Genomic DNA, 144,179 nt, shown 5'->3' on the forward strand with positions numbered 1-144,179 from the left:
GATCAGTTGGGGGGGGGGCAGTTTTTACATTTTGATCTTTTTTAAAACTGCATAGCTAAATTTTCTAGATACAGCGTACTTGGCAGGTATTTTCACCCGTGTGATGGAATATGCAAATGGACACCACGCCCCCTTGGAAGCCCTCAAACTGCCCCCGCCCCCAAGTTTGCAATGTTCTCAAGTCGTAGTCTGCAACAATGTTTGGAAAGTGCAATTGCGATACTCAAGTGATCACAAGACCCTTGGGTCTCTTGTTTTTTTTTTTTTGATTGGTTTTTGTTCTGTTTTTTTTTTTTTTTTTTTTTTTTGTCGTCTAGTTGCTCATATGAGCCTGTCACAATGGACCATCACTATAAGCTTTGACTGCCACAAATTTGTGAATATGCAGTTAATGGAATAAGGATTAGTGCGTGCAACTCATGCCATTTTTTAGCACTTATGTATCCAGGCACTTAGCTCAATTTGCCCAGCTTGTCATCAGTCATTCAGTAATCATTCCAAACTTGACATTGTTATATATTTGGCAGGCTCATTAAGATGTAGCAATGTGCCTCGGTCCAACAGGAGCACCATGATGATACACTAGGGACCAGGAAGACACAGTTTCAAGACATGTGTGTCAATTTGTGAACTCCAGCATGCATGCCAATTAGCGAGCAAAACACAGTACAGCTTGATGAGGTATGCTGTATGCAAAGTATAGTTGTTGTTTTTTTTTTATGAAACTTGATGTCCTTTTAATTGATTAAAAATTTACAATTGTGAATGTTTCGGGGATGATGATAGAGCATGAAGTCCTAGCATAATTATGATGAATAGTGGCTGCGTTTACTGGGAATAGATGTGGTACTGGTGCTAGAATCCTTTACAATGTTGTAAGTGGTATGGATTTATGTGGAAAGGACCAAATAAAATGCTTAAACATAATGGTTTATGAAGGAGAGATTAAAAATGTAGTGAATAAATTTAATTTAGAGAGCTCCAAGTTTTTAGGAGAAGGAAAATATAGACGGAACAAAGGAGATGTCACAGGGTGTTATTTAGACCATTGGAAAGGGGATTGAAATTTGCACACTGGTTGTGTTAATGTTCCCAAAGGGCCTATTGAAACCATCTTCCATCTCCTTTTCAAAAAATCATGGAAAAATATGAGAGCACTCCGATCCATCCTGAAGTGAGCACTGTCTGGGTCTCAGAGTGCAGTCAAGATGGTGTGATTTCATTGGTCCACAAACCAGGTATTTGGTATATCTGTTTGAAAATTGCAGTTGGACGTTGCATATACCCTACTGTCTAAACCTGAAATTCCAAACTGCTTTGAAATTTTAATATGTTTAGTTTCATGTAGCATGCTGTTATGGTGTTTTGAATTGATGCACTTTGTTTGAATATAATTCTTTGTGAACCTGACTGCATGTAAATTAACAAAAACTGATTTTCATGAAATGTTCATTGTCTGAAATATCTCAAATACAAGTATTGTTTGAGATTGGTTTAGTGAGTTGACAAGTGTGTGATATGTAGAGCTGAGCTGAAATTGAGCTTAGTGTTTAGATTAGATACTTTATGTTGTTATGGAAATCTACCTAGAGAAGGTTTTCAGTGTGTGTCTGTTAAAACAGTACCATGATGTGCTCTCATCTGTGGGTTTGCTGCCAAAAGAGAAGAATTTTGCTTTCTGCAGATTGTCAGAAAGTTGTCTGGACAAGGTTTATGATATCACCATAAACATTGATAGATTAACTAGTAATATTCTTTCTTCTACTTCTTCTTTTGCTTGTGTGTTTGTTTGTTTGTTTGTTTGTGTGTTTGTTTGTTTGTTTGTTGTTGTTGTTTTTTTTTGGGGGGGGATGTTAATTTGTGCATAAGATACACAAAACCACATAGCTTCAACACCTATGCCCTTATCCAAAGAGTTACATAGACTATTGAACTTTGGCCAGACAGCTGGAATGATGCCATGGAAAAGGAAAGTTTTCAATTCCATTATTTTCAGCTCAGCATTTAGTCAAAGCAGCTTTCTGAAGCTGAAAGAGGGGCACTTGATGAATTGATTCTTCCATTGTCAGTTAATATATTGTCCCCCTTTTCATGTCTCATGCAACAGAAGGCAAATGGGTGTCGCATTGCTTATAGATGTAGATGTACATTAAAGAATGCGACAACGTATCAAGGTCATGCGTGCTCCATGCCATTAAGGTAATGACAAGCCGCATTGTTCACAGCTGCGGCTTATTGTGGGGCAGGTCAGTGAAGCGACGGCTCGTCACCTTGCCTAATTTGATTTCACTTTTAACATGGGAGGAATTGTCATCATGAAAAGTGTTAATGCTACTGTAATATTCATGATAATCATTACAGACAGAGAGGTAGGGAAGGGCATATAGCTAAAAGTCAGAGAGAAAGAAAAAACAGAAGGGGAGGAGAGGAAAAGAGTTTGTGCACAAGTGTGATACCGTTACTATCTGTTGACTGGCAAATTTCACATCAACTCTCCCTATATAAAAGAAAAGAGAACCATGATAAAAACAGTGTTTAATCTCAATAACATCCAAATTCATGAAAATAGTGCAAAGACCAAAAACAAACAACAGTTACACAAAAAGAAAACACACACATACAAACAAACAAACACACTAACAGTGTTTTCAAATTTAAATCACTTAGAAAGTAAGTCAGCTTCTAGCCTCGAGCATTCTCATTTGAGGATCATTTAAGTCGTATTTTGCTCTTTCCTTTTCTTTCTAACAGGAAGAAATAAAAGGAAGAAATAAAATATGGCAAATTAAGAAACAGTAGCCTTTGTGGATAGTGATAGATATGAAAAGATGCTTCACAAGTTATTTGATAGATATCAAACAATTGCTAATAGATGCTTATCAAATAATTTGGTAGCAAACTGGCAATAGCTGATAGATTATGTGCAAATTATATCATATCAGATAGCAGCCAAACTTTCATACTTTTCAGTCTTTATGCTGCTGAATATTACAGGCCTTTTTGATGATTCTTTATGGGAAAATATTGTTTCACAATAGTTACATAGATATTGAAAATGTATCAATATACATATTTGAAAGAATATATTGATCAAAATCAAACGAAGTAAGATGGTTTTCAGACCTAAGGATTTCAGCTAATACATTCTGATTATGTTTCACAGTTTTGACCAGATTCATCAACAATGTCAAGTTTCCTAACTCAGCTTTCAGAATTTCCACCCTCTCTCTATGACATCTAAATCATTACCTTCCTCCTGCAATACTACAATTTCCTTTTTAATTATCAACCCTCAAACTCCTTCAATTATGAACTTGAGACTACCGGGCACAATGTATAAGATGGAAAGGAGCAATTTGACAGAAAATAAGCGACACCTTTCCACAAGTGTGGCAGTAATTTAAGCCACCATCACATTAGCACGGTGGAGTTACAGACATGAAATCTGTGGCAGGCAATATTGGTTGACAAAAAAAAAAAAGAGATATTTGTGACCAAAGTTAAATTTTCAGATCATTCTACTGCCTGTCAAACTTTCATGCTCCACTTGGAATGCTTTAGAATTAAAAAAAATATATATATACATATATATATATAAAAAAAAAATATATATATATATATATATATATATATATTTTTTAAAATGAAACAGTCCTATGTTGTGTAGCATCAGCTTACTTTGATAAGATACACCTTGTCTTCTACATTCTTATCTGCTGCAAAGATATGATGCAAATTTCCTCAAAATTGTTCCATCTGATGACTAGCCTTTTACTGTTTTTTTTTAAGGTGTTCTAGTTTTTTATTTCTTATAAGGTTTGATAACATTGGAAGCTGTAGAATCAAAAAATACTGAAATCATGAAAGCAATGTTCACTTAGTGACTTTATCTATCTTGAGTGATGATGGGTCTATGTGCTAAAACCTTGTACCAGGTTTTCATGTCTTGAAATACCAACCAGTTATTTAAGGTGACACTGGCATAGAAGTGCTGGCTACTGCCTGTCAAAGAAGTTGATTCTATGTGCAATAGATCGAAGTGCTTTCAAAAATGTTGTTCACATCAACTAGAACCATTGTTTAGAAAAATCAAGCACAAATATATAAGAAAATAGTGTCTTTCATGAGTTTGGTTTCTGAGAGGAAATCAATGCTAATGCCCTTCTGTCCAATGCACTGTTAATAATTTCCTTTTTTTCATTTTTTGAAAGATATGATTGATCAGAGACATTCATGTTTAAAGTTCTGGTGGTACATGTATATGAGTTGCAGTTCACCCAAGCAGGCTTCGAAGTGCTGGTAGGCATCAGGATGTTGACTTTTTTCTTCTCTTAGTAACATGCCTATGTGCATATGGAGGAGCATACCAGCACAAGTGCAAATAAGTAGAAACAATGTAAAAGAGAGAAAAAAACAAAAACAAAAACAACTAACTAAAGACAAAACAAAAACAAAAACAAAACCAACACTATGCAAGATGATGCAAATATTTTGAGTTATGAATGACGCTGCAATACAAACCCAGAATCCTGCTGGGGAGACAAATAAGCACACATACAGCTCGTGATAGAGATATCTGTGGCGACAATAACAATTCCTTTGCTTTGCTTGCTGCACATGTTGCTCACATTTCTCTCGAGATTGCCTGCATGCATCCTGCGTGATTCTTTTCATCAACCAGCTGGCGCTTGAATGTCCTCGGGTATGTTTTATTTCTTGGTAGCTGTCAAAATAAAATATAGGGCTCGGCGGTGTTTTGATTTCTAGCCGCTTAATCAAGACAGCCTAATTGTGTTTACCACTTCTAAGCCCCATATGGGATTGCAAATAGACTTGTAGGGAATGTATGCATGGGGGATTCTTGATGTGCTGCATTCCTACCCCTTTTGAGGTGTTTATGTTTAAGGTGTTTTACTCAGTCAGATTAATATGAAGAAATCTTTGAAGGTTTCCATGGTAGTGGAACATTGAGTGGTAGAAGGCTTAATGGTGCACCATACATTCTTTCTTGGTATGTATGTGGCCCTGAAAAGGGGCAACCCACTCCCAACATTTTCACAAGCATGTTCTTGCCATTCTAGAGAATGAGTAATTGAAGGAAAATATATTAATCCACATTAATATATCTTTATCGTGTGCCATTCTCATTGTACTGCGCTAAGACTAAGAGGGATGGATGATAATGAAATCATGTGACAGGATAAGGATGATTTGGTTATGGGTGAATGAGTCGGAGGTGTGCATGCATTTTGGTAATGGGTGATGCCAGTTTGTTTCTATGAAACACATCTGCATACTTGGCATATAGTTTTTATACATCAGTAGTTGCTATGTGAAGTGTGCTGAGGGCAAACGTCTTTGTTTTCCAACCTCTCTTATCTTGCCTTCCTTTATCCGGATGATCCACACGAAAATATCCAATCTGTGTGATTGATACCTATCGATAGTGCCTGTTGACTAACTCATTTTAAATTCAAGATACATACATTCTATAGTGCTATTGGAATATTTTTCCTATAAATGTCTATGGTACTCATAAAGAGCTTCACTGTCATATTTTCAGAAATCAATGTCCCAAAGTTAATACAGTTGAACCTCTCGTATCCAGACAAGTCGGGACCGGGGCTCATCCGGATAAGGGATTTGGCCGGATACAAGAGACTCAATGCTTTATACATGTACATACCGTATAATAAAGCTCTATGGTACATACACATACACATGTACTGATGTAGCCCATTGTAGTACCACATGTAGTAATGTGTATACTGCGACCTTTTCATTGTTACACTCAGTAACAGACCCCAAAATAGAGGTTCGTGTTTGCAAGCGGAAATCATTTTCTTTTATAAATTCTTGGGATGATTTACCTAAATAATTATTAAGAAATGTATCAAGTATATGTAATTCATGTGTGTTTCCTCCCGTAATTATTAAAAAAAAGATTAAAAAAAATCACGGCGAGATTGCGTCCGGATAATAGAGAGATCCGGATAAAGGGAGGCCGGATAATAGAGGTTCAACTGTATTTAGGGTATATTGATACACTGGAATTCACCATCTCCCTGTTTCCACCTGTTTCTGTGACAACGTACATTCTCCTCTGTGGCTGCAAGACTCTGGAACAATCTACTGCCCAACCTTAGACAAGTAAACATCGATCAACAGAGTTATAAAAAAAAACAATATTTGATAAGGCTACGTGGTTGATTGATTTCTGCTGGTATACTGCGTTTTGCTATATCTCGCATTGCTGTAGCATTATCATTGGTTGTAAAGTGCATAGGGATCAATTCTGTTATTATGTTCTACTTAAACTTAAAATATTTTACAAAAGGGAAGGCAGTTGACACTGTGGATAGAAATCAATGAAGTTATGCCCTTTTGGTTCTCAAATTGTGATACAAATACAAACTTTAACTCCCTGCTTCTAAGCTACTAAAAGTCATTAAATATGATGCCACAATATCAGCAGATAATCAGTACTTGAAGGAGGACAAATTCATTTTTTAAAATTTCCTTTCCTTAGCAGGATTGGGTTCAATGACAATAAACTTTAATCACCACTCATTTTCTATTCCATATCAAATGTCTTCCTTACCCTGACTATTTTACTAGTACTGTGCAATGTCTATTAAATTAAATGGGCTAGGGTGCTGCACTCAGAACCAGTAAAACCCTTATATGGCAAAAAGCAAGTTCTGGCTGTGGATATAATGCATGCTAGCAAAAATTTGTCCTATTTCTTTTGACTCTGAAAGTCAGATGTGTGTGCCTGTTGTTGTTGTATTTTTTCATCTGTGTGTTCATGTTTGCATGTACGTATGTTTGTATTTTATCTTTATGTGTTATGTTACTCAATATGAACACTTTTTTGATATTTGCCAGATGTATTTGGAATGATTATAGGTGCATATTTTAAGTGCTGCAAAACATATAAGTAAAGGCAAAGAATTACAGCTTTCATGTGAAGATGTAATGTCAACAGAGTTAAATGTGATATGATTTACGTACTATGATTTGACCGGCATCCCACATGTTTTTTTTTTTGTTTTTTTGGGGGGGATATGCAAGTATACATGCTGTCAATTTGTTAATTAGTGTTGCAGGAGGCATAATGTTTTCAAGTTGCCTGTCCATCCTTCCATCCATCTGTCCTTCTATCCTTCTGTCCTGATTTGATTTTGTGGATAATGTAACATAAAATCCCTTTGAGGTACATCCTAATAAAACTTGGCATACCTAGGCCTATATGTGAGTGTACAAGGCTGTGTCTATCAACTTGTGGGTGCACATGTTCAAGTTCAAGATCAAATTTTAGAAATTCACTATCTTCCCTGTATCTCGCTGCAATTCCTGAAAGTATTTTCATAAAAATGAGTGTATATATGTGTTACCAGGGAAAGTTTTGGGCCATGGGGTCAAAGAGCAAAGGTGAAATGAAATTGTTAAATTTTCACTTCTTTCTCTGTATCTCTGATATGGCTCAAGGGAACTTCATGAAATTTATGTGCATATAGATATATCACCTGAAAATGATTCACTTGGGAAGTTTGGGGTCATGGGGTAAAAGGTCAAGGTTCAAAAGTCAGGTTGAAATGCTGAAATTAGCCTTTTTCCATATCTTGGAAATTACTTAATACTCGCATATACATGTAGTTGCACTTGACATATATGGATAAATGCAAAATGTTTCTTTGGGGAAGATTTGGGCCATGAGGTCAAATGCCAACTCAAAATTGATCTTTTTTCATAATCATAATTTGAAAATGGCTCAGAGTATTGTCATCAAAATTGGAGTATGTATATTACCACAGTGATTATTTAGAGATATTTGCAGGCTGGGTCAAGGGTCAAGGGTTAAGTGTCAAAGGTAAAGAGTAAATGCTACCCCTGTATCTGTGAAATTGCTCATGCTTGAGGAGATTGTTTGATCGGATAAAGATTTCGCAGCTCAAGAGGTCACTTATAAGCAAAGTTATGCACAGCAGGTTCAATAATTAAACAGGTTAAATTTCTCAAGTAACTGCTCTCTGAAACTACTTTGCCATCCAAATGAAACTTGGTTTAGAGAATGTATCACATCACCACTTCACCCATTTTCGGGCTGCATGGGCCATCAAACTTGGAAACATGTCATCATTTTCTTGCCAATCATGTGAAACTGTCTTCTCACATGATCAAGATGTACTGCAGACCTATCAGTGGAACGATGCAATATTGCAGAGGCATACCGGTTTTTATAGCAACATTTCTAGTTTTCATCATACAGTCAATCTATGTGTACTCAATGTCATTTTTATGTTATGTTCTGTGGAATAAAATGAAGATCAAATAGTTTAAAATTTAATTGTCATGAACTTGTGAAAGGAAGACAAAGTAAAGTTCGTATGGCCAAAATAGTGTAACTTACAGAGTGTTGAAAAAAAATGTCCCCATGTGTACAATATCAGAAGTATCTAGAGAAGTTCTCATTTAGCTGTGCATTCAACATGTGGAAACCTTGGAAAAACAGGCTTTTGATGCACACTGGATAATTTGTGAAGAAAGTGGGAGGGGTGAGCAAATGGTAAAAAAAAAAAACACACTCTCTTCTTTCTTTCACAGGGCTGAGTGAATTAAATACTTGGGTTTTGTGAAGACAGTCAGCCTTGACATTTCAAAAAATTAATCAATTTCTGGCAGAACAGAATCGTCGTTCAGTGCTCATCTAAATTTAGGCTTGTTGCAATTGTGCGAGAAAATGATTTGTCCTCACAATGAGTAAAGTAGCAGGCTATTTCTCATTGCCTTTCTCTCCTTTCTTTCTTTACCTGTCTTGTTTGCTCAATCTTTTTCTCGGACTGTAATGACAGAAACTCCAACCCCAAGCACCTTCTGATGGGGAGATTCTCCCGCCTGAAACCCCTTGCAAACGGGAGACTCCAACTATATTCACGACTCTAGGTTCTAGATGCTCTCTCGTGCAGTCTATGGCTTATTCTTAAACATACGATGACACTAAGTAAGAAATTATTTCAAGTGGGAGACACAGAGCCAGGGCGGGAGAAATTAAATCTCAAGCAGGAGAACGGGGGATTTTGCAAAAATGGGCTTTCGGCGGGAGATCTCCCGTCGAAAGCGGGAGAGTTGGAGTCTCTGTAATGATCTGGCAACTGAACATTTTACGAAGTAATGATGGTCCAAATTGATTCTCATTACCAAGTACTACTAATAGTAGTAGTAGTGACAGCAATGATAAATGGTATCCATGGTATTGTGGTAAGAGTATGTTAGACTTAAGCCTTACTGATTTGAAAGTACAGTACAGTTACAAGAAGGGTAACATTTCTCACATACATCTGCAGCATCAAAGTAAATTGCTATCTATAGCATAATTATAATATTTCTGTGAGAATTATGAAGGATGCTCTCATTAACATTCAGTGAATGAATATTGACCATTTTCAAAACTTCTAAGCAAATGCCCTATTTTGACAACTTGACAACTTGACAACATGTTCTTGAATCAGTTGTGAAGTACAATAAGAAAAAACACCAAAAATATATTTGTATTGATATGATTATGTTGTGCAGTTCATGATCTTACATTAATTACTCTTCTTTTTTCATAATTGTAACAGAGCAAAATTGAACCTGAACTACAGGCTGTAATCATTATGAAGGCAGTGTTGCTTAAGTTGTGCTATTCTTGTTTTAATCATTTTAGTCTGATCCTCTAGTCAGATTTTTTTTTCTTTTTTTTTTGGATGAATATACTCAAGATAGTTTAGGAACTGCTCCTTTTACATCCTCAACGATCTTAAGGCACAATCATGTTATCTTCCATCAACAGAATGAGTGCAAAGGAAGAGGGTTGTTTGGCTCGTTGCCGTGGTGACATCATCACACTTTCACCACCTGTAATGTGCAAGGGCAGTGGCTGATTCACCATGTTTTTTCTCTCACATGGGCGTGTCTGCTTTTGATGTGTTCCTCCAGGGGACCTGGGATATGTATCACATCCTGGGGAAGAAGCTGCCAAAGGAATAATACAACCATGAAAGGGAAAATCTCAGATGTGATGGTGAGAGTTGAGTGATACAATGGCTGGCTTTAGTCCAAGTGACTCTTTTTATTTTGTGTGTGTGTGTGTGTGTGTGTGTGTGTGTGTGTGTTTAGTATTTCCTGATCTCTCCAACTTGGCAGATGTTTCTTGTGTGGCTTATTCTCTGATTATCTATTTGACCTGTTTCAAAGTTCAGTTCTTTTTCTATTGCTCAGATTTGTGTTCAAGTTCAAGTTCAATGGCTGGTGCCACATTTTCAAAAGTGGGGGGGGGGGGGAGGGCCCACTTCTGGGTTTTATGAACTAACAACACTCTAAAACACAAATGCTGAATTAGCATTTAAAAGGGCCGAGGAGTGACAGCATTTTCAAAGTGTTCGTTTTCCTGCTAGATTTTTCCTGCTATCTTAAAAGTTGGATGCAACACTTCAAAAATGCTGTTACTCCTCGGCCCTTTTAAATGTTGATTCAACATTTGCGTTTTTAGAGTGAAGCACAAAAAAAAAAGGCCTTCAGCGCAACTTCTGGTGCCAGTTCTTGGTTTCTTCAGCTGACAAGTAAAAAAAACAACAAACACACAAACAAACAAACAAACAGAAAGGGTCTTCACTGCAAAAACAAAGGCCTTAAAGGTAGGGGATACCTTTTACAGACCTCCCAAAATGCAGCAAAACATTAAATATGAACCTCAGGGGACTTGTTTAGGCCACTGCTGAGAAATTTGGAAGTCAACAGTTATCTACAATTTGAATAATGCACAAAACTCAACTACTCAGTAGTTCTGTGTGTCATCCACACTTAAGCCTTTTTGTTGCAGTCTTCTGTATTTTTTAATCTATTAACACAAATCTAAAAGTATAAGAGTTGATGTAATAGCATAATAGAGTGTGTGGCAAGAATGTATACAGAAATGTTTGTAAGTTTTGATGAACTTTCTTCACAAAACATACATGATGGACACACATGCAGTGCATGGGTCTGCAAAGGTAGCCTAGCAATGTACTGGAATTTACGGTGAGCCCCGAAAAAAATTCAATTAAAAATCTAACAGTCAATAATAATGTACTAAATGTTACCTTCCACTCCAATACTTTATGGGAGTTTCTAAAATGATACTCCCTTCAACATACCACTGTATTTATACAACTCTTCATTTAAGGCATGCAAATGGGATTCCCTACCTTTAACATGCCCAAAGGTTTCATTCTATTTTTTTTTTCAGTGCCACTAAGGTCAGGTAGTCCCTTTATACATTTAAAAAATAGTACCATGAAACCAGACATTTTTGCACTGCATGAAACTTCCTCAAATTTTGTCAGGATTCCGTACTGTAAATAAAAACATGTTTATCTACACAGTGGTGCATTGAATGGCAATACAATGCTGTACATCATTGTGGTCGGCAATTTGTGAAAGTTTCATGCTGCAGAAAAGGCCATTGTCTTCCATTCATGAAAGTTTCATGTCTCAAATATTTTTGGTAATAAAGAGATTAGGTACTGTAAAAGTGGATATTTTTGTGCGACTAATTTTTTGTGCTTGGCCGCGTAAGAAGAGTTTCGCATGTTTTTAATTCCGCGGAATCAAGACATCGCGCACAGAAACATATGGCAAGCAAATGTATTCGCATGTTTTTATTTTCGCAGTAGTTTCTGGTTGAGCGAAATGCACGAAAATTTAAACACCATGAAAATGTCCACTTTTACAGTAAGCTTTTTAAATGATGCTCATTCTAGAGCTCCTGCTTTACTGCAATAAAACACAAACTTGTTTCCTTTTTTTTTTTTTTTGCCTGCATATTCATGATTTAGTTTGCACTTTGTGTTTACGTAAGGTGCTTGTTTACTCAGCATGGTATGAAATTTGATAAGGTCCCGAATCTTCTGAATTTTGCATTTTTTTGTGAAAAACAAGAATGGAGGTGATTTCTTTTCCTTGCCTTGAATGCTACCTTACTTTGATCTCTGGGGAAAATAAATGATTGAAAGCAAAAACATTTCTTATATGTGCAAATATTTGTGATGTTTTGGTCTCAGATATAGAGGACTGCTTTCGCACAGAAAAAGATTTGAATATCTGCATAGAAAACCAAATTAGCCGTTTCAGATCTTTATGAAAAAAAAAAATTATTTGCTTTTTGGAAAAAAAGAATCAACTTAGGTCCCATTATGATACACTATATCACTGTACATGTGTGAATATAAATAAATGTTTATAATCACACAAATAGAGCAATGTTTTGTGTGCTGTCACTGTATCTCTGCCCATATTGTAACATTTTTCTGTACCTTATAGATAATGGTTTTGAGAGGAATGCATGCTACAAGCTCTCCATTTTAGCTTTCTCTCCATTTTCAACATTATTCAGTAAATATCATGCACCTTGGCTATACAGTTTTTGTGTGTCTATATTATATTTCAATATTTGTAGAATATGTATATTGCTTTATTTGCATAATATGTTTTGTACATCTATATTCTTTGTTGAAAATGAAAATGAATAAATGAAATGAAATGATTTAAAAAACATGGAGTCGACATATCTTTATAAAGTTGTACCACATAGCTACCCCTCCCTTGTTAACATGTTCATAGTTGCAAATGACACGGTCCTGTCAAGTTGCATTATTTCTGACAAAATGAAAAACCGCACTCGGAGTGTAGTGAATTCCACTGCACAAGTAAATTGGATTTGTACCAATTGTGTAATGAATCTTGGAACAGAACAATGTGTCTTCCTTGTGACCACATTTCAATCTCTAAACCTTTGTGCAATTAGCTTGTGCCATGTGCTTCTTGTTTGTTTTTTATTCTTGCTGAAAAATGAAAGATATAATGGCAATCCAGTCCATATGGTAGAGAGACATAATTTTCACCATCTGCATTATCTCAAGGAAATATGTAGAAATGTGCTGGCTCCTCGGAGGAATTCAGCTGCCACTTTATTACATATTAGTTATGCATTTCTGTTTTTTATGTACGTCTTCCTGGTGTTTGATTACATCAGGTCAAACTTTCGGGGGATTTATATGTGAAATTGCCAGAGATAGAGTGGGGGGAAAAAGAGATTCACAGGATATTATTTGCAGGCCATTCTTCAGCTTTCTGACCTAATGACCCAATTTAGTTCTGAAGTCATAGGGTTTCTTTTTTTTCCTCTTTTTTTTAAATGGCTGATGGTACATCATATTTCACAAATATCTGCAAAAAATGGACCATAATATTCCTTTCCATCAGATGGCTGGAAAAAAAATTATGGGACAGAACAAATGTATTGTTTCTTTTATAGCTAAGATGTGCTTGTGTTTGTGCCTTGAATGTTTGAGAGTCCTTTATTGGATATTTCCACCTCATTGATTTTGTCCGAGGAGAAATAATGAATTTTATCATAATTGTGTTGTAGACAAGACATATTGATTGATTGAAGTGATTCACATTTGATGTAATATTTGACAGTTTTGATGAATTGGTCTGCAGAAAATATGGGACTATCTTTCCAGCATGCTCAGAATGTACATGGGTATAATGTAGCCATGGTAAGTGTGAGACAAATTTCATGAGGCATATTGGTGACAGGAGAAGTGCTGTTTCTCACAATATATTCTCAGAGTTTGTGAGGCATATTCAGCCACTGCAAGCTGATATTTCTGTTGATTCGAGTGCCAATCTATACTCTCCTAACATTATTGAAGCATGTGATATGTGTGCATAAGAGGCCTGTTACAGTCCACTCTTTCCTTGAGTGTACTCTGGTTTTGACTGAACGGATATATGCTACCAGTAGTAGTGATTGAAGGGAAAGAGGGGGAGAGAGGGGGAGAGATGGTGTGTGTGAGAGAGAGAAACAGAGCGAGATATATAGAGGTAGAGAGAAAGGGCGAGAAGGGGGGGGGGGGAGAAAGGGGAAATATATATCTCTCTCTGTACATCTGTCTTTTTTTAGCTGTAGAATACAGATTTGGAAAAGGCATGTATGGAGAGAGAAGGGGCAGGGAAGAGAGATGGGAATATGCAGATAAATACAGAAAGAAAAAGAGACAATCATGGAGATATGAGAAGAAGATAGATAGATGGGTAGATAGAGTCCAAGAGTGGAGAGATAAGAGGAGAGATTGAAATATACAACTATCTAAAAATAAGGAGAGATACCAGAGGGAGTGAGAGAGAAGGGGGAGAGATGTAGACTGGCAGGTGTGAAGTGGAGTGGGAAGGGTTTTCCTTCCTTCAACTTTGTTCTAGGGTTTTTAAGAGTAACATTAAATACATCAAGCGGGTGGTAGTATCTCTGTTTAAAGTATTACCATAAGTGACAAAAGGCTGCATGAGCCACAAAATATATACATAATACATGTATATGACTTGCAAAGTCCCGCATAGATCTCACACCTGTAAATAATTCTACATAGATACATATCAAAAGTAAAGATACAAAAAGTGTATGAAATACATGAAAGATTCCATGCTTGTTATGTTCTATATCTAATAGATATGAAACATACAAGTACAACAGTTTTTTTTTTTTTTTTTTTACTCCAGTCCTAAAATTTAAAATGTTGAATTTAATTTAAAAGATAGTATTTCCAGCCTTGAAATATGAATGCTTTGTAGAAGGAATCATCTTCAGCCACACCTGATTAGCATTTAACAGGCTTGTATGGCTTACTCTTTATTTTTTTTTCGTATTTAGTTTAGCATATTTGGAACAACAAAGTTTTTCTTTCATCCTTTAACATTTTTGTATCCATTTTGCATTCCTGAAAATTATTTTCCTTTCCCAAGCTGGTATATTGTAAAGGTGGGTACTTCAGACCTTTCCTTATAGAATGATAAAAGAGGAAAATTCTTTGTGATGGAGTTGACTATATATTGTATAGATTTCCAGTGGATAATTTTCAGACCGTGAAAAATTCCAACAGTTATTCTCAGTTCTAAAAGAAAGCAATTTCTCAAAAGACATGTGGTTAGTTTTTTTTTTTCATTTCTTTTTCAAAAATTGAGATTTCATAAGATGTTGAGAGACAAAGGGATGTACAACTTGTAAACTTTAGTGGCACTTCTGAAGCAATGTAATTTCTACCAGATAGTGCAACTAAAATCTTCTATACAACATAGATTATTATTTTGGTACAGTGATCAAACATAATACAGTGTGTTTGTAATGCTTGTGCTTTGTGTACCACATGTGACTTGATGGACATTGAAGGGTCATGTAGGAATTGCTCGCTGTATGACACATCATTTTGAAATATGTGCAATCAACCACTTTTGACCCCCTTCCCGTGATTCAATGTCAAACTACTATGGACTCCCCAGGCCGAATCTATTTTCATCACCTTGGCATTGGCAAGACTCTTTCACACAGTGAGAGGAGAAGAGACCATAGCCACCCTAAGCATCCTTCTTCATCCAGAAGGAAAGTCGAGGAGGGAAATTTAAGTGAAGGGGAACTCGTGCCAGCGTCGCAGACTCCAAATGGACGTTATGCTTCATTTCCGCATTGGGAGTGCGGGGATGGCAGCTTAAGCGTCGCTCCGGCTTTTGCAGGTTTGTGTGCATCTTGCAGCCTTGTCATTAAAGAGAGTGGAGTTTATTTTGTTCTGCACAGCCAGTTCCTCTTCATCACTCCTCAATAATTCATAAGTGTAGCCAGGAGCATGTAACAGCCATGCTACAATTACATTTACATGGATAGGAGAGAGAGAGAGAGAAATGGGGGGGGGGGGGGGATAGAAAGATACAGAGAGAGAGAGAGAGAGAGAGAGAGGGGAGCATATATGCATGTTTGAGGATTGTATCATACAGTAATGTGAGCCTCGTCATATTCACATCTGTCGCTGCTCAGAATTTGTTTGCTCAAATCATAACCAGCGAGTGGGCGAGCGAGTTTCCGATTATATTGGCCGTGACTCGTTTTACAGTGTGCTTTCTTTACCCTGGGTTTGCATGGCCGGGCAGTACACGATGTCAGATGCATTGCTCTACCAGAGCCATTTTCCCAACTTCATTTATCGCAAGTTTCAAGTTTCAAGTTTCAAGTTTCAAGTTTATTTCATATTTCCACTTTCTCAGTGATGGGATTACAAAATGATTGACAATAAAACAAAAGTACAAAACATATACAACCATATCTTGTGTTTGAGGAAAAAAAAGACAAACAAACATTACACACAAATATAAATGGTCGTTTTCATCTGAGGCTATTACAAATAAATGTCAGAAATATGATGGGGCCTACATAAAAGCAATGATGCTTGTAAAAACTGTAGGTTCCCGAATTTATAGGCGTGAAATTATAGGGAGAACGGACATGTTTATCTCGACCAACTTAAAATTGTACCAGTGCAAAATCAGTATCAAAAACGAACTATCAAACCACATGAATACTTTAGTATCGCTTAAATGAGACTGTACATATTTCGCCGTGTTTACACACACATACACACACAAAAGTGCTATAACGGTATCGTCAAATAACTTGGAGCTGCAGACAAAGACAAAAGACTGGGGGTATTAAAAGAAATGTTGCTAAGAGCCGGGTAGTGTGTATCCACTAAGTAATAGCCGTTTTAGTTTGCGTTTGAAGGTGAATAAGGATAAGGAAGAAGTAATATCTTGAGGGAGGTCATTCCAGTATCTGGGTCCAGTAAACATAATTGTTTTCTTTGCAAAAATAGTGCGAGTATGGGGAAGGTGATAAGCGTCACTCTGACGAGTGGGGTAGCAATGAATAGAGCGATTTCTTTTGAACATGTGAATAAAAACGGATGGTAATTCATTAGTTGTTAGTTTATACATGAAAATTCCAAGTACAGCTATATTCATTTATGTACCACTTTTCACATGTTCTTATTCATATATTCTTAAATAGATAAAAGGGGTAGGACAGGCACAATGGTAAGAGGTTGGACAGGAATGTAGTTTGTGATAATCCAAATTGCCCAAAAGTCCTATTTTTTTTTTCATTAAGGAGACACAATTATTGCTCCAAATAGGTACGAGGTTGCTGCACAGATTTTTAATCAGTAATGATTTTATTGACACATAGAACTTGATTGCAATTACCCAAAAGTTGCTGAAAATCATGTCCAACAATATGTGCAGGAAACTAAGATGAGTGTGACTTTCTTACCTCATAAAATAGCATTGAATGATTTTGTCAAAATTTGTCTAAACTTTAAAATTTGATTCCTTGACTAAACTTGATACATTATTAAGTTTTCCATTATATTGATTATCATGGGCTTTATCTTGCAATATCTTTTGAATGAGTCTCATGCGTATCCTTTTGTCTAAATTAGAATTAATTGAGAAATCTTAAAGTGAAACTTGGTGCTTATTGAATCTTTGATGATGAATTGCTCAGATTTCATTTAGTCCCATTTGCATACACTTGAAATCAATAGTTGTTGTTTTTTAATTCATTTTGCAAAGTATAAACTCAAAAAGCATTTGTTTTCTTAATATACCAGTTAATTCTGTTCAATGAAAAAACCCGTCATGTTTCACTTTTCCTTGAGATTTTGTAGTGTGTCCACAGACCTTTTCCATCCCTCTCCTTTTCCTTCTCTATTCTTCCCTGCTCCTTTTTCCTCGTTCTTCGTTGTCCAGTATCTGTCTGAGTGCATTTCCTCAAATTCTGTTATTTCTGTGTATTGTGTTATTGTTGTTGTTGTTGTCGTCGTTATGTTTTTTTTTTTTTTGTGGCCGATTGCATATCTTCCTTTCTGTTCAATTTTCCTGGCACACCTGGCCCCATAGTGTCTGTGCCATAAATGTGATATGTTATATAGTTTATACGTTTGCATCCTAAAATCCTAGTAAGTATTGTTCATAGTATCAACATCATTATATCAATGAGTAAAATGTACAATAGTATATAGAAGAATTTAAAATGAATATGTCTTATTGGTATAACAAATTGGTGCTGTTGTTGTTTTGTTCCAGTGTTCCACGTTTTACAAGCGTGGCTTTTTTAGTGGAACACTGTTTTCCATCATTGTGATTATTTACTATTTTCGTTGCCATGACAAAGTGCATTGTTTCTTTTTTACGACATCATTCGTGTATAATATACTTTATATTGTATTGAAAAAATCCTTTATCGGACGAGTGTAAGAGAAATGAAAAAAAAAAATTGTATCACTTTGGATTATGTCAACTTTTTCTTTTCTTTTCTTTGTGACGATGGAAATAAACTATTGAAACTATTGAAACAAAGCAACGCAAAAACCGCTATTTGTGTTTGGACATGCACACACACAAAAAAATTGTTAACTCTTTGTATGTATCGCAATGCAAGAATTGGTCCAACTTGATTTTTGTGGAAACTCTTGCGATAATTTCCTTGCACAGCATACAAAGAACCATCAATTTTTTAAAATCTCATAATGCAAAACTCGCCACACTAGGTGTGTGCACTTATGTGCCCCGGGTCATACTCTAGTCATCGTTTAGACATGGAAGCAGTCTGAGGATTCAAAGTTCTTCATACAGCTGAGGGATTTTTTTTTTTTTTATTTCTTTTTATCTTTTGTTTGCTGTGAGTGAACGTGGGCAAATGAAATAATTTTTTGTTAAATGTGATAAATTTTGTATGTGAATGCACCTTTTGTTGGGTCAAAGTTGCAGGATCAGAGTCAACAGTGAAATGACAATACAAGGTAAAACCATGATAGGGTAGTTTATCTGTTTCATTTTTATAATAAGAACAGTTAAGGTCTAACATCAAGTCAATACCTAAGATTTCAAGTCAGTTTTAGAATTTTACTCTACTTTTAGAGATAAATCTTAAAACTGCATTTCTATCCAGAATGATAAAAAAAGTGTGTGATAATGCACTACTTTTTTTTATTTGGGCACAATTTTAGCAAAAGCCAAACTCTCTGATGAAGGTACTATTTTGAAATGATATTGCAGAAATAGTTTGTTTCCTCCTCTTAATTTCAGACTTACAGCAACAAGTATCATATTGTTACTTTATGTATGTAAAGTTAAGTTTGCAACCACAATTCAGGAATATTTTCTTAATTATCTTCACTGTGTGTTTCAGGCATGAAGAGAGCTAAGTATTGATGCTGATATCACTGCAGGCAACCAGCACTGGTACTGATTTTCATTCGTGGCAAACATCATTTTTTGTTTCTTTTCTGTGTTGACATCTCTTCAAATGGAGTGACTAACGGTGTAAGCAGCTGAGCCTTTATTGGATGTATGTTATTTTTGGGATCTAAACATCACCTAATTGGCATTGCCAAATCCGACCTGCAAAGCCTTGACTTGAGCCTGATCACATAAAAGCTAGTGTGTCTAAATCTGGGTATTCCATTTCACCACTCCTTTGCTGAGTTACAAAAGTAGCCTGTGCAATGTGAGACTTCAGCCAAGATAGTTTTCTCTTATGGGTAAAAATCTAAGGATTTATGTTGTATGTTCATGCAGTTTAAGTTGGTAATCATTGAAGTCAGCTGATTTCAGAAGACAATGATGATTGCTGCAATGACTTTAGCTCAGATGAGATGAAAAACTACTGTCTTTTCAATGATTTGCATGCAAATTTCTCAAAATATCTCTTTCTAAAAGTATGAAATGAAGAAGAAAATATTTCAGTATTTGATATCACTTACAAAATATCAAAAATAATTGATATGTTGGAATAACAATGCCTAAACTTATATTTTTCAGGAATACATGTTCAGATGCGGTTCTTTCAATTTCTCATTTGTTTGTTCTACATTTTCTTTACATTTGCATGTGATCATTATATAGCTAATTCACAATTGTTTTCTTTTGAATTACTTTGTAACATAGTATAGTATAGTATAGTATGCCTATGGGGAAATGAACAAAATGAAATAACATGACTCTATAAAAGTGGTAATTACACAAAAATTACATCAAGTTAAAAACTGAAAATTTCACAATATGTATAACAGAATGTCTTCTATTGAAATGACTGAAAATCTCAAACTAGAAAATTTGACCGAAAATCGGGATGTAGGACGGTTCGGATGACAACTGACAATAGGTGCGAGTGCGAGCATACCTGCAAAGCAAAGCGGGGGGGGGGGGGGGGGGGGGGGCTACTCTGGCAGATATGAACTGCCACCCCCCCCCCCCCCTGCACTTACGCTTGAAGCTGAATCCACTTAACACCCCCCCCCCCCCCCATAGAAGCTGCTCTGATATTTAGTATTTCATTAAAAAAATGAAAAGCAAAAGCAAAACAGCACAACACTAACACTACTACACTAGCCTATATAGTCACAGGAGTAGACATTTTGACCCATTTCAAATGCTCTCACCTCTTGTCTCAACAAACTGTTATTCTCCTTTTTTCCTTTAAAGGACAAGTTCACCTTCATGGACATGTGAGTTGAGTGAATGCAGCAACATCATAGTAGAACACATCAGTTAGGGTTCAAGGAAAATCAGACAATCCATTCAAAAGTTATGCATTTTTGAAGTTTCTGCTCAGTCACGACTGGATGAGAAGACTACTATATGTTGTGATGTCACATGTGTACAACAATACAAAGAAAGAATAAAGAAAATTCAACACATTTTCACTTCTCTTGCATAACAAAAGAATACTCGACTTCTCTCTTTCAGAAGACATGGGGAATAATATTACCCTTAACATACGTTAGTAACAAGTCAAAGAAATCTGCACTTTATTAAAAAAGTAAAGTTTTGTAAACTTGTCTTTTTATTTTCTTTATATCATTGTATGCATGTAGCATCATACACTGCAGTAGTCTTCTCATCAAGCAGTGACTGCGCAGATATATTAAAAATTCATAACTTTTGAGTGGATCACAATCTACAAGCTTGCTTTTTAGTGGACCTCTCAATTCTTTTTTTTTCTCAACTGAAACATAACCTTGTATAATTTTGCAAGTAAGCATGCATTATATATGTGTGTATATATGCATGTAAATAAGCATGTATATATATATATAACTTTATTTGTATCTGTTGATATCATTTGCAAAGTTGTATGAACATGTTTGTGATATAATTCCTAATTTATACCGTGTTGTGTTCTGTTGGAAAAAAAAAGAAGAATGAAAATAAATGAAATGAAAAAAAAAATGAATTGATTGGATTGTCCGATTTTCCCCAAACTTTCACTGATGTGTCCTAATATTATTGCATTCACTCAATCCACATGTATATGAAGGTGGACTTGTCCTTTAATACTGTAGTTATGTTTGTATCTCTATGTGTGTGTGGGGGGGGGGCGTGAACATAGAGTTTAATAAACCACTGGCAACCAGAAAATTTTGCTTGTATGAAATTTGTGTGAATTTTGTGAGGATCCAAGGTTCATAAAATCAAAATGCTTGTGAAATTTTGTGAAAGTTCTTGTGTACACTATATATCAAATGCCAGTGGCAATTGACAAAAATTTCATGCAGTAAAAAAGGCTGTTGGCTCCAATTCACAAGAATTTCATGCCTCTAATATTTCTGTTTAAATATGCAGAAGGTAGATTGTTCTGCTCTTTTTGTGTGTAAAAAGATCTTATAGACTTTTTTCCCCCTTGGGATGGAGTCCTAGTTCCAGTGTAGCTGCTATTAGATTCCTGTATTTCCAAGATTTTATATGTATTTACTCATGATAAGTTTATTGTGAAGAATGATACTGACAAATGAGTGCAAAAGTAAACATACCCAGCTGGTAGAAAGATAATTAGTCTGCCTCAAACTTAACATAGTCACGTCATGTTTGTGTGTACTTTTTCACTTTGGTCACATCGCTTTCTCACGCCAATGTGATGGAGTCTCGCACAAATGTTCCAGCCATAGGACAGAAAGTGAAACAGTAATGGGCTAAATTTAGCCTGCCATGACAACTCACCAGGTAGAGCCATCAACAATAGTCATTTCATGGTCACAATGTAGTTCTAACCTTTGTAGCTATTAAACAAAGACCTTTCGGTTGTTTTAATCTCTTGAGTATCAATTCTCCATAGATGCTATGAGCAGCCCTGACCAGATAAAATGAAAAATTAGAAAATTAAATAAAAACACTGTCAAACGGGGTTTGGAAATAAGGATTCAAGCTATCCTGATGCCAAAAGTGCATTTGTTGTCGTCGTTTTTTGTTTTGTGCTGTGTTGTTTTGTTTTGTGTTGTTTTGTTTTTAACAAGCGCTGGAAGGTCTTGCAAACAGGCTTGAATTGCAGCAGAATTCTTTGCTATGCCCCCTCCTTGACTGTTCTGCTGGTGCTATGCTGGAGCATAAGGGTTCAACTTGGGTTTAGAGCCCAGACTACTTCAAACTCTGTTGTGCACTACGTGCACTCTCTATAGCTGAACAGCCCAGCATAGTGGGCCAAGCCAGCTGATTTGTGTACATTCTGAGTGCACGCCCACATTTTATCCCAAATGCTCACACACACACATTGTATACATACACATAGGACAGTGGGCAGTATGCAGTTGGTACAAGCATGTCTACTCTGTCGTGAGTCTTGCCACATGTAGTAGGTGTGCTGGCTGAGCGTTCAAGGAAGTCGAGTGTGTTGCTGCACTCCTGAATGCATTTTGCAGTTTTCCTACGAGTGTCTGTCTCGGTGTTGTGGTGTCTGCGAATGTGGGATGGCCCATACCACTACTAGCTTTTCTGTGTGCAAAGTGCTCGGAGTTTGTGATGTGACACAGACAAGTGAAGGTAAGACCAAAACAAATATAAGTCGATCTGTTAAAACACGACACAAAACATGAAATGATTTAGGTTTGTATGTTGAGCTATGACATTTCCTGTTGTGTTATCACACCCTGTTAAAAAAACTGTCCCAATTTTTGTGAGAGTTTTCCAGGGACACTTGCAGACGTTTTTGGAAAAAGGTTTACTTAGTTAAAGTTTATTCACTGTCACCCAGAGTAAAACTTCTTGTTTGTTTAGGGTAATATTTAATATGTTTGCTTCCTTAATTCTGTCTACATTTTGTAGTCAGTGGGGTATTGGAAGCTGGAATATGTTAGAGGGTGAAAGGGTAGGGCATGGATTACTGACTTGTCCTCCTTCCTTTGTTTTCATCATATTTCTTTTGTTTGAATGGCACAAAAAGATGAATGTTTTATGTGAATGATGGGGAGGGACTGATATCAGAGAGCTAACTGTTCATGATCGACATTGAAGGCAAGTATGGTAAGGCACTAAGGGGGTGAGTAAAGTAGGTGTGTGTGTTGGAGGGGGTGTAACGTTAGGGAGAGAAGGGATTAGAGAGAGTGGGGTAAATTGGGAGGGGTACTTAGTATAGGGAGAGTGGGGGATCAGGGAGGTATTGGAAGGGCTAATTGGGAAATGGGGAGATGTGATGTAAAAGAGAAGAATAGTTGGTACTGGGACAAGTTTCCGCCCCCCCCCCCCCCATCACCACCACTACCATTTACCTTTGAATCCCTGCATTTATCTTCAGACTACTGGAGTTCTGCTCCTGTTGCTCTTTCCACTGTTCAATTTCTTTATGTGGTCTGTGAGAATTATGGCACAAGAAGATCGCTGGTTCCATGGCATCAGCTTGGTAAAAACAAATAGACTGGGGGTATATTGGCATGTTGCCATGGTAACTGCCAATCATTGCAACCTATAGTACTGGTACATGTACATGTGGCCATTTAACATACCCTGAAATGAAACATCAGTTCCTGCTGCCGGGCCCACATTCACACATCCTGTATAATTTTTAGTGCACATACAAGTTTGTGATAGGCCCTAAGTTTGTGCTATTGTTTTATTTCTGCCAGTCCATCCATATCATACCATTATTTGTAGAAGAGAATTTACATAATAACATACTTTGCACAAAGCATGGCTAGTTTCTCTCAAACTACCATTTCCTCTGTGACAAGCTGATTTTGTTATTCCCTTAGACACCTGCCTGAGTTTACAATGGACTAGTCTTCAACTGGTTAAAGGACAAGTTCACCTTCATAAACATAAGGATTGAGAGAATGTAGCAATATTAGTAGAACACATCATTGAAAGTTTGAGGGAAATCGGACAATCCGTTCAAAAGTTATGAATTTTTGAAGTTTTTGTGCAGTAACCGCTGGATGAGGAGACTACTGCAGTGTGTGAATAACTTAGATGTCACATGCATACAACAATATAAGGAAAATATAAAGAGAATTTCACAAAATTTCATCTTTTGAAAAAAGTACACATTCCCCCGACTCGTTACCGACAAATGTTATGGGTAATATTATTCCCCCTGCCTTTAGAAAGAGGCAAGTCAAGTGCTCTTTTATTATGCGCAAAAAGTGAAAATTTGTTGAATTTTCTTTACATTTTCTTTATACTGTTGTACGCATATGACTCACAAGCTGTAGTAGTCTCCTCATCCAGTGGTTCCAACTTAAAAATGTAAAAAATTCATAACTTTTGCATCGACTGTCCAATTTTCCTCAAACTTTCACTGATGTGTTCTACTAATATTGTTGCATTCTCTCAATCCTTATGTTTATGAAGGTGAATTTGTCCTTTAATATCACATAAAGAGAGCGTTGAAAATGGAAGTAACTTTCCCTTCAGATCATGGCATAAACTGCTGATCAATGCTGTAACAGTTGACATTCTAGAACCAAATACAGCAGGCACGTAAACCTGTGCCCTCAAATCAAAACCAATAATTACAAAGTACTGCTGCCATATTGGGGTCTGTGCATTGAGACTAACTCCACAGCCTTACAGGGGATGGGCTCTTGTAGATTGGAGAGTGAAACCTTCACCTACATGTAACTTGTAAAATGATGACAAGTGGACTCGTCCTGTACAGGGCATTCTGTCTCTGTCTTTTTGTTATTACTATTACTGTATACACCATATATTTCGTTAGTCTAAATTTTCGCGAATGGAGACTTCTCGACGATTTTGCGATTGGTTAAATTCGCGACCATGGAGTCCTTTACTGAACGCAGAAATGTGTATACATGCGTACGTCCCATTCATATCGATCAGGATCAGAGTCAATATTTTCGCATGTCTTTAATTTCGCGAATTGCAGCTGACTCGCGAAATTCGCGAAAATAAAAACCTCGCGAAATATTCAGCGTATACAGTTAGTCCCAAACAACATCAAAATCACCATAGTTTATCAAAAAATAAAGATGAAGAAGATGATGTTGTCATAGTCATTTTGTCCCCCCCCCCCCATATCTCTCTCTCTCTCCCCCTCCCTCCCTCCCTCTCTCTTTCTCTCTGTTGGGGTGGAATATTTCTAGCCCCAAAGTGTGTAGTTTGGCCTTATGCAAAGGATTGCATTGTTATGATGTTTTTATTTGTTGAATAATGGCATCCATATACACACATACACCTAGCCTACAAGGCCAAGTCTACGAGGTTCAAATAAGTGGTGTATAGTAAAAGTGGGGTGTGGTTAATGTGTAGTTCTACAGTCATGTTACTATTACAAGTTTTAGATGCAGGCCTATAGGAGGATTTTGATTGTGATTTAGTGATGAGATTGAGTTCAGTCTGCCGGTGAATGGGCTGTGTCACACATTAGGAACAATTAAGTGCTGCCTTTGAATTGAATAATTGAGATATTGCCCATTGCTTTAAAGGTAGGGGATACCTTTTACAGACCTCCCAAAATGCAGCAAAACATTAAATATGAACCTCAGGGGACTTGCTTAGGCCACTGCTTAGAAATTTGGAAGTCAACAGTTATCTAAAATTTGAATAATGCACAAAACTCAACTACTCAGTAGTTCTGTGTGTCAGCCACACTTAAGCCTTTTTGTTGCATTCTTCTGTATTTGTGATCTATAAACACAAATCTAAAAGTACAAGAGCTGATGTAATAACATATAGAGTGTGTGGCAAGAATGTATATAGAAATGTTTGTAAGTGTTGATGAACTTTCTTCACAAAATATACATGATGGACACACATGCAGTACATGGGTCTGCAAAGGTAGCCTAGTAATGTACTGGAATTTACGGTGAGCCCCGAAAACAATTCAATTCAAAATCTAACGGTCAAAAAAATGTACTAAATGTTACCTTCCACTTTCAATACTTTATGGGAGTTTCTAAAATGATACTCTCTTCAACATACCACTGTATTTATACAACTCTTCATTTAAGGCGTGCAAATGGGATTCCCTACCTTTAAGGATATCATAGGACCCAAAGATTCACCCTAAAGAGTTTTTACATTTGATCCAGTTGTCTGTTTTGATTGAGAGCATGAAACTGGAATTCATCAGAAAATACTCGTGTTAATTCATGAAGGCAGAGGATGAAGGTTTGGCATTGTGGCGTGGTGAATAGTAAACACAGCTTTCAACAGGAGGGTTCGTGGTTCTAGTCCTGTCACAGCACGGTCGCAACGCTCTTTTGTGATTGGGTTTTAGCATTAGAATGTGTGCTTTAAGTTGGCAAACCGACTAGAATGCTACCCAGGGAATATATCGTGAGGGCGCTGTAACTCCAGGTTTGTTTCAGGTGTCCAGATACTACTCTGTTGTCAAGTGTTTGGAGCATGGCAACAAAGTGGAAAGATGTTATGTATTAATGAGTATGACTGTGATCATTTCACTTGAAATTATGATTATATTTTTTTGAGCTAATCTTGTGCTTATCCATCAAAAGTAGAGCTTAATACAGTTGTACGGGAAATGTAGGTCAGCAGTTTGTGATCTTATCAAACTTATATCACATCAGTGAGGTCACCAGAGGGTAAAATATTTGCTTCAAAAGAAAAACAAGTCTGGAATTTTGACTTTTTGTTGTTGTTGTTGTTGTTGTTGTTGTTGTTGTTGTTGTTGTTGTTATTTTACTGTCGTTGAAATACTTTCTCAAGTCATGCAGTGAGCAAAAAGCAACAGGCATGTTGATACTTTACAGCAGAATTTGGTAAATATTTACTTGAAAGAATATGATGCAGATGTCAGAGTTCCTTAATAAACCAACACTTACTGACTCCAAAAATTAATACCATTAAAACTTAGCATACAAGCTAACCCTACATATTCATTCCCATAAAGCATTGTTTATTGTGTGCTTTGATGCAGAAGAAATTTGTTTGCCACGAGCCTTTTTGGCATTCTCAAAGGAATAGCTGGATTGGCCACACAAAAGAAACAGATTCTCTCAAATATGAGTTTGCTAACCATGACTTTGGGTTATCACAACCCACACATTAACTTTTGATTGTATCACTAGTGTTGCTCATTTTATACAAACTTCCAGTCTTATCATTGATGATGAGCAATATTTCAATGAGCGGCTAGTAAACAGAACAATTTCATGTGTCGTTATAGAGTTATCAGCAATGGTAAGGCATTGTGTGAACATAACCAATCATAATATTATCCTAGAAATGTAAACACACCTGCAACAGAATTACCATGATAAGGCAGAGAGTATATAGGGATCTTCTGACTACAGATCTCTGTGATCAACAAATATATTCTAGGTTTAGCTGGTTTCAGGAGAGCTGATGCCTTAATTGTGCAAATTTCTATCATTTAGTTCCTTGTTCTACAGAATCAGTGGTTATTGCAGTGTATATCTAACCTTCAGAAATCATGTTGACATTAAAACTTTTGTTTAACCTAATCCTAGATGTAGAAATAGATTCCTGCATCCTACATTGTATACTATTTCTTTTTGGAGGAAACGACACTTGTGTCATCACAGCATCCTTAGAGACTTCTTCATAAACTAAATATTGCTACGTGCAGGAGTTTCAATAGGCTAGTGTGCAGAGGAGATTGAATTTATTCCTCAGTGCTTGGTGACAGTTTTTATTTCCATTGACCCTCAACTTGTCTGATTCACGATTACTGGCACAGAAGGCAGTGAATGGCTATGTTACGGGCAGCATGCATTCAACATCAATGCCGTATTAATCTCGGCAGATTGTACTGTGCTCATGACTGATTGGATGTAATCCCCATGCAGTATCCTTGTTTTCTTGTTTGCCTTTTAAGAACTCTAATGCTTCAACTACTTTTGCCCTTTTAGCCTTATACTGTCCTTATCCTCTTTTCCTTCTTCCACATTTGATACTGTACTTTTGGCACAACAAGGGCAGAGAGAGAGAGAAAAAAAAATGCCTCTGTTCTAACTTGCAATCAGTAACCCTGGACTTGAGGCTTTGTGAATATTTATGAGACATGTCTTGCACATTAATTCAGTAAGTATTTAATTCCATTAAAGACTTCTTCTGCCATTCACAATGACCATACCCCCCCCCAAGCATTTTTGTTTGCAAAATATGGCTTGATGTCATATTTGCCTTGTGGAATTGAATCGGATTGGTCGCAGCGCTATTTCTGTTTCTGTTCTCACTGGCTTTCTTCACACTGAACAATTCAGTGCTAACCTCACCAATTTGTGGCACAAGACAGTCCTGTACTATCGGCAGAACTAACCCACTTTAAAAACAAAGCAAAACAAAACAATGAGGACAGAAGCTGTGCTTATCTTGACCCATATCGGGCCATCTACAGGATATTCCGTAGTTCGTCCGAGCGCCGCAGGGGCCACATACGGAATATCCCGTAGTGAATAAAATGACATATATGAATGACGTCATTCACTTCCGCTGAGTACTATGACTGTACTATGCATTGAATGGCAGCATGTTATATACCATATTAAAGAGATTTTTTTCTTCTTTCAAATGATATATAACTTGTCTATGCTTTTTTCATTGCTTTATAATGAAGAGCGATTGTTTGGAGAGTTGTCTGTTTGTCGGCGTGTGTGTGTGCGAACGGTGCTGGGCCACTTGGGTGTTTGTCTACACAGGTGCCTTGGCCCGATATGGGTTAACTTTAGGATATTGATGGGGCTAATTGGTGCTGCCTCAGCGTCACCAATTGCTGGGGCCTAGAAAAGTTTGCCAGTGAGAAAAGGCCTTAAATGACTAATCTTAAGTTTCAATTAAATTAATCTGACACTGGAGAAGCAGGATGGTGGCATTGGCTGAAAACTCAGTAGGCAAATGAAAGGTAAACTATTGCTGAGTTCCTCTTCTGACATTTTGTGATTCTCCCATGCAGGAGGTTCATCCTCCTGAGATATATATTCTTGCAAAGTGGCAAGCATGTATGTAGATAATCTTACTGCTATGCAGTGTCATACTGTTCATCTTTGCAAAGAGACACAGCATTTTCTAACACAGGCAAAGTCCAAGTGTTAACATTTGTTTGGATCATTACCGAAATCATCAAATTTCTTTCCCCAAAACCTGTGATTCTCAACATTTTTTAAATTTAAGACCCACTTTGGCTCCTACATATTTTTTTTTTTGAAGCCCTGTTAGATTGAATACAAAAACTTTTTTATACGACTTTTGGCCAAATTGTTGCACTCCAGTTGAAAAGCGCTGCCCTATAAACCATGTGTTAGGAAAAAATAAATATTAGTGGAAAAATGTGCAAAGAAAATGGGATTCCAACACAAACCATCAATGACTTCCAAACACTTTACCATGAATACTAATGTTTCACTGTTTGTGGTTGTTTTATATCAAAGCTCTGTGTTGGTTATTGGAGAGAAAAATATGAACAGGGATAGGTCAGGGCTGGTCAGGAAATGATTTTTGATAATTGACTTATTATTATTTTTCTTTTAATAGAAATAAAGGGTTATTGGAATGGTGCTTTCCTTCAATAAAACAGCAGTCTGGAAGCTCCAGTCACACCTACTCACCTGGAACCCATCTTGCAGATCTCTGTTGCCCAACTGTCTTTTCCGTACCAGAATCATTGATCAAAATCACACTTACATTATTTCTGATTGTGTCTTAAGTTTTGCTAGTCTTAATTGAAGCTATGAATTCTGTATCATTACAAATATTGTATAAATATGCCGAATATTTCGCGAGGTTTTTATTTTCGCGAATTTCGCGAGTCAGGTGCTATTCGCAAAATTAAAGACACACGAAAATATTGACTCTGATCCCAATGTGGATGTGATGTACGCATGTACATTTCTCCCTTCAGTACAGGACTCTACGATCGCGAATTTAACCACTTGCGAAATCGTCGGGAATTCCTGATTTGCAAAAATTTAGACTCGCGAAATATGGCACATACAGTAGTCTGTATAAGTTCAGCACAACTCTAGCTCGTTATCTGAAGAGTCTGCATATCATTTTGTCATGTATTGGGTGGTTCCTATATATACAGTGCAGTCTCACTAGCTCTGTTCACACAGGTGTGTATTATATACTTCATCATGAATGTTCATCATGTTCCTTAAAATAACAAGGTGACTCACTCGTTGCTTAATATGGATTATATGATTCATTGTTTTTTTTTCTTTTTCCTGAACAAGCACTACTTGTTAATGACTTACTCAGGTATCTTTATGGTACGTTATTATACCCCCGCCAAACGAAGTTTGAAGGGGGTATATAGGAATCAGCGGACGGTCGGGCGGTCGGTCCGTTGCAAATCTTGCGTCGCGAACTACTTCCTCAGTTTTCAACCGATTCCCATAAAACTTGGCACAGATGTGTGCCTTGGGTTGTAGATGTGCAAGACGTATTTTTTACAGTACCCAAAAGTACGTTGCCATGGTAACGGCATATTATGGGCAAAAATGGGTACAAATCTTGCGTCGCGAACTCCTCCCACAGTTTTTGATAAATTTTTATGAAATTAGGTACAGATGTTCATCTGAATATGTTAATGTGCAAGACACATATTTCCGCAGTGGCAAATAGTGCGTTGCCATGGTAACGGCATGTTATTGGTAAAATATAGGGCAAAATGCTTCATGGCAAAACTGCTTCATCAGTGTTCTTCCAATTCTCATGGAATTCATATTGAATGTTTGTCTTAGGATATAGGTCAGCATGACACATTTCTTGATAGTTACAAAAAGTATGTTGCCATGGTAACACGCTCACATATTATGAGCCAAAATGATGGAAAATTTTGTGTTGCAAACTACTTCCTCAGTTTTTGCCCAATTTCCATGAAACTTGGTACAGATGTGTGCCTTTGGTTGTAGATGTGCAAGACGCATTTTTCGACAGCACCCGAAAGTACGTTGCCATGGTAACGGCATATTAATGGCAGAAGATTAAGGAAAGATCTTGCGGATTTAACTACTTCCTCAGTTTTTTGACCAAAGCTTATGAAATGTTGTTTTGACCAAAGCTTATGAAATGTTGTTTGGCGGGGGTATAACCAGTCGCTGTAGCGACATTTCTAGTTTGTGATGACCTCATTGGCATACTAGGGCATGTTTTTAGAAATTGTATTATCATGACATAGACTATAGAGCAGCTGCTGCTATGAGTTAAATCAAAGATTTAACTCATAGGCCTTTGAAATCTATTTTGTAGGCCTATGAGATGTATTCTGTAGTAAGACAGACAATAAAGATGTATCATCTTCTGTGGAAAGGAGTAAGGTATAGCTTGAATGTCAGTATTTAAGTTGTTCAGCAGGTGTTCAATGTTTCTCTTGGTTTAACCATGAGGTTATTCATATGGACCACTAACTATGATGCTTGGTAGCGGAGATTCACAAATTTGGCTGTAGCTATCTTGTGGTTTCAGAGTTAGTCGTTAATAAACTAAGGGATGTTCATACAGCTGATAAGATTAGATCCCTTCAAAGTGCCCCACCAAAGTTTAAGTTCTAAGCTAACTTCAATTAACTTTGAAGTGAAGTCGGCTCAGAGTAAATGCTATTATTGAATGTTAAATCAACATGATATGTGGCAGCTAATATCTAGTAAGGGGCATATTAGATGTTGTAAATTAGGTTTAGGATATGAACAATTTATGAATGCTCCCATAGGGATAGTGCCATATATGGTTGTTAGGACTATTTCGTCGGTTGAGAATGATAAGGGCGTTAAGTGACCACAAAACCCATAGTGTTTGAGAAGACTTGAAGCCCTTCTCATTCTCAACAGACGATTTTTTCTTTCAAGTTACAAAAATCCCAAACAAACCCCAAAATGCAAAAAATATGAAACTCTGTTTCCATGTTGATTCAGTGTGCTTATAAAAGGGATTACAAAAATAATTAGGTTTGGATCCATATTCTTCCACATCTCTGCCTTCTTTGAGAAGAAAAATAATGAATCATGCAGGTTATAGCTTAACTGAACATGACAGATATTGTTCAGGAAAGTTTGTACCAATGTCTGCAGGGCTGATGTCAAGCTTCGGCTGTGACAGAGAGGATCTTATGTCATCCAGACGCCATGGTGTCTTAGAAAGTCCTTACTCCGATCAGACTAGGCTACGGTCTTCGATGACAGATACAGGAGCATAATGAACTTGTCCATCCTCATCTCTCTCTCTCTCTCTCTCTCTCCCCGTCTCTATCTCCATTTCACTCTCTTTATCTTTGTATGTCTGTCTGTATCTTGTTTTCTCTCTCCTCTCCCTGTCTCTCATTGTCATTCTCTTCTGTTTACCCACGATGATATCCTGGTATGATGATGGAAGGGCTGTGCTGTGGTGAATAATGTTATCATATCTGTGGCGAGATGGATGAAATGAGATATAACATGATGTGTCGTGTATGAGGGGCTACAACCTTCCCTTGGGTAAACTTGGATGTTTGTAGCTCATGTTCTTTATTGTCAACAGTTTAGCCATCCTCCCTCCCCCGTTCAAGCAAAAGCCAGTTTATACCAAAACTCAATAAAGACACGACATATAAATAATTATCGTACAACTGACAGACCGTTCAGACACATAATCTGAACCGCTCTGGAAAACGTATGTGGTATAGATGTGCAATTCCCACTGCATGTGTTGTTATGGTCATGACGTTGCCGCTAACCCCTGCCTGCCCTTCACCTTTTGTGCACACTCATTAAGCCCTGCCCAGTTTGCCATCCTATGGTCACCCTATGTTCAGAAGCATATGGAATGGTGATTTGTTATCAAATTCTATTTTGCAACAATACTCGGACCGTCGTTTTGTTATACATTGTTTTGTTTTACATCGTTTTCGTTATACATTGTTTCGTTAGTCAGCATTCAGACAAAGTCATCATATAGCTATACCGGTTTGGTACGGCTGTACCCTTTTAGTTTACTTTTTTTTTTTTTGCATCTAAACACTTTGATTGTCTTCTTCTCACTTCCTTGGTCTTTCATACCTTTCACCATCAATATCTTTCTGACTTTCCCTCAATTAATCCAGTAACTGCATGTATGGTCCATGCTTGTGACCAGTAAAATTTTGCATGGTTGATATTTGATGTATGATAAGGTAGAATTTACAGATGCTAATGCAATTTTTTTTTCAGTCCATCTTATGGAGCACATGATGAACAAGTCTTTTCTTGTGTCAATCGTGGACTTGTACAAACATGGTGGCTTTCGGATATCTACATTGTAGATCAAGGCACACTCGGCCATGTCCTATGTTTTTTGATATTGATCTGGGTTGCCCTGAGCATGCAGTTCCTACTAGCACCCTCTAGCCTATGCATCAGTTGTATATTAACACACTCCAGCCTATGCATCATTTGTGTACTAAGCTCATATCTGTTTTGGCCGATTTATTTTTATTTTTTTCTTTTTGCCAAACAGCGTTCTGGGACTTGCTACTTTATTGGTCAATTTTGCCATACCATTTTATATCTGATCCACTGGATCATATTTTCAATCTGTCAGTTTCTAATGGTTTGTTCTCTCATCAAATGAAATTTGCTAAAAAAATTCCAATTTGTAAAGAAGCGCTAAAAGTTGGATGTTAGTAACTATTGACCGATTTCGCTCAAATTCTCATTGTCTAAAGACATAGAAAAAATAATTCATGAGAGAATTATTAATTTCTTGAAATTACACAATAGTTAGAAGTTGTTATTTTGGCTGTTTGGAAAAGCACAGTACTATTCGTGCATTTTTGAATTTTATTGATGGAATGTCTCATGCAGTTGATAATCACTCCCACTTTTAAAATTACTATTTTCCTAAACTTCTCCTGGGCCTTTTACAAAATCAGCCATGATATTTTACTTTATAAGCTATCTTATCAGGAAATACATGGTAAGGCTCTGGAGTAGTTAAGGAACTATCTAACTGACAAAAAGCAGTTTATTGTATTAAAAGTAATAATTCAGATGTAAAGAGGTCAGAAGTAAAAAGTTGCTGAATAACAAAACTAGATTGCTCCTTCTGTATATTCATTTAAAAAGAGATTAGAGTTTTTCTTCTACAATCTCAGTAATTCAGTTGAATTCAATGAGCCTGTAGGCTTGTTTTGTTATTCACTTACAAAATCTCCGTTGCCACATCCTTATTTCATTTACTATTACTGGAGTTTAGTTTGCTTTGTTTTGTCTCTGGTGTCATATATCCTCAATTTTTCTTCCCATTTTCCCGCTGTACAAATATTTTTGAATGTACTTCTGTAGGTCCCAGTCTCTGTTGTATACTCTTCTCTTCTGTTGCCTTGTTGCTGTATCAGTTTTGTCTCAAGTTGTCCTCTTGTTATATCAGTGTTGTCTCAAGTAGACCTGTTATCATACCAGTCTTGTCTCGTATTGTTTGTCTTCTTGACTCTGCTGTCAAACTTCCTGTCTCTTTAGTAGGCTTCAGAACCTATTTCTGTATCAATTTTTTTCTTTAGACGGGCCCACATTTGTCAAGCTCCTCCTTTTCATATAGTACTTGTTGTTTGTGTTGATGAATGTTTTGCTGTTTAAACAAATCAATGTCTCATTGTCTCAGGGACTTGTCTTACTTTCATACAAATCATCTTTTGGCCCTATGATTGCATGCATGCGAGAACCCATAACCATGTGTAGAGTCTCTCATCATATTTGATTATGATAAAACGTAATCTCCTCTGTCTCTTCATTCTAACAGTAGACATTGCAGTGATGATTAATGTCGTGATGTTGCACATATTAGTGTTGATAGCTCAAGCGAGTAGAGGGGCTGTCTCTCATCGTGGAGCAAAGCCTAACATGCCTGCTCACCGAGGGAAAGAGAGTTTTAGGTTAGGGTGGGGCTGGTAAAAGGGGGGGCTCTCAAAAGGGGATGGACTCTGCATGTCCGTCGCCTGATGAATACAAGATGGTAATGAAATTGACGAGGGACAATCGCAAGTGCGCAAATTCTGGTAATGCGATCGACGGGCAGTGACAGAGTGGAGTCATTTTAATTTCATTACATGCGCATCCCCACCAGTGTGTGCGGAATGGGAAGAGGCTGACAGTGTATGCTGTCATGCTGAGCGCTAAGGGATTGTGTAATTATTGTCACTACATGCAGCTCCTTTGTACTGAGTTTCAACCCTCTTCGTGTTCCTCTGCCAGTGTCAATGGCAAATTGCGTTGGCACAGGCCTGGACAGACACTAAGACAAGGATCATGTGATTTCTTCTGACAAGATGGTGCAGTCCCTAAGGGGTGCTCAGGGGCCGGGTTATTAACAGTAGACCTTTTCATTAGCTCCCGTTTCTCTTATGTGCCTGATGTATTCAGTGAGGATATTGCTGTACGAGGTAATTGCTATGAAAGCCAGTTTATTTGACGCTTACGGCTTTTTCTTAAACCTTCCCTCTATCGATCTATGTATCCACTGTGCTCAAAGCTGTCACTTTGGCTATTGTACCAGGAATTAAGCGAAACAGGATGTAATTAATTAAAGAAGTTCTCCAAGTGATGGTTGTTCATTTGTATTTGTATATAGGAATAATGTGAAAAAATGTCAACAGATTAGTTAAATTTTAAGGCAAATTGGGCTGTATGATGTTGATGAGTACTGTTACCGTGTACTGCCAAGTAATTAATTCACTTAACGTACTGACTACTTTTAATATAATGTGCTAGTTCATGTAAACAGTCTACGAATATATTTAAGAACATTGGCTTGCTGTGTCATGTGGCTAAACATGGCATCTCATCCACATTTCTCAAAATTTATTCCCAAACCAGAAAGACGAAATATCAATGCCATATAAATCATGAATATTCTTTGAGAGGACGTGTAGCGACCAACTTCTTCTTTCTGTTGTATGTTAAAGAATGTGATATTTTTGATAGCTTAAGTATCACAAGGAATATTTTTGCTCAGTAAGGTGTTGAATTATTGACAAATATTGTAATGCAAAGTATATATCAGGAAATGAGACATTTTGGGTTGTAAATTTGTGCTTACAAGTTAGTGCAGATATTTTTTTCTTGTTACTACAATGAGAAGTGGAGTTTGGCCAGGTACATCTTCTAGAGATTACTTTGTCTACTGTAGGACCTGTGTCTAATCATATAAAGAAGAATTGAGAAAATGGTCAGGTCAAGAGGGTAAAGATCAAAGGTCACAGGGTAGAGACAAGGGGCAAGTTTTTTTTTTAATGTATCTATAGGCTTAGCAATGATTCAAACATAATGAGGTACATTGTAGAGGATGAGGCGGACAGAATTGTATCATAATAGACCTGACAGAATGGGAAGTGAAAATCAATGAAGGTGGATAAGCTGTAAAGGACCTATTGCACTGGAGGAGACTTCACTGCTACTGCTGTGACTTGTGCGACTCTCAGGACCAAGAAATGGCTTGCATTCTTGCCAAGAAGGCGACTCCAGGGCAATGTCCAAAACATCTCCACACAAGGGGACATTTTATTTACCTGGAAGTTGCGGAGATGTCGCCATGACCTCTCCGAGACATCTTCTCAGTCGGGGAGATATTGGTTGCCAATGTGTGTCCCTGCAAGGTTGCCGAGACATCTCGGGGTTGCCGTGAAGTCACCATGGCTTGACTGTGACTAAGGAGATGTTGAGGGGATGTAGCAGATATGCCTCCAAGACTAGCTGGAGGCTGGAATATGTCTCCAGAAAAATTGAACATGTTTGATTCTCTCATGACTCCCTGGAGAACAGACTAGTCTCCAGGAGATGTTGCCAACCTAGTCTCCAGTCCAATGAGATACCCACTTACAGTGGTGTACAGCTATGCTATCTCCCTGCCTGTGAAATTTGATGATTTGCCATGAAGTTGAATAGATGTCATACACTCTTTCTCTCAGGAATGGATTAGTCTTCTTGATGGAGACCATGTGCAAATTAACTATATCTCATGTGCATATGTTGTGTGTGTATGTGAGAAGTAATCTTAAAGAAATAAAATGTCATCTCATCTACTAAATCTAAGCTTTCATGAAGTTGTGACTACATATTTCTCATATAGGTTCTTTGATCAGAAAAAAAGCCCCCAAAGCAAAATGAAAGAAAACTAATTGCAAAACCGGCACCTAACCTGCATTGTACCCAACATACAATAGCTGTTCAGCAGCTTGGTACAAGTGGCAATCTGCCGAGTGTGATAATGATTTAGAGATGACTTGCATGATATGCACAAATGTATGGAAATCTGCAGGGGAAGTAGATAGAAGAGAAAACACGCCCACGCATATAGTACTCCTCGAGTGTCAGACAACTGTGTTCAATGTTAATAATGAATAAGTGGTTGGTGTCAAGTATCATATCAACCCTCACAAGCATGAGACACCTGCAGTACTGTTTCCTGCCTTAACCCTGCTACAGTCATGACTTTGCAACACCATGGATGTGTGTCATAGTGCACTCAACAGTGGTAGTGATGGAGTTACAGGGATGTGGATTTCCTTACATAAATTGTGTGTGTGTGTGTGTCTGTTTGGGGGGGGGGGGGGGCGCTTCCCCTAGCAAGATATGGCCCTATTGTGCTCCGATGGCAGTTGTATGGCAGACAGGGCAGAGCATTTCATCCTTAGCAACAATATTTCTGTATGATGCAGTGACCTTGATGAAGTAGGGTGGTTGGAAGCAGTAACAGAAAAATCATGCTCAGGAAAGCTATTGAATGTGTTTTCTTTTCTTTCTTTTTTTTTCTCACCTGCACAAATTAGGATAGAAGAGTTCTTATTTCTTTTGGTTCCTTCTCATTTCAATCTCAGAGCGAATGCAGTATGAGAAAGCCCCAGAAAGGCAGCATTTAAAGAAGTTGATATAATAAGAGCTCTCATTGTTAACAAGTATTAGCAGCAACAACAACAAAACAAATGCCTGATTTTACATGGCTGGTGTTCATTGTCATTGTGCCTAAACTTAGATATGATGTGATGTGATTGTGAATGAATCAACAAATATTTGAGAAAAATCCGCCCAAGGAATGTTTTTATTGAAAGAGTTATGTGCAATGGCAACAATAGATACTCCCCTGTGTGCGTTGAGAACTCCAGGTAAGTAATCTTGACCTCTTTCAGAGCTGTCAACTGAAGCATGACGCATGCATTGAGATTGGGCTGAAAGGAGGAAAATTAAATAAAACCAAAGACAATGTTATGTGCTGGTGTTACAATTGTGGCTGAGTTTTGATAGCTTCTTCAAAGCTCCCACTGTGAGAGAAATGCCTAGTCATGAAGTAGCAAGAAGAAAGATCTAATGAAATTGAACCGGGCAAATGTTATGATAGCTCACTTTTCAGTTTCGATTGACAAGATTCCCCCCCCCCCTTGATTTTCAATATAGTCATTACCCAATTGTAATTTGAATGCTGTACAAATTCCATATACTACTTGGCAGAGCGCCCAAAGGAATGATGTTTTCCTGATTTTTTTATTTTTATTTTTTTACAATTATGTTGCCATTGACGTCATATTGCTTTCACAGCAATTCAATTGATTGAAATTATAAAGTGCTTAAATTGGTAAAAATAACTTCTTTTGTCGCCATTGGCAACGAGAAATATGACCGTAGGGAAACATTTGAAATGAAATCAGTCTTTTTTAGGATGTATTCTTGCATGTATGTAAGGAGGCAAGATCTGAAAATGGTCACTTCATCTCTGTAGTTACCATGTTTGCTGTGTAGAAAGGGTTCATGGCAAGTACATGTATGGAAAAATTTTAGATCCTAGAAGTGAGACATGTAGAAAGACATAGAGAAAGAGAGATACGATGAAAATGAGTTTGATGAATACGGAAGAGCAAATTTAGATAATCAAAATAGGCACTGCTGCAACAGGTCAGGTATTACATCTCATGTTTTTTGTAGGAGCACACTAGAATCTAATATCCATTCGCTGAACATTGTGATTTGCTCCTGCACAAAAGCTGAGAACACGCATGGTAGGATCTGTTCATAAATAACTGAAAATTTTTTTCCCTTGATAAGCGATTTTAACCCATCCATATTTTATGAATCTTGGTCTTTGAAAAAGGTAATTGCTTTTTGATATGTGATTAGAAAAAAAAGTTTGCGACATGCAATTCATTATATGATTTAATTTCATATTTGGAATTAAAAATTTATGGATACAGGAATATGTCAAGATAATGTACCTAGTGACTGCAACTCTTACAGAAGTATACCCGTAAAGGGAGATGAAATAAAAAGAGGGAGAGAAACAAAGATGTGTGTTTATTCTGTTGCATTTTGGTAGAAATAGATGGGGATCCTACAAGATATGTGTTCATATCTCTAGAGAGATAAACAGTGTGGTCTTGCATCTATTTAGTTATTCTTAATCAAATGAAGCACCCTCCCCCCAAAAAAAAAACAACAACAAAAAACAAAAAACAAAACCCAACAACAACTTACAAAAACAGATAAAAATGAAGCTGTATTTCCTACCCCGTGTGCATAGCTGACTGTAGTGTACTGGTATATGAGGCATTAATTGGTAACTGTTGGGTAAGTCATTTGCAAGGTACCTTGTGATATAAAATGACATTGAAAGGCTTCTCAAGTTTAGTTTTTTTTTCAAATTTTTACTTGAGTGCCAGGTAGTTTTAAGTTGTTTTTTTTTTACATTTGGAATGATGCTGAATTTATTTATGCTAAAAGAAGATGTTTGGAAAATATTCATGTTTGAGAAAAATATGAAAGCATTTATAAGCAAATTTTTTAGAAAGCAAATTACCAAGAAAGTACTTTGTCTTGTAAGACAGTGCTCAAGCCCAAAGCTTCTTCCCGTTATTCATAGGAGTTGCAGTGCCACAAGTCTAGGTTGTGTTTTGTTTCAACCCATTGAGGACGGACTGGTTTTGCTATAACATGCATTTCCCATAGACTCGTGCCTAAGTATTATACTAGCGACTAAGTCTTCAACGGGTTAATGTCATCTGTTATTTGTGCCAAGAAGAGGAGTAATGTTAAATAAATGAGATCCTATTACCCAAGAAATCCTCTTCATTGTTGCAATGGCAGTGCCTTTTCTTCTCATCCTGCAAAATGAACATTGAATATTTCTGATGTCATTTGTGGTCAGTTTACAGTGCCATCCAGTGGCTGAGGTGCAGGCATATGGCATTCATAAATGTGTATTTTGATGGGAGAAAAAGATACACACACACACACACACACACACAACTGACAGAGGAGTCCATAAGGAAGGAAGGGTCTGCATATCACTGCTAGTGGAACATGAGGAAATGGGACATTACAATGTCAGTAAGAAAGTGAGGGGGGGGGGGGAGAGGAGATGCACGCACCCAAGTCGAAATTGATCGCTAGAGCATTAGGCCACAGCCAAAGTTGTTGCCACTGTTTGCTGGCACTTGTCAAGTACGCTCCCTGACGCTCTTTCATTGATTTCATAGGGCCCCCCTGCCGTTAGATACTTTGTGCCCGTGAACAGCATTTGCAGATAAGGTTGTGAGATTGCTGGCATAGATTTAATTTTCTCTTTTTTTTCCCATTTATTCTTTCTTCTTTTTTTTTTGCCTCTTCTGCCACTTAGCATTGTTTGCACTCAGAGCATTCTCCCTGAAAGTGTGGTAGGCAAAGAATGGAATTGACCGGCGAGGCTCAAACACACGACATGTATCCTTGTAAAATTGGTAAATGGAGATTTAAAGGGACAATCCCTATCCCCTATAAAATGGATAGTCTCGGTCACTGCCTTTCTACAGCCAGCAATCTTGAGTTGTACATTATGAGTATCTGTTTGTGATGTGAAGAAAATATGTTGATGTTGGATAATCATGACAGCTGTAGAGTAGGTTTAATTGCAGTTTCCAAAGTTGGTGCTCTTTCAATTTTATGCTATGAGACCACTTCAAAATATATGTGGATAATTTGTAGGGTTACTTGTCCAGTGAAAGTATCTTACCTGTATTGATTTTTACTTAAGCAAGTCATTGGACTCAGCTGTGATACTAGGCTGTGATACCATCATTGGGGTAAACATTCTCTTTTCTGTTCTGTTGGAATTGTAGAATTTTTCTGGTATGTATTTTCACTAAAATGCTTTGTGCAGTTGGAGAAGAGTCTGTTTAACTTTAAATAATGGAAGGGGAAATCCCTTCTGAAAGGAATGTGGCGTGTTGACCCGTGATTATTTGACTGAAACTTTGACCTTATTTACACTGCCAGGCCAACCTGAATTGTGGCACTCGGTCCCACAATTTGTGCTTTTATACCAATGATATCTGGCTGTCCTAAATGAAAACAGATATTTTGTTGCAGTTGCACTCTCCATGTAAAAACAAAACCAAACCAAACAAAAACAAAAACAGGACAAACAAACAAAAACTTAGAATGGCATATGGTCGAATCGATCCACTTGTAGCAATATTCGTTGAAATTTTGTGTAACATACATAAAGATAAGTAATTTACTACCCACGGTAACTGACAAAGTTTCTTGCACAGAAGAGTACTTGCCTAATTTCTTTTTTTAGATATAAATCCTCAATGAAATATTAGTATATTAAATCTTTTAAGAAAGAGAATTCAGCATGCAAGGACAGGAGTATGAAAACAACTGCAGTGTGTGTAGTTTGTGCACATATGTACACTAATGGTAACTATTATCTCTCTTGATAAATTTGGTACTGCATTGGGGCTTGCACTGGTTAACACCAAAAGTAGACCAACCTGAGACCGGCCAGATACCACCTCAAGAGGTTGTCCAAAAGCAGTGTTGCATTTAGTAATGCATTTGGACCCCATGTGCATTCACATCAAAATGTAGGCTGGCCTCGGTGCTGCAATTTTCTTGGTGTAAGAGTTGTCCTATTCTCACTTCCACTCCCCCAAACCCCTAAAAATAAACCAAATAAACCAGGACACATAACAACACTTTATTCTGAGATTCTTCTCGTCTCATGGATGTAGGCTGGTGAAGGAAAATGTGACATGTTGATGAATCTGGAGGAAGAAGTATCAGTAAATGTGCCTACTCGGCGGTTTCAGCGATGCTTCAGTGAATGGTGTCTTGGGACTCATTATCTTCCAGAAATAGCATGTGAAGCCATGAAAGTCATGAGATGAAGGCATTTTGTGATTTTTCGTACAGGTCAACAACCATCATATCATTATTGAAGGAACTCTTGGTCAGACATTGAGAATGTTACTGCTTTTCATCCCTATTTTCTTTCTGATTTTCATGCAACTTTTCACAAGACTGGCAGGGTCAGACAGTTTGAGAAAAAGAGAGAGTGAGCGAGGAAAACTAATTTTCTTGTCTTTGTGGCATTGGTGAGCATTTTTGCAATACCACACACTTTCAAATCATGACTAAGCACAAGATTGCTAGACATGATCATTGATGAGTGTGTGTAGCTTAGAGCTTGATCATCATCAGTTACTCAGTTCATGGAATATTATGAGTTCTTTGTTATCCTAATCAAATATTGCCTTACCTACAAACAAAATTTCTCTGATTGCCCCGTTATTGGAGTGAGTAGAGTAACGTCAGTTTCAGTGAGGCAACGGCAATTGTCCATTCGTCCTATCCAGCTATCTACGTAACTATCTATCCAGCTGTTGATCACCTTGTTCATCTTTCTGCCTGTCCAACTATCTATCTATCTATTTATAAGTATTCATCTATCTGTCTATCTATCTATCAATACAGTATTTCTAGCTATCATTCTATCTCCCATGTGTGATTTGACAAAGCCTTTCCAGTTTCAATTTTCAAGTTGGGTTTTATTCTGTTGTTTCTCATATTTCTCAAAATAAGGTGATATTTGTAACAATGAAATCAACATTTTTGATTATAATGATATGTTAAAGTAAGAGCAATACACTGACATAATCATACACTTTTTGTTATCATGTGGTAACATATATACAGCTAATAAAAGTGAGAGAAATGTGATTGCACCTCCATAAAAGCTATAGGATCTAAAAATTAGAGATAGAGCAAATTAATGATAGTAGTGATAGTAAAAGTTGTTTTCAGGGTAATTTATGCTTTACAAGCTCTGCTTTTCTGTAAATCACTCTTTTCCATCAATTTAGTCACTTACTACGTAGTTACCTGAATGTATGTATACGCATTGTTGATATTCATTTGTTCATATATTGACATTGTATGGAATCTTCATGATCTGCATTGCTTACATTTTGTTAACAGTATATGATTTATTAATAATGTTTACTTTGTATTTGTATGACTTTTCTGTTGAATGGAAGTAAACGCTCAATTGAATTGAATTTAATCAAATTGAAATGAATAGTATACAAAAGAGTGGAAACATTGTATCTACGGCAGAATATGCCATTCTGACCTATACCATATCGCTATTCCTTTCCCTACCTGCTATAAAATTGGTTTCTTAGTAGATCTAATTTTTACTACTGAAAATTCATTTTAACGCAAAGTTAACATAATACTGCTCAAGGTAGAGTGGTAGTTGGTAACACATATCAGGCAATTTAAACTTGTGTAATTTTGCAAGAGCATTTGTGACAATGATGCTTTCCATGCGCAGACACGTACAGTATTCAGTTTCTAATCACAGGCATGCGACACTAAACCTTGTGAAACTGAATTACAGGACCAGCTGATTTGATCTTGTCTTCAGATGTAGTCTTCTTTGCCAGTAGCATGCATCTGGTTATTCAAGCAGCAGCTGTGTCCTATCTCAGAGTCGAAAATATGGGTCACTACTTTGGCACTTTTCACCAACGAGGATGTATATATACTGTAAAGCATGTTATTTTGGCGGCATGAAATTTTCACAAATGGGAGCCGACGGCGTTATTCGCAGCATGAAATTTTTGCGAGTCGCCTCTGACATTCAATGCCTAAAGTGTAGACAAGATATTTAGTGTGCATTGTAATTACGTGAAACTCGGCTCTTGCAAAATTCGCGAAATTGAAATGCACGCGAATATTCCTTGTTTTACAGTATGTAGGGGCATGCTGATTAGAAACTTTGACAAGACTGGTATGAAATCCAACCATACCCTGCAAGTCGTTGTTGTTGTTTTGTACATATTGTTCTCTGTATAGTGACCAGGTTGGATTCATCATTTTGACTTGGCACCTACAATTGTCTGTATGTTCACTGGAATATTTTGTTGGGAGACTACCTACTTAGAAGGTGGACATTTTGTGCCATCAATCTGTCATACTCACTCTAATCAGACAATTCTGGCTTGCTTTCATTTTTCTGTTTGTTTTTTTTTTAAGAAATCTGTCTGGCAGCATTTTACTTGTTATAGTTTCAATTGACTCAGATAAACTGCAGTCCAGTAATGTATGCGTTTGTCTGCATGCTGGTATCATAGAGTGCAAAATATCCCCAAATTTCCACATCATGAAAGATTCCACACTGTATTACATTCAAACAAATAGAAGCACAATAATGTATAAATATTGGAAGAATAAATCAATGTCAGAGAGATAAAATCTACTTTCCTAAATTATCTGCTGTTATTATTGTAGATATCATCAAAAATCAAAGAACCTGATCAATTATCAAAAGATAAAACTGTAAATCTGATTGCTTCCTAGTTTTTTCAGTTAACTTCTAATACATTGTACTAGCTTTTTCTGTTTGTGCCTCCCCCCCCCCCCCTTTTCTGGAAAAACTTTCCTACTCATGTTCAGTCCTCAACCTCCATTGACACTTTCAAAAAGAAACTTAAAACCCATTTATTTCATAAACAGAACTGATGATTATGTATTGTTGATTATTTATATTCATAGTTGTTTTGTATATTTGTTTGTTTGTTTGTTTTCTGATAATTGTAAAGCGCTTGGAAACATGTTTATCTTGAGTGCTATATAAATTTTAAATTAATGTGTGTGTGTGTGTACATACAGATGACTTAAGCAGTAGAAAAAATTTGAAATAGTGAATAGGATTTTTTTTTTGCAAACATATTAGGTCTATGGGGAAGGTTTCTCTATTTTGCGATGTTGTGTCGGTAAGGACTTGTGTACAGCTTTCATTAAGATATATATACATTACATGAATATTTTCCCAACACAAAAAAAAATCTTCAGGCTAGTTTATTGCACAGTGATTGATAGGAATAAGATCATTTACTCATATGTTTACATCTACTGAAGATGTTTTGGTTTGAAATTTCTGTGTATGTGCATGTGTGTGTGTGTGTGACACTTTACCTTCTGAACATTAAATGCAAAGTTTAAACTGTCATGATATGGTATTACTTGGATATCAATAACATGTGTAGGGGATTACAGTGTGGAAGGAAATTGCAAAAGCACTGGTGTGAAAAAAAATAGCAGTTTCCAATTTTCATGATTAAAAGAAATCTTAAGTTCTTTTGCATATCAAATTGTAATGAGAATATTGGTGAAATTAGACAATGTTCCTATTTCTGCTGTCCTTGAAGTGATGAATGGAAGATTTGCATTTCCCTGTTATTTTTCTTTGTTGTTTTAGATGTCTCTGCAATGTGTTATTGCAGCTGGTTAATGAAATCTATGTCTTCCCTTTTTGCCTCGAATCCTGTTTGGGGTAAAAAACTTAAGAGAGAAAAAAAAAGTGTTAGAATATGTTGGGGTAGGGTTATGGGGATAGGGGTGGTTAATCTTATGAGCAGTGTGTGGCAGGGGTCCTTACCCCGGATTAGCAGAATGCGACTCTTGAGCCGTGAGTTTGAAATTGTGTCGGCCTTATAGTCAGTGAAGGTGTGTCTTCGAAGGTAAACACACTTGTGCCCGTCTTTGATCCCATAAGATTACACACCACAACAGGCACATACACCCAGGATGCATATATGTAAGCGCACACTCTCAAACACACATACACACATACACATCTATGCACTCACAACGTATGCAGATGCACATACTGACAAACACACATTGCTCTTACCCCATGCTAGATGCATGCCCACCCATACCAGTGTTAAACTGCAACATCTCTTAATACTACTCATGAGCAGGCATGAATGGCCTAGCTTGCACTGCTATATGGCTAAATACCTCTGCTCATTTAGTATTGCAAATCCATGCTGCTCCACCAATGGCTAAGCTACTTCAACCAACCATGAGCTCTTTATTCCCCTCCCTCTCTTTCACTTTCCCTCTCTCCCTCCCCCCACTCACTCACGCGTTCGCTCGCATCTCTCACACTCTCTCTCCGTCTCTGTGACGCTCCGTCACTGCTTACTTCCTGGTTCACTCGTTTTGCCAATCGCTTGTTGATGGTGTGATTGCGTCGCTCCGTGCAGCCGATCTTCGCAGGACGTCCAGCTGCCGAGGCTGAAAAGTGCCGCTGACGGCTTCCCAGCAGATGCCATCGGTGGAGGATATTGCAAAATTCTCCAAGCTTCAAACACACTGTGTGAGCTTTACACCACTCTGAGGTGGATACCGGTGTCTTAATACTGCAGATATTGTGTCCATGTTTCTCCCTAACACTTCTCTCGTGCGTTTAACTTCTTCCTCTCTTTGTCTCACCTCCTCTCTCATCCTCCTCTCTTGCACGTTGACCCTGTTCCCTTCGGAGGGTCACGGTCGTGGTGTCGTGCGTAGTAGTTGACATCGTAGAGGATGCACTACCCACCAGTATTCATCATGCACTGAGATCTTCTGGAGATATGAAGCGGTGACTGTCAGAGAAACTCTTCCATATCTCAAGATTGTTGTGGAAGATAATGGGAAACAAACAGTCACTCCTCGAATGAGCTAAACACTCACCTCATTTCACATGTAGTGGAGTTCCAGTTTTGGGTTGGTTTTAATGGTGTGTATATCATATGGATGACGTCTGTGATCTACCAATGTCTGGGGTAAGCAAATTATCTTACTCTTATACTTTAGCCACCTTCTGGATTGGGAATGTTTGAATATAAACTCTCTCTGCTTGCTTGTGCTAAAGGATGCCTCATCATTCCATGTGTTGGATTCCAGTATTACTGCAGAAAGTGTGTGTGACTTTCAGTGGTAAAAAAAAGTAGATCAAATTCATACCTGTGTGGTGAGTTATGTACAGACAGTCTCTGTGGTCTGTGATGCACACAATTCATGTGATGGCTTCAATGTAAATTTATGGTAATCATATGTTAGATATAACATATTTGTCAGCTGTTAATGTTGACAGTGTAATGAACAATGCCTGTGGAATGGAGGAGACCAGTTTAACATTATTTATCCATGCAAGAATGCCACTGATCTTAAAATTTTGCGTAATCTGCTGAAAGAAAGTCCACCCTACAAAGTATACTGTACATTCAGATAATTTTTTTATGTGGATGGGGTGGTGTATTTGAAAGAATATGTTATACTTTTGACACTTGGTATGCTGTCTATACCTGTATTCATTCATAAATAGAGGAATGCAGCATGTTTTGTGTTTATTTTCGTAGTAGTTTTGACATCATGACCGTTCCTAGCAGATACTCCATAAGTTTCATTTATCTCTCCTGCTTTCATTAAGTCTATTATATTAGCATATTCACAGAATTATCTTTAGAGGTTTGCTCAAAGATATACTTTTGATGATGAAAGTATAGCAAATATTCAAAATCTTTGCAGCTGGTATGTTATTTCATAATATGAATAATGAAAAACAAAATAGAAGCACCTGTCTTGTCAGCTCATTTAAAGAGGAAACCCAATGGGAAAGTTTTGTAGTCCAATGTAGCCAATGGGGTGTATGAAGTGTTAGCAGATACTCATGTGTAAAATAAAGTTTGTATGTCAGTTTCTCGTCTACTGGACATTTCTTTTTTCATATTCTGTCCGTGAGGCACACAAAAGTATGCATTATAAATCTTAGAGGAACTTGTCAAAACAGTCAGAAGTAACATTGATACTTACGAAGAATCATGAGAAGAAACTGCGTAAAGAATATACCAAGTTGCCAGATATGGAAATGTATTTCAAATTTAGCTGTTGTTAAGTTTAAATCCCATTTCCACATATGTGTGTGTGCACTCATGTAAGAGTGTGTTTCAATGGGCCCACAACTAAAAAGCTATATTTCTCAAAGGTGACATTATTGTTACAGATTTGTTTTTTCTGTCATTTTATCTTGGATGCATGGGTAGGATCATCCAATTCTGATGGATTTTACTTAATTTCAGAGCTGGGACTCTCCATTTTGCAATATTTAACCTAAACTGAAATATCTTCTCTGATGAACTTCTGTTGATTGTGTTGGTGCAAGATCACATACAAGGCAGTTAGATCATCTTGGTGAGATGTGAAATTACCATGCATGCGTGCATGTTGAGAACAGACCACACTCTCCCAGAGACGTGGCTTGCGGAGTAGTTAGCCTTATTTCACAGCTGTTTTGACCCCTCATACAAGGCTTTTTATTCACTAAAGTTTGTTTCATGGCAGCCTGGGGCAACCAATCAAGAATGGTTATGCCATTTAAGTACAGCATGGGCAATGTCTTGACTGTCCAGTGCTGGCAAGCATTTTTTCTTTCTTTCAGGGACAACTATTGAATGAAGATTGTCTGCCAATGAAAATGATGTTTGCCATATGATTAGTCGTCAGTACAATCTGTTTGCAAGTACTCTACCTACTTTCAAGTTTCTGGTTAAAACTGGGCCAACAGTACTATTCACTTTGAGGCTGCACCTCTCGGTGAATAAGAGTGTATGTGTGTTTGTCTGTTCTTAGCTCCATATTGGATGATATAAGAACAATTTACAAGCATAGCTTAATGAGGCACAAAAGAACATGCAGTCTCTTGCAGTCCCACAATTTTGAGTTACATATCAAAATTGTCCCTGGAAATTATTGTGGTTCTGTTAATGATTAGAAGTGTCTTTTGATTCCCTTTTTTTTTGTTTCCCAAAGAAAATATTGTTCATCTTGATGTGAACATCACAATGCTGATCTTTAACATGGTTCCGTTTTCAGGCTGTAGCAGGCCATGAGGTGTCTTGAGTCAGGTCTTGGAATCAATGTTTCATGTGCAGGAATATGTTACCTCTAAAGAGTTCATGATTAATGAGAGGGTTGAGGCACTACGTGTCATGAGCATACTGTGCCCACTTTAATAATTGCAGAGAATGATGATGTTAAGGGTATATCTTGCCACTCAAATTCTCATGACTTTACTGTGAGGATTCCATGAACATTAAGTGAATGATAACAGATGGGCTGTGGATACAAAATAGACAAGCATTTGAAAGGGGGCTTCGTATTAATTTCTGATCTATTTTTAGGGTCAGTGATCAGATCTGTTCATTACACTTCCCTGTTATCATCTTCAGCAGATAGCTTGAATTTCTACAAACGTTTGACCTGTATTAGCAGATGACCTGACATTTGTAGCAGACATGGTGTGCTGACCCATAGACACACTGCTGTTCTTCTTATTCGTCCTCCTTCTCCTTTTCCTATATACTCCCTCCTCATCTTCCGTATACTACTACTATTCTTCCTCCTTCTCTTCTTCCCTACTACACCTCCTGCCTAGTGTAGGCACCAAAATCTGACTTGCTAAAGAGCGGAGTTATGCGGCACCTGGGGAGAGGCGTTTGGTTCCTGCTGATTTCGGGTATTTGAATGGAATTGGGCCTTGTCGCCAGCGTTTGTTCTCTTACCCATGCTCAAAGGCTCAAGCACTTTGTGCAGTCAGGACAGTCATCTTGCTACTAGTATTCAAATGTGTGTGTGTTCATATGTATAATGTATATATAGCATGTACGCAAAAGATGTAAAGAAGAGATTAATGCATTATTACCATCCAATAACTGTGAATTGTTGAACCAAATTTTTGACGCATCATGTGCAGCCTTCTTCAGGGTGTATGTACTATACATAGATGCAGAGAGAGAGAGAGAGATACACACACATACATGCACATACTTCAAACAAGCGCACATATCTATTTTGACAAATTCATCTTGCTGTCTGTCCATCTGTATGTACATATTAAACATATGTGTGTAAACCTACACATGTAAGCATGCAATTGATTGGTACATATGTATTAACCTGTTGATATCCATTCATATGTTTCAAGGGTGGGTCTTTGTGTGTGAAATTGTGCACCAGGGTAGCTCTAAAACAATCATACATCATTATGTGAAAGTGTTAGCTTGTTACATACTTTCCTTGAATCTAAATAAGTTTTACTGAAGTGCAAACTAGGAAAGATAATCTGAAGACTTGCTTGAAAAGACATGCCTTGTCATTTATACCTCTCAGGATTAGAACCATCGTTTGGCTCACTCATGAGTACTTGCATATGATGGGATATTAAACCAGTCTGCATTGATAATAAGTCACAAGATCTATCAAACAGCCTACTACAAATAAGCCCATTATCACTCTGCCTCAGCTCATTAGGCCCCCACTTTAAATAATCAAATAAAACAAAGAAATTCATCAGTGGGTAATTTTGTCTCTTTCATGTTCAATGTGGAGTGTGATAGATGACATTTTAAATGCCATTATGGTTGTAGTTAAATTCATTAGATCACATGTGCATTTATGAGAGCTTACGTGTTGCCAGTCTTCTCCAATGGTTAGTTCTGTCAGTGAAAAATGATTGCAGTCAGTTTATTAAGTTCCTACAAGAAGATAAGTGAGAATTTTATCTTGGAACATATCTTTGCTCTCAGACGGTCACATCAGGAAATACTGAAGTGCCATATCCAATGTGCCATAAAATAAACAAGGAAATGTCTCTTTAATAAAGTTTGGGATGATGATTTTGGTTATTGTTTTTTTTTTCCCAGCTGCCTACAGATATTACCGTAAAACAAGAAATGTTCGTGTGCATTTTAATTTCACGAATTTCGCGAGAGCCAAAATTTGCAAAATTAAAATGCACATGAAAGTTCTTGTCTACACTATACGCACTGAATGTTAGAGGCAACCTGCAAAAATTTCATGCTGCGAAAATATTGTGTTATACAGTATATAAGTCTGCCAACTGATACCTTATTCCGGCAGTTGTTGCATGATAACTAGTCACACCCTCATTGCCAGTGAATGCATTGATAGTATACAATGTAACCCATCAGCCCCTTTCCAACATGTTAACATGGCAAGCAGGAGTCCATGAATCCATTAATAGTTCACAGATAATACGTGTCAGTTCCATTTGTAGTGCCACAGAAACAACATACTCTTTACACATATGCTATAAATTGCTGAGTCCCTCAAAACCCTTTGTTTTTCTTATCAACAATACACAAGCACATAAACAGATGTGCAGATATAGAATTAAAAATATATGATATCATTGTTCTGACAGGGACAAGCCTTGGTATGTGCAGTACACAGTGCAGCAACAATACAAAATATATTCTATTGCGTATGTTTCGATTATAAGCTGTGTGTCAACTGAAGAAGCGTATCAGCACATATTTTTTACTTGTTTCTCATTATGTGATAAGTAAAATTTTGTATGTCTATATGTATGTATGTGTGTGTGTGTGTGTGTGTATGTAAGTGTGTATGTGGGGGGGGGGAATCTGAAGGATGTTGGGATATGCAATCAATAACATGTTGATTTCACAGGGTCATCAAATTATGAGTACACGATATGCATTGGAATAATCCTGATGAGAGTAAATGTTACAGTATATGGAAGTGATTTTACACCTCTACTTCACGACTTCCCCCAAAAAACATTGTCAGTTTCATTTATTTATTGCTTTTTCTTGCTTATTTTTGTTGGGAGGGGGGAGGGTGTGTATGATCAGTGGAAGATTGGATAGGAATGGGGATCATGAATGCTCATACAACTAAAACCGTTTATGACATTGATTTTTCATCAGGAATTTTGTCAAGGTATATTCAAATTGCAATTTCACATCTTGTGATAAGCCCACAAATATGTCTGCTGGTAGCGTGGCATGTAAGAAAACCTCACAAAACAAAACTGCTGAAAAGACTGAAATTATACCGTGACGTCAGAGAAGTAGCATTCCTACCACACAGGATAGTCGCTATGACAGTTATTATGCCAGCATGTTCAAAGGAGATGAAAAATATACCTTATTTTCCTTGCTGGCTGTGGAAACATGCCAGAGGTTTCTGAATATACTTGATCTTTTGATGTTTATCACTGTTGGCCCAGCGAGAAGGGAAGACTTCTTCAGACAATAGCTACTGTAGCAGTTGCCATGACAACAACTGCAAGGTTTCACTATTCCTGCTCTCATATGATAGTGTTGAGGGGTAACTTTACCAGCTATCAGGTCAGAACTTATCATTCATTTTGTTTTTGTAATATGGTACATTTCAAGATTTGCAGATAAGTGGCATTTGGGGGGAAAAATCAATAGATTTAAAATTGGCTGTGAGTGTCACCCTCAAATAAAAGCTTACATGTACACATTCTTGTTGATAAATTGCAGGTAAGATTGTATGCTAAAATTGGCTGCAAAACCCAAATTTAAACTGCAATGCTCATGTAATCATGTTTGTTGTGTGGCTGTTATTATTTGGGGAATGTATGCTGTCATGCTCCTGCACAGTATAGAGATTCTGAATCATCCAATTTACAAGCACCCTTGAAATTTCAGTCAGGTCTACATCTTGATTTGGTCTCCAATAAACTTAATTTGCCGCCAATTCTGGCTGTTTCAATTATCAGCAAAAGTATACATGTCCAGGATGGAAGGAATATTTTAGGCTAAAAGCAGCTCAGCTGTGTGCCCCGCCCATGCAGAATGCAGTCAAATTAATTTCATCATCTCTGACTGCATGGCTTGATTTCCAGTTCTTTGTTTTGGGTGCTTTTTTTTTTTTTGTGGCAAGCAGTCCTAATGCATTTTGGTGTGCAAGCACATTCAAACATCATTTGAGCAGTGTACATACTGCCATATACTTGTAGTTATCTTTGAGAATTTTTTGAAATGCATTGTGGAGTCTTGAAACCCTATTATGCTGATTGTACCTGCCAGTGCCTATATGTGTACCTGTTTTCATCTTTTGGTAAGCCTCCTCGGATTAAAAAGGAAAAAAATGATCTCACATGATATCTGAACAACATTCAGTGCAATTTTAGAGAAATCTAAGAAAAAAAAAATAGAGAAGAAATTTCTTAATCAAAGTAATAATATTCTTATGATTTGTTGTATTTCCAGAGATTTTGCCATAAAACAAAACTTGTTTTTTTTTTCAGTTATCTTGTGAAGAATCTCCTTCCATTCCTCTGACACCAGACGTTGACCTTGTATATCCCAAGAGAAATGTAGATGGAGAGAGAGAGAGAGAGAAAAGGGGAGGGATCAGAAAGAGAGAAAACAAACAATAGTTATTCTTTTGTAGCTACATCCTTCCTTTGCTATGAAGCTGATTATGTTTAGGATATTAAACCAAGATTGTTAAAAATCAAAGTAGGGAATCATGTTGTAAAGAAGTCCCATTCATTTCATGGTCATGATATGACATTAACTTGAGTGACCATATTACTTTTTTTCTTTCTTGCTGTGGAATAGAACATGTACATGATAGGGGAATTACAAGAATGTTTTATAATGTAATGAATAGTTGCCCCAATAGAGCCTTCTAAATTTTGTTGTGGCTTTTATTTGAGTCACTGTTTGTCCCCTACCAAACACCATCTTGGTCTTCAAGATTCGAGACTTTGTATTTGAGGGCTATCGTGATACCATCATTAAAACTTACTCTGAAATGTTGCCGTCTCTGCTTTGGCAATTATAGAAAGAGGAGAAATGCTTTCCCTTCTTCAACCAAGACAAGAAAAAACTTTTGGGAAATGATTCAGCATAGTACCATTCTACTGTAGCGACTCTGCAGAAGTTGTGGAAGGTGTAGGGGTGCGTTAAAAGCAGTCGGCAGGAAAATGCCAGCTGCCCCAGAATGTTATTGCCATTAATAACGGCCGTTAAAGTGGAAAACATAACCGCTATTACAGCGTGACAGGGCATAGCTGTGACGTCATCAGACACACTGGGTTGTCTGCAAATTTATTTGAAATGTAATGCATTTAAAGGGTAGACCTCACCCTGGGAGACTCTTGGCTGCATTCTGATTTATATACTAGCTCCTGCTGAGATTGTGAACTATAGCATGTCTGATCAGTGGTGGTGTATTTGAATTTTTTTTGGGGGGAAAATTTGTCTCCAAAGTCTAAAAGTCAGTGTAAAGTCCTTTTGTAATTCTTCTGAATCTTTGTTACTTTTGCAAAATGCTGAAGTTGCATGTTTCCATGCAATATCTTTTGTTATACTTATTAGTAACATGCAAACATGCAAGTTATGCTCAGTCTAGGGAAAGATACAATCCAATATCTGTTGTTAATCATATTACTTTATTGTAGCAATGATTGACAAATGATGTCAGTGGCAGAATCCTGGTTTAGAAGGATTTTGTTGGAATATCCAAGTAATCTGAAGAAAAATAATAGAAAAATTATTTTAGATATATGCGGCATATATTCAGGTGTTCATTTTGCCACATAAGTGATATTGAGGGTATCATGAATGAATGCAAGTCAACATGTGTAAGATCCTAACATTTGGTAGTATACTTGAAAACATGATATATATTCGTGGCATGTAATTTTGCGCAAATTGCAGCCGATGGCCTTTTTCGCGATATGAAATTTTCGCGAATTGCCACTGGCATTCAATGCATATAGTGTAGACAAACACTTTTGCGTGCATTTTAATTTCGTGAATCTTGGCACTCACAAAATTCGTGAAATTAAAATGCATGCAGACATTCCTCGTTTTACAGTATGATTATCATGTGTTTGGAGATTTTGTTCTTTGAATAAGTGATGAATCCCTCCTGAATTTATTATGAAGGAGGAACAATCCTCTTTTGTTTTATTTGTCCGTATTTCATTTTTCAATCAGATTCTGATCTTTCTTTTTTTATGAATTAAATAATACTGCTTGTCACATCTCCTATGCAGTTGAATAATTCATGTTGTTGCCAAAACAGTTAAACAAAACAGCCAACAAGCTAACAATAAATGCATTATACCTTTCCCAAAGTTGATATTTCTTATAAAGAGGGGGGGGGGGGGGGGTGGTGGATGGGAGTCTGCTACTCTTGTTGTAATCTTTGCAGCATCTGTGTGCTCTGAGTAAAGTTAAGCCTGAAAATGTCAGCATATCCTGTTCTTCATTCCAGATTACCCATTTGATATTGACAGGGTTTCTCAACATTGAATATGACGTGCATAATGTATTTATGCACTACTTTATTTACATCTTTTTTCTGATGCAGTTATTTTTCTTCTCTTTTTTTTTTTGCGTTGTAGGTTTGTGACAATCTTTTCTGAAAAAAAAAATTAGCATCAAATATTGCTGTGCTTGTTTGAAAGCAAACATACTATGCTCAGGATATTTTGTTTGTGAGCAGCTGTGATAAATTATAACACTGAAAAGACTTCAAGGAAATTATTGTTTAGCAGCATGCTGAAAGGGGATTCACAAAAAATCAGCTGTTTTCTTTAATTGAAGAAAGCAAATCTAAAGATACATAAAAATGATTGATAGAGATAGGTAGATAGATGGATGGATAGACAGATAGATAAACAGATAAATAAGGAAGCAGAGAACCAAACAGACATTGATGAAAAAGGAAGATAAATGAAAAGGTAGAGTGATAGATGAACTGACTGAGAGCCAAACAGGCAAGTAGAAAGTTAGGCAGATAGACAGATGAGATTGACAAAAAGAAAGAGAGAGAGATGAGGAGAAGACAGACAGAACGAGAAAGAGAGGTCGGAAGATGGAGAGGAGAGAATGAGATGTTTTGATGGATGAGTATGTGTGTGTGCCTAACCGCCTCCCTGCATTAAGGTCTGTAGTGAGAGCTGTCTGTTGGACCCCCCAATAAACACTGTCCATTACGCTCATTCGTCTGCCTCGTTCCTGCTAGGGTGGCTTCCTACGTTGAACCCTCCACGCCCCGGTCATACGTCTCTGCCACAGTACGGGATTTGTCCACAACCAATGGGGATTATCGAGAATGCGGTGACTTTTTCGGAGGAACTATGGGGGAAATGTATTGAAGAGAGAAAGATATGTCAATGTGCACGGATGGGAAATATCGTTTGCTGAAATGTGGCCCTGCTATCTCAACCACACTGTGTCATAAATGCTGTCTCATGTACATTTCTTGGACAAACATGCACCTTTTGCATCTATCAAATTTTATATGTAACATAGTATGGATCTTAAACACAACAGACAAAAACAACTTCTTTGTACGTGAAGATGATTGTTGGTGCATGGAATGCCTATGGATGCATTACTGATGGAGAATGTTAAAAAAATACTGCCCCATTTTTTTTCTGACTCTCTCCTTATGATGCATTACAGAAAGATGTAGTTTGACCCTTTGCAGCATTGCAACAAATTGTGATGTGGTTGTTGTACTCTCTTTTTGACACACAGTTATACTCTCAAAGGAGGAAATGCCCTTGAGATGATATGTGTGTAACTTTGAACATTGCTTTGTCCAAGTTGACTAAACGCTTCCTGTTAATCCATTTTTATGTTGTTTCCTGATTAGAGAGACTACACATAGCCCTGTAAGAGGAAGCAGCTCATTAGACTGAAAAACTGGGAAAGCTAAATAGCATGTTATTTGCTTGAGAAAAAAAGGTCTATAGATAATATATGAGGTAGGAAACCATATCTTTGTGTCTTCATTTAACTTTTTTTAGGCATCTCATAGAATTTGGTTAATTATCTGGAGGTAGCTAGAGGCTCTTATACCCTCATTCTTAGCTTCATTGCAAGCAGGGACAAAGCAATTACAACCATTGCCAAGACTTTCTACACCACAAAAGAAAATTTTAATAATGGCAGACTATATAACAAATCTTTTTGTTTTGCCTAATTATAGGTTTTTCTCTTGTTGTGTGTATGTGTTGAACTTCCGGATACAAGGTTATCAGGAATGAGAAACTAGTATGGTGTGGGTTTTGTTGCCAGTTCCAGGCAAAATTGATGAGATTGATGCGAAGACCAACAATGGAAGTGCTTTCACAGTTCAGATGATGCCCAGTGATTGATTTCTCTACTCCCGATGAAAGTAAAGATCCTTGGGCAAACACATTAACACCTTGTCATCTGCACTCAAGAGATGAGGATTGCTCTTTATCACTTTCCTTTAAGTTGCTTCTGCCCCCCCCCCCCCCTCACTCATTCTTTAGCCCCTTCTCATTAGCAAATGTTGATTAGGGATTGATCCATTTATCATATTGATGACCTTGATATTCATAGCCAACTTGTATTCTTTAGCCTGGGACTAATGATTTTTAGGCTTTGGGTACTAGCAGTGAAACACTTGGTGCACGTATGGTGAACAATATCAGGGAAGATTGTAAAGAATGGGGTATGAATTAAAAATGGGAAAAAATATAAAAGTCAATTAGCTGAGACATAGTTAAAACCTCTAGGATAGAAAAAAAGGGGGGGGGGGGGAAAATGATGTTCATCTAGCTGTCAATAGAAAAGAAAAATAAAACCATCCCGGAAATACTGAACAAGAAAATACCACTTGAACATGCTTTATTTGTGTGTTGATTTTTTTAACATGTAAAGCATTGCTTTTTACACCTGGTGGATATTACACTCAGATTTGCCACCTAATGCAGAGAATAATTGTACATTTTATTTGAATCTTTTTAAGAAGACAGAAGTGATGGTAATGATATAAGTATTACCTATGAATGTCTGTATTAAAGTTGATTTAAGACTTACCTTTGACATTTTGTCTCCATTTTATTGATACAATGTCTTGATGCTAGTTGCTACAAAGTAGAGTAAAGATGTGAATATTGTAAGGACCTGCAAGGTATCAGACCTCACTAGGGAGGTGGTTGTACATTGATATCATGCAAAAATATCTGGCTGCTAAGGCCCTAGATATATTTCCACATCTAGAATTGCATGTTGAATAAAAAGAAAAAAAAAAAGGGAAGGGAGGTAATGGAGTTCCAGACTCGTAAGGCTTATTTGTGTTGGGTTATCACTTTTTCTTTCAAATACTTTCAATCCTACTTGTGGGTTCTTCATGTTGTGAGTCACGCACATGAATTACATGACAACAATAGTAATCCAAGTTATTACCTTTCAAAATCTAGCCAAAACATCTTAGATGATGCACTTAATGTTTCCTGTTTGACCAGGTTACATGTGTTCCGTGAACCACTATTTTGATTAGGTTGTTGTTTTTTAATGCTTTTGAATGTTACAGCTTTGTAGGTAAGCATGTGAAATATTGACTCTATTGTTCTTCTACCATATTTTTCCCCACCCCACAGATCTGTGCCAACTAAAAGGGATTTACTGGATCTAAAGGGAACAATATGTGCTTTTGATCCAAAAACTGAGTGCCACATTGAAACACATTGCATTCATTGCAGGTGAGTTCAGCATATGAAATGTTAATGCTACCCACATTTTGCTTTAAATGATCTTGGTGCTTTAATTACACTGGTCAGATTTTAAGAGCGTTGGTATGAAGATAAGTTGTTGATGTACATACAGAGATACACAGATTATATATAAAATTATGTTATTCCTTTTTATGTTTAATAGACAGTGAAGTGTAATATTCACCCTCTGCTCCTGCTGCCAAATATGAAGCACATATCAAAATGCAAATTACACCTTACTTGATTTTTTTTTTCTGTAATGCGCTTCGCTCTTTTGCAACCGCTGTCGCCTGCTTGGTAACCTGGATTTGAGTGGAATGGCAATCCGGAAGGAGCTATCATCTTGGGGCTTAGTGGATTGACAGATTACCCAATGCTCGCGGAATGAAAAAAAAAAAAGGACAAGTGACAGCCCTATAAATAGAAGGAGCGGGAAGGATATACCAATTAGGCCACAACTACCTCTCCAGTCAATTTAGAAAGTGATGCATTTAGCAAAACACTTGTAATGCTCATAATCTGGGCACGTAATCTCTGAACCAGGTAATGCGGTCCATGCAACTGTCTCCAGGAAAAGATGTATGCTTCCTTTATGTTCTTTTTTTTTTCTTTTGACAGCATGTATGCGACTTCATGGCATGATAATTGCGAAAATGAAGTACGATCCAGCATAAGGGATTGTTGCCCTGCTTTGCTCTGAATTCTTAACATACATATAACTTGCATAAATTACATATATGCCACATAATTATGATACTTTGCTGTGATTGCTATGCTGCAATTTGTTGAGTTGGTGAAAGCTTTTATGCTTTATTTTTAGATTTCATAAACATGAACATGTAATTCATTACGTATTTGCCAACAGCATCACACTTTTTTCTTTTAATTCATATGAAATGTTACTATCTCACCATGAAATCAATGTTGGCATTGCATCACCGGCGATATGGAAAGCAATTTGTCATTATAGTTTCTCTGATATTTTGTAAAAGATTTTTTTGTTTGTGTTTTGCATACCCTTATATGCCTTCAGCTATTGCTCAAAAAAAAAAAATCAATCACATGCATTTATCAAGTCGTTTTCTTTTGAAATGCTCATCTTTTTGCCCTGAATATAGTTTTAAAGATAGTACAAATATGCTTGGGCCATCATTATGTAAATTAATGTTATGTTAATTGCACCAAATAAAGCACTTGATTGCTATTGTATTGCTTCTGAGATGACATACTATTAAGATACTATGTATTTATTCAACTTTAACTCAATTTACATAAATTGCCACCTACTGCCCTGGCTTCTAACGTCATACTTCTTTCTGATTTTTCCCTGGAAAGAAAAAGAAACAAAAATTTTGATCTTTTTGTTTACATTTTTCACAGCCCCCATAAACTAACAGATTCCTTTTGATACAAATATTGTAACAGCTGGTATAATTGTGAGTATGACTTGAGGATTTAACCTCATTTGTTTAATACGTTTAATTAATGAACAAAGCATGGTGTCATGGTTATGATGGTACAAGACTTCAACTTTATCTGATTAATTTAGGATTTTGATGAATATTATATAGATGATTGAACTGTACTGCTGTGCATTAGTATGGGATACTTTGCAGATCTGTGCAAGCTCTAAAGGCATTGACGCATTGACCAAAACTTGAGTCTTAAATGAAAGAAAGCAATGTTTGAAAAGGAAGGGAAATGGAATAGCAACTAATGATTAATGGTATAAAAGTTAAGAAACTGAAGGAGAAGGGCATTGGCACTCCCCCTCCCCCCCCCCCACACACACACACACATGCACACGCACACACACGCATACACACACTAAAAATCGACTGGGAAACATGATTTTGTTGCTTTGCTGCTCTATAGTCTGTATATAGTTTTTTAATGTAATGGCATAATTGATCAACCATCATCATTGTTTCTCCTGTTTGTTGTGGAGTTAGAAATAACAAGTTGACCCATCAAGTCAAATGAACCATATGTAGTTTGGCATTACGTCTTTTTAGCATAATTATCTATCATTACATTTTGTAGTATTTCATAAAATAGGATGAAAATTTCTCTTTTATTTGAGCCCTTTTATTGTTCACATGATCCATAAGTGATATGGAACCAAGGTTTCTTTAGCATACTTACCAGTAGTGGACCTGACACATAATGATTTCATCACTCATGTGATAATAATTTTATGCTCATGCTCTGTTCGCAAAATGACTACACTGCACTGCACTATGCTATATGCTTGAACTTGTGCTGCTAAATCAGTACTGCTGAAGCCCTGTGCACTCAAGTGAGGTCTGAAATGCATGACTCCAACACAGGTGTTTCGGTATCCATGTGGCAATAATGAAAAACCTCCTCACGAGAGGCAGATTGCAGACTGAGTGAGAGTTGGCATATATGTTGCATACCAAACCATATATCATTTGTCATGAGGAGTGATAAAAATGAGTGCCTCATATATCTGGGCCCTGTTTCATCAAAAGATATAATCAATTCTAAATTTCCTCAACACACAGGCTGCCATAGACGTATGATTGAAATCAACTATACAATCAATTATATTTCATAAAACAGGGCTCAGATTTGACTTTCCTGAAGAGAAGTATTGAGAATACAGCAAACTCGGACCAACAGAATAGTTGAATACCTTCAAAATCGGACATTATTTTAGAAAAATTGTGAATGTAAGAATTTGCAAGTGTTCTCGCAATAGTGATATTTTGTAGTCTCTTTTGGAGACTCCAGAAGTAAAATAACTACCGTCTGTCCTACATGGTTCCATGACATTTGCTCCTGTGACAGTTGCTCCCATGAAATATGTGCATGCTAAGCCAAGCATAAATTCTACTGACAAACATAACCCTAACCCTAATCCTAATTCTCACATCACACTTAACCTAAAACCCTACCACAGCCCCCATACTAGCCCTAAGTCCTTAGAGAAAATAAGACCAGAGCAATTGTGGCAGGAACAAACATTGTCATCTCACCATCCTACATAAATGTCATCATGGCTATTTCATTCATCACATCAAGGCTTTGATGTAAAAGGGTATATGTGTGTCTCTTCTTGATTTCATGTGAAAAAAGAAATTCATTAGTGAGCAGGTCATTTGGATATTTGTGAGGTCACACTGTAATCACCTCATCTACTGTAAAACACAATATATTCGTGGCATGAAATTTTTGTGAATTGGAGCCGACAGCCTTTTTCGCCTTTTTCACTGCATTGGATTTTTGCGAATTGCCACTGGCATTCAATGTATATTATGTTGGTAAGAACTTTTGTGTGCATTTTAATTTTAAAATATTGGCTCTTGCGAAATTCACAAAATTTAAATGCATGCAAACATTCCTCGTTTTACAGTATTTTTTTATGTTATTCCTGCTAACAGCTGTTTCATGACAAAGTTTAAAACCTTACAATTCTGTCAGTTTCTGACTTTCAGTCTAATTTCATTTAAATTTCAATCTTTTTATGTCATTTTCTTCTGTAGATTTTGCTCATTTGCATTCAAATCCTTTTACCAACTTTTACTTCCTAAAAGATTCCATTTAACATCTAAAGCCAACTTTTTAACATAACATGAATAGCAGTGTCACCATACTTGTAGTGTGAGCAACCAAAGTTGGTGTGTACATCTCTGATGTGTGAACAGGGGTTACATTGCATTGTGTGGGAGAAAAAAAAAAGGAGAGGGAAAGGTGAGTGTTATCATCATATCACGGAGGATGACAACTTTATACAAATAGAAGCAACTCAAATAAACACAGCGGTGTCAAGATGAAATTTCCCCCTTTCTTCCAAAGCATGACAACTCTCATTTAGGTTTCAGAGGTAAAAATAAATACAATTGCCTTCTCGCTTTTCCACTCAACCCCTACCAAAAAAGAAAGAAAGAAAGAATAGGAATGAAAAAACAGAAAAAACAAGGAAAAACAAAGGAAGGAAAATGAATGAGAGATGGTGTTGACATTTCAGGCTCAGTGGAGAGGTAGTGTCGGTGTTGGTAATGGATACTTAGTGCATTACAACAACTCCCCTCCCTTTGCAAACCTAATTTGTGTAAGAGCATGTCGGTAATACTGTGAATATCATGCAGGAAATAAAAGCCTCGAATTGAGGCGAAAGGGTTGTGTTTTTTTTTTTTCTATTTTTATTCGAGCGATAGGAAACTGAAGTACAAAAACAAGCAAAGGGAACTACCGAAAGAGAGAAAAAAAAACCTGGAATCATTTCGAACCATTTTTTTTTTTTGACTGCTTGGCATGCAGTAACCTAACACTGATTTGTTTTACTAAGGGTGCATTCAAATTATTTGTACTCCAAATTCACATATCAGCATTTCAGTGAACTAGTTCATGTCATTGTCATTCTGAGCGTGATTAGGCAATGGGGTTCTTGACAAACACACACACATGATTTTTTGTTTTGTTTTGTTTTTGTTTTTGTTTTTTTTTTTTCAGAATGGAAAACCCAAGTAGTAAAACATATTTTACAATGTGCAGGGTGTGATATTTTAAACTTCAATGCGAAATGCTGCATTTACGCCATGTTCTGGCGGCTATGGCAGTCACGGCCCAGGCCACCATGGGCAAAACGGGATGGACGTGGGCATTATGAGGCAACGTGGTGGGACGGGGTGGGCAAACGTGACAGGCCATGATTGCCGTAGTTGCTGTGTCAGATTCTTAAACTGTCAAAAAATTTGTCATGGCCAGTCCTGGTGCTAATGAGAAACCTTGTAGGTCATAATAAAACGGGTGAACGCAATAAATTGTGACAGCACATAATAGGCTGTAACAAAACTTGGAGGCGACCGTAGTGAGATGTGACAGAAAGTATTGTGTAGTCTAGTCTGACCAGATGCCATGAGAACGACGTCTGATAGCTGTACATGTTCACCGCAGTGAGGACTGGAACAAATAAGACTAGAATATGGATGAGAAAAAACAGGAGAACTTCCATCTACGACGGCTCACTATGGAGCGGGCAAACGGGGCTGCCATGGCCACTGGGAACATGGTGTATGATATGCAGCACAACCTGCACCCAAGTGGTGAATGCGACTTACAAACAGTTTTGTCTGCATAATGGGGTACTACTGTAATGGGAACTCCACTTAATTGACGTTCATGCATGGTATACTTAACCTGATAATTGAGTACGCATAATGGTTAAGTGAGTAGACATTTTCCAGACAAATCTGATATCTTTTTGTAGTTTCCTGCAGAAAATCTGTGAAATGGTTGTAAATATTGATGGAACTCAGGTGCTAAGAGGAAGAAGCTCTTTACTTTTCAAGTTTGAATGTGTTAGATATGCAGTATACAATTAATTCCCTGTATCACTACAGCATTGACACACGTTTCTGTATGCCATGTAAAAACCCTTGCAGCACTACCACACAAATCATCCAAAATACACATCGCAACAGCGCATGAACAGAAGGGCAACGGTTACCATTTCAATAGATTTTATGCGCAGTTTGGTTGACAATGATCAACAATTAGTGGGATATTTCTGTCCATCTGACTGTGATGGGTGCAAAAAAAATAATGGTATTTAGATCGCAGTCGACATACTGCTATTTTGTCTGTGCGAATGACATTGCTTAGTGACGTTTCGTGTTATGTCTATGGTACAGATACACCTGTACGTAAGTGCATCATGTGGCAAAGTGTGTGGTATCTGTGACATGAATGAAACGTGCTCTTGGGTAAATCAGGTACACTGCTTGATTTGTTATTATGCTCTGCCCGACACTACCTGATTATGCAGAGACTACTGTAGTTGAAGCTGCTGCACTTTGCAGGAATAGATTTAAAAAGCATTGCTTGGTTGGCAGTTTATTGACAGTAAGCAAAAATGGTGGATTTTCACCTGGGAGTCGTTGTGACGTTTTGTCGTCCTTCCTTTGAGCTGAACTCAGGAGAATCAAATCCATCCTTGACTTTTGGAAGCGCTCCTGTCAATACAATTCACCTTGCATCTGGCAAGGGGGGGGGGGGGAGGATCTTCTTTTTTTTTTCCCCTCTCAGGGATGCCTTGTGGCAGATGATGCAAATGAAAATGAAGAGCAATGGACAAATGTGGCAGAAGGAAGCAAGCGGCAGAAGTACTATTTTGCATTATAATTTAGCAATGTGAATCTATCACTTTGGATTAACATGTAAACGTATCATACAATCTTATGCCATCTTAATGTGGGTACTTTCTCAGTAGGATCGCACACTCTGTGTGAAAGCATGAATAACTCAACTTCAGATGATTGATCATAAGCTTCCTTTTTTTCAAGGTTTGGCAGAAATACTCTTAGGGAATAATGATATGGCCTTTAGCTGCTTCCTAGCAAAAGACATAGCTCTCTGCTCAGGGGGTTTGTTGCTCTAATTTTTGAAAGGACTGCCCTGAAATTATGAAACACACATTCGTCCCTGAAGTATTTGCACAGAATTAGATTTAAGTACGTAATGTGCACTCAGATGCTGGTAGAATCTTCTTATACATGCACAGCAGTGTTCACATGAAGTCAGTCCTTATCATTGGTGACCTTCCTGTATACAGTATCAATAATACTCTAAACTGATGGTCATGATATGGTTCGATATATTAGATTGTATGTATTCAAATGAAATGCAACTGCATTGAAATGTGAGATGTAGAAAAGCAACAATGTATATCACACAACACCTAAAAAGAATGTAGCTATCTGATTGGTCAATTGCACATCACGTGACATACAGTTAAAAGTTTCATTACATGCTGTTGTTGTCAGCTGTGCAATTTTATTTGAGCAAAAATTGATAATTCATGACTGATGTCACCAATTTCCATTGACTCCTGTATTAAACTCATATTTTTTTTTTTCTGAAAAGAACCCGAAACAAACTGTGGAGTGAACTAGAGAGTAGTCAGTACAGTTTTTTAAGGAATTTCTCTTTCATGTGGTTACTCCAAGATATAGATAAGTAAGTCATGTTTGTATGTGTGTGTGTGTTTTCATTAGAGCAGAGTATAGTAGCCACATCTTGTGAGGAAGTTGGGGTGGTGCTATTAATTACATTTAGTGAAAATTCCAGGTGATTATGTTCGTCGAGGTACAAACAGTCAGTTTAGAGCAGCAAATACATCAAAATGATCACCAACATGTTTTTGAGTATTTGATCTGTGCAGCTGCCTATTAGGTAATTTGTTTTAAGAGGACAATTTTGATACACAAACGCATCAATTTGCAAAGTAAAAGCAAGAGAACCAGAAAGATGAACCTCAATATCGTATACATATGTTGTGGAGAGGTTAAAAGAGGAACTGACCCAAAGATGAATGTCACTGCACACAAGAGACAAGAGAATACCATCAGCTTTAAAAATTGTTGTGATTTTCACAATTCAAAAGCACTGCAAACCTGTTCTATTGTTTCTCTTGCATTGCTCGTTGAGGGATGTGTTTACTTGGCTCATTTATCATTCAATTTGTTCCATCAATCCTGATATTTTGAGAATTCCAGGATGGTCTAAAGGAGTCACAGTGTGCGTATGAGTGCCGTCATCAGGTGAGCACTGGTGCGAATGAAATTCTGCTGTATTCATTCATTATCTGAAGAGGCACACTTCAATTTCCTTGTTTTATCAGCAGTGATTAGATACTTAGCCACTAGTGAGTGCAATTAAGATAACAGGCACAGGCATCAAGTTCAACAACCGTAAAACAGGCTGTGCATTGCCTGCTGTATAGCATATGGCATATATATGTACTACATGGGAGCACATGTTAGTGCTATAGGTACCTACACCAATTAGTATTCTTTTTGTCGAGCCCACCGGAGGTGAGGGGAGACTAAGGCTGCGGCGTTTGTCCATCTGTCCGTCCGTCTGTCTGTCGTCTGTCCATAACGCTACAAAAACTTCACTAACTTTTTACTCTGGGCTTCAATTGCAATCAAACTTCGAGGGAAGAGGGGTCATACAAAGTTTCACATACTGTACGAGCTGAAATGTTCGCGTACAGATATTTTCGCAAATTGCTTCTTGGAGGACATTTTCGCGGTTGCGAGGGTCTAACTGAACTTAGTCGTGCGTTGTTATTTTCGCGTGTTGTTATTTTCGCGGTTCAAAGGCGATTCGCGAAATTCGTGAAAATAAAACCACCATGAAAATTTCAGCTCGTACAGTATTTTGTTTTTACCATATATGATATACCATATATTTGACCTCAAGGTCAAAGCTCACAGGCAGGGGTCAATGAACTTTAGGGCCCAATGTTAAAGTTTTTATGGCGCGTTTCTATTATGGGTCATAACTTTTGATCCATAACTCCATTTGTGACTAAACTTGGATGGTAGATGTCCCTTGGGGAGTGGATGGTCACCACAAGGTCAAAGGTCCAAGCATGGGTCAACAAACTTTTAGAGCCCAATGTTAAGTTTTTATGGCACGTTTCTTATTTGCCATTAATTTTTACCCTTTTATATCTCTTTTTATCTGTTATATCTCTTTTCTTAATCTGTTATATCTCTTTTCTTAATCTGTTATATCCCATTCGCGTACAATTTCTTGTACGCGAATGGGCGAGACACATTATGGCACTTGCCTTGTTTTTTTTTGGGGGGGAGGGGTGTTCTTGAATAGAAATCTGTCCTTTTAAATTTGAATCAAGCAGTAAATGTCACAGCAATAGGTTCATGGTTGTCGTCTATTTTGAAGTTTGAATGGTTTTAATCTCTTGCCACCAGAATTCAAATAGATAACATGAAAATAATTTCACAGAATACTATTTTACTGCTATAATACTACAGGCTATAAAGTGAGTGCTATACTTTTTAATTTCCAACTGAGTAAATTTAGCCATGAATGAAGAGTGATTGCAAATAAGATTGCTGTCTTTATAAGAGACATTGCCCAACAGGGAGAGATCTGTGAATGAAAGCTTAAAAAACCCAAACAAATTAATTAAAAAAAAATCATAATTGAGAACCCCTACCCCAGCATAATACAAGGAAGTAAGATAGTTATTAGGAACATTGTAACAATTGAATGTCATCCAGCCAGCTTATGTGCCCCTTCAAAATCCAGAAATAGCTTCTGAGTCAAATGTTTATGTTCACACGCACGAAGCTGTTCCGCTGTTTCTTATCGCTCATTGCACATTTTTGCATGCCTGCCAAATGAAGCTTTAGTGGAGTGTATACCGACACAGGAGTCATCTGGTCATTGTGATTGTTTCACTACTTATAGATGAATAAAATCATTTACTCTGTACAGGTTAATATATACCTTCTATCAAGTTTTTCTTTTTGTTTTTCAAAATATTCTTGGCTTCATTCATCCTGACTTTAAGAAGTTTAATTACTGATAAGTGTGAGAACAACACATTTCAGGGAAATCAAATATATCATATATCTAAAATCAATTCAAGAATTTTGGCCCAGAAATACCAGATGCAATTAATATAAAAATTGATTCATGTAACATATAATTTTCTTATTTTTTTTCTCACTTAGATATCCTTAATCTTGTGTGTAAGATTTGTAATGATTTCAGTTTGCTGCACTGTGAATCTCTCTCACATCTCACATTATTTTAAACAAATGGATTCATCTATAAAAAAAAAAGACTTTGCAGTAATATATTCAAGAGGGAGACTACAGTGCACCAATGGTGAATGAGGGGGCTGAAATGAAAGAAACTTGAGTCTCTCTGTGGTTGCTTGAATCCAGTGGTGCAAGTGTGAGTGTCACAGATGACACCCAAAGCAGGTGATTTGATACACGGTGTCACCCGAGTGTAAGAGTGGAGCTTTTGTGTGTGATAGCAGCATCATGACTGCTGCTGCTTTCTCTCCTGCATCTTAGACAGTTGGTTGAAGCATTATACATTCAATCCTTTGCGGTTTCTGTGCATGGCGAAAACGTGAAACCTCTCCTACATTAAATCTTCATGTCTTTTTTTTTTCCCCTCTTCATCTGTCTTTCAGCAAGGCATGTGTCAGAAATATTAAGGATATAGAACAGAAGTGTCAGCGGAATCATCAGGGCATGGTTGATTTATGTCTGAGAGTAATTACATGATTAGTCATTATGCATTAAGCGTTTAAGATGCTCATATAATCATTTGAGTGGAACTGTATTTCATCTTGGTGGCTTATATTCACGATCATATTTTGTGAGCATTGGAGTGAATCTGGAACTGGTGCCCGCACTTCAGCTTTGCAAGTTGCTCAAGGCAGATGTCCAGCAAATGATGAGCATTAACCCACGGAGGATGAGCTGATTTTGCTATTAACATGCATTTCCAATAGATACCGCATCCTGCCCGAGTACTCTAAGGACTTGTCTTCAATGGGTTGTGAAGGGCGAACTCAACCCCAATTTTAACCCATTGTGGATGTGTCCCGAGTATACTCGGGCAAGTGTCTATGGGAAATAACTTGTTGCAGCAAAATTAGCCCATCCTCAACAGGTAAAATTCAATGCAATAATTATACAGAGATGGTCAGACAAATCAAGCAGTTGCTTCATAACTTGATTATCAGTTCACAAAGAAAGATGAACTGAAATATTAAATCTCTTTTTTATGTCCTTGTCACTGCATCAATAAGCGATGCACTCTGATCATTTGATGCCGAGGATAAAATTTGTATGTAAAGTTGTGTTTAAAGATGAAATTTGTGGTAAAGATTATCATTCATGCAATTTGGAGACTTTGGGACAGTAATATCATCTCAGTAATATGCATCTGTCACATCTGAGAATAATCTTTGTTCTGAGAAAACTTGAAGCATTGAAATAACTTAACTTTTATTTTTTTGTTCACTTTTCAGTGCAACTTTTACAGTTGTAGAATAAGTAAAAGAAGTAAAATTGAATATGGCATGGAATTTAACCTTAGCAATTATCCAGACACTTAAAGGTTCCACGTTGTAGTAAGATACAAGTGTTGAATTGAAGATATTAAACCAAGTTGTTGCAGCATGGCATAAGCAGTTTGATGATAAGATCTGTGAAATAAGGCCAAGCATGAAGAAGATGCTCAATCGGAGGTAAAGGACAGCTTTAAAAGTATCAGTTTTCATGCAAGTATGACGAAAAAAAAAATCATATTTAACCCTGGTATATTGTTGGGCATGATAAGTTCCCGTTACTGACAGGAAACAGTAGTTAGGTTTTGGTTGAGCTCACAGTAGAAAGAGTTTTTGAGAAAATTACTAGTTTTACAGTAACTCAGTAAATACTAGCATTCATGATCAACCATTGCGCAAACTATACAAATTTAGAATGAAGAGCAAAATGAAATGATCACCATTTGGAAACAGCAAAATGTGATCATTTCGATGAAAGAAGAATCTTATCAAAGAGAACAGTCAATGTTGAGTATGATATTCTTAACTTTCACTGCTTTATCATGCTAGATGTAGTTGAATTTGCTTCATTGCACTGCATACATTTGCCTAATAGAACAGGGTAGTTATCTGATCAAATTGTTTTTTAAAATTCAATAAAAAGTCAAAGTATGTGAATTGGTTAAATGTTGGAAAATACTTTGTATGCAAGGAAGTGAAGAAGAGGGACATGTATTTGACAAAATTTTGTCAGATTTGATATATTCCTGAAGCATTGTGACCATCACCAAGGTGCCCTTTGAAAATGGAAATCCTAGAAAAAGAGGCAATATTATGTAATTTGGTTGAAGGTATAATAGAAAATTGTTCAGTTTTAGTACTTACAGATACATTTTTAAAAGATATTATTTTATGCTACAATGCTGAATGTTTTGTAAACCTTTGACTTGTTATTATAGAATTTTTGTATTACATATGAAAATGCACATTTAATCATCCACGTCTTTAGTACATCAAATGTACGCCACAAAAATGTTAAAAAAACAAACAAACCCCGAACAGATTGTATGTGAGTTTTTTTTTGTTGTTGTTGAAATAACCAAGTGGTTAAATTTGTGATTGGGGAATACGGTACTATTTCTCAGAGAAATGTATGCGTGCACATCACATTCATGTCGGGATGAGAGTTAATATTTTTGCATGTTTTAAAATTTTTGTAAAAGACCTGACATCACGAAAATAAAAACCACGCTAAATATTTGGCATAAACAGTATATTAAAATTTGGTGATTCATGCTTGTAATTAATCCAACTTTTAAAGTGGATTTACGATTGAAAACTGTGTTACTAATTTTCCTTTTACAAACAATGCAGCTAAGGCAGTGCTGTTTCCATGCCTGGAAGCAGAGGGATTTCAAAGATTAATTATTATGATTTTTGTATCAATTGGTCTCATAGAGCAAACAATGATAAATGAATCTCAAATAGAATATTTTGTTTTCCATGTTGAATTTTTAATTTAGAAATGTTTTCTCCAAATAATTAAATGCATTGCAACAGATAGGTTGTTGGAGGAGCTCAGGAATGACACTTCCGCTTTGTGTGCTGCGACTGTTTATACTGATAGCGACATGGCACAACCTCTTGGAGATTCTTCTGTGGTTGTGCTGGATGGTAGAAAATAGCATGATTTGCACCCTGTATTTGTGCTTTCTTTGTCCTGTATTTATGCTATTTGTTTTGCCTTCCAATAGTTTATACTGACAATGGAGGAGCACAGATATGACACCACTACGAGAGGGTATTCGTGTTCATGCTGCTTTTTTTTCCCTCTGTACAAATCGTTTATAAATTTCCCTCGAAAAGAAAATCCTATGGGGTTTGTGCAGCCTGTAAAAAGTTGCTGCTGGAAATTTCCACTGATTTGACATTTCCCTATTTCTGTTTCACTTAAAAGTCCTTAAATTGTAACTGAATTTTGACTTGAAGCCTGTACATGTTTTGAAAATTGCATTTGATATTTATGTGGAATTCAAGGTTTTAAGCCCTTTAATGAAACACTACATTCTTTTCTGATTGAGGGAAGGAGGGTGAGTGTTTCTATTTAGACCTTGAAAATGACTTTCTCTCCCTAAATGGTCCTTGCAAATAAGTCCTTGAATTTTTCAACTCTTCAAGCTTGTGAAACTGTTGTTTCATTGATTTGAGACATGACTGCAATAAAGGTCGATAGTATTTCATAGTGCTTTTATTGAAAAAGGTTTACAGAGATCAAACATCCTTGGCTTTCAGATGGCAGAATTTCAAGTGAATGTCAGTCAATAACTTGTTGGAGTCGTGCTTGGCGAGGAAGAGTGAAGGTAGGCGTGCCTTGCTTCCTGTCATGGTAGGGATGAGGGGAGGACAGACTGTGGTAGTCAGGGCTCGTCTCCTGTGGAGATGGAAATCCCACACGATCAGGATGTTGACGCAAACTGCTCATTAATAAAGGTCAGAGCTCATCCTGTCCCCCTCTTCTTGTGCCAAGGCTCCAAATTTTCACAACGATGCCCCTTTTTTAGTCGGAAGAGGGGTGGGATTGCTCTTTGTATTGTCATTGTCACCACTGATCACATGATCATTGGGTTTCTGTCCTGTTCCACTTCTCTTATCAGCTTCAAAGTTTTTATTATCTTTCAAGTCAGTATCATTGTTTTATAGTATTATCATCATCATCATCACCACCACTTTTGTTGTTATCCTTTACATTCTTACATGACTGCAGCTGAGTTAATCGATGGGAACAATTCATTTTGATTTGTTTACATTGTCATTATGTTGTCTTTTAAATCAATCATTGGCACTCAAACGATAAAGGACAGTTTACTTTTTATATCCTTGTATCTTGCAAATGTATTTTTGCTAATCTGTGCACTTGTGAACTGTGTTTTGAAAATTTGTGTATGACACAATCAAAGAAAGTATAAGGATTTTCAAGGAAAGGCAGCCTTTTGTTCTCAAAGCCTCGAATCAGGTAATGATGTGAGGTTTGGCACAGGCACAGGCCTGTCTAAACACCAAGTGATGTCCATCTCAGGATGCAAATCTAAATGATTCAGTTGCTGCATGCTACCTTTATAGAGAATGAAACTGATACTTGCTAGATTCATCAACATGACAGCAGATTGCTTGAGACCGCGCATGTTAATTTCCTGATAACTTCCCATGGACATTATGATTACACTGTCAAGTCTCTAATGAGAGACTAAGTGAATTGATTTAATGACATGGTGTACAATCAGTAAAGTGTGTGGAAAGAGGCTGATTGAAGACAGCCTGGGTATACGAGGTTTTAGTGTTTTATGCTTAAATATGAGATATGCTTTATATAATTCACTTTGGTCATATCCTCCTGAAATTGCTGATGCTGTGTCTCTCAATTGCGAGCTCAACCATCTTTGAAATCATTTTACAGACCTGATTCATGAAATATGTTTGTGAAAATACATGGTACAGTACCAGATGATGTAACCAAAATGGCTTCATGATGGCCTTCTTTAAAAGGCCCGCTTTGAACAGATCTTACCGCGACAATATCACGAGAACAAAATTCCTCACCTTGAGCAATAAAACCATAGGAGAGAGCGAGGGGTACCATTTTAACCCCTTGAGAACGAGTCTCGATTATACTCGGGCAGGTGTCAATGGGAAATACGTGTTGTAGCAAAATCAGCCCATCCTCAACGGGTTAACAGACACACACTGAAAACCTTCTGCAGGTAGGTTTCCACAAAGGAGGTGTGCCCACTAGATGAATGCGCGATAATTTTTTAAAATTATCAGAATGAATTGTTTGAAATGATCTGACAAATGATGAAATTGTAGTTTCGAGAATCTAAAATCTTGATTTCATGCAAGATGATATTGACATTTATCCTGAAGTTCATGCGTTCCAAAAATGACATTCTGTTACTTTAGTGGGATTCACACTGTTGTGAATTGGTGGGATACAAATCATGAAATTTGCATCACGATTAAAATCTATAGATATTTGCCGTTGTGGACTCAGAATTCCCATTAGTTAGTGCGATCAGCATTGCAATCCAAATCCAAAACAGTCTTGTGCATATTTCTGAATTATTACGATAATTCCCACTGCGTGAACGTTGGAACAAATCGTCGCCGGTCACACGAACCGACGAATCCCTCAGGTTTGCGTAAGAATGACAATTCGAGAAAATCGCGTTTGAAGTTAACCCATTTTTGACCTATGGTTGCTACACTTTCATGTCTATAATTTCCAATTATTTTTGTAGTACATCAGACTTCAACTCTTGCTCTAACTTGTGAAGTTTTTATCGAATTGTATTGTTAACAAATAAGCAGGAAATCGTCAAAGAGCTGCATTCATGTATTTTCGGTCTGCAAAGAACGTTGTCATTTTCCATGTGTGTCCATATGTACATGTACATTGAGCGTTGTCATTGTCAACACATGTATTACATAGTACGCGCACTGTGCGCGCGGTCAATGAACTGTTGAATCTCAAAAATTACACGTAAGTCAATGCGCACTGATTCGTCGGTTCGGTGACTGCGCGTACGCGTGGTCACCGAACCGTCGAATCGCCTGATTGTTTAACACACGCGTTTATGGGGAAAACAAATAATTTTCACAAATGGAATTACATACTTCTACTGAAATGATAACTACGTAAAAATTACACCAAATTACACACTGAGAATTTCAGAATATGTAGTATGGAATATCTACTATCGAAATGATTGAAAATCTCAAAATCGAAAATTTGACCCAAAATCGAGTGATTCGTCGGTTTGTGTGACCGGCGACGAAATGATCGTGAGATTTTCCATTCCATCATTCAAATCGCACATCAAAACAGCGCATGCACCACATGCATGAACACAAGGCAAGGGTACCGGGTCACCAGCAATGAGTATAGAAGCTCATGCAGTTAAGTGTACTGCGTATGCTTCTGTACTCTTTCTAATGCATAGGCAGATTTGTCAGCAAATTATTGCAAACAGCAAGTAGTGATATATTTCTGTCAGTATGAACACTTTGAAAAAATTCTTAAGACTGGGATCGTGATTGTTATCCCACTCTCTTGTCTGTGTGAATGCATCTCTAGATATTATCTATAATGTAACTTCAGAAATGACTTTAGAAATGGTTGCAGCAATTTTCATGTGAATTGTTCATGTCCATTTTGAGATAGTCAACTTAGAAATATTGGAAGAACGAATAAAAAAAAAGATTCTGACAATTATTATAGTTGATATGCTTTGACTGTATCTTATCATCTTATAACAAATCAAAGTTTGACAAAATAAGAGCAGTGAGAACATAGATTAATGTTGCTTGCACAGTGAGCTGACTGACTTAATTAAAGACCTGTATCTGCTCATAAAGCTCACTCCACATCCACCCTGTCTGCACCTGATGAAAGCTGGGGTGTCATTTTCTGTCCTGAAATATGTCATTAGTGAGTTGTCACTGAAGGATGCTTTGCTTCCCCTCCAGTAATAAGGTCTAGAGACCGCACCCTTACTGCCAGATGAGACTGTTGAAATGAAATGTCACTCCATCCATGTTCGAGTTGACTTGATTTGTAAAAGAGTGAAATATACCAAACAGAAGGGCAAAAGTCTCATCTATATTTGACAAATGATATGAAACTATTGAATTTCAAAATGTATGTGTTTTTGGGAAACAATATTGATCCCGATCACATATGCAAGTTACACGTATAATGAAAATGAGGTCACCTCACAAGACTCACACTGACCTATACTCCAATCTTTACCTAGTATTCCTTTTAAAATTATATAGAATGAGAACTGAATATTCTTCATAACAAATAATAGTAAATGTATAACTCGGCAATGGTGGCTTAAATGGGGAAGGGTATTGTAGGTGCTAAATGGACTGACTAAATATCACAAATTAAGGGGAGCATTGTTCAGCAATGACATCATCACCTGATATGGTTTACACATGGTTGTCACTGATAGCATTATACATGACAATATGAAACCTAAAAATCCCTTGATGTTCAGTTGTAATGAGGCTAATTTACCACTCTATGTATTTGATGTTAATCTGTTTGTATTAAATATTGATTGGGATTTTACTGTAATTTCACAAGTGCAAAACAAACATATGTGCCATATACCGGTACTTTGTACCACAAGCAAGGACTAGTCCTCTCCGAAAATGATTATTCTGTAAGATTGTTACCATCCTGTATGTCGTCAAATGCTTTTGTGGCATGAACAGCTAAACCAAAGTGCTTTGGTGAGAGGGAAACTCAGTCTCTGAGCTTCAGTGGCGTACCATGCAGTGAGCATATCTATGTGAGTAGAACACTATCACATGAGTACCAGAAAGCCAATGTCCCACAATTCCATCTATAGGTAATTTCTTTTGGCTGGCCCCCCTCTCTCTCACTCTCTGGGTAAATTTAGAGGGAGCCAGTGGTACACCTCTTGGCCTCTCTGTCCACTGGAAATTCCCCTCCCAGTGGGCTGCCAGATTTGTTCACTTTGCCTTGTTGTGGTGCTCCAATTGCTCCCAAGTGGAGGAATGCAACGCAGAATAATGGAATGAATGGAATCCTATTTAGCTCGTCTAGCTCTGCGATCTGGGCTGGTGATGTTGTGGCCTGTGTCTTCCGGGTGTCTTAGCAGCAGGTGAACCAAGAAAGGATTATGTCTGTCCAGACCCAAATGTCAGGCGAGTGCAGTGGCGCAGTGTTTCAAGTTCGTTAGTAAACTTGAGGAATAGAATCAATTCCCCCTACTGTATTTGTGTCCAGTTCATATGTGTGTTTGTGCTTAAATGTGATAATTTTGCCATGCATTCAAATTTTATGCAAAACACCAATAAAAAAATATTTTCAGCTAGAAAGTTTATATCCAACTTTTTTTCTTGTAAGCAATAGCTTGTGAGTACAAATATGATCAGATATAGGATTTCAACAGAAATACGCTTGAGATGAAAACTTTTGAAATGGTTGAAAGAAGTCCCTTGGATCACCTAAAAGAATGATTCATTAATTTTAATACATTGCAAATTTTACTTCATTAAAAGGGGTCAGATATTTCCAGGCTTGTGTGTATCTTAGTATCTGGTAAATCTTTACAGATGCTTCAATCAATACTGTTGACTTCCATTATAACGAAGTCCTCAGGACCGGCAGTTTTCTTTCGTTACATCAAAATTTCATAATAATTAAACAAATAAACGATAAAAATACATAGAGTGGATAATGTTACGGCCTGAATTTTTACTTTGTTGTAACCAGAATTTTGTTATAGCCAGAATTTCGTTATAACCGTGTTCGTTATATTGGGAGTACACTGTATTCAGAATGGCTGTTGCACTTGCAGTTAGGGCAATGTCCATCTCCCATAAAATGGTGCATATGAATGTCCTGAAGTATTAAGACATGTTTCCTATGCACATGTTCCTTGCTCGCCGTAAAATTTCTGATCTGTAGTCTAGCCAGGGAGGTGAGATCTAGCCTCATCATTGGACAGCTACTTGGTGGGCAGAAGTTGAAAGGTTTGGGTGCTGTAAAAGAGAGATTAACCAGTTGAAGACTAGTCTCAAGTATACCCGGACAGGTGTCTATGGGAAATGTGTGTTATAGCAAAATCAGCCCATCCTCAGCGAGTTAAGTTTGCTGTCTGTGATGTAAGTGCAGGGAATTAATAATAATAATAATAGTGAGACTCTTATAAAGCGCACATTTCTACCTAAAAAAGATACTCAAGGCGCTATAGAACAGAGTACATATTGTGTCATGTTACAACAGTATCACAGAAACTAAGACAATAAACCAACAAACAATAGGCCTATATACGTACACATACTATTCACTGTGATAAAACTTCAGCAGATACATGTTTTACTCGCCACAAACTCCCATCTTTTGATGGAATCCATTTGATGACTCAGACCACTGTGGTGTAGTGGACGAGGCTCTTAACTGTCACACTGGAGATCTCAAGTACAAAGCCTACCTGCTCCTACATACTTGGACAAGATGTTTTATCACAGATTTCCTTCATCCCTCAAGTATATGAATGGCTAGTATGGGGGTAAAGATTATAGCAGGACCCATTTAGAAGAGCAGTACTTAAACTGAAGAGGCCATATTATTACTTGTAATTTACAGATATTTACAGGTGCGGGAAGGGAAAATTCTAGTATGTGTGTTCAGGGAAAATTCTAGTATGCATGTTCACAGAGCATCGCCATAATTCTGATATCCAGTGTACCCTGGCATTTGTGCCACTTACCAGCAGGTGATGGTTTGTGGTTGAACATATCCGACACCTTTTCCATGTGTGAAGTTGGCACGACATTCGGTCCATAGCATATTGGGACTGATGTAAGCGTGTGTGTGGTTGTGCCCCTCCCATCCTGGTGTCATGAAATGGATGAGAAATGTGTGATGAGATCTGGCTCTGTGCAAACAGTTCAGAACTGGTCTCTCGAAGGGATAACCTTTCTCCCTCGCTGCGGTTGTTTTTAGAAGCAGCTACTTGACTTCGTATCCTCTCTCTCTCTCCCCCTCTTATTGTCCGTCCTTTGCATCTTACTTCTTACGTGCCAGTAACTGTGTTACCTATACAAATTATGCTCTCTGCCTGTCACCTGGTCCTGTTTTTACTGATCATCTGGCAAATCCAAATAGAAACGGCCCATTATTTCACAAACGCACTCATCTCCCCCTTGCTTTAAATCCATTATGCTAAGTGCTGTTTCTCCATTTTCATGAGCATTTTCTGTCGCTGCTTGCAGAATTTTTGCCCCACATTACTCTCCAAGACCATGCCACATGGTCAAAGCATAACAAAATAAAGCTTTTGATTTACAAGTGTATTCAGCTGGAAAATTAGAGTCTGGTAAGAAAAAGTAAAAAAAAAAGAAAAAGAAAAAGAAAAAAAAAGAAAATTAATAGCTCTATTTGTCCATGTCAATTGCAATACTTTCAACACTTTGATTCCCTCCCCACCCCCTCCAATTATTACAGCGAGCAGTGCAGACTGCGTGCAGGTTAACATGATTGTATTTGTGTAGGGAAATGTGACCCAAATACTGTATATGCTGAATATTTTGTGAGGTTTTTATTTTCGCGAATTCCACGAGTCAGGTGCTATTCGCGAAATTAAAGACACACAAAAATAATGACTCTGATCCCGATATGAATGTGACACACACGTATACATTTCTCCGTGCAGTACAATACTCCAAGATCGTGAATTTAGCCACTCGCGAAATTGTCGGGAAGTCCCGATTCGCGAAAATTTAGACTCGCTAAATATATGGCGCATACAGTATACATGTGGATTGAGTGAATGCAGCAATATTAGTTGAACAAATCAGTGAAGTTTGACAAAAATCAGACAGTCCATTGAAAAGTTACGAATTTTTAAAGTTTTGCTGCAGCCATTAGTGGATGAGAAGACTAAAACAGTTCGTTTATTGGGTATGGCTGATGTAAAGAAAATATAAAGAGAATTCCACAAAATTCAGATTTTGTGACAAGTGTAATTCCCTTGACTTTTTACTGACATTTTGGTGAAAGAGTTGAAAGAGGTAAGTCATGTGCTCTTTGATTATGTTAAAAAAAAGGAAAATACATTGAATTTTATTTGTATTTTCTTTGTATCATTATTTATACGTGATGTCACAAAATATTGTGGTCTTTTCATTCTAGTCATGGTGGCATTGAAACTTTTGAACAGATTGTCCAAATTTTCCTCAAACCTTCACTGATGTGTTCAACTAATTATTATCATCTTTATTATTCTTGTCATTATCATTATTCATTGGACCATGCATACATAATTGCAATATAATATAGTTGTGCAGATAATATATCAATACATGTACCGTGTACATATATGAATTTAAGATGTAAGGGAGTGACACATGGGCCAGGGCTCACATAAATTAGTTACTTTAACCCAGAGATATGTGATCCCTCGTGTCACTCCCTATCACATAATAAATTTAAAGGCCCTGTTTACCTGATTTAAAAAAAAAAATTCAAGATATCACATTCGATGCATATGTGTAGGTCTGTTGTATCACAAAACGTCCTACAATATAAAATTTTTGCAATAAAGCCTAAAATATAAGGAGATATCAGTATTTTTCTCAATAAACCATAACTGTAGACGGTTTAGTCTGGAAACATTTTTATCATAGCTATTGTTCACATTTTGTGTATTTAACAATACTTAACATCGATTATACGGATTTAAATTTTTACAGTGGTTGTTTCTATCCCTAACTCACATTTTAGAACTATTTTAAAGCACTAATGCTGGATTTTTGTTTCATTTGCAAATGGTAAATTATATCTTTAAGGTGTTTATAATATATAAAGAAAGCTGATGATGCAAAATTGTCAGTAAAAAAAAAAAATGGGTAAGAAATGATTTAGATGCATCAGTCATAAACGTTATAAGTAATATAAGCAAAATTTGCAAGGCGATTCATCATGTATGTTATTCATAGAGTAACCACACCATAATGGTTTTACTTTCACTCAATCCACAAATATCGTGGTTTCATTCTCCATTAAGTTTCTGTTTGTCGTTTATTCCCCCTTTTTTCACCAGCTCCATGTGTCTCACATTGTATACCATGTATGTATATACAATATGTATGTGTGTAAGTGTGTGTGTGTCATGTGTAATGTGTGTTTGTCTTCTCATGATTATATCTGTGTGTGCCTTGTCTCTTGCGTCCCTCTGTCTCTGGTCTGCAAGCTTTATATCTCTGTCCTTATTGTTGCTAATTCCAAGATGGCTGATGGTTGGTTCCACGGAGTCTTGCAGGTAATGTGCCATGGATAATCTCTTTACCGGCAGACGCCTGGTAAATACGATGCGAAAATTCATTTACAGGGTGGCCACGGTGACAGTCTTTTGAGGGGGAGGGGGTTTCGGGAGGTTTGAGCCACTGTCGAATCCCCATGGAATACTGAGAATGCCAGATGATGATTTGAGTGGACTTATACCTGTTTGTCATAGTAACATTGGGAATAGGGGAGGATGGCAAGTGGAAAAGGGTTTGTCTTTACCAGATGCTGACTCATTCCACAGAACATCCAATGTTTTGTATACATCTAAGCATATTTGAAATTAGACACCATAGCAAAAGTTGGAGGGCAAATTGGCACTCTGGTTTTATTGTCTCGCCTGTGTCGTGGAAACGAGACATATGGACATCACTATTCTGTCGCCGTCATTGGCGGTGGCAGTGGCGACATCGCCAACAATTTGGTGTACTTTCAACAGCTTTCCACAGCTTTTAGCTATGACCACCAAACTCATACCACGGGTACATCACCTGAAGATACTGATTAAGTTTGAATATTGGCGAAATTTGACAAGGTTGAAGGTCAAAATATTAGCGAACTTTCCCTGATAAGCATGATACTCGCAATATTGCGGTGTACTCTCAATAAGTTTCCACAACTTAAAGCTATGCCCACCAAACTCACACCACGGGTACATCACCTAAAGATGCTGATCAGGTTTAATATTAGTGAAGTCTAACAAGGTCAAAGGTCCAAAGGTCAATGAACTTACATTGAAAAACAATATACTCAAATATTGCATTGTGCAGGCGAGACATCATTTGGTGTTTGCCTTGTTTGTTTAAATCCTACAGGAATTTTGCAGCAGAAATTACCATTGGCACCCTTGAAATTCCCCGCATATCTTACAATGGAGAAAGATTAAATGTAAATAGTTTTAATTCGTCTTATCTGTGCAGAACAAAATTAACAAAAATATGCCAATTTGAGAGAGAGAGAGAAAGAGAGACAGGAACTTTACTCTTCTAAAATGTTGCCAATTTTAGAATCAGTAATAAGCCAGTGATTAAAAAGATGCTTTTAAAAATTGTGAAATCAAAACAAACAATTATCAGAACAACAAAGGATTCAGTGAAGTTGGGTTTTTTTTTTTGCACTATACCTTGTGAAACACAGATAAGAAACAGGAAAATGAAAGTGAAAAATAAAAATCTGCATGAAAACACATGAAGAGTAAAATGATAATAAAAAAAAAAATGGCATCAAACCACAAAATGTGGTTTCTTAGTCTTGATGGGGGATACAAGTAATGTTACTTAGGGGGAAATGTACCATTTCTCTGCATATACCCAGTGTGGTGTGTGCACATAGCTGTGGACATTTAAGTATTTTCCTCTAATATTTGTTGACTGCTTTTAAGAAATATTGCAAACTTAGACTCATTGCTCAGAGAGAAAAAAACCCTCACTCCAGCTTATACTGTAATGTCAGATTTGATTCATATTTCACTGATGCCATTAGGAGGCTCTGTACATTTAGGAGTGCCTTGAATAATGTCTGACTTATGAATACACTTTGTTCACAGCACACTGTGAAGATGACCAACATATAATTTCATATTGTCTTAATTATACTATTATTATGAAATGAAGTTGTGGACTCCTGCTGAAAAGCATGACCATTTCTTCAATTCATTTTGTGGATTCATTAGATTAGACACAAGAGTTTTTCACATTAGAGGTCCATCATCATAGCTGCAGACCTGTATCAAAATGCATTAATTATAATATTTTCAATGACACAGTAATTTACTACTTCATGCAGAATAACATGTGTATGCAAAAAAAATACAGTGTTGTTGTAGTTCAGCATGTATATATGTTGATATTAGATATGCTCTACTACAATGCAACTCAATCTAGACATATGCATATAATCGGATTAGCCTTGACAATGGTAACTGAAATTGTCATAGTTGTAGTCAATGGTTTTAATTTCAAGCACTATTGAAACTGCTGTAAAACACACACACACACACACACACGAAAGTGTAGCATGAAAGAAAACAACGAGAACGGCACAAATGGAAATTCAGAGTTATGTCTAGAATGATTAACTTGCAGAGTATGGTTGTGATGGGAAGGCAAAGTGAAGTCAAACTGAAGTAGAAAATCAGAAACAAACAAACAAACAAAGGAAATGTTTTGGTCATGTAATAGTGATAAAAAATGCCAACACAGCCACCGCAGTTTGATACTGTTTTGACTGACTGATATTCTGTGTGTGTATGTAATCCGTGATTTGATTTTTGAAATCTCATTTTCAACTGGATTTCTCGTGATACATCCATCCCTATCTTACACTGGTGTACACAGAGCACCATGCACCTCCTGAATAATTCAACCTTCACTTCAGTCAATGGACCTGCTAGATGTAAAATTTATGTATGCATATAATTCTTGCTGAAGAGAGCTCCACTGATGAGTTGTGATTTGCGACCTAATGCTAGTAGCAAAATTGTGTTATCCAAGAGGAAAAAGGGTAGGACTTAAGATGGGTTTCCAACAGCCCTCTCTCTAGGCCTTTTGGGATCAGCATGATGGAAATCCAAGTTTGAGTGGGTTTTTTCCATTGTCTATTCTCATCAGCCCAAAGAAAATTAGCTTGAAATTTTATTTTGAGCTATTTTGCCAAAGCACTGCTTCAAAAAATTGCTCGCACAATTGATCTTGCAATTTGCAGGCTGCAGCCAAATGCAGATCACACACATTAGGCATGATGGGATATACATTGTAACAGGTTAGTGTCTTTAAAACGCTATTTCCAAAATTTCCCCCCGAGTCCAGAGAAATTTTCTCAATCAGATCTGTCAAATTATAGCATACTAATTTGAGTTCACATTATCAAGTATCACGCTATTTCATGATCGGGTTAATTTCCAAAATCAGAAATAGCACGATAGTTTCAAACATTGGGCTGATGTGAAAAGGCCTACTATGTCTTGCCTCCTTGCTGGTGGCTATAGACAGTACTCATTGGGTCGCCCTCTTCTCACTGCTCTTGTAAATATCGCAGCAAGGAGGCCTTTGACAAAGGCCAATGTAAGGGATGTCATCTTTTTGGTGATACTAGGGAGCTTTAGATTTGCGGCGCGGACGTTTGAGACGACAAATGCGTTGGACGTTCTCCTCTCTCCCTGCATCGTGCTGAAAAGTAGCTTTAGAGTACACGGAGACACAACCTGAAAAAAATAAAATTTTGCCCCCATATGATCGGTGCATCAAGTAGCTCTGTACGTTGTGAATTGAGCGGACGTAGAAATAGCCCAAAAAGCGTCGTGAAAACTCAGACGACGCAAGCTATAAATAGATCGAGTGTGATAAGCAATTTTGCGCATGATCAGAACAGGTTTTTCCCCCTCTGAACATCTCCGTCGCGAAAATCTAAAAGCTCCCTATTGCTACAGGAGTGACAACTGTGCTCTCTTGTAAAGATTTTCTGCAAAATCATAATATTTCAGATCTTTGTTCTGAAGTGAGAAAAAAAAGCATTATATACTTATAGACATTATGTATTCATATATAATGAAATAAGCATTTTCAAAAAGCATCTCCTAGAGATTCTGTAATTGGATGTGTAGAGAACCTGTATGATTTGATATTTGTAATTGTTTGCGTCAGAAAGGAGAAACTTGAGCATGTGGACCTTTAACAGAGAGATACGGTGACCGATATTTAATCAAATTGCACTGTAGAAATATACGGGGGCTGTCAGCATCTGAAATGTGATTATGATTACCATGGATGTGTGCCAAAGCCCCCCCCCCCCCCTCCACTTTCTCTTCTCTATCTGGCCATGTTGGCTATGAGTAATAATTCTGAAAGGTTCACTCAGAGATTTTTTTTTGGAAAAAGAAAGGAAAGTCATAATGAAAATGTAAACAGCCAGTTTCCGCCATTTGTATCTCGTACTTGTAGTTGTCTAGTGGGAACTTCCTCGTGCATAACTTTTGTGTTATTATCTTGAGTATGGCTTCATTGTCAAAAGACCTGTACAACACATCACTAGGTCTGCAGAGACTCCAACCCAAAGCACCTTCTGATCTGGAGATTCTCCCGCCTGAAACCCCTAGCAAACGGGAGACTCCAAGTTGATGTGTGCGAAGCGCAAAGTTCCTAGGGTTCTAGATGCTCTCTGGTGCTATCTAAGGCTTATTTTTTTCAACATAAAATAGCAATAAGTAAGAAATCCTTTCCAACGGGAGACACAGAGCCAGGGCGGGAGAAATTAAATCTCAAACGGGAGAACGGGAGATTTTGCAAAAATGGGTTTTCGGCGGGAGATCTCCCGTCGAAAACGGGAGAGTTGGAGTCTCTGGGTTTGTACATGGCCTGCCACCACACATGGTTACTGTGATGAAGCCACAGACATTAAAAACAAAGACAACTGCAAAATAAGATGATTCAGTACAACAACAACAAAAATGGATTAGCACAAAAAGAAAAGAAAAAATCATGAATTTGACCTTTGTGCCAGAATAATTTTTTTTAAAAATCTTTAGCTACATCCTGTTTTTATATCAAAGTCCAATAAAATTTGCACTCTTTTCCTTTTTTTTTTATAAGATATGTGGTTACAGGGTCTTTTAATTGACCTATTGTTGTTAAAGGCTATGCCTGTCCTATGCACTTACCTTTGCCTCTTTCATCCTGACAGATTCCTGTATTCATCTTCTGCAAGAAAGATTCTTTAAATCTGAGAACTGCACATGCCTAAATACTGACTATAGCATGATGGTGTGCACCCTTGTTAGGGCGTAGAGAACTATGGGATTAAAAACAAAATTGAGCTTTAAAAAAAAAGAATTGAGCTGGACCAAACTTTGTATTGCAATATGAATCATGCCTTAGTTTGTGAGTTTTGTGTCCAGACACAAGAGTTCCTTCTTCTTTTTTTTTTTTGCATTCAGATTCCTGGAATTTTTGAATTTTTTTTTTTTTTTTTTGGTGAGGATGTGTTCTCAAATTGTGTACAACCTCCGCATCCTCTCCCTCCCCCCCCCCCCCAAAAAAAAAAAAAATCCTCAAAACAAACTTCAGTGCACGTTGAATTATTTCCATGCCTTTTCTTTTGTCAAAGTTTCTGCTATTTTCAACTTTTTCTAAGGATTCTAAGGATTTTCTCAGAATTCTAACAAGCATAGAAAAGTCACTGTGTGGCTACAATGTCATATTTGATGTGTTTGAGCAATTTTTCCATTGGGAATACAGTTCTGAAAGTTTTGCAACAAAGGTGAGCTCTCCAGGTTGAAACACATCAGAGAGATAGACAGTAATTCTTGCTTGGTATCAATCGTGCTTGACTGCTTGGCTGGAATGCCAAGTTTGCATCATCACATCCTCACCATCACAAGTGCTCAAAAGTCACATAACCAATCAATGATTAACATTTTTTGGTGAAATTTAGCTGTAAGTGTGATATGGTCAGCTGTTCCTTTTATCAGCTCACCTGAGCTATTTTGACTGTTCAGCAGCTGTCGTGTGTAAACTGGTGGCCAGATTTCATCCAAACTTAGCAAGAATCATCGATAGGGAAGGAAATCTTAGTTTACACAAATGTGGTGGAACCCTTAGGAGGTTCCTAGGGTGGGGTCCAAATATGCAAAATTTACTAGAGCTCATTTTTTTTTTTTACATTTTCATCTTCTTCTTGAAAAGAAGTCATTTGAATTTGACCAAACTTGGCAGAATATTTAATGGATGGCAGGAGATCATAGTTTGTACAAATGATGATAGTCCCCCTCCTTTCTCTCTGTCTCTCTATTTCTCTCTCTCTCTCTCTCTCTCTCTCTCTCTCTCTCTCTCTATCTGAGGAATCCTGGGGAAGGAGCCCAAATATCCCAACTGAGCAAATTTTCATTATTTTTGACATCTTTATCTTGAAAACTGGTGCAGGGTAATGATCAACCTTTGTAGGAATAATCAATGGGAAGGGGATTATAGGTATAGTACAAATTGTGATGATGCCCCCAGGGGCCCCTATGGTGGCGTCCAATTATTCAATATTAGAAGGGTGTTGCCAAAGGGGCCTGCAGTAAGCCCTAAAGCTCAAGATTAATTAAAATAGTTTGCCTCATCTGAAGTGAAGTACACTGCTGAAGTGAGCATGTGACCTGCAGGTCTTCAAAGTGATGTGGATGTGAGGGTACAATTTGTTGATATTTTTTACTATCTTATTAGAGCATAAAATATTTTATTGAGTGTATGATACAAGGGAATTCGCTGTTGCACACAGAAATTTTTTAACTTTATTTTTTCATATTCAACATAGCAGTCAGTCAAAGAGAGGGGAGAAGATGCAAACCAGCATAGACTTACAGAAAAAAAAAAGTATCAACAATTTACTGCACCTTTTAATTTTGAATAATTGGACACTACCATAGGGAGCCCCTGGGGGTACCATCACTATCGTAAAAGTGATAGTTTTGGCCTTGTAGAAATTTTTGTGGATTTGATGTAAAAAGATGATATCAAAAATAGAATGAATTTCTCTTTTTTTTGGGGGGGGGGGAGGGGGGACTGTTTTATCAAACACTATTCTGTGTTTTGATTTTGCAGGATCTAAACCAACTTGAAAAGCATCTTAGCAGGCTGAGCACACACACACACACAAATACTTGACCGAAATTTATTTTTATAGTACAGTACACAGTGTGTCATTCATTTTGACTATTTTCCTGTGCTCTGTGAGTAAGTGGGCAACTTGCAAGTCATTAAACCTTCTAGCAGGACTGTAGGAATCTTAGGAAAACCACTCAAGTCATTATGGCATTTTTCAGGTGCCTGAGGCGTTCAATCTAAATACATTTTTTGTTTGTCCATACTCTCAACAGGACATTTTCATTACTAGATTATTCAAACAAGACATCACATTCATTAATTACATTGTTGCCCCTTCACTCATTGTGTCTTGCTACTTGAGGCCACCTGGGTAGCCATTAATGGCAGGCCATGGGTGGTATGTCTTGCTAGAATTAAAGGGGAGTTTGACCAAAATGTATGTGTGTTTACTGAATGCAGAAATAGTGAAATGCATCAGTGAAGTTTGAAGAAACTGGGACAAAGATTTTTTGTTCTTTTAAAAACTTTTGTGGATGAGTTTACATGCCATCATGGCTTGATTTTTTTGTTCTTGTTGTTGAAAAGTTCATATGTCTACAACATGTTACTAATATAGTGTTGATGGTAATATTGTTCCCTATGCCTTCTTAGGAAGATATTAACCCGTTGAGGATGGACTGATTTTGCTACAACACGCATTTCCCATAGACACCTGCCCGAGTATACTTGGGACTTGTCCTCAACGGGTTGAAGTCAAGTGCCTTTTAATCATGTGAGAAAAACTTTTGTAATATGTTCTACTGATATTTCTGCTTTCAATGAATTTGCATATTATTATTTGGGGCATATTTCCCTTTAACCCATTGTCCCTATTGGAACTGTAATGTCATGGTATAAAATCTTTTGAAAAATCATCACTCATTGATCTCCCCGGTAAAGGATAAAGGGAGGGCTGCCCCTGTGAACTAAAATATCAAACTATTTGTGACAATATCTGTATGCCATGTATTACCAGGTTTACTTTAATATTTATTTCTTTTTCTCTCCTAATGTTTGTGCTTGATGCTGTACTTTGTTGTGATAAAAAATGACAGCATTGCCAAGTTGTTATTTTTTAGAATTTTCCATTAAATCTAATGGAGGTTCTTTCCAGCTTTGTTTCTTATTGTTTCTCTCAGTAAACATGAAAAAATGTTAAAAGTGATAATTTTCTTGTTCATGCAGTTATCCCATTTGTCCAAGATGATTTTGTCTTCATATTTTATGCCAACATCTCGAAATTGTTGCTGCAATTTTACTGTGTTTGTCAAGAGCAAAGGATATGCTCAGTTACTAATACATACAGGTACAAAGGTAACAGTGTATACTGACACTTCATAGCACTGCTTGTAAATGTTATATCGGTGGTGGTATTAGCCAAACAAAATTATTGAGGGCCACTTTTCCTGTCAAATCAGGTAGATCAGAAATAAAATAGATATAATGAGACTCGAGAAATGTGACAAGACTATTTTACTGCAATAGACTGAATCTAACCCACTTGGTATTCCCCTACTGGTTTAGAATTATCTCTAATTTGCTTGAAATGTAATAAAGATGGCCCTTGATGTCAATAGAGTGAAATAATTGTGACATGACTCACAGCAGCCATTATTTTGTGCATGTGTGTGTGTGAAAAATTGGAATGAGATAAGTGCATTTACAGGCTTCAGTTCAGTTCCAACGTCATGTTCAGTTTGTGTGTCAATCCACAAGGCTGTAGCCTCAGATTGGGTGTTATTATAACTGTGAATTACTTAAATCTAATTCCATTATTGGGAATCAGTGTGTGGGTTTTGTGAACAAGGAAAGTACTCTCTGTTGAACATGAAATCTTGAAAAAGCTAAAATTTGCAATGAATAAAGACGTATCTCTATCCCTCTTCTCTTTTAAGGGGCTTGACGTGTGAAGCAGAAGAAACTGCGGAAGAGCTTTCTGTAGTAACGTACGTGCCTAATTCAATTAGCACTAGGCATTAGTGACTGTTTATTAGATTACTTTAGGTTGATAAATTTAATATAATGCTGTGTCAATCTCCTTGCTTGGCATCAAAATTTTACTGCTTTTCTGTTTCATGCAACAGTGGAAGTGATATAGTGACAATTAATTTTCTTTCCTTCCCTGACTCATTTAACAATAAGCAAAAACTGCTTTTTGTGAAAGGTTTTCTTAAAGAAACAGATCACTGTACTGCATGAAATGGATTGAGGAGAAACAAACGTCTCAAACAAGAAGTGGGAAGTAATCCTGATTGGATGAAGGAAGATCTGTTGCTTTGGGAAGTTGTGAATCTTAAGTGAAACCTGTGCTCCAAATAATGGTACTGATAAATCAGTGTAATTATTAAAATATAATAATAATAATAATAGTAGTGGCTACTTGTATAGCGCACAGGTCCACTTTTCAGTGCTCATGGTGCTTCAAAAATGAAAAAAATATCATATATTTACATGCATTTACATATTCAAACATTTTAACAACGAAGAAAATGGTAAACAAAAGCAAATATATACCAAATAAAGAATACAACATATATCAATTAAAAATACAATATTGATCCAATATTAATGACATACAGCAATTACAGTCCTCAGTATGAAAGCAACAGATAAGTTTTAAGTTTGGATTTGAATGACTCTGTAGATGACAGTTCCCTTAACTGAAGAGGTAACTAATTATATGTATATAACTTATGTATTGTGCCAAAACATTTATCTTGGGGCTCCAACAACTGGTTTGCTGCTGTATAGATTAGGGGTGGGAATGGGATGGTAACTCATTTTTTTGATTTATGGAAGAACTATGTCATTTTTTTTCTCACACCTGTAAACAAATTCATGAATGATCTCTAAGTTGAAATTCACTGTTCTGTATGAAGAATCTGTACTTTTGAAGTTGAATAATTCTTTTGTTGAGGACCTAAAGAAATCATTCTTGCTTAAAGTAGGTGAGGGATGTGTCAACCTTTTCATTGTGACAGTTCAATAACTCATTTCGAGAAGAAAATCGAAGCAAACCAAAAATGAAATATTCATATCAGCAGAATGAAGTAAGATGCAAGTGCTATTTTCCTCCTGTCATGGATAACATAATTATAAAAGCTCTCAATTGCTTTCCATTCTTTGTCTCCCTTTAAAATGATTAAAGTATGTACAGTGTTTTTCACTTGATGATCATCCTGAAGACACTTATTCCTGCATAGCTACTGGCTAAAACCTACATTATTGCTTTGCTTTGCAACTTCCTAAAACATGGACAGCATGCAAATCTCATTTTTACCTGCTTGTTATTTTGGGATGTCTAGAAGAAAGATGGCAATTCAATGATATATGTACATATGTATGTATTCATATATGTGTGTATATACATGTTTATATACTTTTTTATAACATACCTTTTTTCTTCATATATCATTAAAGCATGTGAACACATATTCCTGCCCATAGGCAGGTAAGAGACCGGTTTACTAATGATATGCACAATGACGTCAACCCCAAGCAACCCTAGTGATTGTAACTATATCGGGCAAGCGAAATAAGCGCGGACGCGCAAGCCACATTGTTTTTGCATTCACGTGTGTATTGTCTACGATCGTTACTCACTGCGGATAATCGACAACTTTTGTTTCGTATAATCTTGCTTTGTGATGGCGTCAGCTTCAAGTTCTAGCCAAAGTTCGAGCAAGCCATGGAAGAATTGAACAGTTAAGGAATTAACTGAGTATTTGAGGGATAGAGGTGTGAGCACAAGCAGCTACAACAAGGAGAAACTCATCCATCTTGCAACTGCCATAGCTGATTTGGATTTACTCATCGATCCCGACCTCTCCCGGATGGACACCGGCCGGTCACTGCAGGAGAATCTCGCTCGGGTAGACTGCTCGTTCTCCGATCCTACCAAGCTCGCCGGGTTTACATCCAACTTCGAGAGTATTCCAGATTTTGGACTCTTTGACGTGTTCAACTACCTGATCATCAATCGGGCTGACTATGACCGGAAAAAGCTAAAGAGATACAAGTCATTTGAGGACTACGGTCTTTTCGCGGATGGGAATGTTTCAAGCCTGAAGTTCAATGAGGTTTCGGACATGAGCCCTGTTTGTGTTTTCCTTGGTGAGGTTAGGCCGACGCAAAAGGACTGGACATACCTCAACAAACCAACGTACCAGACCTGGGTCGTGATGAATTAGTCAACGCGGGAAATAAATGTTGCCTACTGGGAATGTCAGGGAGGGTAGGTCTATCATTGTTTTTGTTTTTAGGTCTATGCTACGTCTAGATCTACTCTAGATCTAGTCTATCTAGGGCTAGGTCCCTAACTGTTATTGTTAATAGAAAAATGGGTCAAAATCGTCATTCTATTTCATGAAGTCTAATCAGTCTGAGTCTTACTTTAAAAAATCCTTTGAAAATATCGACTATGAGAGATTCGTTGTCTACACTCCGATCCCCCCCCCCAAAAAAAAAAAATGTTCTGAGAGGTTTAGATTTTACAATCATTCATAATGCTTAAAATCATTGAAGTATGAAGTGAAAATGAATTTTCAGAAACTACAGAAGACAAAATTGAAACCAAAATTCAACAAAATCGAAACTATAGTCCAGATTGTGTTTGATCACAGCAGAATTTTCCCTCATCTAAGGTTGGGAATTGATTTAGAGCCACACAAAATGCCAGGAGGTAAAGTCCAAGTTGATGCATCGCACACATGTACACAACATACACGTAAGTCTACATGTGGGAACGTGTCGGGAACGGCTGCAGCAGCCGACGTTGCAGGCTCGTATCCTATGTTTGCCCGAGGTTGTGGCCGTGTGCAAAATTAAAGATCTGTGCATATATTAGTAAACTGGTCTATTACAAGGAAATATATTGTACAAGTTACAAGACTACATAAACATTTGTAAATGAAGACAATACATCTTAACCCATACTGGGCCATCTACGGGATATTCCGTAGTTCGTCCGATCGCCGCAGGGGCCATATATGGAACTTCCCGTAGTGAAAGAAATGACATATAAACGACGTCATTCCAAAGTTCTTTCACCTTCTATCCTTTGACAACATATCCTAGAATGCTTTGCTACACTGTGTGCGGTAGTTAAAGAAGGATTTGTCAGTCGAACCCCAACAATATCGTAAAAATCATCGAAAAAAATGTGTGTTTACATGGAATAACGCGAATAACCACGAAGCATCAGTGTGTGCTATCTACAGCTGTAAGGAATGCTCAATTCTGGATTTTCTGCCGCAGGTTTTGAGGAGGTTTGGACACTTGCCGGGCAATGATTTGACTGTGATAATAGTCCCACATGTACATCCTCATGTATGTACAACAACTGTATAATTCAGTCGAAACTGAAAAGCTGTAGAAGTGAATCTATCGTGACGAGTTTCGCTTCAACAAACTATAGGATGCACACATTATACTATCAATTTCCCGTGCACTCGCAATGGCTTCATCGTCATAAACATAAACATAAATCTGCAATTATTGTATCAATGGTCATGATATTTATATGTCCAGAAAGCTGACACTCTGATCATTAAAATGGTGATTTTTCATTTCTGGTACTGGATGTGTAAAATTACAACATTTGCTACTTTTAATCCATAAATGAAAGCAAACTAACAAACTCATTTCGTAATTTTTGGATGACTGTACTTCACTTCTGCTGAGTACTATGACTCACTGTGAATTGAATGGCAGCATGTCATGTACCATTTTAAGCAGAATTTTATCTTCTTTCAAATGACATATAACTTGTCTAGGCCTATGTTTTTTCAATGCTTGCTAATGAAGAGTGATTGTATGGAGAGTTGTCTGCCTGTCGGCGCGTGTGCGCAAACGTTGCTAGGCCACTGCGGTGTTTGTTTACACAAGTGCTTTGGCGCAATATGGGTTAATTATCTGTCTCAGAGAAAAAAAAATAATACCATACAGTCATTGCTTATGATAAATTGGTATAAAAACAATTCTGCACACTCATCCAATTACATAAAACTTCCAAAATACATTGTACACTATGAATACAATAACTCATTAAACCCACTAAGAATGTTCTACTCAATGTTATGCAAAGATAGCTACATTATATAGATATGTATTTAAATGTGCATGTCATTTATTTTCGGAAAAGAGGGAGAAAACGAGGGGGAGAAATGCTCATTTCTGCCTTGAGTGCTATTATTACATGACCTTCAATGTCTGCTTGAATGGAATGATGTGATATGGCTGAGGGTGTAGAGGGAATGATGATCATAGGTAGATATTGATGTAATCTATGTATGCACTCTCATGACTACGAACTGCATGACATAAATTAAGGGGAGGGTATTAGAAAAAATAGGCCGTGACAGCAGGAAAGTTACAAGTCAGGATTTTGAAAAATAAAGAGTTGGTAGTGTCATGTGCAATATGCTGTGTTGCAAAAGTGTGATTGGATTCTTTAGTTTTAGAGGTGATTGTATGAAAGTGTCAGAATGTTTTATTTATCATCACAGTATTATCAAGTATTTGTAGATTAGAATATCATGCATGTTTGGAGGGGTGAGGATTGGTATGGTGATTGACTTCAGTTGTTTGGTAAAAGATGCTGCTGATAGGTTGGCCTTTCTTTGAAGTTATCACCAAGTTTTCTACCAGAGATGGCATCAGTCAAGTGTCTGATTTTTTTGCTAGACTGTGCTCACGGTACCCCTTCGGTCATATTGGCAACATAACTTATATTCAATCTCAACAGCATTTAGGAGGCATGGTGAGCCTGCCTGAGAGAAATATTCATTAAGTGTATGATAAGGTGTTCCAGTAGTTTTCTACTACTGTATTAAAGATCTTATTGCATGCTCCAAGCTGTGTCCCTTCACCTTCCATCATAAAGGGATCTACTCAATACTTCATGTGCCCTGATACTTATCTATAAACTCACCAAGCTTTTTTTTTTCTCTCTCTCTCTCCCATTAGCATTGAGTTATTCCCTCTCCTTCCCCTTTTTGTTAAAGCAGAAATTTATAGAGAATCTAGAAATATGACAAGTTTGATATCTACGGAAAGCTAAGAAGCTAGTTAACAAAACTGGATATCTTTTAGACGATGTAACTTTACCCCCAAACTGTTTTTGAGATTGAAAAAACACCCAATTTCCATGACCACGTAGCTCCGTTCGCTATAAGAAACATCAGATTTGAGCGATGTCACCTAATGTGTATGAGCTGATTTGCCGTACGGCTATATGAGACCCGCTCTGGCAAAACCCGAAACTTCTCGGCAAATGTGATTTCGCGCTACAGCCCGAAAAAGGTCAAAAAATGACCTACCTCAGGGACCAAATTGACATTTTGGTATCACGTTGTAGGGGAAATTTTCTAGTTTCTGATTGATATCAACATATCGAAATACAACCTACAAAAAGTGGAATTTTTAAGAGAAAAGTGGGATGTCAATCTCAAATGTTGGCCAAAATCTTACATCTAAAGATCAAATCACCTTCGCTTACGGCGAAAATGACTGTTCTTTTGGAGATCGTGTCTTAGATATTCTGCATTGAACCCTGACACATTTGGTACCTACAGAAAGCTCTACCTCTGCTTATTCCAAATATGGTCATGACATGATGTCATGTTACTCAATTTCATTCATAAATTCGTCTGAAACATGCGTAAGTTTATGCAAATCGTCTCCCAGATGCGTAAACAGCCTTGTTGCTTACCAAAACATGTGATCGAAATACGCATTCACGATTGGTCAACTGCGCCGAGGACCCCCTTGTTTACAAGCAACCTACGTGTTATACTAATGGGGATCGCTGCAGCAGCGGTGCATGCTTGCATACAACACGAGTATCGTGACTGCTGCTCAGCACGGAAATGTTGCAGTTTCCCCGCTTTGTTAGACTGTTTTTTTAGCAAGTTGAGGTAGAAATTAGAATTTAAACCAACACACAAGAGAAAAAGAAGGTCACATTTATCTAACAAACCTTCATCATGCCATTTTGAAGAAGAATCAAGCTGAAATCACGGCATCAAGGAATACCTCTTCACTGCCGATTCTGCTGGTACTGTTGTGCGTACACCTGATCACGGCAATCGTGAATCTTGAGCTGATTACGGTAGGTTTTGTGCTTTTTAAACGTCGTATTTCCGTAAATTTATGGGTGTAAAATGATTTCCAATCAATTACAGCTCTTTGACTTAGTTATCATCCTTCATGAGTATGTAAGATTACCTCAGCTATACGCAGTTCCCCCACAATGATCGATTTGTTGTGTCAATAATAACAGCAAATTGTGGCTGTACGAAGGAACAGCTGATCACGGCAATCGTGAATCTTGAGCTGACGATAGGTTTTGTGCTTTTAAAACTTTGTTTTTCCATAAATTTATGGGTGTAAAATATGATTCCAATGAACACAAACAAACAATTTCACGACGTGAATAGATAGTTTTGGCGGACAATTTATTCTAGATTGACAACAAATTACACACCAATTTCCTGAAAAGTGCAGACAGTTTGCCTATAGATACGTAAATCTCACTGGGTTGCATACACACATGGTGACGTCACAGATTTGGCACTTTTCGTAGCCGCATCGAACTCTTTCCAGTGCTCAAATTTGGTACAAATAAAGATTCTTATATTCAAAGCAGAGACAACTTTATTGCATGATTTATATCAGAAATTAATCAAAATATCATTAAATGATGGAAAACAGTCAATTTATAAGATATTATTTCCTATAAATTTCTTCTTTAACTTAAGTTAGATAGCCCACTCAGGCATAGCAGTGCTATGGTGCAACAGAATGCATCCATAACACTAGGGGGATTAGAGAGATTAGGTAATCACTATTCAGTGACCATGAGTTTCAAGACAATCTTTGTACAAGTGAGCAAAGTTGACACTCTGAAGGATGTGTGGAACTAGGGCATGAAGCTCAGTAATGGTCAATTTATAACATAATAGCATGTACAACAAAACCCCTCCCATGCTGTTTGGTGTGTCTGTCCAGCTGTGCAAGAAAGGACGAATGTATTCTCAATGTTAAAAACCTGTAATAAAGAAGCATTCACAGCACTAGGGCTGCCTATTCATTTTATGGCCCACTGAAACCTGCAGTGTAATGGGACAAAGAAGAGCTGCTTGTCTGGAGCAGAAATGCTCAACCAAATGCTCTTGTGTATTCCTTCAGTCCAGCATCTGTTATGTTTATTTCATTGAGTATTGTGCACTCTGTTCAAACTGCTGACATAATCTGTTTTTTGTTTGTTTGGTTTTTTTTTTTTTAATATCAAGAGTAGATTTGAACCAATCTTAATATTGGGACAGATCTTCAGGTGCAGAGGATGTCAATTAGTTTTTTAAAATGGGACATTTTACCCTCAGGGGGATTATAATTGTAGTGCCTGTGTGACAGAGAAAAAAAAAATCATAATGATTCTTTTCTTTGTGGCCAAATTTTATAGATACGGAGTTTGTTTGGAGTGAAAGTTTCTCATTGCGAAGAGAATGGGAGTTTTTCATGAATGGTCCAATTGAGGCAGCTACAGGGGTACTGTGGGGGTAGGGTTTTGTGCGAGGGGGTTGGGGATGTAGGTGGTCTTAGAGCTGCAAGATTTGATAAATTCTAGATTGTCTGCATAATTTGAACAATACTGGTAGATTCATTCCTATCCTAGCAGCAGCCATCAAGAGGGAAAAAATGGTTACAGCACCTCTTAAAGGGATCGTATAGTTTTGGTTGAGACCTAATTTCGGGTTTCTGACATTTTTTGGTGAGATAATGAAAAACCTCTTATGAAATATTAAAGAACATGTAATTTCATGAGGAATTTAACGTTTATTTGATGAAAATTGGTTTTGAAATGGCCGAGATATCCAATACAGAGCGATTCTAATAAGTGTGGGACCCACACTTTTTTATGATTGCTTTGTTTTACTTTGTTTTTGGATGTTTCAGTCATGCCAAACCCGATTTTCATCAAATAAACTTTGAATTCCTCTTAAAATGTTATGCTCTGTACTATTTCATAAGTGTTTTTTTGGTATCTCGCAAAAAGTTAAAAGCCCAATTCTCATCCCCACCAATACTGTACTTTCCCTTTAAAATGCAAGATGGCATTGAGAGCATGTGTGAGTATTTAGGGGGTCTTTTTGTATACACTCATCGGCTTAGTATCGTATGCGCCTTTATCCAATACAGCAGTGCTTTATAACTGCTAGGAATATAGTGATGGTCATGGCAGAGGATGGTCTAATTTTTATTGTGGGGGAAGGCATTGGGGAAGTTTTGGCAGGGTAATGGGCACTAATGGAAATATCCATCAATCTATCTATCAACATCTACATGTATCTATCTATCTACATACCAATCTATATGATAATGCAACTCAGATATGTATCTTTTCTCTATTCTGACATGGTGCTTGGTTTCCAGGAATGTGTATGATTATCAAAATTTGTTGACTGTATAACCTGTGCAATGGGGATAATATTCATTCTCATGTGCCACAGATGTTATCACACACTAACACCAGACTGATGAAGTCACATATTCAGCTCTATTGGTTTTACATTTTTGTCTTCTAGCTGTTGTGTTTTGTTTCTGTTTATTTTCCCCAGGATCAGCATCTCAAAAAGTGTGATGGTTTACTTGTGATAGTAGAGCCCCGTTTTAACAGAGCTTCTCAAGCTGGAGTTACTGCAACAATGTTTGGGTTAAGTCAGGGAATTTTTTTTTTTTTTTTTACCCTACCTGTTAAAAAAGTTCCAGCAAAATGCTGCTCAGACATTGTTGCGGTAACTTTTTCTTTTTGGTAGTGTAATCTCCTGCTGCTTTATTATCTGAGCTGAGGAATTTGTTCTCGGTAAGGTCTGCTAAAATGGGGCTTGAGAGATGTTAGTCTTCTCAGAACAAGACTTCAAAGAGCCTCTGATATTTCATGCATTATAGTCGCCGATGGTGACGGTAGAGTTCATGTAGGGGTGAATGCGTAGAACGTTTAAGCAATGGTGTAAAGGAGTTTGGCTCAGCTTGGAGAGGCAATGTGCGGTGTTAATTGGAGTTATTAGTCTGAAAGTATGCTAAGATAATCACCCCTTTCACCAGTGCATGACTGTGCAGTTAGCTGTTTTCAAACTGTGTCGTTAGCCCAAAGTTCATTTCATGGCATGGATAATTAATCCAATCTTAATGAAGTTTGGAGGGAGAGAAAGAGGCACGGATAGATAGAAGCCGGTGTGCCCTCAGACCGAAGAGCAATTAGGAGGAAATATGTATAGCACTAGCTGTCTCGTCATCTTACATCCCTTTGCTAATAAGTGGAGGTATGGTTGTCCATTTTGACCCTGATAGCATGGCAAAAGAGAATAGACAAAAGAAAGAGAAAATGACCGTGGAAGAGAGAGAGAGAGGGAGGGGGGGAGGGAAGAGAGAGAGAGAGAAAGAGAAAGGAAGTGGGGTGGGGTGGAAAAACCATTTGTTAGAAAATTGGAGCCTATTTAGGGTGGCCCACATTATAATGTTGTCAGTAAGCCTAGTGGAACGAGGAAATAATGGGCTAGGGCATATCAACTTCATTGGTGTTCCTAAGCGTGTCCTGTTGTCAATTGTGTGCTTGTGTGTGGGTGTAGTTCTTGTGTGTTTATTTTCTTCCTTTCTTTTTTTTTTCCTGCTGTTGATACGGTCCCATGCCCAGCCTGTGCTGTACTGTGTGCAGGAAGCTTTAATACTGAGGCTATATGGCATGCAAGAAGTATGGAATGCTGTAAAAGTGTGGAGGAATTGGGCTGGGAACAGGTATCTCACAGGGTCTTCTCAAGATAAGAGATTCATTTGAGTTACAGAGTAAGTCTTTCTCTTCTCTCTGTATATGTTCACAGAGAAGTTGATCTCTCCCTGGTAGTATGGTATATATATATATACCACTAAAAATACACATGTACGTGTATATATAGGTGTGTGTGTGTGTGTGTGTGTGTGTGTATGCACATATTTTTTGAAGAATATTATGTGGCTTTGGAAACTTGCATCTGGGATATTCACCCGTCTTCCTGTAAAAAGGAAAAACGTATGATCTTGAATCATACATACTCTGTGTGACAGTTGTATTGTGTGTCTGTAGAATCACTAATAGTTGTCAAATTAGCTGTAGTAATATATGATGGGTGTGGTGGTTACTGTTCACAATAGCTGTGCTGTGGTAGATGGAGTAGGAGATATTAATAAGAAATTTTCAGTAGTTAGAGTGGTATAAACCATTATTCCAGTACAGGCCAAGTATGGTAAAATGTATTGAAATTTTTAGTTTAGTAAAATATGATAGTAGTGAAAGTAATAAACAAAAGAACATCTTTTGGGTATTATGAGCATTTTTGGATAAGATAGGTTGCGTTCAAGCACTCTTCTAAAGCAAAACGAACTGTACTGAACCTGCGCCAGAGGAGCCCTCGAACACTGAGCCAAAAGTGGACCGCTTCCCGATGTGCTCCAAAAGGGAATCAAAAGTTTGCATGTGATAAATGCACGCAACATCCATTCATGCCGCAATGCAAAGAGTTCATTCTCTTTGTTTGGGACACAAGTGGTTTAAGCATGCCAGATGAATGACCATCTTGCAACAAAATGCTTGACCCCCTCAAAAATAACGAAATGAGGTACGCTTTCTCCACAGAGCGCCTGAATGCTCCAAATCTGGCACAGTACGGTATGGTTCGCTTTGGTGTGGTTCACTTTGGTTCACTAGTGAGCACTCAAACGCACCCTTAATGTCAAGTTAAAAAAAAATAAGAAGTCAAGAGGTATTGTAGTTGACTAATGTGGTTTTAGTAGTACAAGAAGTTAACCAGTGTGGTATTAGTAGTATTAGTAGTAGGTTTTTGTTGTACTTGCCAGTTTAGATGCAGGGAAAGCAGTAGCTTTTTTGCTGTTAATAAAGTGCTTATCAAAAGAGATACATGTAAGTAGTCATTAATTGTTTTGATTTTGCTATGTTCGACAACCCCCAATTTTGATACTATTGAGCCATACTTTGACCTACAGAAATACAATAGATCAGCCCTTTGTCTGTATGGGAATTTGTAATGCAGTGATTAAACCTTGGCACACCACCAATTTGCATCAGCTTCGACATGCCGTTTTAAAAGTAAACACGGCACAAATGGCAACAACATGTTGAGTGGGGCAGATTGTTATGATGGCCACATGTAATCGCAGCTCCATCAAGGGTAACCTGGCTTCTGTGGCAGAAAGCTAATTATTTGATGTCGCCCAGCAGTAATGCCCCAGCATGCTAGCAATGCACTCATGCTTGTGCTCGTTGTGTTGATACATTGGAAAATATCCCAGCAAAGTTTTGTGCATTATCTTACGATGTAGAGTTATACCTCTCCAGTCTGTCACATTATTCATTGGTCAGATGAATATCTGTCAGTCATGAGAATTTGCCATTCTTTAATTTCCCCTGCACAGGCAGAACATTATGGGATATTCTCCCTTGGGGTGACATTTTTATGACATTAACCCGTGGAGGACGGTTTGATTTTGCTACAACACACATTTGCCATAGACGCTTGCCCGAGTATACTCGGGACTCATCCTCAACGGGTTAAAAACAAATGTTTGACATCAAAGGATGGAAGTATATTTTAAGCAGAACCTATCTAGGAATGCTGGGCATAATATAAATGACACTACACTGTGCCACAGAGTTTGTAGTGATGCCACAAAATGGCCATCATAGGGAATTCAAGCTCAAGGTATATATCACAATCTGATTTATCACAAAGAGATAAGAATTACAGAAGTTATGAAATTGTGAACTTTCGCTAATTTTGGCAAAACAATTCTCGGACTGTTGATATTTGATATGATGCTTATGACTGAGCTGATGAGAGATGTCTTCACCTCACAATTTTCCATTGCTTGTTTACAAAAAATTGACAAAAATTCTTTTTTTTTTTTTTACAACAAAAGTGTAAAAAGGATAACATCATTCTGGCTGAATAACTTCAGAATAATGATCAATCAGATATGTTAGGATGTTAGAATTAGGCATCAGTGAATTTCAACCCCCCCCCCAAAAAAAAAAAAAAAAAAAAAAAAAAAAAAACCTGGAAATTTCAAGATATTGTGTGCAAATTATATGGCAAGATGTGAGGGGATGACATCATCACCTCACTCATTTGCATATTCATACTGACTATTCGAGAAGCATTTTGTTACAATTAGTGGAACTTCACAATTTCATAACTTCCTTAGTCTGTATCCAATTTTGATCAAATTTTCACTGATGTGCTTATATAATCTTACACTTTACTCATCAGACTGGCTGGAAATCCCCAGTTAGTATACAGAGTTTAAACCTCAGGGTCTGGAATGCTATTTAATGGACTTATGGCGTATTTCAAAACGCCCTTTGAATGGCATTTCAAAATGGTATTTCTAAACGCATTCGAAAACATGGTTGTATTTAAACCTCGAAAATGCTTTAAATGCATTTAGGATCATGGTTCTGCCTCAGAATTTTTTTTTTTTTTTTTTTAGATAAACACACCCCTTGATAACCTCCCTCAATAGGCGTAGTTTATATGTATAGTCTCCGGACATGGAACATTCCTGACAGTTTTTAGAACCCTCTGGATTGAACATCATGTTTGTTTTCTACCTCACCAGTCATCATCTAGGTTGTACACCGTTTTGAGACCTGGAGAACATTGATTAGTGCTTTTTGATCAGGAGGATTGGTGTGATGTATTTTTGGTTTTCTATCTCCTGTGCCTATAATGGCTAATTACCACATTGGCCGGCTGCAGTTGGTTTCAATCATATTGTGTAGTCCCGACTTCCCATTAAAGGGACTGTACAGTACTGGTTGAGGTGGAGATTCATGATTTGAACATTCCGAAGTGAGATAATGAGAAACCTCTTATGAAATATGAAAGAGCATGTAATTTAATGAGGATTCAACCTTTATTTGATGAAAATTGCATGGTTTTCAAATGGCTGAGATATCCAAAAAGTAATAATAACAAAAGGCGACAGGCCATGCCTTTTATTAGGATCTCTTTGTTTCACCTTGTTTTTGGATATCTCAGCCATTTCAAAACCGATTTTCATCAAATAAACTTTTGATACCCCTTAGAATTGCATGCTCTTTGGTATCTCATAGAGTGGTTTTTGAATATCTCGCAAAACGTAAGCTTAATCTTCACCTCAACCAGAACTGTACACACCCTTTAAATTCTTTGACATGCAATCTTCAGGGTAGGAATTTACATGAGCATTGTACAGCAACAGGAATAAGGGTTTTCCTTGCAATGAATATTACCAGTCAAGACTACCAAAGTGTGTATTAATGTGTGTATGTATATAAATGTTTGTATCTTTGTATTTTTTTGTGTTCAATCTCAACAGCTATGCCAGTAAGTAGGATGAAATGTCAGAAATGTGAAAGATATATTCAGTGTACAAATTATTACACATAAGGAATGGGATTAAAAAGATTTGTTTTTCATGTGCCGTTCATATAAGCCATGCAGGGCAAATGATGGATGGATGAGGGTTTAAAAACACACAACAACAACAAAAACTACTTTTTTGGTCTGTCTGTTTGTTTGTTTGTTTGTTGTTTTTTAATTTTATGTATCATATGTCATACTGTGAGAGTGAATAGGTTTTTTTTGTCTATACATAAGAATGAATGATTCATGCGTCTCATCGCAAAAATAGATCTTCAAAACCTTTTAATAATGGATGCAGGTTATAATGGGACTATAATTTAGGATTAAATTGTAAAGCTGTGGGAGATGTTTGTCTCATTGTTGAAATGAATTGCAGACCACTGTGTAATGAGCTTTTTTATGGTTCTGAGAGTCCACATGTGACTACAAAAGAAATTTGGTGACGTATAGGGATTAGGGTATTAATTTCTTTCAATCCATGGTGGAGGTAATGAACAAGTGACACATACAAAATATGCAATGAATACCCCTGTCATATTTGTTTGAATAAATCATAGCTTTGATGTATGTGGTTGAAATGAATAATTACTGATATCAGATATGATGATTCACGTGCAGCATTTTTCTTGCACCAAATATCTGTTTTAGAAAACATTCAAAGGCACAGACTTCTCAAATGTGTGTGTGTGACAGAGAAGGAGAATTTGGTATCTCCAAAAATACAGATGAGCATGCAAAGAATATTTTCTCCCGATTTGGTGATTATGATATTATTAATTGAAATCATTAATTTGTTGTCATTAGAGCTCCAAGTTTGATGCAAACCCCCACATGACAGATGCCATATCTGATATTATATCTGTAAATGTTTCAGAAGAAGAGAGGCTTTCCTTATTCGTGGCCAACTGAAAATTTTAGCTTTGACTCTTCCTGTAGAGAGCCCGTCTCATCTTGTCTCATGTCTAATATCTCATGTTGCTTGTTTTCTTGGAAGCAAAAATTTCAAGTGCCGCATTCTAGAAAAGCAACCAGTAACTAGGACTGGGTGACAAGTTACTCATGGCCACTGTGCCAGTGATACACTACACTGCTCCATTAGGACTTCTTTGTCCCTTCCCTTTGTCTCTTATGACGTTCAAGGAAGTCATCATTGTCTGTGATTATTCTGTGTATATTTGATGTGTCGCAACGCTACACCCCAGACCATCGGTCACATCATGCCAAAATCACCTCCCCAAGATTGTCCCATCACGCTGGGAGTCATCCTCCCCGTCACCAGTATTTCCAACTGCTGCCTCTTGCACTGGCCCATTTATGCAAACAATGAGATCAGCCGGGCCGAGATGGTTTATTTTTGCATTGCCCCTCCTACCGAGATCTCACAAATGTCTCTGCGAATTACATGTACCGCAACGTCATGCCAAAATATGGAACATTTATGATTGATATTGTCCTCTAACTCTCTCACTCTCTTTCCATTCTCTTGCTCTGCAGATCCGCATGATTGACCTGGATTCCTTGATTCGCCTGACCATTACTACGAGAGCCTGTGGTTCCCCCTGCTGGATCGTCCCAATGCTGAATCGCAGCTGAAGTGAGGCACAGCACGTGAACAAATTTTGACCGTGAAGAGAGAGAGAGGAGAAGGAAAAAAAAAAGGGGAGAAAAAGTTCCTATGTGCGAAGGATCATGGTGACAGGCTACTTGTAGACAAGTCATGCGTATGTTCCGCTAGAGAGGAAGACTAAGCGAGTAGGGAAAGTGTGAGAAAAGCTCGCGGAATACATAATCACAATTTCATATGGCTGGGAGACTTGTCGCTGGAGCTGCATAGTGTTTTTTTGTTTTGTTTTTTGTTTTTGGCAACCTCCCCCCCCCCCCTGGATTTGGGAGACGCGGAAATATCGTAATTTATCGTGCCTCTGTCGGGATTTGTCCCCCCCTTGACTGCTGCAAGCGCCCTCCCGCTTGTGACCACGGAGACGGATGAGCAATGGCAATGATTTGGGACAAGCTGAGCCCAAATGAATTTGAGATTCTCTTGGACTATGTGAGCTGTAAGTACCAAATTCATTTCCATTTTCAGTTTTTCAGTTTTTTTCTTTGCTACATTGCAGTAGTGAGGGAAATGAACAACTGTCAAGGAATATTCTTCATGTTCAATTTGGAGTGTGTGTGTGTGTGTGTGTGTGTGTGTGTGTTTTTCTTTCTGTTTTTCAACCCATTTTCTCTTTCCTAATAGTCAACTCATATTTTTGATGGTGATATGTAGATAACTTTCATACTTTTTCCACAAAGTGTATTGATGTCTCTGGCTGTTTCTTTCCACACACACACACACACACACACACACACTCTCTCTCTCTCTCCCTCTCCATCTCTCAAAAGTGTCTTTTGCATCCTTTTTGCTGTCTTATGCAACATCCCTTCAGAAGTCCTGACTAACCGGTTTAACCGAAACGTCTACCCGATTATCTGATAAATAAAACATGCATCAGAACTGTTTGTTCACTTTATATGTCAATTAAGCAGTGTGCCCATTTAAACGGTACCCAGTTAAGCTGAAACTACTGTAATCCTCTTCTCTTTCACATTGGTATTTATTCTCCGAGACACATTATGTACACACACACACACATTAATACACACATATAGAAATCATCTATATATACCTCACAATTAATTTTTCTGATAGTGCAATTTCTTTCTCTACTCCCTAATAACCTTCTTTTTTTTTTAACCCATTAGCAACTGAAATGCACACAACCACCCGTCTTATTACTCCCTAAAATGCCTGAAACCGCCCGTCCGTTTTTTGTTGTTGATAGTTCTATACTTGACCATTTTTTGTATTCATATGGAATATCTAATTACGTAAATTGGAAGAGGTCAAAGGTCAACAAAAGTATGTCAGAATTATTTCTGTGACACACCATTCTCTCGATAAAGTATTGATAGGCTTTCAAATTAACATAACTTGTGATAGACAAAAATGAACATGCAGAGAGCTATTTTACATCATTTAGAAAGTTGTTGAAATGAGAGCAATGTTGCTGTACCTTCCAGGGAACCATCTAGGTCATTATGTACAGAATCTTTAGCAGTTGCTAAAGGGTTAACATGTTATCTTATTCTCCTCTTCTCCCCCCCCCCCCCCCCCCCCCCCCCCCCCCCCGTCCTCTTCCCTAGACTTTGTGTAGCTCACTTTGGAAGAGCTGTACTGGTGAATGTAAAGCTGGATATGACATGTTCAGTCATACCTTTTAGGTAGTCCTTTACCAGGGGGATGGATATCTCGTCAGCGGTCATCCCAACCGTCGTATATCCCGATTTTCAGTCAAATTTTTGACTTGGAGATTCTTAGTCATTTCTATAGTGGACATTCCGTTAATACACATTTTGATGCAATTTTGGTGTGATTATCACTTTTATAGAGTCTTGTCAGCAATGTTTCATTTTGTTTATTTCCCCATAGGCCCGCGTGTTAAAAAACAGTGATATGCCATCCTTTACTATACAGTATATACTATGATTTGGATGAGCGCAAACACAATGGGCATAGTCAATCAAACTGTTGTATACATGGTAAATGACAATAGTCGTTGCTAACCGAAAAAACATATGTGTAGCTCTGTTGTGATTTCTCGCATAATTCCTAATGAACATTACAAGTGGACGAAAACATCCCATGTTTGGGTAAGAATTAAAGTCTGGCGTATTACAAAAATAATTGGGAATGGAATTGTCTCGAAATATCATTCTTACGCGAACATTGCATATATATAACAGTTCGGATGACCACCGACAGTATGTGAGAGAAAAAGCTACATGACAGTGCATGCTATGAACCACTCTATCCATTTTTCCTTTATCCAGAACTTGCAAATATGGATTAATAGATGTCTGTAAAGGAATATGTATGCAAGAATACATTAATATGTGCGTGTGTGTGTGTAAGAGAGATTGCTATAATGAAAGAGAGAGTGAACCAAGGCTATATATGTATGTATTTATTATAGATTAAAAATGAAATATTTTGTTTCATGGCAATGCCTGTTGGAACCTTCATTCATTTGTGAGGTTCATAGAGGGAGAGTGCCTGTTTGAACCATCAGACTCTTGTCATTTGCTTGATAGATGGTGCATCACCATACCAAATTGGTGCTGATGGCTCATGTAGCATTCGTTGCCTTATAGTGTATGTGTGTATGTGTGTGTGTGTGTGTGTGTGTGTGTGTGTGTGTGTGTACGTGTTTTTGTTTTTATGACTATCTTTTAATATCTTAATGTGATACTGTACATGGATATTGAATGTGTGTGGTGTGACCTTGTATGTCATCAGTAAATTGGGTGCACAGTGTGCTTCACCGAACATCCTGTCTGTACTTTAAAGCTAATGGAAAACAGAAAACAAAAAACTAAAAAAAAAAGTAGTGCACTACCAGCTTGATGAGTTTAATCCATTGAAAGATTTGAGCTCTGCTTGTTGCGGCTGTCTTTGCAAGTGCTTCTTACAATTTGCAATATTGTTTTTGTGTTTGCAATACATGCTACAAACTTGGCAAGGTCACCAGACAACTCTTTTATTGTTTATTTGTTTATTGTTGTTGTTTTTCAGTTATGGTCATATTCTGAAAGAAAATGTAATCAGCATAAGTAGAATATACATGTCTCATCAAAATCAGATTTTCCTTCAAACCACTGAAGGCAGCTATAGAAAAGGAAAATTTTAGGAAAATTGATTTTGACAATGTGAGATTGGAAAGCAGAGAATGGCAAAGTGAAAAAAAAAATCATCATTTAACATAGAATGTAGAGAGTAGCACTTTTCTACATATCAGATTTCAAAGGCTTAGATATTGACAGAAAGGAAAGGGATAGTTTTTCCAGTTTTGTAAATATCCCCAAGGTAACCCTTTTTGACCCAAATGTGGGCATTGTGATCATTTACCTTTAGTGCCACATTTTGTGGGGTATTGAATGCATTGTCACTTGAAGAAGGTGATATCATGATCCTCTCACTGAAACGAAGCAAATGATGTGCACACCAGGCATGGTGGGTAAATAATTTTCCACACATGTCATATGTGGAAACAGGAAATTATGCCCATATGCAAAAGAAAGGTAACAGGAAACATTTCAAGATTAAAAACAGTCATATTTTACCATAAAAAAGAATAGAAAAGAGAAACTTTACTGTCATCTCAGAGCAATGATTACTATTTTGAATGGTATATCAAATGGTGTGTTAGTTGCTTATTGGATATTAGACTATGTCTGCCACCTATTGCATGCTGCACAAGCTGTCTATTGAATGCTATGTTAGCAGTCCATTGCATGCTGAAATGAAATTATAATCTGACATGAAAGGGGCTGTGACCTTTGCAATATTTTTTTTTTTTTGCTAGTTCTCATTTCACTCACTTTTTCTCTCGTCAGTTACTTTAACAGTCAAGACCACTTTAAGTTCAGAGTGGCTTTACTTATTTAAGTGTAGCGTTGTACGTCAGGCTTCCTATTGTATACTTGCAATCTCATAGTGAAAACAAGGTGTCAGATATATTCATGCTTGTCTTGCTGTGAATCTATTTCTTGTATTCAGAGACATGTCCACAGTCCAACATATACCCAAATGTATATTCATCAAAAGTGCCTATGGCATTTTGACTTCAAAAAAAAAAAAAAAAATCAGGAGATGATGACTTCGAGTAAGCATGCATTTGCACTGTATGATTACCACATGAAGTTTTTCATCCAGGAAAAATTGATTCTAATTACATGAAAATACGACTTTCATAGTTTTGTATATTTTGTATGTTTTACTGTTTTCATTTTTTTTTTTTTTTTTTTTTGAGAAGGGGGAGGGAGTGGGGATTGCATGCATTGTGTGTGCCTTTCTGTTCCTTTTATGGCTTGTCACAATATTCTAGGCAGGAGTGAATGTGATACATGTGCCATATATGTTACAATTTGGGCCTCTTGGAGTATTTGGTGAAAACCGTGTCGTGCGAATCAGAAGACCACTCACTTAATACCAGAACACCCTCCCGCTACAGCTTGCATGTATTCGCAAGCAGGATCCAGCTCGAATTAGCAGGAGCTCCAGTTACCCATGTGGTGTATTATTTCATCATCTTTTTCAAGTCTTCAATGGCCATTTACACATTATGTACATGCATGCATCAGACATGCAGCAGACACACATACACACTTGTATGCCCACTTCAGTTAGAACATTTTAAGTGCTCTGTTTTGATAGGCAAGAATATTCACACAGTTTCAAGCATGGAGTGTGATTCTGTTCCTCTTCTGTTGTTTCTTGCTTCATTATAGATTAGATTTCAAGGCACGCGGTCCCATATCGATTCATTGGATGGGCAGAAGTTTTGTTATGAGAGTGTCATGTAAGAAGTGGGCAGAAGTTAAGATTAAGGCCCAAAAAGCAACAACGAAAAAACCAGTGTATTATTTCTTGTTTTTCACATCTGTTAATATCTGCTATGATAAAAAAAAATCCTTGCAGAAACTCAGAAAAATGTAAAGAAAATACTTTTGAAGATGACTGGTATTTCAAAGTCTTTGGTTTATTGGTGTTTTGCTTGCATACTTTGTCATTTCAGAACAGAACATACAGAATCGTTGGAATTTCATTTCAGACAGCTCATGCCTCCATGGGATAAATCTTACAAAAGATAATTGTATGGGTGAGAAGTGTAGATAAAAAGCAACAACTCTGTAAGACAAAGGGTGTATTACAAAACTTGTAGTGTGAGAGTGTTTGTGGGGGTTTTGTTCATAAGTATGTTACTGTTTGAACTGTACCACTGATCTCTATATTGTCAAAACAACTCCATTCAGACCTAGTGACCCTACATTCCACTTCCACCACACCTTATCCCAAGATAATCATTCTATAAGAATAGATGAAACTTTGAGACAAGGGGAGCAGGGTAGAGACAGTTGTGTGTTCAATTCTCATTGAGCATTGAGTATTGTATTGTATTTAGGAATGAAAAACATGCTTTCAGCTAAAAAAGCTTTTTTTTTTCATCAACTCAGTACAAGTTACATATAAAAGGTTTACAAAGTTAATACAAAAATAATAGACATGAAGATGAAGATAATGCAGTTTTATAACGAAGAACAGCTACATTGATATGTTAAAACAAAAAGAAAAGGAAAAGAAAAGAAACAGCAGTTGTACATAATGTGTGACAAAAAAAAATATAAAAAAAAAGAATCCCGACTGAATCCCATTTTCTTTGCTCATTTTTCCACCAAAAAAATGTTGACAGGAGCATCATAATGACATATTAGTTACAAAAACACACACACATACACACAAACACTGAGCCCCCCCCCCCTTAAAAAAAAAAAGGAAAAAAAATCTGTGGTAATTTTGATTGCTTTGCTCAAACAAAAGTGTATGCTTGCAAAATAGTCACATTATGGATAAGTAAACTAAAATGGTAAAGGATAAATGTGCAATATGTCTGCCAAGACATCAATGTTATTCTCTGTTTTCAGATTTTCTGGAAGTGTGTTGAATAATTTGATAGCTGTAAAGAACTATTCAAATAATGATTGAAGTTTTCCCAGATTCAGAATACATTTAAATGCAAATCATAGGCATTTTCCTTTAATGATATCCTGGAACAAAGACATTCTGGAGCAACTTGATGTATTAATTTAAAAGTCAAAATTAAAACATTTCTATACTTTAACTGTTCAAGAATCAATAAATAATGTATCCTTTATTTTCTCCTGTTATGCCTAATATCAACCTTAGGTTTGAAGTTTATTCATCTGAGTGGAAATTGGGTTTAATCAGATGATATTACAATTATCAAAATGAGATTGAATAATAGTATCATACAATATAACTGTGGTGTTTTGATTGATAAACGGTCATGCCCATCTGAGTACATTGACATTTCTTCACATTTTAGCCTTCACACTTCCAATTTGAGGTAACTATGATAAATGTTTGTCTAGAATTACATCCACAAATTTGAATTCATCTGTTAGAGGCATTTTAGCTTACAACCACTAATGTGTATATTCATATTCTGAAATATGAAACATTACTTTTTTCTGTGGCAACTATTATTTTGCTAATCTCATTTTGTAAACATGTTGTATGTTGTAATCTCATTCTGTAAACAGTCAGCAATGGTTAGTATGGGCTGCTGGAGGAAAGACTTGAATCGTGTAAATGCACAGTGAGCTTTGTCAGTGAGAGAGGAAAGAGAGGCTCTGAAAAGTGATGTAATTTCAGCTGTGTAGAGGGAAAATAGAGAGCCATCGATTCTTCACGGATGCCGTTAGCAGAAAGCGGAGTCTTCCCAGTGCCCACTGCTCACTTCCAAGCATTGCGCAGTCTGTCGCGGTTAGCACGGACCCGGTGCTGGAGAGGTTAAGCGGGTTTTGCGGATCTCCACTCCCAGCGTTAAAAGTTTGCACAGTTGCCTGGCCTTGGGTGACATTGAGCACGTTTGCCGACAGAGACTCATGAATGTGGATTAGTACCAGGCATCATTCTCTGCTTTGATCACCGATCCTCTCGCTCATTTCTGTCAATTTGCTCTTCTCTTACTTTCTCTCACCTCTTTACTTCATTCTGGCCGTAAAGCTCCAACTATTTCTCTCTCTCTCTTCCTGAGATGTGTACCGGTATGTGTGCATATAGATGTATGCTTACATTGACCCTTACTCTCCTACATGCAAGTGCATAGCTCTCATTCTGAGCTTTCTTCTTATTCTTTGTTTTATTTCACACAGTTTTCACCTTCATTCGCTCTCTCTCTCTTCCTATCGCTTGCTCTGCATCTTTTTCTCTATATATCTTCCTTTCTCTTTTTTCCTATCTTCTGCTTCATTCTGTCCGTCTGTCTATTTTGATACTGGTAGAGAGAGAGAGAGAGAGAGAGAGAGAGAGAGAGAGTGTGTGTGTGTGTGTGTGTGTGTGTGTGTGTGTGTGTATGTGTGCATGCTGTACTGTTATTTTCACTAGGAGTGAATGACCTGCAGGTTGTCAGATGAAATGCAGTCCCTGATAGCAGTCATGACGGAGTCAACCACCAATGGGACTTAGTGGCCAGGATGCTGGGAAATGAAAAACGGCTTCACTTGGGTGGAATCCATCCCATTTGTTTTTTTCTCGTTGTTGATTTTTTTTTCTTGTGTCAACCTATGAAACTCCCATCTGCCAGGCATTAGATGGTGTACTGTAAAACCCTGGGCCAGAAATGATGCATTGTGCATTGGCCATAGGGGGATTTTACTCAAATACCCCCTTGTGTCTCTTCAGTATTGATATGCATGTATGTATGTATGTATGTATGTATATATATATATATATATATATATATATATATATATATATATATATATATATATATATGTACACACACACACACAGACACACACAGACAGACACACACACACTCACACACACACATGTATATGCTGTACTACCTTTGGTTATATTTCATATTCATCCCCCAAGTATTAAAATGAATGTAGTGTATTCAGCTGCTTGCTTCAATATGATCATCTTTTACATTAATCATTGGACAAATAAAGCGACTGTACCACTCCCATTTTACTAGTATATAGTTGCATGCACACACACACACACACACACAAAGTTTTAGCAGCCAGGTAGAAAGTCGCTCCAAAGTTAAGATATGGATAAATAAAGCAGAACAATGGGAAGTAGACGGCATGGTGAGAAATTTGCAAGCAAGAAACATTCTGAAACATGAAAAGGAAAAGCAAACTCTTTCCTCTCTCAAACATGAATGCATGAAGGGGACCTGGTCTGTCAAGTATTAAAATTTGCAGGACAGTGTATTTGTATGTATTTATCATATCTCCAGAGCAGGGGATTAAGAAACCCCCAGCTATCAAGGAGATAAGAAAACAAAGTATTTACCTTTCCATCAATTCATGGGAGAAAAAACATCAACATGTCATTGCTTTATTTTCCCCACTCTATATCTTTCCATCAATCAATTCACTATAAAGTTGAATTCAAAAAAAATTGTGGCATTAAATTGTGGTGACTTGCCACTGGCATTCAATTCGTATAGTGTGGACAAGAGCTTCCACATGCACTTCTTGCAAAATTTGCAAAATTAGAATGCATGTGAAAATTTCTGGTTTTACAGTGCACAGTTTAAATCATTTAGAGCCGTTTTTGAAAATGTCATTTGCATTTTATACCAATAAGGATACTGGTGGCAGTGACAGGCTCTAAAACCAACCTCCTATGCAATTGAGTTATTGAGATGTCAAAGCATTACTCATTGATGCCAGAAATCATGCCTTTTTTTTTTTTTTTTTTACATTGCCATCCTTTTTGTCGCTGCCCACCCCACCCCAAACGTCTGTCTCTTTTCGATCAGGACAAGCATTAGGCAAACAGAACTGTAACACGTTTTGAGCAGGAAGGCAAACAGTTATTTTAAAGTGGTTTCCCTTCCTTCATACACTGTGTGAGCATAATATGCTTTGATATAGATGAATGCCACAGACTGAAAAAAGTCAAGGTTATTGCATTGGCTTTTTTTTTTTCCAAGGAGACCATGTCAGGGCATGACTAGCCACAAATCTGACTTGGAAAGCTAATGAAAGGGGCAGGGGAGGGGTGAATTTGCCATAGCAATTAGGATGGTATTGCTTTCAGCAGTTTATCAAGTTCTCAGAATTATGCAAAAAAACGCTGTGCATTTTTAGGGATGTTAGTTGGGAATTTATGACCAGTACTATCCTTATTTTTCCATTTTCTGCTGGTACTGAGCAAAAGTGCAAATGATCCCCATCTGTTCCTATATTTTTATTTGTGCTTGGAGAATATTTAGAACTAGCACTAGAAAACACCAAGAGTAAGTATTTTTAAGCATCAGTATTATGCATATACACTGTATATATAGTCCCTGACTTGTGACTATTGATTCACAGTGAGGGAACTTGTACTGGTAGCAAATGCCATCAGGAACTAATTTATGCAAAAATGAGGCTACATTAGTTTACTTTAGATGCTGTGGTGAGAAAGAAGGCATAAAAACAATGCATGATACGAAATCAACTTTTCTTGTGGTCTAGAAAAAGAAAAGAGTTGTTAAATGAATTAAAACTTTTGAGATGCCAAACTAATGTTCATTTATCTGTGATCAGTTATCAATTAATTTTCAAATCCATTCATTCACTCTCCAAAGTCCTTAGATTAGTAATCATAAGATTATGGTAAGGGACCAATACAAATTTAGATTGAGAAAAAGATTCTAAATCCATCAGATGGAGATTTTCAATTTGATTTTGGATTCGTCCCTCATCTCAATCTGACAAATTTAGAGAGCATCCATTCATTATTTCATTGTTTCATTCATCTAAATATTTACTTATTGTCTGTTTATCTTGTTCACTTATTTATCTCATCATTCATTTATTGAAGGAAGGGGTAATGTTTACGCCATGAATGTCTTCTCACTGCTAATAGGGAAAAAGAGTAAATTTGTGACACAAATAGTTTTTAAAGATACAAGTTCATTTCCAGTTGCCAAATGAATCGAGCTACTCTTGAAATGTAGAGGACAAAAATCTGAAGGAAAATGAATCAGGTGTGAGTTGTGCCACATCATTGCGACGTGGATCGTGAAGATGATACGCCCAGTGGGGAGGAAAGTGGTAATTCAATCACCGAATGAATAATGCACAATTTGCAAAGAATTACCAGACAAGGCAATCAACAAGGACATCAATGATTGAGATTGAGGCAGAAAAAAAGAAGAAGAACAGTGAGAGAGGTAGGGAAGATGGAATTGCTGTTCTTAATGAAAAAAGAACCCAAAAGCTGTTTGTCATCACAACTGCAGATGCTGTACATGTAATGGGGCAATGATGGTTGCTTGATCGCTTCATTTTCTGGCTGCAGTGACTGTTGGCGTTCTCCTGATATAACTGTAAAAACTCAAACAGTGGCAGCGCTATTTAATATCCAGGCGCACAGCGCTACCTCTATGTGATCATACACAAAAAGACATTGAGCACTTTCTCTATCTCCAAATTACCATGATTTTGTAGGTTTTCTCAGCAGCTGTTACATTTTGGGGAAAAGGTAATAAGCTCTGAAAATGCATTTTCATTTTGAAGTGACAATGTTCTAGTCATGATAAAAAGGGAAAATTTAGATGCTATTACAGCTTATAATCATTGTTATTATTATTATTATTATTATTATTATTATTATTATTATTATTATTATTATTATCATTATTATTATCATTATTATTATCATTATCATTATTATTATTATCATCATTATTATTTATCGTCAGCAGAGAACCAGAAGGGCACTATCACATTCTCAGATTTGAGCAAATATAGAAATAAAACTTAAATTTTTTTTTTTTCGTGAAATAAAAACTCTATATAATCAAAAGTGCTTTAATAGATTTAAGTATTGTTCTAAATGTTGGATAAAATAGTGACCTTTAGTTTTGATTTTTAGCATTTTACTGAAAATGACAATAATTGATATTGACACCATAATGTAGAGAAGATCAAGCTCTACAACACGATACCAAAAACTCAATACCCCCAAAATTGCGATAGTGACCGTCTGGTTCTCAGGTGACAATACGCTGTGCCTGTGTCTGTTGCACAGTAATTCCGCATTACTTTGTAAATGCACAAGTCGACACCGAAAGTGTAAACCCGCTTGACCTCTGTGTGTTGCGTATGGGTGCGTAAGATCAGCTTACAGACCTGACTGCTAGCGACAAAATCTTTACATTTACATACGATATAGGGAAAATTGATACTCATTTGAATCCCATTTCCCTTAACCCTTAGATTACCATTTTCTTTTACACATTTGGATGCCACACGGTGAGAGGCTGGCTTGCTGCAGTCAAAACTTTGCACAATCTGGCCGTAAAAGCTATTGGCCTCCATTTTTTTTTTTTTTTTTCAAAATGGCAGTCTTCTTGTGACCAGCTTCTGGTCTTCATGAAATGGGGCAAACTGTGTGTCTTTTGCATGTTCCAAATCTTGAAATTGGAAGGTTCTTCATTAGGACATTGTTATTAGATAATATTTTCAGGGTTTTATGATGGCAGACTGTTAGAGTGATTGTTAAGCCAACAAAGAAGATACGGTAATGTGAAGTCTCTGAAACAAAATGTGAAAGCTGCGATTGATGGAATGTCACAAGAAGAAAAGCAGATTCAAAATGTGACATGTAATGTGAATAGACAATACGTTGTCTTGGGCTTTACCTGGATATATTGATTCAGAATAAGTGGCGTGAAGAACAGAAGAGTGAGAGAGAGATATATAGAAAGAGAAAGCAAAAAGGGGAAAAATAGGAAGTGACAAGAACAAGTAATCATTGTTGGCAAGTTTCGAGGAGAAAGAAAGAGAAAAAGAGAAACCTAGGGGAAATTGCATAAAGTGCTATCTTTATGAGATGTTGACTTACTGCATTGTACCATCAAATAACACTGGATTCAAGGGAAAACGTGACAAATGTGTGGTCACATATATACAAGCATTTTAGCAACTTAATTGCTTTTGCCTTTGGGTGAAGTACTAGTAGTTGTGTGTCTGGACAGGAATGCTCATCTTGAAATGTCATTTTCAAAATCTTCCCATTAATGAGAATTAATAGAGGCAACCAACAACTTGAGTAATCTATTCTAAATGTGCACTGCACCCTAAGAATTGATAGTAGATTAACTTTGAGTGGCTGCTTTGTATTTTGTACACTTGAACAAAACAAGTGTAAGAGAATTTCTTTCCGTAAGTTGAGAAACCCCCCCCCCCCAAAAAAAAAAAAAAAAAAAAAATCAAGGATACACATTTCAAGTGCACTTTCAAGTGTAAGTCACTATGCTCACAGTGCAGGAAGAGTTGTGGGATGCCTTTAACATATTGTATAAGATTGAATAAAAAAAAAGGAATGTGGAAAGAGGACCATGCTATCAAGGAGAGGAGCAGATATGAATTTTGGCATATCCCAGCGAGTGATGTTTTCTTTTCTCACGCCTGGAGAGCCCTGGAGTAGTTTCTTGGAAAGGGCCTCGGGGAAAAAGAGAGGATGAGGGCATAAAAACAGTAAAAGGGTGCTGCTTTCCCATGTGAGTCTATCATGTCTTTTTTTTTTGTTGGCATTATCATGACCCTTTCCACTTGCTGTGTTCTCTGTCAGTGTGTTTGTGTGAGTATGTGTATGTAAATCATATATTTTATACTATATATATATATATATAATATATGATATTTTCTGGTTTGTTTGCTACAACACGTATTTCCCATTGACACCTGCCCGAGTATACTCGGGACTCGTCATCAATGGGTTAATCTACTTGGTGGGATGACAATATACAATTGAAGGGGTCGGTGCAATATAGTGCTAGCCCACACTTCTGTCAAAATTGAATTACATGCATTTTCATAATCCTTATCCTTCACTCTAACCTCCGTGAAAATATCATATTTGAATTCAACCAATAAGATGGTAAAAAATGCATGCATTCATGTTTTATCAATGTACAATGTATGGACTTTCCAAACATTCAACAGCGATTATCTCAAAATGAACATTGTGTGGGTTAGCACTATATTGCACCGACCCCTTCAATTATTCATCATAATGAATTTCATGCAGTGCTCTGGTGTTGGTTATGGATTACAGCCTGCACTCACACTGAGCCATGTTCATTTACACACCCATCTGTCAATGTCAAGAGTATGACTGGTTTTGATCAATTCCAATTATTGTTCTATTGTTTTATTGCCCCTCATACAATTTTGACTACATTGTATCCATAAATGGGTCCAGTGTCTGGTAATGCAAGGGTGGATATAATTATTTGTGTGATTATTTCTTTCTATTGAGTGAGACAAAATTTTGGTGCTTTAAATTTTACAGACTTCCAGCATCATTTCATACGTTCATATTGATGAAATTCAGTAAACAAAATACTGGCAGATTTTTATTTTTTTGCTGGTATTCACATAGCAAAATATTCTACATAAGACACACTTATACATGCACACATTTGATATACTGACTTATCTAGTAGCACTAAAATGATGTCTGCCTCAATTTTCAGCAACAGTTTCTAGTTTGTATTTTCAATGCTTGGGACTATTGGCTACCAAGGTCTTCTCCAAAGGGCTTCTTTTGTAACGAAAGAAATCAAGTAAAATGCACAACTCACAATAGAGGGCAGAATAGAGAAAATGACTGTCAGGAGCAATGCGTGAAATATTTTGCCAGTGCCTGCCAACTGCTAGCACAATTTCATCTAAGCCTCTTCCAAATCCCCAAGTCGGCAGGCATACATACTGTATATATCCTCTCCATTTAGAGAGAATTGCTGCTTACTTCCCACAGTATGACAGCATGACAACTTAAATCCTGACAGAGAAACAGGGATCTCTGTAATGATCAATTTCAGATGTCTTTTTTTTTTAACCTTTCTGTCTTTTTGTTATCCCTTCTGCAAGGGGGGGTGATATGTAGATTGTAGATTTTCTGTGCTCTGGTGGAGCACAGCTACAGTGGAATGAGGTTGTGAGCTTTGCAAACTGGAGATCCTCGATGGTTGGAGATTAAGGAAATTGGTTTGCGTCATTAGGTGGATTTGAAATTAGTATGAGTACTTGTATGAGTGTATGTCTTCCTATGTCTGTAAGTGGATGTATATTTATGAAAATGGATGTTTATGTGCATTTTTATATGTCTGTCTGTTTGTTGTGTGTTTTCATTCATGTATTTCCAAGTTGATTATGCATGGTGTCCATCAGCATTAATATTGCATGTGAATTATAGACTTTTTACCTTTTCTACAGAGAAGCAGATGTGTGTTCTTGCCTTTAAATGGAAGATCGCATATACTTTTTTTCTAAGAACTATTTTCTGTGCTCATTGATAAACATAATTTTTGTGCCTATCCTATGAAGTGACACCAGAGGCATTGTTTTCAGGTTGTCCATCCATCTGTCCTTAATTGATTATGTGGGCAACATAACTTTTCTCTCTCTTACTTTATCTTTAAAACAACAACAGAAAAATATTATGTTGGCAACTTATCTTTTCTCTCTCTCTTCCCTTTTCTTTAAAACAACAACAACATAACTTAAGAACTGCTTTAGGTAAAATCCAAGTGAATCTTGACATATGTACTGTATGAATGAATGGACAAAGCTTTGTCTAAACACACACACACACACACACACACGCACACACTCAAGGTCAAAGATCACAGGTCAAGGTCAAATTATTGTGAAACTTAGTGTATTCATTGTATGTGTATAACCAGATAAAGATTTTCTGGGTATAGTTTTACTATAGCCATGGGGTCAAAGGTCAGGTGACATCCATGTCTCTGAAATAGCTCAAAGTATCTGCATGAAACTTGGTACATACATGTATTGCCTGACAGTGATGGGGAAGTTTAGGTCATGAGGTCATAGGTCAAGGGTTATTAAAGGCAGGTTAACCCACTGAGGACAAGTCCAGAGTATACTCGGGCAAGGGTCTATGGGAAATGCGTGTTGTAGCAAAATCAGTCCGTCCTCAAGGGGTTAGAATGCTAAAATTGCACCAGCTGAAATTACAGTATTTTCCATACCTTGGAAATGATTGAATATATACATGTACACAATTAAACTTGGCGCACATGTGCATTAATTTTTACGGCACAGTGATCGGGTAGGGGAAAATTTTCGCTAGTGGGTCAAAGGCCATGTGCAAATGCTAAAATTTCAATATTTTCCTGTAGTTTGAAAATGGCTCAAAGTATGCGACGGAAACTGGTGTATGCATTACCATATAGTGATTATTTGCCAGTCTTTTGAGACTGTCATCTTACATTCCCAAATTATGCTTAGCAAGGTATTGGGAGAATAATGCAAGATAGCATCTCTAGGCATACCAGTTGACATAGACACTTCTAGTTTCTTTGTCTTTTATTGCAACTGATTGACAAATTGCCCTTCATCAACATCTCGTATGTGCACAAAAGTCTCTTCTAGTCACTTTTGTTACACGACAGCTGTTGCATTTTTGAATGCCTTTCTGAGACCTGAGAACAATAGCGATTGAAACCTGTTGCAGCCTGTCGGTACAATCAAATACGGTAGTCAGAACAGTCACAGACCAATTGTGAAAGGGGCTTTAATCTTTGTTAGTCCATCATCTATCCCCCATTGGTGAATGTACATGAATGTGAAAGAAGGTATTTTGCTTGTAGAAACCAGTTTTGTTTTTGTTTTTTTAATATATATATTCAATAACAGTATCAATGTCTTTCTGGGTTTTTTTTGTTTCTCCATTATATTGTATTTACAAGGACCAAAATCTGAAAATAATACAATATCCGTGTCATATGAATCTACCAACTGACTTAAGTTCTGCATGCTGGTGGAACATGTCACAATTACTTAACCCTCGAGATTTGTTATTTCAACTGTAAAAGGGTATAAGGGTAATTTGGTGAGAAATTTTAATCCAGTCATGTGTGAAAGATTCCCGTATGTCATGCTGTGATTTTCTGCAAAGAAGAAGAACAAAAGAGAACATGACACTGCTTCTGTATGATAGAAATATTATCACACATAGGTTTGCCTGATGCAAACTGAAGATTATGTACACCTTTACTTAGTGGTTGTAGGAAATGCACCATTGCTTTCAAGTGAAAAAAAAAAAAGAAGGGTTCACAGGTTGTCCTCCTTTTATGGTCTGTTGTCATTTCACATTAGTCTTGAGTGCCGACAAACTTCGATTCCCCCACGGAATGCCCCTGCACAGGGTGCTTGCCAATGGACGTATTCCAACCAGGACGTCGCCCTATGTCGTCGAGGTGCCAAATAATTCAATCTGTTGCGCGAGCGCGATGAATCATGCAACCTTCCGTGGGTCTGGAATGATAAGGAGTTGTAATTTATCGCATCGGAGACAGCATCTGCCTATGAGAAGAAGGATCGAATACCATCTCCCCCCCCCCCACCAATCCGAAATGCATATTTTGTAATTGTGTGTGTGTGTGTGTGTGTGTGTGTGTGTGTTTTGTTGATGTATTGTTTGTAGTTTCTCTGCCTCCTGAGTGTGGTTAGCCACTAGTTTTAAGCAACAGAATTCACCAGAATTTTATAGATTGTAATGTAGAAGGATGAACAAAGAAGAAGAAAAAAAAAAGAATTTGGAAATTCATCACATTGTCTAGGTATTTCCTGAGCAAAACGTAATCACCTCTTTCCATGTGTTTGATCTGCATTCTTGGATTAACAAAAAGTCTTTGCTTTAGAAAGAAATTTGTCTCTGAAAAAGAATTTGTTTACACTGATGATTCAGGGAGAGCTGAACTACTGTATACTCCATGATATTTTTGCGAGTCTAATTTTTTGTGAATTGGGACTTCCCGACAATTTCGTGAGTAGTTAAATTCATGATTGTGGAGTACAGTTCTGAATGGAGAACTGTATGCGGGCACATCACATTCATGGCAGGGATCAGAGTTTGTATTTTTGCATGTTTTTAAATTTGTGAATAGCACCCGACTCGCAAAATTCTCAAAAATAAAAACCTCGCAAATATTTGGCGCATACAGTAATTGACTGTAGGAATGTGACCATGTTTGCATATGTCTCTATATATTCTGTTCATTTCCTGTATTTTCCTTTTTTTTTTCTTTAATTGTAGCAGTTAAGAGGGTCCTAGTGAGCTTTGCTCCCAAAAGCTTGTCAAATTAAAGAGAATGGCAATGTTGATCCTGGTAGTTACGACATTCTAGAGACTTTCTCCTTCTGAATACAATGTGAAAAAGGATGAAGAAAAGAATGTGGATGTGAAAAGCTGGCAGGTACGTTTTTGGAAGCTCTCTATTTGGAAGTTGGAAGGTCAAAGTTGAAATGGCATGCTGTCTTTGTAACTCATGAGAAATAAACCACTCTTTGCAGGAACTCTGACTCGCACACAGTGGGCAAGTGGGTGAAACATCGCAAGTCCATATTTACCCTTTATGTGCTAGGGACAGTGTTTATTTACAGTAACCTTTACAGTAATGTAAAGGTTTTCTGTGCCAATCAGTACTCAAAGCCCACAGAGGGTCAATGAGCTGTACGTATTACCGTAAATACTCCTGTATTGATGGCCATTATCGTGTAAGTGATTAGCTGCCTCTTATTCATGCATCTCCACTTAGTTAGTAGCATGCCTGAGGGTAGGGGAATCTAGACTCAGTTTCACTATATCGTCATAAATAATGCAATTGGCTATTGTGAGAGAGTGTATCTACATATAATGAAATCTGAGTTTGCATTGATAGAAGGGGGAAAAAAAAGATGAGACATGAGATACACTTAGAATTTAGGTGATGATGGGGAAAATAAAGGAAAAGAAAATATATAATAGCGAACTTTAACTAGTGATCACATATAATAAGTGGAAATTGAAAAGAAATATACAGTTGTGACTGCAGGGCTGCCATCTAACATGTTTTTACAATACTTAGACTTTTTTTTCTGCTGATAGACTGCTGAAATTTATTTAATTTAGTTAAAAATGTTTTTTCTAATTTAGCATAACTATTATGTGCACTTTTTAAACCAAATTGTGATTTTTGCTTTCATTATATATATATATATATATATATATATATATATATATATATATATATATATATATACACAGATATAGATATATATTATTTTAACAGATGTTGGCTGGCTGTGACTCAGCATTAAGCGAAAGATATATGCAGAATCACAAATATATAACTTTCAAAAAGTTATTCTGATCCCACTTCCACAATGTGTCTTTTAAGAAAATCCCTCTCTCTCTCACTCTTGCACACACTTTTTTTCTGTGTCATTATGTGACATATTGTTCTGAAATTTATTCATTATATGTTCCTTCATACCTGTGCCTTCATTTTGTGTCTATAGATATGAATCTTTCTATCCTCCAAGTTTCCAGTATCACATCATAAGGGCTATGTGCAACTCTTAGTCACACTGTTTATTCAGTAACCTCAAAATGAATTTAATGTGCCTTGATTTGTTCTTTCCTCTCTCTCTTTACTATTTTCTTTTCTTTTGTTCTCCTTAGATTTCATTTTCCCTCTACAGAGTGTGTGCATTCTTGTACAAATTTGTTGTAAATGTCAAAGTTGAATGGAAGGGTTTGCATTTACATTTACGGTCCTTGCTCGTGCATTCGTTTGTTTGTCTCCCTCTAAATTTAGCAAGCCGATGATGAAACGATAAAACCAGATATTTCCCCACCATCTGGGTGCATATGGTTTGCTGTCCTAGCTGGGCTCCTCGCACCCAGACATTTGTGTGAATGAACACGATCAAGAGTGTGTCTTCGTTCCTAGGTTTATGGAGGGCATTCTGGCGTATGGAGGATGTGTACTGAACGTTGAGTGCTTCTCACTTGCTCTGCACTGAGTTTTGTTTTTGTTTTTAAATTGAAATTGCATTTACATTGCATCCTGTTCGTTAATGCAAATATTAATTTGTATGTATGTATGTATGTGTGTGTGTGTGTGTGTGTGTGTGTGTGCATGCATGTACTTGCATATTGCAAATGTGGAATAAATTGAATCATATCATGTACAGAAAAAAGCAACAACATCTGGACATGACTTTCCTAGTATCCCCTTAAAACTGATTACAATGCATTCTAATGTGAAGATTCATAGTTTCTTAGCAAACTTTCCAACCGTTAAAGGAATGTTATAGTATTGATTGAGATGAGGATTGATCTTTTAACTCTTTGTGAGATACTAAGAAACCACTTCTGAAATGTTACAGAGCATACAATTCTAATAGGAATTCAAAGTTTATCTGATGAAAATCGGTTTTGAAATGGCTGAGATATCCAAAAATAGAGTAAAACAAAGCAATCCTAATGTGATTTGTAAAATGTGGGTCCCACCGTTTATTAGGATCCCTATTATTTTGGATATCTCCGCCATTTCAAAACTAATTTTCATCAAATAAGCTTTTATCCCTCTTAGAATTACATGCTTTTTTACATTTTATAAGAGGCTTCTCATTATCTCACATGAAAAAATTGGAAACCAGAAGCCCCTCAACCAAAAACCATGTCATCCCTTTAAGAGGCACTTAAGTGTGAGAAAGAGGTGTGAAATTTTAAATGAATTTACTCATGGAGCCAATAAAGTAGGTGTTTGCTTGTGCAGTGGGAATTCATCCTGCACAAAAATTTTTGAAACAGAGGAAAAATTATTGAAAACACAGCACAAAGTTTCTCTCAGTCCTGTAGAATGTTTTGTCTCTTTCACGTTGATCTTACAGAGCTGTGATGTAAATGACCAACTATGTTGTAGAATAGACTCCAACCTCTGTTTTACAAGTGTAGCACAATGCTTTACTACAGATGACAAGGATTTTTCTTCCTTTATAGAATGGAGGTATGTCATCTTTGTAAATTTCATCATTTAATGATGCCTTCAGTTCCCAAGTTCCCAAGTCAGTCTCTGAAGTTTCATCAGAAAAACCATTCTAAGAGGATTTTTTGAAATCTCATTGGAAATCTCATTGCATTATAAAAAAACAAAAAAAACCAAAAAAACAAAACAAAACAAAACAAAAAACATTGTCATTGCTATCACACTCTGTGCAGTGTAATCTACATTTATATACAAATCTTGTAGAATCCTAGTTGTAATCTTGTTAGCTGTATTCCTCTTCATCCTCTTTTACTGCCATCTTCCTACATCTCTTTCTTCAACACTGTCACAGTGAGAAAAGTTTGAATAAATAACAAAAATTATATCATGCTTATAAAGAATTTTGGTGTGACATGCTATGCTACAGACACACATATTTCCACAAGGCATTTTTACTCAAGCATTTATAGTTTTTTGACCTCGAAGCTGAATCCTGTAGTCATAATACATCAAGTTTTTATATTCAGTACAACGTTAACCATTGGCTTGAACTGTTTCCTAGCTTTTTCAGGAAATATTTTGTTGTTGCAATTGTCAAGCACTCTTGTTGGGGCTCTGATGGGAGGAAATCATTTTGCCTAGAGATGTTTCCTTGGCTGTTCCAGCCACACTTCTAATAAAAGTGATTGGTGCATGGTGCAACATTCATTAGTTTTTGCAGCGAGGAGGCAAAATGCCGTTGAGTGCCCAGATGCATTTATCGGAAGCCTTCGGTGTTTCTGTGGTGCCGTTGTGTCATGCGGGCGTGTCATTGTGCTCGGACATTTACCTCTGCAATGCCACGTGGTCTTTGCATCAAATGCAGGGATGCAAAACCAAGTCGCCACCTCAACATCACTGGCCTGTCCTGCGGTAAAAAGAGAATTATGTGTACGTAAACAGGAGGGGGAAAAGTGGAACACAGCAGCTGGCGAACACATATAGATATTGTGTTGATTATTAACAGTACATGAGTTGTGGGCTAGGAGAGGGGGGAAAAAAAAACAGGTTCCAACTTGCCTGGTGAATGATGATGCGTGGATGCAGCATGGGATAAATGCAACCACAGTGCCATTTATTCAAAACTCTGCTTACTTAGCTTTCAACTTAGAGAAGCCAGAAAAAAAAATAAGTAAAAAGTTCTCATACTGGATAAGTCTTCAAATCAGGTTGAATTAAAAAAAAATGTATACTGGTTGACCCATATTATAGCATACAATGTTTTTGAAAATGATACGCCACCTGGTTTCACCGTGTATTTTTTTTGTTTTTCAAATGTTGGGTAATTATTCCAGCAAATAATGGATGGGTAAGCGTATATGTAAATGATGAAGTTGAGTATGGGGGGGGGGGGGGGAGAGAGAGGGGAGGGGAAGAAACAAATAGGGTAGGGGATTGATGTTACTATTGCACAACATTTCGCAAATTGATGCCATCATCCTTGAAAGATGCTTCAAGAACTCCTTTTCCATTGTAAAGTAATATACAGACAGAACATAAGGGAGCAACATGGAGAAGTATTGAAAACTGTTTTCAAAGGTGGAGGACCTGCTGTAGAAGGAAAAAGGAGAGGAAAGCTCCAGCGCTGGATGTATGTGTCGTCGTGGTAATGGCTAGCGATGCGATCCTTGGCCTGTCTCGCTGATGTAGGTTTCGGATGGCAAAGTCATCGATTGACTCTCTCGCATTCGCCAACTGAGATGAGTGAAGATATATGTTTCACGCCTTGGCGAGATTTGCCGCCTTAGCCTGATGCTAGGGCTAAGGCATATACATAAGGATATATCTGCATTCTTGATTAGAGCCTCCAAGACAAAAGAAAGCATGACAGTAAAAAAACAAAACAAAACAAAGAACAAAACTGTGTTCTTGTTTACTGTCCATTCCGAGCTCTTCGTCTCTCTGCTGTTAGCTTGTAACCCGGGGGAGGATCGGACATTGATCGTCTTCTTGGCTTGATGCTATTTTGGGTCGGGAGGATGAGTTTACAGCAATCACATTCTCAAATATTGGTAATGGAAGACAGGCAGCTTCCAAGAGTTACGTCTAGATGCGTGAATTGAAGGCTAGATTAACCCCCCATCTCGGAGCCATCCCATTTGAAGGATTCCCAGAAGTGCAGAATCATCCCCCCCCCCCCTCCAAACCTGATAACACTCTTCTCTTCGTCCTTTCTCAGTGTTCTTGGTGCAAAGGCGAGGATAGAAGAGAACATTTGATTGTGATTGTATTTCAATGAGAGAGGAGCCTCTACATTTCACAAACAATGTCAAATGAAGAGTTTTTGGCATGATGAGGGTGCGGGGGTCATGGGGGGATGAGTAGAGAGAGGGAAATCAATACTGATAAAGACGGAGCTTGTAGTCTTCATCAACTGAGGAGATAAGTTGTCTGGTATGAGTTTTAAGTTGATTTTCTTGCACTCGCAGCATGCCAGGGCGCAATAGTGGAAGTGAGGAGTTAGAGCAACATCCTACGCAGCACACGGCATGAGTGTCCCATGTATTACAATCAAGAACACATGAACATTTTCATGGCACATGCTTCCATAGATATACAGTGTTGATTCCACAGAGGAATATTTCATTGTAAATAACACAGCTGTAGGGAATTCTCACATCTCTGAATCAAGTTGATTGCATTCCAGGCAGAAAGACTTATGGCCAGGGAATATTTTTCTTCCAAGGTTTTGAGACTTTTGTTGAAGATGGATGGGAGGAGTATCTCTCGCTCAGCTCGAATTAACCCCATCAGGCTCATTAGCTCAAATTGTATTAATACTGCACATAGTTTCTTACCTTTGGCAGTGAGAGAGCTTTGACTTAATACTGTCTACTTTTATATTATCAATGCATACCTGTAGAATCTGTGATTCCTGCCACTGCTTCCTGCAGTTGAGAGTGACACCCCCCCCCCCCATTCAATGGTATTTCTAAATTTGCCTATTTTTAGTTCAAATCTGCAACTAGGACCTCTAGTTGAGCTTTGTTAGGTCATTTTCTGCTGATGTGTAAAGTGTTTGTTGTGGCTCACGGCAACTCAGCCTCTGAAGCAGAAGTGCCCCTTTAAAAGACAAGACTCGAGCAATTTAGAATAAGAGAGGATGACGTCAAAGCGATTTGACCCCATCACGATCGTGTCAGTCTTGGTTTGTCCTGTTCTCCAGGATTGGGCAGCATACAGAAAGTGAGAATGAAAGGAGACGAGAAGAGATGATGATATTGGTGGCAAAGAGGAATAGGAGAGAGAGAGAGAAGGAATCATCTTGGAGTGGCTAGAAAACAGTAAGGACCAGAGTGACAGAAAAAAAACAAAAAGTTTGGGCATTTTGTTTGTTACAAGTGTGACAAATTTGTTTTACCTCTTTTTTGTGTGCACTCAGATGTCTTTCAGACTACGACATTGCATTGCATTGCATCGTTGTAGTGAATATTGTGCCAATATTTAGTCACACCCAATGAATTCAATCAATCAAGCAGGTATGCTGTGGCCTACCCTCCACTTCATTCAATAGAAACAAAAATATAACCCTGCAGTATTTCATAGGATAATCTCATATATATTGTACTGAAAGTCCCTTCAGTTTATAGTATAGACAAATGTTGGGAAAGTTATATGGACACCAACAATAACCATTAAAAAATTTGGGACACAATATTACATTAGATGGGCTACTAAAAAGGAAAGATGGGTTAAAAAGAAATAATGATGTCTTGTTTGGTCTTTTCTGCAGAGCTGGTTTGCATATTTATCCTTATTATTCCAGTTTCCATTCGTCATTTCTTCATTGCATACAGTACCATACAATAGAATGGGTATGTAATTTTGTATGCAAGATGCAAGTTCTGTTTGGATTTGGAAGCACTTTGAAAGGAATTTACGAACAATAAACCTATACTTTGCAAATGTGCTTGTGCCAGAGCGAGTTATACATTTGAGGTCTTCACTGGTTTGATAAACTGGTGGCAGTAGGGAAATAAAGAAGTAAAAAATGTAATGTCCTGACCATGATCCCATCTCCAACAAAGAGTTTCACCCACAAACAGGACAAGCGACAGCTGTTGAGTGGGATTTGCTGTAATCGCTTGCCAATGCCAACAAGAGAAGACCCAAAAAACACAGTCACCTTCGGAGGAAAAAAACATCTGCCAGTCCTCCATCTTCCTTGACCAGTGTACAGCACTGTTGACGACGACTCATTGCAGAAAGAGAAACCTCTGAGAAGCTTTAGAAATTCAGATATACGATGATACAGTGACAGCTTCAGTATCTCTTTTTGTGCGTGATTCTGTCCTGCAGAGCTCATAAACTTATATCTTCTATGTCACTGGGTTGTTGTTGTTGTTGTTTTTTCCATTGCTTTGATCACTTTGTCCTCCTTGAAATGGAAAAGCAGGAAAGCTTAGGTCTACTGTTGCATGGAGGGGAATTTCTTCGTTCATATAATGCTTTCAATTATGAATAATAATAAAAGAAAAGGATATATTGATTAGCACACTTTGATATGTTTGATATGTTGTATTGTATGCATGCACCCACTTATTTCTTCTTTTTATTGGTCTTGTACAATGTTACGTACAGGATGCTGATAAGAGGGTAGATTTGTCAGTCTAACCCATTGTAGACTAGTACCACGTGTTTCATGTATCATCCTTGGGGAATGAACACATCTAACAGCTTCATCTTTTATTGGATAATACACTTCTTCTGCATCCCTGTTATAATGCATTTCAGTACAACATGCACTTTTGCATCCATGCACCATAGGAGGTATGTGCAATCTAGAGAAGATGTTGAAATACTGGACAGAAGATCTTTGCGCCAACATCATGTTTGAATATGACACAAACCTTCAAGTCATTTAGTGGATTTTGTTTTGCACTCATATGATACTAGGAAAAAAAAAATATCATTCACACAAATTTCCTCTCCCAGTTTTTGTGAATTCTGCAATATATTAATTACAGTAGGGTGCATTATATCAGTATTTATGTGACAGTCAGTTCCAAAGGAGCATTTATATGTAATAAGTCATCAGATTATTCTTTTAGTATAAGATCATATTTCTTCTCAAGAGTGCATAAGGCATAATCCAGTCATAAATGTTTTGTTTGCCATAGTGATTTTATGGAAAATGGATGGGCCATGTATTATCGTAATTTTAAGTTATATCTTGGCAGCAATTCATAGAAGGGATCTATGTGTTCACGAGGTTATTACACCTACGACATCAATGAATATGTCGCTATAGCTGTTAAGATATCAGACAGAGAAGGGTAAAGCTGACATAAGATAAAGATTGTTGAGTTTAGTTCATCAGTAGGACAGTAGTACTATGAAATATCAGAAACATTTATTGAAAATAGATCAAATCTGAAAATGAAGGAAATATTTCAATATGTTACTCACCAAAATGCAAATATGGTTTGATCTCGAGTTTGATTTGTGTCATTCTTAGATACCTAGGGATGTCAGAAAGAGAGAGATTTTGTGGAATTTGTGTAGGCCTGCAGTAAACACAAAGGAAAAAGACTGACTACCACCTGCCGCTAAAAAGCCTGAGTTAGCAGGAGGTACCTGGAATAGAAATGCATACTGTTTTGTGAGCAGAACAAATTACATAAAATGACCATAGTTTGTTTCTTCCCCTCCCCCTTTATTGAATAGTACCTTCTGCTCTGTAGATGTGGATTGAAGAGTGATGTTTAGTCAAACACAGAACTGGCAGTATTTCATCTTTGATGATATTGCTTTATTTCTTTAAATAGAGAATAGGAAAAAGCATGCATATTTTGCATGATTTTGTTTTTTCTATATTTTCTTTCTTCTTTATGTCTACAGTCTCATGCAGATAATTATAATTGACAACTACAATGTGACAGCAATCTAGCCTCCAGTGACAGAAATTGTATGTAAAAGTGTGACTCTCGCTTTCAACTGGAGTAATTCACATGCTGCCACGGAATCTTGGTTTACGATTTGACGTCATTCCCCTCGTAGATATGTGGGCTATGATACATTTCTCACTCTGGCCCATCTCGGGGAGAGAGAGAGTGCGGCTTATTCTGTCGCCATGGTTATGGACAAATTGAGAGAAATTATTTGTGCTCGGCAGAGTCTTCCAGTGAACCTTTCACTTAGTTCTCAGGGCCACATCTGCAAAAGCGAGTGTCCGAAATTGATGTTACTGACCTTGCGATATCCCGGAGGAGCCCAAAACGATGCCCAATGGTTGCGAAAGGAATCGTTCTGAGAGGTTCTCTTGTCTCCTTGGTCACATGCATCTCTCACTTGGAGCTGTCAGACAAAGGCAAACATTATTTTCTTGAATATGCCAACACTCAAGCATCTTCTCTGCAGCACATTACATGATGCTTGTCAAGCATTTTTTTTTCTTTCACACCTTGCCAATTGTGTAACTGAAGTGACATTTTGAATCCTATATCATTTACTTAAAGGGGAAGGCTAGTAACCGATTAATGCCCCATCACTGACCAGGCACGCTAACCTGGGGCCTGTTGCATAAAAGTTACTATTATGGTAACTCAGCCATCCAATGGTAACTACCATGGCAACAATACTCAACAGCCAATCAAAATCAAGAATTCCATGGAAGTTACCATTGGATGGCAAAGTTACCATAATAGTAACTTTTATGCAACGGGCCCCAGGAAACATTAAACTGCACATTACTTGAATATGAGACCACTCTGAAGCAAATAATTTTCACACAACAATAGATAGATAATGTACTCTTACATGAATCCCACAAGGATTGGAACAGTCATCCTCCAGCATTCCCACTGATTCCCACTGTTCAGTTACTAGCCTTCCCCTTTAAGAGGGACACATATACATCCCCCCTTTTTTTTTCGTGCGTGTGTATGTTCTCCTTATTTCATTTTTCTCCATTAAAGCAGGTTTTTGTGAGGATGGATTCAAGAGATACCATTTATCTTGATACATATTTGGCCAGGCAAACCATCTCTGGTTCAAACCTTGGGGAACATTACTGACACTAGGGAAAAGCACTACCAGTGCCTTACTACCCAAGACAGAAGCGACATAATAAGGGGGATGGAGGGTGGGGGGGGGGGGGGGGGGGGAGTGAGGAAGATATGAGTAATGAATTAGAAAGTAAAATATGGAATTTTGAGTTGAACTTGTGTCTCTTCTTTGCACACTTGAGGTAAAGGTCTGTCATCTTGGAGTCTGGAATTATTATTACCTCATTATGCTGTAATGAGGGATTATCTCTCAATGTGTCTGTTTTCCCTCTACCAATATAGGATACCCCAAGGATGCTTGTGCAGCTGTAATTGAAGCAGTGAGGTGTTTATGTGAGTGGTGTGTCATTGGAAACACTCATTTAACCCAAATGGATACTCTATGAGAGGACGAAGGGGTGGGAGGGGGGAGAAAGGGGTTAGGGTAGGAGGGAGAGGAGAGGAAAATTTAGGGGAGGAAATGATATAGGAGGAAGGGCGTAGGTAGGGAAGGGGGGTGAAAGGATGGGGAGGGGAGGAAGAGGGGGGAAGAAGGGAGAGGGGAGAAAGGAGAGGGGAGGGAGAGAGGGGTAAGGGAGGAGGGGGAGATATGGGGATAGAAGAAAGAAAGTGGTGGGCCTGTTGCAATTTAGTCCTCAGGATTTGGAAAACAGAGGAATTCTGTGTGTCATGTAGTGTCCTCTTTGTAATGGCATGATATGATCAGGGATGCGATCTGATACGATCTATCTAATAACCACATAACCAGAGTATGTAGGTTGTTTGTGTGTGTGTGTGTGTGTGTGTGTATGTGTGTGTGTGCTTATGAGTTCTGTGTTTTTGTTTGTAGGGAGAATATGCATTGTTGGCCTATTAAAGTGATATGCTGTATAGGTAATGTGATTGGTATCTCATTACTTCATGTTGACACCTTGTATCATTTTCGTTTTCATCACATACTTTTGTGGGTCACATGTTGCACAAGTTGCATTATGCCACTATGCCACCATGGCAACATATTAGCAAGATGTATAGATCAATGTACATCAGCATTGGTTAGACTCCTGAGCAGTCATTTTCATGGTAATATCAGGATCACACTGGATGAACTTATACCTCCTTTTGCTATAAACAAAGTCAAAAACAAAAGCCAGCTAGCAAAACGAAACTCAACAAAGTGATGCAGATAGTGTCCAGAATGTGAAGAATCAGCATCAGAGTGACATCCTTGTTAAGCTTTTCGTAGTTTATGACGATCCACACAAAATGTATAATAACATGTTTCATGTACAAACTATGTATATATTTGTGAATAATGTATGTATATGCATTTTGTGAATAAATCAAAATCAAAATCAAAATCAAATCAAAATCAAATTCCTGGATATTTTTCATCCGTTGCCAGTTGGTTTGTGAATACATGTACCCGATAGAGCTGATGTTCTGCTTAGGTGGCACCATCTGCATTTGTTTTTTTTTCTGAAAGAATCAATTTCATAGGAAACGACCCTTTCAACAAATAGGTAGCTGTAGGTAATGTCCACAAACTGCATGTAAATGGTGATGGACAGTTTCTAAAACACATTTTGAAGGGACCAAGCATGGAGAAGAGCAAGTTGAAGCTGTACTGACTGAAAATCAGCCAGGAAGATTGATATCAAAATAGATATAGAAAGAAAGAAAGGAGTCAGAGAGAGAGAGTGATATATTGAGTGCATTCACATTAAAATTTCCACGATATCAAATACCACAGAAATATTGTTGTCACCATTCTCACTGGCTGAATACCACAGTTATACCACAGTATTTCAGTTTGTACCATTCTCATTCATGATATATCATCGTAAAGGAGACAAAGTGAATCAACGATGGAGCTCGTGTACACATAAACAGAATGTAGTCATAGTCAGGTGAGACATGTCCTGGTGAACTGCAGAGCTCGCATGTATTGTATATCTCCTGGGGTTTATTGGGTAATTGGGTGCCATATGGAGGCATTAAACCATGCAGTCATGTTGGCTATACATTTGATCCTGAACCTAGACTGTACTTTCAAAACTGGCTCTATGAGCTTTCAGTTATGTAATTGGCTCTAGAATTTGGAAGTGGTGAAATTTATTCCAACCCACTTGAGGGCAATAATGATATGACTGTCATATTCAGTCTAAAAACCATTTAGTTGTTTGAATTATGCAATCCCTGTTTATTGGCAGTTTAGTTTGGGAACATCCGTGTGGATGGAAAATATGACAGGATACCATACCATGTGTCAAGTGGTACATTATAGAACGTAGTATGGAGCAAAACTGAAGTAGGCGTGGCAAAATAGTTGTGGCAAACAGGTTGTGGTAACCTCCTGCTCAGACGTGGCATGATTATTGTGATGCACAAAGTTTGTACTTTGATACCCGCTGAAGAGAAATGAACACAGTGGCCATAGACTGATCTGTTGTCAAAGAAACATACATGCTGCTGTGTAAAACACATGGACAGGTGCTTTATGGGGATTGAAATATGCTACTTCTCATCTTTGGATCCTAAATAAAAGATTATGAAAGGTGAAATTTGATTCTTTTTGTGGATTTCTTTTTCATGAAATATACAACTTATATATTTAAATGACCAAATACTTAGTCAATTAGGATTAAGAGCAACTGACTGTGCCATGTGTTTGTAAATAAAGTGCAAGGTAGCAGGTAGCAGCACATTGTTATGTAAGTAAACAAGATAAAATTATGTTGCTTACACCCTGACCTTTACATATGTTGATTAGCTCCCCACCCCCCCCCCAAAAAAAAAAAAAAAAAAAACGAAATGAGAAATGAGAAAAAATTTTGGAACCAGTCTGATTGTAGATGTATGCCTTCCGGGCACGTATTCCAAAATCAGTGGGTTATGAGAATCAGAAAGTCATATGGCGCACGAGGTTCCTGGCGTCTCATTGCATCGGCTGAGTGATGCCCACGGATCCAGGGACCTGGTTTGCTGATTGTTGCCGTGGTAAGTAGCCAGGGTATCCCACCATCAATTGATAGATCATCGACGTTGACTCTTGCCCTTTTCCGGGAGAATGTCACTGTGAATGAATCGCCCAACGTGAACTCGGAAAAGAAGCGAAAAGAATAAACCACCAAATTGTCTATTACTTAGCTTGGCTCGTGAGGCTTTTCCTCATTGTGCTTTCCTCTTTTTTTTTTCATTGTTTTTGTTTTTGTGTTTCGTTTCTTTTTTTATCTACCAATTTTGACTTGATCAATGAGGTAAGAGTGCTGACTTTCTAGAATTCACTATGCCATGTCTTTTGTATATTCCTTTCCGTCCTGGTCTATCTTCTTGTCTCTCTCTCCTTTTCTATTGTTTGATATCCTTGCATGATGTCTCTGTAGAGGGCACTCTCACCATCTGTTATAACTAATTGTTGTTTAGCTATAGCCTACCAGTGGATTTTTGATGCTTGGAAAATCCCTTTCTGTCCTGGATATCAATAATACCATGTGATCCAAATACTGTGTAGGACTTAAAGAATTTGAAATTGATATGATAGGGACATTTAAAGTTTCATATTTTTTTCATGCCTTTCAAAAATACAGTCAACACAAATACGACATATATTAATATTCAAATGTGAAAAGAATGCAGAATATCTTATTACATATCATATTTCATGGTGGAATCGTTACTAAAATGCAATTCGAAATTTATGATACAACATAGACAGAAACAAGGTCAAATGACATCATATCACCTGGTACAAGAAAGTGCAGCAGATGTGGAGGGGGGGGGGGGAGGGGTGAGCAACATTGACCTATCAGGGCTAATCCTTTTTTCCTACTCTTGATTACAATTGCTACAAACAGAACAAAACAAAATAAAGAGCTACAGAAAAAAACTTAGCCCCCCCCCCAAAAAAAAACAAACAAACAATAACAAACAAAAAAACAAACACATGGATGAAAACCAGGCAATAATTAAACTTACATAAACCTTACAGTACATTGTTTATTCTTTCTGTGATAAAAAAAAAAGAGATTTATACTTCCTTTTGAAATTGTTAAAAGTGGAACACTGTTTAAAGTTATTTGGCAGGCTATTCCAGACTGCAGGACCTGTATTAGAAATTACTGTTCTTGAGAAATTGTGTCCATAAAAATGAATATACATTTCATGAGAATTTTTAGTTTCATTCATGTGCTGACATTGGAATTATGAATAAGATATTTGTTAAAAATATCAGGATTTTTTTTTTTTTTTGGTGAAAGAATATGTAAATACAACAATTTGGAATTTGTATACATCTAATACATGCAGTTTTGAAAACAATCCTGTAGTAATGGTGGTCCCTTGCTCGTCTCTTGATGTTGTATCTTTGATGGAAATCAAAATTGGGAGCCTGATTCAAATCATTAGTTGAAAGAGGGGAATGAAACTCAAATAGTCGTAATGATGTTGATTGAGGAAATATAGCAATATTAGTAGGATACATTTGCCAAATTTGAGGATATCGTATAATCCGTTCAAAAGTGCAGCCATCACTGATTGAAAAGACTACATTGTGACTGTACATTGTGGACAGCAATATAAATAAAGATAAAGAAAATTCAACAAATTTTCATTTTTATTGCATAATGAAGAGCACTTGACTTACCCTATTTAGAGAGGAGGGAGAATGATATTACCTAACATAATTATGTCAGTAACGAATTGAGAGAATGGGTGCTTTTCAGTAAAAAAAATAAAAAATAAAAATTTGTTGAATTTTGTGATGCAGGGTCACATTATATATTACTGAAATGCTCATTTCTTGTCTTGTTTCATGACTGTATTTGAATGTTTTTCCTTTAAACATGTATCATGGAGGAAAGCAAAATTTTCTGTCAGGTTTGTTTAGAGAGTAAATGAAAGAAAGAAGAGGAAGGATGGGAATGAGACTGTATGTGTCAATTATGAAAGTCCATGGAACTTAGGTAGAGCCTGAAGAGAATAATCCCATGGGAGTAAACAGACGGTTCAAGCAATGAAAGAAAAAACAAGCAGTGAAAACAAGAGTGTGACAGTTCTTTTTTTTTTTAGCGAATACGTGTTTGCGCATACACTGCAAATTTTCTGTGTGTGAACATGCTGGTCCTGGGTTTGATTTTACACTCTGCGTATTTAGCCAACCTCGCGATGGTATTTATTCAGAGCAAATGTTTACGCAGCGTCTGTCATATCGCCGGCTCATCTTTCTCGAATCCCGAGTATGCCCGGGCTGTTGGCCATGTCACAAAGATGACACCTTGCCATGCGACACGTAGGGTGCCCCGGGAATTTAAGTCCACGCAGATCGCCGTGTCCGGACGGAACACGATACGAGTGCTGATGGACAATTTATTAATCGGTAATGCTTTATGGGCAGCCAAGGTAGTGTAAATTTCATCCATGTCATACAGATCTGTGTAGGGAGGTAAATTGCTGTTTATGCAATAAGAATATGGGTAAATGTAATGATTCTTATCAGTTCTATAACATTCACTAACACCTTCACTTGAACATGATAAATATTTTTTCCACAAGACCTGCTACGTCCTAATTGCATGTAACAGGGAAGTCCTAAATTGTGATAAATTATATCACAGCTCTTTTCATTAGGAAAGAAAATAATCAGTGAAATGATGTAGCAATATGATATTGGTGGTATATGATTAGATGAAAGCTCAAATTTCAACTTCTTATGTTAAAGCTGACATACGGAATAGAAGGTTTATTTTCTTGTTTTCATCAGACACCATTTCCTGCAAAGCTCTCATGTGTGCTCTGTCATATGTTTATTAAGAAGAAAAAGAAGAAAAAAGGGGAACAAATTTCCTCTGATCTAGTTCTTGTAATTTGTCGCATGAACATAAATGAAATTTCTGTAATGGATGAGTTTCCATAGCAACATGAGAAGGGGATCCGATGTAATGCCCATTACACCCACTGCAGTCTAAGATAATATGAAATGGAGGGAGAAAATGCATGTTAAAGAGGTAATTGGGACAGTAATCAACCACATGACACCACTCTTTAAATGTACTTAACTCCCATATTTAAGAATCCACCCCCATCGTTACGTCACTTGTACCCCCTCCCTCCCTCTCCATCCATTTTCCTTTCCTCCTCTCTTTCTCTCTTCCTCCTCTCTCTTTTTCTCTTCCTCCTCTCTCTTTTTCTTCTCTCCCTCTCTTGACTGCGTAATTTCCTTCTTAATTGAAATACTCCATATCTCTGTCTGTCTCTCTGTAATTCTGTCGTGCTGTTTTTCTTGTCTCTTTGTCAGGTGGACAAACTGTGGGCCAAGGTGGGGGGGGGGGGGCTTGTTATTTCACGTCCCTATCTCATTTCTCCTCCCCCTCTTCTTCTCCCTCCTCCTCCCTCTCACACTCTATATCTCTCCCTCTGTCTCGCTGTCTGTCTGTCCGTCTGTCTGTCTCTCTCTTTCTTTCATGATCTTTCCTTTTTGTCAGTCAAGCCATCAACCCCTGCAGCTTGCCAGAGATCAACTAAACAATCAATTAACAATTTATCTGGCCCATCAATAACTGCGTGCTATGTCAGAGGTGGCTCACCACCGGGGGCTGGGAGAAGCGTGGCTGCTGCCTCGATCTGCTCGTGCCCTGTCCTCCGGTGTAGGCGTGCGGTCTCGTGTAAACCTGTGTGTTTGCAATCGCTTCGTTGGTGGCACAGAGCCGCCACACGACCCTGCCCACTTTGTATTCTATTCTTTTCTTTTCACTGTGTGTAACATCATGACTTCAGTGCAATTATATAGAGGTACATTGAATTCTCAGTTGATAATGGATTAAAGTTAGTGCGAGAAAAGATGCGGGAGAGAGAGGAAAGATGACAGGTGTAATAGAGCTCATGTGAAATTCACATATTTCATATTGTCATACAAAAAATTGATCAGAAGTTACATTGTTCGATGTCAACTTTTTATATCATTGTCCTTTAAAAAAAAATCATCAAAATGACTGCAAAAAAAAAGTATTTGAATTATATGCTTTGACTTCTGAAATAATACAATTGATAGTAATTTGACAAAAGTGATATAAAAAAAATGACGCTGGATTAAGCACTGAACATCTCATCTTGGATAAGAAGATAGAACAGTTAATGAATCTAGTCTTTATGAAAACTCTCTAAATGCTGATATCAAATAGTCAAATGCTACACCTTCTCCTGTGACCCAGTGTATTGCCGAAGTGTATTGGATTGCATTATCACTTGTCTTCTTCTGTGCTGTGCTCATTATATTGAACTGTGCTTGTTGCAGATGGGGGAATTTTGCACATATTTTGATACATTCAAAATGTCTGCATGTCTTTTTTGTACTAATTTGCTGGAGATCAAGATTTGTGAAAATTTCTACACCACAAAATATTCCATGTTACCCCTTCCTCATCTGGCCTGCAGTTGAGTCCTGCTTTTTCATGCCGACTCTTTTTCGTGCGTGATCAATGCTTAGAGAACTAGAAAAGCACTCTGAGAGCGCAGACCTCCGCCAAGCATGCAGCTCACTTCCACCACTGATCTTGTTCTTCCATAGATATGAGTGAGCATTGTGTGCTGAAAGTCGCCTGATTTCCCAATATAGAAGCCTTTGTTATTTCATAAACCCTCAGCTGCACGGCGCGCCTCACCCTAGCAAAAACTAGAGCACGCACTTAAGTGCGCGCATGCAAACCTCAAATACGCGAAGCCTGAACTCCCTAGTTCAGTGACCCTACCTGCCAAAATACCAAAAATCCTTCATAAATTCCCCAAAAATTCTCGGATCACCACCAAAAGTTAATCGTTTGTTACTTGTGTCATTCTCAACCTTTCCTGCAAGTTTCATCCCAATCCGTTAACTAATTTTTGAGTTATTTTGCACACGGACAAACTAACTAACGAACACACAAACACACAAACCAACGGTAACGAAAACATAACCTCCTCCCTTGGCAGAGGTAATGAATGTATGTCCGGGTGTGCCCATGTTGGTGTGTATTTGTGTATAAAGTATTGTGTGTGCATGCATTCATGTGTCTCTCACATTACCCCTTGTCTTCCTCCATCTTCTTTTCCTCTCAAACCCAACCCACCCCACTCCCTTCCCCCCTCCGGTCCCTTCTGATCCCATCACATCACGTCACATTAAGATATATACTGCTAAGTGATGCCGCAAACTGAGACAATGTTTGTCCACTCCGAAGTTCTCGAAAATAGGTCACGGCTTGGAGGTATTTTTGTTTCAGCCCCCATCTCCCTCGCTGACGACTCCCTTACACTGCCCTGACAGACAAGCCCGACCGTATGGGGTGCATCAGGGCAAGAATGAATGATTAGAACCCAGCACTCACCTAGTTCAGTATATGTGCATGTATGCCCTCCATGAACATCTTCAAATGAGATAAATATGCGGTGATGTAGGTTTCCACCAGTCCCATATATTCATAAAGCAGAAGTGGAGAAGCCTTTTTGATGTGATCAATTTGTATAATCCAACAGCCTTTACGTTCTTTTCTTTTTTTCCTTTCAGTTATATTGATATAGTGGATGCATTAGTAATATAGACAATTTGAAATGTCATGTTGTCTTTAGCATTTTAGTATGTTCCAAGGGAGCTGTCTTTTTTTTTTTTCATTGAGATATGACTGCCCTATGCACCATGCCCTTTAAAACAACATTAGAAATCAGCACACGTTCTCTTTATTCTCTTTTGTTTTGTTTTTCTTTGAGTGATGATAAATCCATGGTAGCTGAATGCACATCCTGGACACAGCGTTTGATTCAGTTTGATGAAATTTAATGTCATGTGTTTCTGGTGTTCATGCTCTGACTTCCAGCCAAAAATCTGCATTACTAAAACCTCAAGTATATTTTGTCTTGCATAATAATTTGTTTTCCGTAATGCCTTTTTACCTTCTTGTTGATCCAGCATTGCCAAGTGTTTTTTTTTTTGTTTTGTTTTTTTTTTTTTTTGGTAGTATTTCATAGATTTCATGGGAAACACTGTTTTACCTAAATTGTATTACTACACATGTCTATTGCAGGTACACCTAGGAAAGACTACTGTTTTTCCACTAAAAATATGATTTTTCAGCCCTTAGAATATTACATTGCTGTTTACAATGTTGGTGTCGCTTTTGTATAATTTTTGCTTCAGAAGAACTGTAACATGTACATATGATTATGTATAGTTTAACATACTATAAAATAAAAACCAGAAGTTAAAAACAAACAAAGGGAGCATCAAGATATTGAGTACAGTTGACATGGGATACTGAACAAATGTGTCATTTGACAGAGAGAACATGAATGTCACTTGTTAGTCATACATTGAAATTTATTTACCCCACTGGCCTTCTGCTCCGTAAATAGATCTGGAGATCAGCCCCCCCCCCTTTCCCCTTTGTGCTGCACATTTATTGCAGATGCCTCAAGTATGCCTGCTAAGATTAATTTCTGCAGCGTCTTTGTAGATATTAGGATGTTATGTAAACGTTTCCGCTGCTTATTGCCCGCCATGGTCCCTAACTGCTTCCCCCAAGGCGATTCTTTGGTAGGGGTCTATTGATGAGATTGCTGAATTTGAATATGAGACGCGAGCCACTGCTGTAGTCTAGGAGATGAACGTGTCAGGGTGAAAAATGGGAAGGAAGAGAGCATCACGGGTGACAAGGGACATGATGGCAGATGAGGATGCTGCCAATCAATACCTTATTCTGTTATCTATGACCTACTGTGATTACTTTTCATCTTACCATACTCCATACTAATTACTATATCTTGCCATCTTGCCCCCAAATACCTGATGTATAGTTGTGTATGCATTACAGCTGTATGTGCTATATCTCATATTAGTTTTACTTTTCAGCTTTTCTTTCCTCCCATCACTCTTCAATCTTTTTGCCTTGCCAGTGTGTTCTGTGCACTCTCTTCATTCTGTGGAATACCTTTTGCGGTTCTGATTCAGTGTTGAGATTGTCTCATACTTCACATGTTCATCATCATTGTTACTACTGTTATTGCCATTGTCACTTCTGTCTTCATCATCACCATCATCATCATCATCATCATCATCATCATCACCACCACCATCATGTTGTTGTTGTTTTAAAGAAAAAGAGAGAAAAAAATTGGGGCCCTATACAAATAATTTGCAAACCACCATCATCATCATCATCATCACCATCATCATCATCATCACCATCACCATCACCATCATCATCATCACCATCATCATCATCATCACCATCACCATCACCATCACCACCAGCGTCACCATCACCATCACCATCATCATCACCATCACCATCATCATCATCACCAGCATCATCATCACCATCACCATCATCATCATCACCAGCATCATCATCACCATCACCATCATCATCATCACCAGCATCATCATCACCATCACCATCATCATCATCACCAGCATCATCATCACCATCATCATCACCAGCATCATCATCATCACCATCACCATCACCATCACCATCACCATCACCATCACCATCACCATCACCATCACCATCACCAACCCCAACCCCATCACCACCACCATCACCATCACAATCACCATCACCGTCACCATCACTACAACTTTCATCATTACCGTCATCCTCACCACTACCCTCACAATCGCAAGGGTGCATATCCATCATCATCATCATCACCATCTCCATCACCAGCAACATCATCTTCACCATTACTCTACCCATGGCCAAGGTGCTGAAGTCTTCATGTCCACCATCATTACCATCACCATCATCGTCACCATCACCATCATCACCGCCATCAACATCACCATCATAATCATCACCATCACCATCACCACCATTATTACCATCACCATCACGTCACCATCATCACCATCATCATCACCATCATCATCACCATCACCATCATCATTACCGTCACTACTACCATCATCACTACCATCATCATCACCACCATCATTACCATCACCACCACCATCGTCACCACCATCAGCCATTTTGTGTCATGATATTCACAACAGCCTCATCATTCCTCTCTACCTTAGTGTCCTGACCCTATTGACAGGGGCCAGTTTTGTGGGAGGTCAGCTTGCCTGCCAATGGGGCTTCCCTTGGCCCCTGGGTGTGTACGGGGACAGGCCAGTGCTATTTTTAGCCCTCGTTTGACGTCATAGCTGAGGACGACAGCCTCCTTGCAATGCTCTGGGTCAAATCAAGATTGACTTTCATTAACGGCAACCAGCCGCTTGAATGCTCGCCTGAGGGAGAAATGTAACAGAAAGCTCCCTTAGGGCTCTAACTGTTCATCTTATCTTTAAAGGACTGTACACCAGACCAAGGCTACCCTCTCTGTTTTTCTCCGTCCATCCTTCTTTGTGTCCCTGCCCCATCACGTTGTTCATTTCTTATCTTATGCTTTAAGATTCATCTGTGATTTGCATGTCATTGATATGTCACATGTTGCTTGTCTTAACAGTTCTCTCCACTTTTGATATGTTCATATCATTATCAAACTTGTTTTCATCTCTACATGGTCTTACTGCTACCCAGTCATGTCTTATATGAAGTACAACTGTATGTGTTTACATTGTGTCTGTTCTTTTGCCTACATTTGTTTCTATATATTTAGTCAACCAAGAGATAAAACCTTTCTTGTTTGGTCCTGCCTGCTCCAAGCCTGCTTTGTTTAGACTCCATTGTGCAGTGGGCAGTTAAGGAACTTTTTTTCTTCTACCCATCAAATGAATTCTTCTACCTGTCTGCTTGTCAGGTCAAAACATATTTTACTTTTCTTTTTCAGTCTTATCTATCTCTTTTCCTTTAACTATTTGAGTTATATTTTCCTAATAGTGCTGTGCTCATTCTGGTTACATCAGCTGTTGAGTAATTTGTGCTCAATTTTGAGCATTTTTGTAACTGATCTACCAAAAGTGCATACAGCTAGGTCTCTGGCCCTTGAGTGAAAGTTGCAAGATTACAAAACATATTCATCCATGGTAAACATGAAGTATGCATACATCAAAAATGTTCTGATCAGGAAATTGTGCTCCTGATAATGCATTCAACATTTGAATGCACATAATGCTACCCAGAGGCTCTGAAGTATATTATGGCCAATCCATATGTATGAGATGAATCTGTACAGAAACCAGCCATGAGGGTAAAATGCTTGCCGATTCAGGAAAGCCAAAATCTCATCTCATATCAATATTGTGGATGCATATTCTCCCAGTTATTGCTACAGCCCCACTTGGAGTTATTCTTGGCTTATGCCCCCTCCGCCCTTCCTCTCTCTTCGCATTTTCTCCATCTCATTTCTCTGCGCTGAAGATGGCGCCAAGGCAGAAGGCGTTTGTTTGTATTTCTCCCGAATATCTGCAGGGGAGGGGTTGATTTATCATTGCTGCCTATGTGGGCAAATAATGCCATATGTACGCATGGCAGTAGCTATTAATCTGTGTGTGTGTGCGATGTGTTTGTATCTGTGTGTATGTTTGTCCGAGAGTTAGTTTATGTATATATATATATATATATATATATATATATATATATATATATATATATATATATATATATGTGTGTGTGTGTGTGTGTGTGTGTGCATTTGTGTGTTTATTTGTGTATTTGTTTGTGTGTGTGTGTTTTAGTATTTGTATCATGACATCTTGCACAAAGAAACAGATGATGACATTGCCACAGCAATAGAGATTTTCAGTAGCATACAAGTTGTATTTGTTTAGCCTGATACTTGTATAGAAATATCTGTAAACATTAGTGTCCTGTATCTCCTCTTGGAGAACAGAACACCTCTCCAAGCTGCAAATAATGACACCAGCATCCTGTTGGGTCATGTCAAAAACTAGTTGTCAAATTATTGTACTCCATTTCCCTTTTTTCACCTTTTTTTTTGTGTGTTTTGTTGCATATGCCACTGATTAACCCATATCGGGCCAACGCAGTGGCCCAGCACTGTTCGCACACACACACCGACAGGCAGACAACTCTCCAAACAATCACTCTTCATTAGCAAGGAATGAACAAAAGTTACAAAATCAGTTTGTTTGCTTGCTTTCATTCATGGATTGAAAATAGCAAATGTTGTAATTTTACACATCCAGTACCGGAAATGAAATGATCAGTGTCAGCTCTCTGGACATATATCATGACCATTGATACAATAATTGCAGGTTTATGTTTATTTTTATGACGATGAAGCCATTGTGAGTGCACGGGAAATTGATAATATAATGTGTATTTCCTATAGTTTGTTGAAGCGAAACTCGTCACATTAGATACGTAAAATACATGTACAGCTTTTCAGTTACTGCACTCCGTACAGCTGTAGATAGCAC

This window comes from Diadema setosum, chromosome 14, assembly GCF_964275005.1.
Source record: "Diadema setosum chromosome 14, eeDiaSeto1, whole genome shotgun sequence".
In the NCBI taxonomy this organism is placed as follows: Eukaryota; Metazoa; Echinodermata; class Echinoidea; order Diadematoida; family Diadematidae; genus Diadema; species Diadema setosum.